The 111,329-nt window shown below is 54.0% G+C and overlaps 33 protein-coding genes across 33 annotated transcripts; 14 read left to right on the top strand and 19 right to left on the bottom strand.

Annotated features, from left to right (window-relative positions):
* Positions 1-1,395: 1,395 nt before the first annotated feature.
* BZA05DRAFT_14558 (uncharacterized protein) lies at positions 1,396-5,730 on the top strand. Its single transcript, XM_051478948.1, has 8 exons — positions 1,396-2,087; positions 2,182-2,403; positions 2,499-2,740; positions 2,808-3,350; positions 3,410-4,012; positions 4,076-4,193; positions 4,245-5,359; positions 5,422-5,730. The coding sequence occupies exons 1-8, from the start codon at positions 1,505-1,507 to the stop codon at positions 5,653-5,655; spliced, it is 3,660 nt and encodes a 1,219-aa protein (XP_051344410.1). The 5' UTR covers positions 1,396-1,504; the 3' UTR covers positions 5,656-5,730.
* Positions 5,731-7,414: 1,684 nt separating this feature from the next.
* Positions 7,415-8,354, bottom strand: BZA05DRAFT_382513 (mitochondrial ATPase inhibitor, IATP-domain-containing protein). Its single transcript, XM_051482121.1, has 4 exons — positions 8,108-8,354; positions 7,963-8,032; positions 7,817-7,878; positions 7,415-7,711 (listed from the first exon to the last, which is right to left on the bottom strand). Exons 1-4 carry the CDS (start codon positions 8,236-8,238, stop codon positions 7,672-7,674), a joined length of 303 nt encoding a protein of 100 aa, XP_051344409.1. The 5' UTR covers positions 8,239-8,354; the 3' UTR covers positions 7,415-7,671.
* Positions 8,355-11,526: 3,172 nt separating this feature from the next.
* BZA05DRAFT_423386 (putative 14-3-3 protein like protein) lies at positions 11,527-12,592 on the top strand (the record flags this gene model as incomplete). The annotated part of the gene is made up of 5 exons (XM_051485870.1): positions 11,527-11,587; positions 11,678-11,984; positions 12,040-12,281; positions 12,366-12,436; positions 12,491-12,592. The coding sequence occupies 5 exons, from the start codon at positions 11,527-11,529 to the stop codon at positions 12,590-12,592; spliced, it is 783 nt and encodes a 260-aa protein (XP_051344408.1).
* Positions 12,593-19,585: 6,993 nt separating this feature from the next.
* BZA05DRAFT_428059 (meiotic recombination protein-like protein dmc1) lies at positions 19,586-21,583 on the top strand (the record flags this gene model as incomplete). The annotated part of the gene is made up of 11 exons (XM_051486083.1): positions 19,586-19,633; positions 19,705-19,803; positions 19,902-19,944; positions 20,018-20,070; positions 20,128-20,544; positions 20,613-20,674; positions 20,744-20,819; positions 21,009-21,012; positions 21,071-21,206; positions 21,287-21,374; positions 21,448-21,583. 10 exons carry the CDS (start codon positions 19,586-19,588, stop codon positions 21,312-21,314), a joined length of 966 nt encoding a protein of 321 aa, XP_051344407.1. The 3' UTR covers positions 21,315-21,374; positions 21,448-21,583.
* Positions 21,584-21,705: 122 nt separating this feature from the next.
* Positions 21,706-23,195, bottom strand: BZA05DRAFT_382489 (uncharacterized protein). The gene is made up of 3 exons (XM_051482120.1): positions 22,749-23,195; positions 21,943-22,674; positions 21,706-21,888 (listed from the first exon to the last, which is right to left on the bottom strand). The coding sequence occupies exons 1-3, from the start codon at positions 23,042-23,044 to the stop codon at positions 21,837-21,839; spliced, it is 1,080 nt and encodes a 359-aa protein (XP_051344406.1). The 5' UTR covers positions 23,045-23,195; the 3' UTR covers positions 21,706-21,836.
* Positions 23,196-23,894: 699 nt separating this feature from the next.
* Positions 23,895-25,182, bottom strand: BZA05DRAFT_440422 (uncharacterized protein; the record flags this gene model as incomplete). Its single annotated transcript, XM_051486595.1, has 5 exons — positions 23,895-23,923; positions 23,980-24,154; positions 24,215-24,635; positions 24,694-24,990; positions 25,049-25,182. 5 exons carry the CDS (start codon positions 25,180-25,182, stop codon positions 23,895-23,897), a joined length of 1,056 nt encoding a protein of 351 aa, XP_051344405.1.
* A 1,048-nt stretch (positions 25,183-26,230) lies between these two features.
* BZA05DRAFT_432656 (Maf-like protein-domain-containing protein) lies at positions 26,231-27,547 on the top strand. Its single transcript, XM_051486229.1, has 2 exons — positions 26,231-26,598; positions 26,667-27,547. The coding sequence occupies exons 1-2, from the start codon at positions 26,326-26,328 to the stop codon at positions 27,276-27,278; spliced, it is 885 nt and encodes a 294-aa protein (XP_051344404.1). The 5' UTR covers positions 26,231-26,325; the 3' UTR covers positions 27,279-27,547.
* Positions 27,548-27,859: 312 nt separating this feature from the next.
* On the bottom strand, positions 27,860-29,017 carry BZA05DRAFT_14210 (uncharacterized protein). The gene is made up of 2 exons (XM_051478908.1): positions 28,212-29,017; positions 27,860-28,146 (listed from the first exon to the last, which is right to left on the bottom strand). The coding sequence occupies exons 1-2, from the start codon at positions 28,846-28,848 to the stop codon at positions 28,052-28,054; spliced, it is 732 nt and encodes a 243-aa protein (XP_051344403.1). The 5' UTR covers positions 28,849-29,017; the 3' UTR covers positions 27,860-28,051.
* A 2,015-nt stretch (positions 29,018-31,032) lies between these two features.
* BZA05DRAFT_382482 (uncharacterized protein) lies at positions 31,033-33,267 on the bottom strand. The gene is made up of 2 exons (XM_051482119.1): positions 32,508-33,267; positions 31,033-32,435 (listed from the first exon to the last, which is right to left on the bottom strand). The coding sequence occupies exons 1-2, from the start codon at positions 33,224-33,226 to the stop codon at positions 31,475-31,477; spliced, it is 1,680 nt and encodes a 559-aa protein (XP_051344402.1). The 5' UTR covers positions 33,227-33,267; the 3' UTR covers positions 31,033-31,474.
* A 1,097-nt stretch (positions 33,268-34,364) lies between these two features.
* BZA05DRAFT_382480 (uncharacterized protein) lies at positions 34,365-35,654 on the top strand. The gene is made up of 2 exons (XM_051482118.1): positions 34,365-34,684; positions 34,752-35,654. Exons 1-2 carry the CDS (start codon positions 34,450-34,452, stop codon positions 35,384-35,386), a joined length of 870 nt encoding a protein of 289 aa, XP_051344401.1. The 5' UTR covers positions 34,365-34,449; the 3' UTR covers positions 35,387-35,654.
* A 501-nt stretch (positions 35,655-36,155) lies between these two features.
* On the top strand, positions 36,156-37,516 carry BZA05DRAFT_450705 (Alpha/Beta hydrolase protein; the record flags this gene model as incomplete). Its single annotated transcript, XM_051487415.1, has 7 exons — positions 36,156-36,210; positions 36,283-36,308; positions 36,376-36,439; positions 36,509-36,662; positions 36,874-36,962; positions 37,011-37,049; positions 37,101-37,516. Coding segments are annotated over 7 exons (840 nt in total), but the record flags the coding sequence as incomplete, so codon positions are not given.
* Positions 37,517-37,750: 234 nt separating this feature from the next.
* On the bottom strand, positions 37,751-38,750 carry BZA05DRAFT_346150 (ribosomal RNA-processing protein 7-domain-containing protein; the record flags this gene model as incomplete). The annotated part of the gene is made up of 1 exon (XM_051481186.1): positions 37,751-38,750. A coding segment is annotated over exon 1 (930 nt), but the record flags the coding sequence as incomplete, so codon positions are not given.
* A 117-nt stretch (positions 38,751-38,867) lies between these two features.
* Positions 38,868-41,534, bottom strand: BZA05DRAFT_382474 (uncharacterized protein). Its single transcript, XM_051482117.1, has 3 exons — positions 41,351-41,534; positions 40,967-41,219; positions 38,868-40,815 (listed from the first exon to the last, which is right to left on the bottom strand). Exons 2-3 carry the CDS (start codon positions 41,168-41,170, stop codon positions 39,325-39,327), a joined length of 1,695 nt encoding a protein of 564 aa, XP_051344398.1. The 5' UTR covers positions 41,171-41,219; positions 41,351-41,534; the 3' UTR covers positions 38,868-39,324.
* A 2,772-nt stretch (positions 41,535-44,306) lies between these two features.
* Positions 44,307-46,378, bottom strand: BZA05DRAFT_14004 (peptidyl-prolyl cis-trans isomerase-like 4). Its single transcript, XM_051478888.1, has 4 exons — positions 46,013-46,378; positions 45,140-45,828; positions 44,873-45,069; positions 44,307-44,820 (listed from the first exon to the last, which is right to left on the bottom strand). Exons 1-4 carry the CDS (start codon positions 46,105-46,107, stop codon positions 44,431-44,433), a joined length of 1,371 nt encoding a protein of 456 aa, XP_051344397.1. The 5' UTR covers positions 46,108-46,378; the 3' UTR covers positions 44,307-44,430.
* Positions 46,379-51,310: 4,932 nt separating this feature from the next.
* On the top strand, positions 51,311-53,422 carry BZA05DRAFT_13880 (uncharacterized protein). Its single transcript, XM_051478873.1, has 3 exons — positions 51,311-51,775; positions 51,865-51,975; positions 52,047-53,422. The coding sequence occupies exons 1-3, from the start codon at positions 51,524-51,526 to the stop codon at positions 53,334-53,336; spliced, it is 1,653 nt and encodes a 550-aa protein (XP_051344396.1). The 5' UTR covers positions 51,311-51,523; the 3' UTR covers positions 53,337-53,422.
* Positions 53,423-59,075: 5,653 nt separating this feature from the next.
* BZA05DRAFT_13749 (E1-E2 ATPase-domain-containing protein) lies at positions 59,076-63,045 on the top strand. Its single transcript, XM_051478859.1, has 5 exons — positions 59,076-59,479; positions 59,565-59,676; positions 59,736-59,999; positions 60,056-62,024; positions 62,081-63,045. The coding sequence occupies exons 1-5, from the start codon at positions 59,359-59,361 to the stop codon at positions 62,732-62,734; spliced, it is 3,120 nt and encodes a 1,039-aa protein (XP_051344395.1). The 5' UTR covers positions 59,076-59,358; the 3' UTR covers positions 62,735-63,045.
* On the bottom strand, positions 62,936-66,514 carry BZA05DRAFT_13847 (Afadin and alpha-actinin-binding-domain-containing protein). Its single transcript, XM_051478871.1, has 4 exons — positions 66,140-66,514; positions 65,993-66,073; positions 63,456-65,921; positions 62,936-63,402 (listed from the first exon to the last, which is right to left on the bottom strand). Exons 1-4 carry the CDS (start codon positions 66,302-66,304, stop codon positions 63,277-63,279), a joined length of 2,838 nt encoding a protein of 945 aa, XP_051344394.1. The 5' UTR covers positions 66,305-66,514; the 3' UTR covers positions 62,936-63,276.
* Positions 66,515-66,708: 194 nt separating this feature from the next.
* BZA05DRAFT_330529 (uncharacterized protein) lies at positions 66,709-68,577 on the bottom strand (the record flags this gene model as incomplete). The annotated part of the gene is made up of 5 exons (XM_051480541.1): positions 66,709-67,076; positions 67,133-67,482; positions 67,535-67,622; positions 67,681-68,352; positions 68,409-68,577. 5 exons carry the CDS (start codon positions 68,575-68,577, stop codon positions 66,709-66,711), a joined length of 1,647 nt encoding a protein of 548 aa, XP_051344393.1.
* A 1,936-nt stretch (positions 68,578-70,513) lies between these two features.
* BZA05DRAFT_329794 (uncharacterized protein) lies at positions 70,514-72,323 on the bottom strand (the record flags this gene model as incomplete). The annotated part of the gene is made up of 4 exons (XM_051480504.1): positions 70,514-70,981; positions 71,030-71,956; positions 72,024-72,173; positions 72,246-72,323. The coding sequence occupies 4 exons, from the start codon at positions 72,321-72,323 to the stop codon at positions 70,514-70,516; spliced, it is 1,623 nt and encodes a 540-aa protein (XP_051344392.1).
* Positions 72,324-72,804: 481 nt separating this feature from the next.
* Positions 72,805-73,273, top strand: BZA05DRAFT_414550 (mitochondrial import inner membrane translocase subunit tim16; the record flags this gene model as incomplete). The annotated part of the gene is made up of 2 exons (XM_051485261.1): positions 72,805-72,807; positions 72,872-73,273. The coding sequence occupies 2 exons, from the start codon at positions 72,805-72,807 to the stop codon at positions 73,271-73,273; spliced, it is 405 nt and encodes a 134-aa protein (XP_051344391.1).
* A 959-nt stretch (positions 73,274-74,232) lies between these two features.
* Positions 74,233-75,210, bottom strand: BZA05DRAFT_432645 (uncharacterized protein). The gene is made up of 2 exons (XM_051486228.1): positions 74,959-75,210; positions 74,233-74,903 (listed from the first exon to the last, which is right to left on the bottom strand). The coding sequence occupies exons 1-2, from the start codon at positions 75,059-75,061 to the stop codon at positions 74,428-74,430; spliced, it is 579 nt and encodes a 192-aa protein (XP_051344390.1). The 5' UTR covers positions 75,062-75,210; the 3' UTR covers positions 74,233-74,427.
* Positions 75,211-75,222: 12 nt separating this feature from the next.
* On the top strand, positions 75,223-76,903 carry BZA05DRAFT_432644 (CTLH/CRA C-terminal to lish motif domain-containing protein). The gene is made up of 4 exons (XM_051486227.1): positions 75,223-75,521; positions 75,574-75,701; positions 75,767-76,444; positions 76,498-76,903. Exons 1-4 carry the CDS (start codon positions 75,401-75,403, stop codon positions 76,723-76,725), a joined length of 1,155 nt encoding a protein of 384 aa, XP_051344389.1. The 5' UTR covers positions 75,223-75,400; the 3' UTR covers positions 76,726-76,903.
* Positions 76,904-77,895, bottom strand: BZA05DRAFT_382439 (small-subunit processome). Its single transcript, XM_051482116.1, has one exon. The coding sequence runs from the start codon at positions 77,815-77,817 to the stop codon at positions 77,053-77,055; it is 765 nt and encodes a 254-aa protein (XP_051344388.1). The 5' UTR covers positions 77,818-77,895; the 3' UTR covers positions 76,904-77,052.
* A 439-nt stretch (positions 77,896-78,334) lies between these two features.
* On the bottom strand, positions 78,335-78,802 carry BZA05DRAFT_440404 (uncharacterized protein; the record flags this gene model as incomplete). The annotated part of the gene is made up of 2 exons (XM_051486594.1): positions 78,335-78,697; positions 78,743-78,802. 2 exons carry the CDS (start codon positions 78,800-78,802, stop codon positions 78,335-78,337), a joined length of 423 nt encoding a protein of 140 aa, XP_051344387.1.
* A 559-nt stretch (positions 78,803-79,361) lies between these two features.
* BZA05DRAFT_440403 (transcriptional regulator of RNA polII, SAGA, subunit-domain-containing protein) lies at positions 79,362-80,651 on the bottom strand (the record flags this gene model as incomplete). The annotated part of the gene is made up of 4 exons (XM_051486593.1): positions 79,362-79,897; positions 79,955-80,063; positions 80,120-80,391; positions 80,453-80,651. The coding sequence occupies 4 exons, from the start codon at positions 80,649-80,651 to the stop codon at positions 79,362-79,364; spliced, it is 1,116 nt and encodes a 371-aa protein (XP_051344386.1).
* A 742-nt stretch (positions 80,652-81,393) lies between these two features.
* Positions 81,394-85,640, bottom strand: BZA05DRAFT_470036 (uncharacterized protein). Its single transcript, XM_051487878.1, has 11 exons — positions 85,471-85,640; positions 85,193-85,412; positions 85,075-85,134; positions 84,714-85,004; positions 84,400-84,659; positions 84,191-84,332; positions 83,594-84,127; positions 82,498-83,540; positions 81,776-82,396; positions 81,646-81,718; positions 81,394-81,596 (listed from the first exon to the last, which is right to left on the bottom strand). Exons 1-10 carry the CDS (start codon positions 85,605-85,607, stop codon positions 81,670-81,672), a joined length of 3,357 nt encoding a protein of 1,118 aa, XP_051344385.1. The 5' UTR covers positions 85,608-85,640; the 3' UTR covers positions 81,394-81,596; positions 81,646-81,669.
* Positions 85,641-85,965: 325 nt separating this feature from the next.
* Positions 85,966-87,613, top strand: BZA05DRAFT_382431 (uncharacterized protein; the record flags this gene model as incomplete). The annotated part of the gene is made up of 3 exons (XM_051482115.1): positions 85,966-86,133; positions 86,231-86,449; positions 86,506-87,613. Coding segments are annotated over exons 2-3 (1,030 nt in total), but the record flags the coding sequence as incomplete, so codon positions are not given.
* Positions 87,614-91,625: 4,012 nt separating this feature from the next.
* Positions 91,626-94,761, top strand: BZA05DRAFT_432639 (uncharacterized protein; the record flags this gene model as incomplete). The annotated part of the gene is made up of 9 exons (XM_051486226.1): positions 91,626-91,827; positions 92,174-92,243; positions 92,759-92,816; positions 93,030-93,049; positions 93,491-93,527; positions 93,768-93,888; positions 93,943-94,067; positions 94,145-94,160; positions 94,298-94,761. 9 exons carry the CDS (start codon positions 91,626-91,628, stop codon positions 94,393-94,395), a joined length of 747 nt encoding a protein of 248 aa, XP_051344383.1. The 3' UTR covers positions 94,396-94,761.
* On the top strand, positions 94,725-97,664 carry BZA05DRAFT_382426 (uncharacterized protein). The gene is made up of 8 exons (XM_051482114.1): positions 94,725-95,028; positions 95,161-95,437; positions 95,522-95,664; positions 95,737-95,973; positions 96,048-96,284; positions 96,344-96,513; positions 96,569-97,059; positions 97,127-97,664. Exons 1-8 carry the CDS (start codon positions 94,922-94,924, stop codon positions 97,340-97,342), a joined length of 1,878 nt encoding a protein of 625 aa, XP_051344382.1. The 5' UTR covers positions 94,725-94,921; the 3' UTR covers positions 97,343-97,664.
* A 641-nt stretch (positions 97,665-98,305) lies between these two features.
* Positions 98,306-102,407, top strand: BZA05DRAFT_470033 (Fusaric acid resistance protein-like-domain-containing protein; the record flags this gene model as incomplete). Its single annotated transcript, XM_051487877.1, has 12 exons — positions 98,306-98,395; positions 98,497-98,570; positions 98,655-98,867; positions 98,951-99,105; positions 99,182-99,263; positions 99,328-99,374; positions 99,430-99,570; positions 99,622-100,292; positions 100,345-100,741; positions 100,793-101,814; positions 101,885-102,089; positions 102,153-102,407. The coding sequence occupies 12 exons, from the start codon at positions 98,306-98,308 to the stop codon at positions 102,248-102,250; spliced, it is 3,195 nt and encodes a 1,064-aa protein (XP_051344381.1). The 3' UTR covers positions 102,251-102,407.
* On the bottom strand, positions 102,408-103,430 carry BZA05DRAFT_382418 (mediator of RNA polymerase II transcription complex subunit 8-domain-containing protein). The gene is made up of 2 exons (XM_051482113.1): positions 103,124-103,430; positions 102,408-103,067 (listed from the first exon to the last, which is right to left on the bottom strand). The coding sequence occupies exons 1-2, from the start codon at positions 103,240-103,242 to the stop codon at positions 102,545-102,547; spliced, it is 642 nt and encodes a 213-aa protein (XP_051344380.1). The 5' UTR covers positions 103,243-103,430; the 3' UTR covers positions 102,408-102,544.
* Positions 103,431-103,803: 373 nt separating this feature from the next.
* BZA05DRAFT_428043 (APA family basic amino acid/polyamine antiporter) lies at positions 103,804-106,234 on the bottom strand. The gene is made up of 8 exons (XM_051486082.1): positions 106,048-106,234; positions 105,713-105,928; positions 105,389-105,633; positions 104,887-105,324; positions 104,738-104,840; positions 104,523-104,684; positions 104,317-104,466; positions 103,804-104,259 (listed from the first exon to the last, which is right to left on the bottom strand). The coding sequence occupies exons 2-8, from the start codon at positions 105,804-105,806 to the stop codon at positions 103,853-103,855; spliced, it is 1,599 nt and encodes a 532-aa protein (XP_051344379.1). The 5' UTR covers positions 105,807-105,928; positions 106,048-106,234; the 3' UTR covers positions 103,804-103,852.
* Positions 106,235-107,815: 1,581 nt separating this feature from the next.
* Positions 107,816-109,988, bottom strand: BZA05DRAFT_330420 (uncharacterized protein; the record flags this gene model as incomplete). Its single annotated transcript, XM_051480536.1, has 2 exons — positions 107,816-108,006; positions 108,071-109,988. 2 exons carry the CDS (start codon positions 109,986-109,988, stop codon positions 107,816-107,818), a joined length of 2,109 nt encoding a protein of 702 aa, XP_051344378.1.
* Between the last annotated feature and the right edge of the window lie 1,341 nt (positions 109,989-111,329).

Genomic DNA, 111,329 nt, shown 5'->3' with positions numbered 1-111,329 from the left:
GTCACCGCTTGCTACGGTACCAGGAGAAGAGCCCTTCCGTCACCGCTCCACCGCTCCACCACCACCGACTTTGCTGTGACAGACCCCCCCTTCCCACCACCTCATTCGAACTCGGCTGCCTGACTGGCCGCGAATGAACACATCCTACTATCGTCCTGGATACCTATACACGATCGCCAGAGACCAAACCACCCAAGATGGATATACATACTCTATAGAACTATACTGGAGGAAGGCGGAATGTCTTTGCGGAACCTGTAGAATACTAGTTAGAATGAAGAAGTCGGAGAATAGGAAAGAGAAGAGTCGGTCAGTCGGTCAGTCGGTCAGTCGTGAATAGGTGTTCGGGTGGACCATCCAGCGTCTGATAACTCCATACATCCATCTAAACACCTACCCAAGTACTTACCCACCACCAAAGTACTCTACCATACATTTGAGTCCTCCCCCACTACCCTTGGCGACCACGATTCCTGCCTTCTCCCCCTCCTCCTCCACCTCCTCCTCCTCTCCAGTCTCCAGATCTCCATCTCCATCTCCATCCCCACCTCCCCCGACCTCCACCTCTTCCACCTCTTCCCGCTCCCCCCGCTCTCCCCGCTCCCCACCTCTACATACCCCCTCCACTAACCACATCGCCGCCTTATTGCTCTCGTACATCGTAACTGGTCTGGTCGTGTTGGTTGTGTTTCTCTGTGTTGTTCTGCTGCCCTGCCGCTGCCTCCCTCTTGCGCACCCCGCCGGGACCAACCATAAGCCAACACTCACCCCCCTCCAATATCCCGGCACCCCAAAATCCACCCTCGCTCTGAATATCGTCCTCGCCCTTCCGCTTTCATTCTCACCGCCCTATACCCCTCCCCACCCCCCCTCTCCCCCTCCAAAATCCAAACCTAGTAGCAACCCCCTACATACTTACTCAACCACACCCCTCCCGCAACCCACACACCCTCCTCGATCCCCAAAAATCCAGAGCACCGGCACCCTCACCATACACCATACCTACCTGCTCTCCGCAGCAACAACTTAGCTCGTGGCCCGCTCTTTCTCCGTTATTCCCAGATTCTCCCTGAATTTTTGCGAGTAATTCAAACTACCTCGTTTACCTGTCCTTTATATGCTCCTCTCATACCCGGGCGCCGCCACCGCCGCTAGGTAAACTATCAGTTTTGCTTGCTTGGGGCTTCTCGGCAATCCTCGTCCTGTGCCATTCTCCGCCCACTACCACTGCCACCACCACTACCACCACTGCCACCATCAACCCAACACCCCCCCCAAAGGCCATAACCCGACCCAGGTCTACGAAAGTCCGGACCGCGCTACTCTCCACGACTCTGTCCCGCCATCTCCCTTCATCACCGCCCCACCCCCCTCACCCTGACTCCTCTCTAGACAATTTCGTCTACAGGGTCAGGATTCTTAAACAGCGGGTTTGAGTGGCCTTCTACGAAACCTCTTTTGCTTTCGGCTCCCCTCGAGTTCTGGAAGTGAACCGGCACTCGACATGCACAACCACGACGAGGCCTATAAGGCCACGACGGCCCTGATCCGCTCCTTGGCGAACGGCGACCACCAGGCCTTCGGCGATGAAGCCACCAGTTTACCGGGCAACGACACGCCGGAGAAGAAGGAATTAGAACGGGAGCTGAAGTCCCTGGTGCTGCGTGTGCGGCAGCTCGAGGCCAGGGCTGCCAGCACCAACGGCCAGACATTCCCGGAGACGCCCAACGAGTTCGTGCCGCCTGCATCGCCGTTTTCCATGGCATCGGTCGGGTCGAATCGGCACCCATCACCGGTGCCACTGGCCTTGACGGGGCGGGCCGGAAGTCCGGGCAGCGAGGTCAGCCATCAGTCGCAACTTGAATACCTGCAGGCGAAATGCAAATATCACGAGCAGGAGATACAGGAGAATAAGAAGAAGTTGCGAGATCTAATACAGGAGACGGAGAGAGTCAAGACTGTCCCGCAGGTTCCCGCCGATGAGGCATCCAAGATCGACAGATTACAGCGGGAACTCAAGAAGTCGCAACAAGCGAATGAGGCCTTCTCCAAAGCGCTCCGAGAAATCGGAGAGATCGTTACGGCTGGTATGTTGTCGTCTTGGTTGCATCTATTCTCCTGTGCGGAGAGGGAGAGAAAGAGAGAGAGCGGGGGAGCATTTTGCTGATTGCCGGGCGATAGTTGCACGGGGTGATCTTACTAAGAAGGTCACCATTCACGACGTCGAGATGGACCCGGAGATTACCACTTTCAAGAATACCATAAACACCATGACGGACCAACTACAAACGTTTGCTAGCGAGGTATCTCGTGTAGCAAGAGAAGTCGGAACCGAAGGTCGTTTGGGGGGTCAGGCAAAGATTGTCGGTGTTGAGGGAACATGGCAAGAATTGACCAATAACGGTATGCACCACCCGCAGAAAAGAAAAAGAAAAAGAAAAAGAAAAACAGTCGTGCATCGATGGGATTGTTGGATGCTGACAGGCGCGGCCACACAGTCAACGTTATGGCATCGAATCTCACCAATCAGGTGCGCGAGATTGCCGATGTCACTACCGCTGTCGCCAACGGCGACCTCTCGAGGAAGATTTATGTGCACGCACAGGGAGAGATCTTGGAGCTGCAGCAGACCATAAACTCCATGGTGGACCAGCTCGGAACGTTCGCGTTCGAGGTCACACGTGTGTCTCGCGAGGTCGGAATCGATGGTATCCTAGGTGGACAGGCGGAAATCTCTGAAGTATAATCTCTCTTCCGCCTTCAGTGTTAAGCGGCCTGGCTGAACTGACGCGATGGGTGAGTTGCAGGTGAAGGGCACATGGCGTGAGCTTACCGACAACGTCAACGCAATGGCGGCCAACCTCACTGAGCAAGTCCGAAACATCGCCGCCGTCACCACCGCCGTCGCCGAAGGAGATCTCACGAAGAAGGTCAGCGCACACTGCAAGGGTGAAATCCTGCAACTCAAGGAGACTATTAACAAGATGGTTGACCGTCTGCAAAATTTCGCCAGCGAAGTCACCAAGGTCGCTCGTGAGGTCGGAACCGAAGGAAAGCTAGGAGGTCAGGCAAGAGTGGAAGACGTCGAAGGCACTTGGAAATCGCTCACCGAAAACGTGAACGGCATGGCTCGAAATTTGACCACACAAGTGCGGAGTATCGCATCCGTCACGACAGCTGTCGCAGAAGGCAACCTTACTCGGAAGATTGACGTTCACGCTCAAGGAGAAATCCTGCTGTTGAAGGATACCATCAATAAGATGGTGGAGAGACTTCAGAACTTTGCGACTGAGGTGACGAAGGTGGCCAAGGAGGTCGGAACCGATGGTATTCTCGGTGGTCAAGCTAGGGTAGCTAACCTCCCGCAAAATCGTGCCGGAAGGATGAAAGACTGATGAATGGTGGTTAGGTCCAAGACGTAGAGGGCACCTGGAAGGATCTCACCGACAACGTCAACATCATGGCCAACAACCTTACCACCCAAGTGCGAAGTATCGCCGATGTCACGACCGCGGTCGCGCAGGGAGACTTGAGCCGGAAGATTAACGTCCACGCTCAAGGCGAGGTGCTTGCATTGAAGAACACCATCAACAAGATGGTGGACCGATTGGAGGTCTTCTCCCGCGAAGTGAAGCGGGTCGCCAGGGATGTGGGAATAGACGGCAAGCTGGGTGTGCAAGCCGAGGTGAACGACGTCGACGGAACCTGGAAGGAGATTACCAGCAATGTCAACACTATGGCGCAAAATCTCACCACTCAAGTGCGAGCCTTTGGATCCATCACGGCTGCAGCCGCTGACGGTGACTTCAACCGGTTCATCACCGTTGAAGCATCCGGTGAGATGGACGCATTGAAGACGAAGATCAACCAGATGGTGTTCAACTTGCGCGACAGTATCCAGAAGAATACAGCAGCGCGTGAAACCGCCGAGTTGGCGAACAGAACCAAGTCGGAATTCCTGGCGAATATGTCGCACGAGATCCGAACTCCGATGAACGGTATCATTGGAATGGTATAAAACACACCGAATCGGGACGACGGGGGGGAAACACAGCGGCCAACTGACTTTGACCAGACTCAATTGACCTTGGATACCGATCTTACCCAGTACCAGCGTGAAATGCTGAACATCGTTCATAATTTGGCGAACAGCTTATTGACCATCATCGATGATATCTTGGATATCTCTAAGAGTATTGCACCCCTTAGTCCGAGTAACTAGTGTCGTCGCTAAACCCTCCCAGTTGAGGCCAATCGTATGGTAATGGAAGAGATCCCCTTCTCGCTGCGAGGGACCGTGTTCAATGCCCTCAAGACCCTGGCAGTAAAGGCGAACGAAAGATTCCTGGACCTCGTTTACTGTGTGGATAACGTCGTTCCTGACCACGTCGTGGGTGATTCTTTCCGTCTTCGACAAGTCATTCTCAACCTCGTTGGAAACGCTATCAAATTTACGGAGAACGGCGAAGTCAAGTTGACAATTCGGCAAACGGACCAATCTAGGTGTGCGGAGAACGAGTACTGCTTTGAATTCTCGGTTTCGGATACCGGTATCGGTATCCACCCGGACAAGCTGGACATGATTTTTGACACGTTCTGCCAAGCGGATGGTTCCACAACGAGGAAATTCGGTGGTACAGGACTTGGACTGTCCATCTCGCGACGACTGGTCAATCTTATGGGTGGTGACGTGTGGGTGAAGAGTATGCCCGACGAAGGCAGCACATTTTACTTTACCTGCGTGGTCCGCCTCGCCAGCACGGAGCTCAGCTTGATAATGCCTCAGCTTAAGCCGTACAAGGGACATCACGTTCTCTTCATCGACAGAAAGCGGGAGAATGAGGAAATACCCGAGATGCTGCGACTCTTGGGACTGGTACCTGCCATCGTACGATCGGTCCAAGAGGCGAAACCATACCCTCCAGGGTCTGACGGGCGGGGCATCACTTTCGACGTGATACTAGTGGATTCTATGGATACAGCACTGAAGCTGAGAACACTCGACGACTTCAAGTACATTCCGTTGGTCCTGCTGTGTCCGATAATACAGGTCTCGCTCAAGTCGACGCTTGATCTCGGTATCAGCTCGTACATGACAACGCCATGCCTACCCATTGACTTGGGTAACGGTATGATTCCCGCGCTAGAAGGAAGGGCCGCGCCATCCGTATCGGAGAACTCTAGGTCATTCAATCTCTTGCTCGCCGAGGATAACATCGTCAACCAGAAGCTTGCGGTGAAAATACTTGAGAAGTACCATCACACTGTGGATGTGGTCGAGAATGGTCTTCAAGCTCTGAATGCCGTCAAGAAGAAGCGTTACGATGTCATCCTTATGGATGTACAAATGCCAGTAATGGTATGCTTTCCACTCATTGTACGCGCATGTGGGAGGGACATCCTTTGCTAACAGTTTAATAGGGTGGTTTCGAGGCTACAGCCAAGATTCGCGAGTGGGAGAAGGAGCAGAAGCTTGCCCGCACACCCATTGTCGCACTGACAGCGCACGCCATGTTGGGTGATCGGGAAAAGTGCATCCAAGCACAAATGGACGAGTACCTGTCCAAGCCTCTGAAACAGAATAGCCTCATTCAGGTGATATTGAAGGTCTGGTGCCGATCGTCCCAACGAAGAGATCTTAGCTCACCGTCGTAGCAGTGTGCGACTCTTGGAGGGCCGTTGTTGGAGCGGGGTAGCGGGCTCCACATCGCGTCGATGCAGGGAGACGATGAAAGGCTTCAGAGCCGAATGTTTGGTCCGAACGTTACGCAACGACCGCAGCTGCTAGAAACCCGTACCCCGTCTCACCCGAACGATCGCGGTGGTCTTTCGAGTCCCCGAGTTTCCGGGCCAGGGTCCATGTTGGGTGGCATTGGAAGTTCAACGATCCGGAGAAGGGATGATGGGAGTTTATAAAAGTTCGTATGACTGTGTCGAGGATGGACGACACGGATGTGGGAGATCGTGTTATGAAAAGTAATGACACGCAGGGGGAGGAGGGTGAAGGGTTTAGGCTCCTGCTGCGCATCTGCATCTGCATGCGCGGAGTGACGGGAGGAGGAGGAGGCTTCGCTCATGCCCTGTTGGAGTTTTTCGATCACTTCTTTTTCCTTGCGTATGGCGTTGTATACTTTTTGCCTTGTTTCCCTCTGGCATAGTATACTCATCTTATTTTATTTTTATATTTCTTGTCATGTCGTTGGTGTTACGGGGGACAGGTTCGTTGGGTGGGGGTGTGTGGCTTCCCCCCTCCCCCGTCCCCTCTAGCCAACGATCTTTTCTTCTCATCTCTTTTTTTTTTATATTATTATTTTGATTTCTCTCCGATGAGATTCCCTTTGTCATTTTTTTTGTGTGTGTTGAGGCTTGCGTATTTTCGGTAACGGCTTTTTGTGTTTTGTTAAGCAGTGTTTTTTTGCTTCCGTTTCGTTATGTTACGAGGAATTGGATTGGATTGGTACTGGTTTTCTTTTTTTGGTGGTGGTGCACTGGTGGTGACGGGTGACGGGTGGCATTGAAGGGTGGCATTGAAAGGCAATCGGTATACTTTATTTTACTTTACTTTACGTTTACATTGGGGCGAGTCTTTTCCTGTGAGTGTGTGTGTGTCTGTGGTGAGTGGTGAGTGGTGAGTGGTGAGTGGTGAGTGGTGAGTGGTGAGTGGTGAGTGGTGAGTGGTGAGTGGTGAGTGGTGAGTGGTGAGTGGTGAGTGGTGAGTGGTGAGTGGTGAGTGGTGAGTGGTGAGTGGTGAGTGGTGAGTGGTGAGTGGTGAGTGGTGAGTGGTGAGTGGTGAGTGGTGAGTGGTGAGTGGTGAGTGGTGAGTGGTGAGTGGTGAGTGGTGAGTGGTGAGTGGTGAGTGGTGAGTGGTGAGTGGTGAGTGGTGAGTGGTGAGTGTGTGGTGAGGGTTATGGTGATGAGTTTTTTCTTCTGTGTTTCTCTTTCCTTTCCGGGTTTGTTGGTACTCTACGGACGAATGGGTTTGGACGGGATGGGCTTGGATGGCTCTGATGTAAGTTTTGCGAATTGCGATACCTTTCGGCTGGAGGGGGGTTTGCACCGATGAACGGATGGATGAATATACCACAAGCACAAGTTTATGATCGCACACACCGTAACTACACGTCTTGCTTGCTGGTGAAATGAACTCGCAGTTCGGGTTGCCGGTTTTACTAATCGAGTAAATATGCCTTCCGGGGCAGAGGACTCGTTCCGCCAGCTTCAACACATCCCATCTCCCACAAGCCACGGCAGCCAGACAGGCAGGCAGACAGGATCGAACCGGCGGTGTCAAGTTCCTCTAGCCTCGTCTAGCTCCGACAACAAGATTCTAGCCGACGCTTGTATGACGGCTTGTTTGTCCGGAGCGAGCACTTGAGTAGCGGGAAACGGCCGGGGCCGCTTGCTCGCCGTCATGGCCGGATCAAGAATGGGGCACCAACCTCAGATCACTCCAGCTGTACAGTCCTCCCCGCGTAAAAAAGGGCAGGTATTTCACGAGCATTGAGCATTGAGCATTGAAACGGTGCATCAACATCTCCGTATTCACAGTCCAAAGAGATATATCTACATCCCTCTTTCCCTCCTCCCGAGGACAAGCTCTTCCGAGAACAAAGTTATGACGTCATCCGGTAGACTTTCGTAGTACACGCCCCCGCAACTCGCTCAACTCGCTCAGTTCTTCTCGCCGCCCTGCTCTTTGGTCATCTCGTCGCTGTTTTTGTTTTGTGTTAGCTTCGTGTCAATGCTGGGTTTTGAGGTGGGGCTGGAGATTGGGGGAGAGAATGGTGGAGGGGAGGGGGAAGCGGGGGAGACGAACATGTGCGCATCGAGCTCATCAAGGTGTTGACGCTGCTTCTGGAGCTTGATTTTGAGTTCCTTCTGTTGGGGTGTTAGTCGATGGACATAAACATGACAGCCCAGCAGACGCTGAGGTGGAGGGGGAGAGGGGACGGGAACACGAACGAGCTTCAATTGTTCCTGCTGGCGGAAGTACATATCCTCGGCGGCCTTCTCGCGTTTTGTGAACGAGTCGCTGTTCCGCGTTAGTAGAGTGTTCTGTTTTGTGGCGGCGGGGTGGGGGAGGGATGGGAGAATGTAGAGTATGTACCCCGCTGCCTGGCCGCCTGCGCGGGAAAAGCCGCTGCCGGTTGCGCCCTCGCTGCTGCTGAGACGGGTGGACATCAGCGGCGTGAAGCGGGCAATGGTGCGAGTGCTGGTAGTGAGGGTGGTGCGGAGCATTGTCTGTATGTGTGGTTGTGTGGTTGTGTGTGTTCGGTGGTTGTGGTTGTGGTGGTGGTTGTGGATGTTTGATGGTGGGGAAGATGGATGGATGGGATGTCTGGTGGGGAAGGAAGTAGGATGGATGGGTGGATGGATGGACGGGAGGTGGGTTGGGAACTACCTGGGAGTGCTTGTGCTACGTAATGTGGGCTGGCACTGGCAGTGGGTTGGGATGATGTTGATCCGAGGTAGGGGATCGATCAGGCCACTGTCAGCTGCGGCTGGAGTGCTCACTGCTCAGCCACACGAGGCCGATGTCGATGCCGATCGGATCTGATTAGATTCGATCCGCGATGTCATGTCACGGGGGTGAGTGAGAACGTGGTATCGGCGAAACGTTATCGGCGAAACGTCAACGACGTTTCATCTTTACGGCTCATATAACTTTGACGGCGCAGGCTTGATTTACTTGATACGTTGACGTCCTGCCGCCCATAGTTGTCCGCCACTGGCCCGGCATGACCCAGTGATCATATCGCTGATGACGCCGTGCTGACTTCCTGAGACGTCTGGTGTATGAGATCCGAAACACAGGGAGGAGTTAATTTGGAGACGAACGGCCGGCGGGGTTCAACGAGGCACCCGCGTGGGAGGCGACCACATGACTGCAAGCTTGCTGGTTAACCTTCCTCCAAGGTTAAGGCTATTTACCTTTGCCATTCAAGAATGGTGCCGAAATCTTTATCCACCGGCTCATAAGGTTGCTGCGATGTTTTATGAAGGTCTGAGTAGCTATTGTAGTAGGGCTGAAGTTTCAGTGGGAGCTGGGCTTTGTATTCGTTGTTTGGTTCGGATTCTTCGGTTGGTCGAAAGATCAGAAGGCCAGCTCGGTGTTGCCGGTGATGCTTGCTCCGAGGCGTCTGAAGATTTTGGCCACAACTCTTCAGCGCAAGTGCTTCTGCGGCGATGCGGGAGGATACTCCGAAATATCACTCGTCGGGGTTGATCTACTAGCTGGTACATACTCTATTCCCCAGCGGCACGGCGGAGCGTGTATTTGGGCGGCTACACATCGAGAGATGAGGCTGGACCAGTGCCAAGGGCCTGGAAAGCAACTCTACATGGACACTCCACCTTGAGAACCGAAGATCGAGGCGCTACACCAAGGCTTCCGTAGATCCTGAACTCGTGCGGGCGGCATAGGCGAGGGGAAAGATATGGGCAGGATAAGCGGAAGCGGGTGAGGCTACTAGTGCGCCGGCGGGTGCGTACCGGTGGTAGAGATGTCGTGCTGCCTGTCTCTTCACCTGCTTGGGACCTTGGGTGTCATGAGTACGTGCCCGCATGGGACGGGCCGTATCGTGTGTAGAGTACATACTTTGAGCCCCTCGTCATGGCATGATCCGGGCAAGCCAAATTTAGAGCTTTCCACGAGCACAGCTCCGACTTGACACGTTCGGTGACGACGACTCTAAACGCGCGAAAGCAAGCGGGGCCATCTAACTGCTTACCGGGTCGGTTACGCTTCCATAGTGGGCTGGGCCGGGCTGGGTCAATCGAGCAACTCTGTTTCCAGTAGACGCTCTGCGTGCAGTGGTGACACACGGTTCCGTCGGGATGAGGGGAATCACCATGCCAGCTGGCTGGACGGTTCCATCAGATTCCGATGCGTTTCCGTGGGTATTTGCCGTGATTATTGCCTTTAGTCGCAGGGGTTCTGTGGACGTATGCGTGCGCACAGTTGGGGCGGTCGACGTCGTTCGTCGCCGTCGGGCGGCTCTGGTATGCAGAGTAGAGTGCCCACTTGTCGATTTGATTCGAAGTCGACTTGGATGGTTGCTGGGGTGGCAGAGAGGAAACAGGGTCAGGAGACGGCCAGCAACGTCATTGCTCATGTGGGGCTCATGGAGGATGGCTCGCTGCGAAGAGTTTCGTCGCAAACAACTGGTGGCCGTAGTTCTGGCGATGATGATGCTGATGATAATGATGATGGGGGTGTTTGATTTGATTGATGGATGATATGAAAGTCGATACTCTGGCCCAGTTCAATGGATGTGTGGATGGATGAATGGATGGACGGAAGGATAGCCATGTCGAGAGGATTCGAAGATTCCAGCATTCCGCTGCTCCCCCTCCCTCTCCGCGGTGTGCAGGTCTTCCGCGTGTGGCATTGGAGGGCCAACTGACCAGCCCCCAGCAAGCAGAGTCCGGGCCACTGAGATCCCTCCAGTTCGGTGCCGTTGAGGAGGTACTCTACAGTAGTCCGCCGCATATCGGCACTGCTTCCAGCAGAAGTGAGGACTCTCGAAGCACAGAACGAAGGTGGAGCATGCGGATGATACGATCGATAGATAGAGTGTGTAGAGTAACTATCTCTGCTGCATACTGCTCTAGAGCAGAGGAAGAGAGAGACAGAGTGACCTTCTCCGACATGCAGAACCAGCAAGGCGGCAGCGGGTCCAAGCACAGCACGGCAATTTACTTAAGTGTGATTTGGGTGGGGCTTGGCCGCCCTCTCGCATTCCAACTTCCCCTTCGACCCCAACCCGTCATAACCTCCTCCTCCGCCTCCTCCTCCTTCTTCTTTGCTATCCCTCTTCCAACTCCAACTCCATCACCACCCCCTCCGACACCAACCCTTTCTACCTTAACATCCACCCTGCACGACCTCGACACTCCACATCTGAGCAACCTCGTCGTCGCTTCTCCCTATCACAACAACTTCTTATCACAACCCCCATCAGGTGAACTACCCCTCTGCTTGCTTTTTTTCATCCTCTCCCCTCTGCTCCCCCGACTCGGCATCTCGAGATGCATCGCATCGAAATCCGAAGCTCGAAGAGATGAAAAGTTTACTCGCTATCGGATGCTCCGGAGCTATTCGAGATGGAACCCGAAGAGAGAAAGCGAGAAAGAGGATGAGGGCGACGCCGTGGCATGAGCTCAGTGTTCTGTGTTGTCGGACAGCGTGGGAAGCGGGGCTCGCTGCTACTGCTGCTACCGAGGAGCCCCTGATCTGAGCTCTGGCCGCGACCTCTGTTCTCAGCGTCGTTTATCCTCACTCCCTTACGTCGCAACCACAGTTCTCCAATTACGTGAATCACAGTATTCTGAGTTTGTTGCGGCTCTCGCTCTCTCTTTGTTTTGCTGCCCCTCTTGGTTGTTTGCTAGCACGAGGGCTGAAAACATCCGTCACGTCACACGGGGTTGGAGGGGTAGCAGCCTCGCTTCTGCATAGCAACATCAACAACCGTCATCAAGCTTCTCTGCTAACATTTACTTTCCGATAGACTACTCACCGCAAAAATGGGTTACGAAGACTCCGTTTACTTGGCCAAGCTCGCCGAGCAGGCTGAGCGCTACGAGGGTAAGTTCAATCCATCCAACCCCACCGATCCCCCTTTCTCTCGGTCGGCTCGCCGCGGTTCATGTTGCTGATTGCTGCGGGCATCTGCAGAGATGGTCGAGAACATGAAGAATGTTGCATCCGCCGACCAGGAGCTTTCCGTCGAGGAGCGAAATCTCCTGTCGGTCGCCTACAAGAACGTCATCGGTGCGCGCAGGGCGTCGTGGCGCATTGTCACTTCGATCGAGCAGAAGGAGGAGTCCAAGGGAAACAGCGCCCAGGTCGCTCTGATCAAGGAGTACCGTGAGAAGATCGAGGCCGAGCTTGCGAAGATCTGCGAAGACATCCTCGAGGTCTTGGACAAGCACCTCATCCCCTCCGCTGAGTCTGGAGAGTCCAAGGTGTTCTACCACAAGATGTACGGTCGACTCTATCTGGCGATACACATGAAGCTGGCGCTAACGGCTGTGCAGGAAGGGTGATTACCACCGCTACTTGGCCGAGTTCGCCATCGGCGACAAGCGCAAGGAGTCGGCGGAGAAGTCGCTCGAGGCCTACAAGAACGCCACTGAGGTTGCTCAGACCGACTTGGCTCCCACCCACCCCATCCGTCTCGGTCTGGCCCTGAACTTCTCGGTGTTCTACTACGAGATCATGAACGCCCCCGACCTTGCTTGCCACCTGGCCAAGCAGGCGTTCGATGACGCTATTGCCGGTACGTATCTTACTACTACCGACCCCCCGTTGTACGCGCTACCTATTGGACACCGAACAAACGCTGACTATGGACCTACTACAGAGCTCGACACCCTTAGTGAGGAGAGCTACAAGGACTCGACTCTCATCATGCAGCTCCTTCGGGACAACTTGGTGAGTTATACCTACCCGCTCGATCGGAGTTTACCCAGCTAACACTAAAAACAGACCCTCTGGACTTCTTCCGAGGCCGAGCCTGAGGCCGCCGCAGAGCCCAAGACCAACGAGATGCCCGATGCTCCTGCAGAGGCCAAGCCCGAAGATAAATAAACGGTCTAAACTGGGGGGAAATGCCGGAGTAAGGGTGTTAGAATTTGTCCTTCTTCGAAAGCTGGAAAACTCGATGCAATACGAATGGATTCTTTGATTCTGCTTTCTGGGTTTTAGAATTCTCCTGTTCCTTACTGTGGGATGCTGGGGACTGATACTCCTCTGGTCTTTGTTTTCAATGAAGTGTTACGCACGGTTTTCCAAGTTGCTGCCCGATAATTGTTTGTCTTTTATGCGTTTGCTGTGATTCCTGTACTCAATGGTTTTTTTTCGGTAGCCGGTTTTTGATCCTTTCCCGTGACATGGTGTGATGTTGACCACGTGCATTGATACCTTTGTCCCTTTACTCTACTTGAAGGTGGCTGTCCGAGTTGGGAAGCGATTCACATGGCAGTCATTGCTGTTTACTTTTGTAGGGCATCTCGTGCGCGGCCTATCGAATCAGATACACGTTTGCTGCGTTGCCACGGCTGTCAGACGGGATTAGACAAGTGATGTTTACATATATGAGCTGAACAACGACGGTGATGCTCCATGTAGGTAGATCTATCCCGAAGGCAAATACGCCGCCGCCGCCGCCGCCGTTGACGGTCATCGGGTCCTCTTTGACTCAGACTTGTTGGACTTTCTCTATAGGTATCCAAGAGCTCGTATCAACTTGACGATTGGCCGCATTGTCGACGAGGCAAAAGATGAATTATGACCAATGCACTGAATCCCACAATCACTGGGAGGAAGAAGAAAGAAGGAAGACTGGTCGTCGACCGAGTTATCGGATGCGGAAGGGGTGCCGGGCGGGGGAGCAGTGCGGAACCGTCATACCGGATCGATTGGAATCTCCTTCCTTCCCTTCCTGCCTCCTTGACGGTTCATGAGGGGTCGGGAAGTCTGGGGGAGAGGGCCAGGGGAGAGGGGACTTCTCCGCTTCACCGAGGACCGTCGGGACCGAACGAAACACCGCACCGCACGCAACGACGCCGGCAAAACACCGGGCATCACTATCACCGGTGAATGTGGCTTCGCTCCGGATACTCCACTCCCAGATAGGTACTCCGGAGTGCCTACTCATAGAACACCATACTTCCCGCGAGAGAGCCGGTGCGTGTAGGCATATCCAGAGTGCATACCGGAGGTTGCACCAGCCCACCACCAGACCTACATACTACCGTACAAACTCAAGTATGCACTCTATGTACGTCCCGGAGCCGGCAGGTAAAGCCCCCGCCACAGAACCAACAGCTCGGCACCGACCCGATCTCTCAAATCTCAAATCTCGAATTATGGTTTGCTGTTAGGTAGATAACCGATTTGTAAGAGTTCAGGGCCCAGCTTGCACTTGCATCCTACTATACCCAGCCCACCGCCGCCGGATGGTGTTGGTGGTGGTGACATGGTGTTGGTATTTGCATGTGTTAGCATTTGGACGACCTGCCCATTGGATACCCGAGACCGTGGTCACGCGCGTAGGTAACTGCTGTGTGTGTTGGGGACCCGGGAGGGTAGTTGGTGGAGTTCTCCTCTCTCTCTCTCTCTCGAACATGTTGTACTGTTGTATGTCTCTCTCACTCTCTTTGGCGCCGATGATTAGTAGCGTCCAGGGAGAATGCGATAAACCATTTTGAACCTTTTTTTTTACGTGACACGAGTGAGAACAGTTAGTAACGTGTTGTTAACGCTCCATGGAAGACGGAGATGCGAGATTCGAGATATTCTTCGCCACGTTCCGAGCTGGCGGTTTAGGACTCTGCTGTTTGATATCTGGCCGAACGATAATGGATGCTCGTGCTTGGATTAGTAATCAGTGCCAAGACCGGATTTCGCCAAAAACTTACGCAACGTAGAAATACTGCCAGAAAGTTGCCCAGCCATCACAATAATATTCTCGCAGTAAATAACCTCCAAGAGACTTTTCCGTGAGCGCTAGGTGAATTCATGTTGCGGGGTGCGGTGGTGGTGGTGGCTGGGAATTGACTGAAGCGGAAGTGTGGGGTTTGGGAAGGGAGGGGGGGCGGATTTGTTTCATTTTCGCTTGAGGAGACTTTCGGAGGCGAGGGTTTCGCTTGGACCATCCCTTCCTTTCTCAATCAATTCTTCATGCAAATGCTTCTCGATCGGACCGGCCATGGTTGCTGCCTCCGTAAGTGGGTTGGTGTAAAAGAAAATGCAGATTGGTTGGACAAACTTCAACTCGACAACTTGTTCTTTCTTGAGGATATATCTGGAGAATCTACAGAATCTAGAGGTCTGCTCTATGCAGGGAGAACGATCCTGGGTTCAATTGCAAGAGGTCTTTGCTGATGCTTTTTTTTCTCTTTCTTTTATGCACGAAATGTGATGTCGTCACGGCGATACATCTCTTTTCGAACCCCCTGGTGTCTAGCCCGTCGGGTTGGTTGGTCCGACACTTCTTTCAACCTCCATCTCCGCCTCACCTTCATCCGCCTGGCGGCCGATGGATGCCCTTCCGCTCGCAGCCACCCCTTTCTCGAAGCCCCTCCCACTCCTTCTCGAGACCTCATGAGGGGGCATCCAGCACTGCTATGTACCTACTCGACTTAGAGTAGGCCCGTCTCGTCTCGGTAGGTACAAAACTCAATGCTACCGGGAAGAGGCTACCCTGGTATTAAGTAACGGGATGCTGGTGGATTCCAAGCCAAACAAGACGGGTCTGCTGCTGCTCCCTCTTTTGTTGGAGGGAATCTACTGTGATTTGTAGGATAGAGGGCGATGATGGGCCACCGCTTTTTCCCTATAGAGAGAGTTAGGGTAAAGTACTATAGGTACCGGGTCATGGGTTGCTTCAATCGTCGTATCATATCGTTATCCTCCCCCTCGCCTCACTCTCGGTTTCGGATGAAAGCACAATCGTCAACTCTGGCTGGTTGACTCGCTGTGACAGAGCAATTGCCGTTGAGAGACCGCTCAGACTCCGTCCCCATTTCCATACCGATGGTGTGGCGACGGCGGCGGCGGCAGCGGCGGCGGGAAAGGTTCCATTTTGTCAACCGGAGTTCCGCGATGGTCGATGTACCCGATGGTGGAGTTGGAGATGGCGATGGCGATGACCACGATGCTGGTGGTGTTAAGCTGTCTTAAGGTTAACGGTGTCCGGGCCGCCTTCGTCGTCATAATCATAATCATCACCACCATCACCACCACCACCTCCACCACCACCACAACCATCGACTCCACCATCATCTCCACCATTCGTGACATATACCCTATCGACTCTACAGAGAGGGCACACCACTCACTTATGTCTGCTTGTCCTATCGATCGTCTGGTGGTTATCGTCATGGCGGTCCAGTTGGCAAGACTCAAGAGATATGTATCCGAATCCATACCTCCGATCCCTCCCTGTCCGTCCGCCCCATTCCCCGCTTGCCGTAGGCCTTCCGGCCATGGCCACGACTTTCGGTGACCGCTGGTCCCCCCGCATTGGCCATCCCATCCCATTTGTCATCGGACTTCCTGTATTATCCCCCTCCCCCCCCTCCTCACCTTGGCCAACCCCCTCCCAATCATGCCCGCTCAGCCTGGCCATACGTGCTTCACTACCACTATATTCACACTCCACACGCACATGGTGACATAAGTATAATCTACACATGCCTATGAACCTCCGCCTTCCCCTCTCTGCCTTTCCCCCCACTGGCTCCGGCTCTTGCTCTGCCCCTCCCCTCTCTAATCGTAATCACGACAACGTGGCTAACCAGAAAGACCAAGACACTAACAGCAGAGCTACCGACACCACAATCTGTTCGTTCGTTCGTTCAATTTCGTTCTGATCCCCTTTTTCCTTTTGCCTTGTCCGTGCAGAAACCGTCCTCGACCAATCCGAGACCCGATCAAACAAAAAAATTCCCGGCCTTTCTCCCACCCATATTTGGCGCGAATTCGGCTCATCGTAAACTTGACTCGTGGGGCCCAGCAAGCGGGCATATCCACCCTCAAAACCTCAACCCACCCCCCCCCCCAAGTTTAACACCCCCCCTCCCCAGGAACTCGACACTGCTAGTTAGTAGAGTACTTGGTTGCTATCTCTCTCCAAATATCCCGTGGCCCTACTTAACTGTCCCCCCCCCCTCCCCCGCCACCGCCGCCCCACCCACCCACCCCCCCCCCCCCCCGCGTTCTCCTCGGCCTTTCTTACATCACCTTCCAGTCAGCTACATAACTCACCCCTCCACCCCACCCCATCCCTTCCCCGTCATCTCGGTCCTACGTGTCTCGGCTTTCTTTTTATTTTTATTTTATTTTCCTTTCCATTCTTCTTCTTCGGTTGGAGTGGAGTTTCGGTAGGACGTCGTCGTCGTCAATTAGGTTCTCGGAATTGAAAGAATCTGCAATCAAGCGGCAGCGGCAAAAAGTTGAAGGGAACGTCGACCGGGAAACCCTGAAGTGAAAGGAAGACGGAGGCTGTGCGAGAAGAAGAAGAAGATCAAGCGGAAGTGTGAGGAAATTTGAAAGGGGAGAGCAGACGAAGAAGAAGCAGCAGCAGACGAAGAAGAAGAAGAAGTGAGGGTCGAAGAAGGAGAGCAAAGGGGATCAAAGACACAGAAGAGCGTGAGTGAAAGAAGTTGTGAGCGATGTGAGCAAGCACACAATCTCTTGCCGTCGTGTTTCTCGCAAACATGACGCATGTTGCTGTCTAGTGTGGGAAGAAGTTGTTGCTGAGAGTGGGACTTTTTCGGTGCGCCTTTCTAGAACCCAGTTGTCAAGGTACGAGATTCATCAATCATCCTCTTCACCGTCACTACCACCACCACCATCACCTTCTCGACCCCCCAGAGAGGGAACACACTCTGCCGCATCATCCCTCACCCATCACCCACCACCCACCACCCACCACCCATCATACCGAGTTCATAATCCGTTCCTGAACGGATCCTGGAAAGAGTTACAGGTTTCACTGACACAGTTCCGGCTTTGTCTGCTTTCTGCAGGAACCAGAGACTTCCATATCTTCCAAACTATCGATCATGTCGTTGTCCAGGAGAGCTTGTTACAAGTAGGTAATCCCAGGAAACAGAAGTAGTGGGGGGGCATCGATCGGAGGGAACGGAATGCTGGGACCGGAAGAAGGCGGTTTCCCGGAGACGAAAGTATGTCTCTAATATATCCTGGTCGTATTCATGTAGGTGCGGTGCCATCGGACACTTCGCGGAGGTCTGCACTTCGCCGGAGCGTCTCTGCTACAACTGTATGCTCGCCCTATTTCCACATTGCGTTTACTTGCACATCCCTATTCGAAACGGGATATAATCCGCAGAGTTGCAGGGCTGACGTGGCACGGACAATCACAGGCAAGCAACCGGGTACGCGCATCATTCTCCCGCAAGACTCCGTTGCACTCCCCCCAGCGGCGGCGGCGGCGGTGGCGAAGCCTCCGCACCTAAACAACATCTGGACACTGACGATGTTTCCGGTTGGGTGTCTCTAGGCCATGAGTCCAATGTTTGCCCCCAGCCCAGGACTGCGGATTCCAAACAGTGCTACCACTGTCAAGGTTTCGGACACGTTCAGGCCGATTGCCCGACTCTGAGGCTTTCCGGAGCCGGCACTGGAGCTAGATGCTACAGCTGCGGCAACCCCGGCCACCTGGTAGGAGACCACCGCTCGGCTCGCACTTGAATGGAGGGTAATATGTTGATGTGCTTTGTTGCCAGGCTCGCAACTGCCCTACTGCAAGCGGACTCGGTAGGGGAGCACCCGTCGGACGTGGAGGATTCGGGTTCGCTGGCCGTGGAGGATTCGGCGGTGGCCGGCCCGCTACTTGCTACAAGTGCGGTGGGCCCAACCACTACGCTCGGGATTGTCAGGCTCAGGCAATGAAGTGCTACGCTTGCGGCAAGCTCGGCCACATCAGCAGGGACTGTACCGCGCCCAACGGAGGTCCTCTGAGCACCGCCGGCAAGACGTGCTACCGATGCGGACAAGCAGGTATGCTGAATATGAAACCCCGACACCCCCCCCTAGATTCGTTGGAACTTGTATCTCATTCGTAACTTGCAGGCCACATCTCTCGCGAGTGCCCTCAGCCTGCCGAAGAGCTCGTTGATCCCTCGATCGTCAACACCGTCCCGATTGTGTAGGCAACAGCCAGCACGTCTTACGGCAGCGGATCCGAGTCTCCATAAGCGATAATGAATGCAATATTCTCAAGATCTTTTCTCTTCTTCGTATTGGGTGCCGTAAATATATGAATTTTTCGAACTGATTTTGTTCCTTTTCTTCTTCACTACAGATATATCTGCTACCGTTTTTCCTTTCTCGCTTATTCCTCATCTTTCTTTCTCAGCTGTGAATTCTTCACTGTGCATATTGCTCTCCGGAATTCCTCTTTTCGTGGGAGGAGTTCAGGGAGTCCTTTCAATCACCTACCGGCGTTTCTACACGGGCAATGCGTCTCTTGCAACTTGGGTCTCTATATCTTCGTCCTTTAATATATACGTAGGGTGAGACAGGGTGGATGGACGGACGGCGGGAGAGGGGGGGGGTGGGAGAATAGTTTGGACTTTGTAGGTGATAATGATATACTAGGATGCCTGGCATCGGGTACGACTGATTGGTGGTTGAGGAATGGTAGCTGAAAGCTGGGCACATTCTTACGTACTTGCTCATGTATTTTGGGTGACGGCTAATGAAGCTGTCGGTCAGTTGTGGGGGAGATGTTGAGGGACAGAGTAGTGGGTGGGCATCGGAGTTTTAATGGACAGTATCATAGGAAGCAAACGGCCACACTGACTCCGGGCTTGGAACTTTGGGTTCGGATCCAATCGCACGTGATTCGATGGGTGGACCCTGGCAAGTGGTCGAGTGAGGAACTGTGAAGGCGTTTGCTGCTGCTGCGCTCTCACTTGCTCTTCTTCTTCTCTCCACACGACAACACAACACATCACTCCACCACACTGCTCCCCCACCCTCTCACTCGCAACCACCGCCCCTCATATTTCTCACTCCACTCCCCATCACTCCTCATCGCCAACAACAATGGCGCCTCGCGAGACTACCGTTGACGTTGACATTGACGACGACGAGGTGCTACAATCTTCCAAGCAGCCAGCCATTGTCGCCGAACTGAACTGACTGACTGACTTTGCCGTGTAAAGGACAACAATGGCATCGTCGACATCGACCAGCTCCAGTCGCACGGCATCGGCGCCAGCGATATCAACAAGCTCAAGGCTGCGGGATACTGGACCATCGCTGTACGTAAACCATTCTCATTCTCACTTGGCGATTTAGTACGAAGGGGTGTGTGTGAAGGGAAGGGGTCGATGATGATTGTAACTGTGTACACATACAGTCAGTGTGTGCGGCTACTAGGAGGAACTTGTCCAAGATCAAGGGTGAGTAAAGCGAAACGAATTGGGTGGACTCCGGGGGGCTGGGAGGGGACTGAATGATGTGCTACGACGATAGGCTTCTCCGAGCAGAAGACGGAGAAGGTCAAGGAAGCGGCGGGCAAATGCGCTGTACGTTTCCCCTCCGTATGTTTGTGTACTTATGTAGCTGATGTTCCCGCGCACCAGCCTGCCTCATACAACTTCATAACCGCCGCGGAGCTCGGGCACGTGCGTCGCAAAGTGTGCCGGATCTCCACTGGCAGCAAGAGTTTCGACACGATGCTGGGTGGCGGGTTGCAGACGATGAGCATCACGGAGGTATTTGGCGAGTTCCGCACGGGCAAGTCGCAACTGTCGATGACGGCGTCGGTGATCTGCCAGCTTCCTAAATCGCAGGGCGGCGCCGAGGGGAAGGTCGCTTATATCGATACCGAGGGAACGTTCCGGCCAGAGAGGATCAGGCAGATCTCAGAGAGGTTCGGCGTCGATGGTGATGCCGCCTGTGAGAATATCATCTATGGACGCGCCCTCAATAGTGAACATCAGATGGAACTGCTGAATGGCCTGTGTCAGAACTTTGCAACGAATGAGTATAGGCTTTTGGTGAGTTCCCCGATGATGATGATCCTCCCATATAGTAGAGGATGACGGGGGCTGATGAGAAGGTATAGGTTGTCGACAGCATCATGGCCTGCTTCCGCGTGGACTTCTGCGGACGTGGTGAACTTTCCGAGTAGGACCCACCATACCATACCATACCTACCGACGCCCGTGAGAATTCTCTACTGATACCTTACCACAGGCGCCAACAGAAGCTGGGACAGATGCTGGCCAAGCTCTCGCACATGGCCGAGGAGTTCAACGTCGCCGTCCTCTTGGTACGGACAGACAGACTCCGTCCATAGTTAACACTCGAGTCTCGGTGTAGCTAACAAGAGAGAAAGACCAACCAAGTCCAGAGCGATCCCGGAGCCAGCGCGCTGTTCGCCAGCGCCGATGGGTATGCCTTCCCTTCCCTCCCTCCCTCCCTCTGCAATGATCACTAACAAAGTACCCACAGACGCAAGCCTGGTATGATCCCCTGCACACACAACAAGTGAACTCCTCTAACCTACCCCCCCGCGTCCAGTCGGAGGCCACGTCCTAGCGCACGCCTCCGCCACCAGGATTCTCCTGCGCAAAGGCCGCGGCGACGAGCGTGTGGCCAAGTTGCAGGACAGCCCTGATTGTCCCGAGCGCGAGGCTACCTACGTGATCACTAACGGGTCCGTACCCCCCGTAACCATGTTGTTTGGTCGGAAAGGAAAGGAAAAGGGCTGACGGTTGCACTGTTGCACTGTTGCAGTGGTATCAATGATCCGGCTGGTGTTTGAGCTTTGATTGCTACCTACTACCACCTGTGCTACCGCCTATTTGCATAGACTTACTGCGTTGTATGGCTCCGGTTCTACTCTGGCTATCATTCCTAGTTACCGAGTGGTTGCTTGTAGCTGACTTGAGGATTAGGATTTCTCTCTTTTTTCTTCTTTTTTTTTCTAGCAAAACATGGTGGGATTTTCGGAGGAAAAAATGTACTTGGGCTGTTGTTTCTTTTCATGAGCTTGGGATTGAGTTGGCGGTTGACTGTCAGTAGCAGGCAGACATATGATGGATGGGCGAGCAGGTCAGGTCGGATTTATTGGTTGAGCTTTCAATCTTCATTCTCATCGATATTCATACGATATCACGCAGCTCTTTGAAATCCCATAAAAAAACAGTTCTCCTCGCAAACCCGCAAACCCGCAAACCCGCAAACCCGCAGCAGCCCAAAGTAACCTAAAGTAAACCAAAGTAACGCTAGAAATCACATCCCATATCAAAGTGGACAGGTAGGTGCGAAACAAGACAAGAAAAAATCACGACGTTTTGACAAATGTATCCCACGCACTCAAGATCTTCTGGTTATATCTTCTCGGGTTTAGCACGGATCGGATTGGAGGAGGAGGAGGAGAGGAGGCTTACGATTCCCTCTTGTTATGAGTCTTCTTAACGCCCTCAGCCAGCCTATCTGCGCCCCTTCGGATCGTAGCAATCTGCACAGCGATGGGAATACTTCCGTCAGGGCCATCGAGCATAGGCTCACCGACGACCTCGGCGATATGTTTAAGGTCACCCTCCATAGCCTGGAGATGCAGCAGAGTCTTGAGCAGATACGTGAGTGCGCGCTTCCGGTAGCCGCTGATATTCTCGAGTAGGAACTGGTGGCTCTGCATGCGCTGGAGCTGGCGCTTGTTCCCGCCGAGATACGTCCACACGTGCGCGAGCACCTCCTCCTGCGCCTCGCCAATGACCGCGCGCTCCTGCTGCACCGTGTCTTCGACCTTGTTGAGGCCGTTCTCGAGGCTGCCCAGCGTCTCCATGATGATCGTGCCGTGCACGATCAGCTGCCGGATCGCGTTCTCCGTCGTGTTCACCGTGGTCTGGTAGATGCGTAGCAGCCGCCGCTCGGCGGACGCGATCTCGAGCTCGGACCGCTTGCTCTCGAGGAAGGACGTCCATGGCCAGGCGTTGCTGGACGAGGCCCGCGCCGCGGTCTTGAGTGTTGCTAGCTCCTCGAAGTGCCGGATCGCGAAGGTGTCCGCCGCGATCACCCGGTCCGTCATGCCGGTTACCAGCCCGGTGTACGCCGAGAGCTGCCGTGCCGCCCCCGAGACCACGGTGATGTATTCCTCCAGGTTCACTAAGAGCGCGTCCCTTCGCACCGATCAGCCACCTCTCTTCCCCACAAACAACCCAGCACTCGCCCGCCCGCGCAAAAGAGCACTCACTTGCAAGCCAACCTCGAGGGCTTAACCAGACTAGTCAAATCCCTCACCGCGGTCTCAGAGTGCCTAAGATCCCACGCAAAAACCGTAAAATCATGGCACTCCTCCACCATCTCCTCGAACCCCGCCTGGAGCCTCATGAGCGTCTGAAAATCCGGCTGTTCCCCCGCCCTGCCACCCTTCGCACCCGCCATGCCCTCCTGCCCCTGATCACATATCTCCGTCATAAAGAACGGCACTCCGGGAAGAGCACACAGCGTGCCCACGGCAGCGCCAACGAGAGAGCTGTACGCGACCATGACCACACCAACGAGTAGCCATACAGCCAGCACCCACAGCAGCGGCTTCCGCACCAGCCACGCGACCACGCGGAGAAGGTCGAGAAGGAACGAGCCCACGGCTGTGGCCGCGTGCGCGGCGCCCGCGGAAGAAGGCGGGTACGGGCGCCGTCGCGACGAGGAGGGGTGGCGTATGTGGTGGGGTGTGGGTGCGCGTATGCGGCGGGTGGAGGTTACATCCGCGCGCCGCCGCCGCGTGCTGGTACGTGTGCTGGAAGGTAAGCTGCGGGTGGGTGTGGACGGTGTGGAGGGCGTGGGCGGCGGCCGCCGGACGGCGTCGCGGGGTGCGGGGTTGCTGCTGCTGGGGGCTTCGTCGTCGGAGCTGTAGGTGTCGCTGCCGTTTGAGGAGCACCAGGGCGAAGACATTGCGGGTTGTTGGTTTATGTTTTTGGCGATGAGGGGAGGAGGTGGAGGTTGTGGGAATGCGCCGTGATTTTGTACATGTAGAGAATAATGAAGCTGTGGTTACAGGTAACCAGGCTCATGACAGCTCATACCGCGACCCGCGTCTGCGGTCACTGGTCGGCCTTTGTTCTGACTGGTAATCTCTAGTCGTTAAACCTTGCCGGTGCTAGCACATGACGTCGCACTGCAGAACGTGACATACGAGTGATCGAGAGTGTACCGTTTTGCGAACTGAGCGACGAAGGTTATCCCATCTTTTGACCGGATGCGATGCTGCGTAAGAATGTAGCACTTTGCCAACAGAGCGATGAACGAAACAGATTCAATCTTTTAACCAGATGCTGTGTATTCTATCGATACATATATACAAAAAAAAAGAGAAACGCCCAACACCGCCTTATCTGATCTACTCGTCGTGAACCACCTTGAGAACCGCTGCGAAGACTGTTAGCTATCTGGTAGTAAGTGTCTGTGCCCTGTGGAATGCTTACCCTTTCCAAAGTTCTTTCCGTGGAAAATATCCAAGAGACCCTGAGCGGCATTCTCAACGCCCTCGGTGATGGTCTCCTTGACGATGAGCTCTCCGCTAGCTATCCACTTGCTGACGTTCTCCTTGTGCTCAGCGGCGTACTTGGGGCCAAACTCCTTGTCACTGACAATGAATCCCTGCGGTACTCTGTCAGCCACCTATGCGATCGAGCAGATTCCAGGGATTCCATAACATACTTCCATCTTGATCCTCTTGGCCACGATGTACATCAAGTTTTTGGGGAGGTACATATCGGCGGGGTTGGTCAGGTTGTAGTACGAGATCATACCGCACATGATGAAGCGAGCATGGTCGTTGGCGGCCTCAAGGGCCGCCTCGAGGGCCTCACCTCCGACGTTCTCGAAGTAGATGTCGATTCCCTGAGGAGCAAGCTTCTTCAACGCCTCCTTGTTCGAGGTGGTCTTGTAGTTGAAGGCATGGTCGAACTTGAGCTCGTCCTTGACGAACTTGGCCTTCTCGTCGCTGCCGACGGAGCCGATCACGGTGAGCCCCTCGTGCTTGGCGAGCTGGCCGACGATCTGGCCGACGGCTCCCGAGGCGGCAGAGATGAAGATGGTCTCGCCCTTCTTGGGCTTTCCGATCTGGTAGAAGGAAGAGCTAGAAGCACCACATCAGACACAGTCCCTACACTCGATCCCATGGAATGAACACTCACTATGCGGTCAATCCGGGCATGCCCAGAGCACCGGTGTAGTTGCTCAGCGGCAGGTTGTACTTGTTATCGATTTTCTGGATGTACGCCAGCTGCTCCTTGGTGACAACCGAGTATTTTTCGGTTCCGATGCTGCCGGCGACGACGATGTCACCCTCCTTGAAGTCTGCGTTCTTGCTCTTGTAGACAGAGGCTACTCCTCCGTTCGTGACGACGCTGCCAAGGTCGTAGGCGGCGGAGTAGGACTTGATGCTGGCATCGCGCATGCGGCCACGCTGGTAGGGGTCGAAGGAGATGTAGCTGTTTGGGATGTTAGCTGCTGTGGGAGCAGGATGGGAGGAGATGACGGGAGGCATACAGGTTCTTAGTGATGATTCCGCCCTCGGGGAGAGAGTCGACGGAGATCTCAGACTCCTTGATCTGGAGGTCCTTACCCACGATGGGGTAGCCCTTGGGGAGAGAGCAGAAGATGAGGGACTTGTTGTGGACCATTGTTGCTGGACTGGAAGATGTGGAGGATGAAGGAAGTTGCTGTTGGATCTGTTGAAGGCGCTGCATATGAATTATGGAACGAAAGCCAACCGTAGAGGGCAATGGAGGGGGAATATATAGCGGATCAGTCCTCCCCCATCACAGCTAAGATGTGAAATCCACTGATGACCTCATGACGTGATCCGGTTAACCACCCTCGGAATCCCTTTCGGCAGCTGGCTGGCTGGCATGGTTCCGTGCGTGTATCGGATAGAATTCGCATGGCGGAGGCATGGAAAGCCGCTTTGTAAGTCTCGATGTTGCAGGAACATTCTGCAGGACATCAACATACCCAGTGCCAGCGAAGTACATACTGACACTACCCACGGTACCCCAGCGTCATACGAGTCAACCAACCGACAAGTAGTTAGGTGGCGACGCCCCAACATCACCACCGAGCATCGCACATCCTGCCCTTCTTTTCTTCGCTGGGAAATTCACAGAGCGGTAGTGCCGCCGTTCGGCGGAGAGTGCCGCATCTGATTTATAATGTTCGTATCTAGGTAGTAGCAGCACCACGGTCCTGGCAACCGACGACCAGCTGCATTTCTATAGAGTGGTAGAGCCTCGGCACCGGCGCGGGGGAGAACGAAGAGCTTGCGAGTGGAGGATCGGAGTTCCGGATACATGTATGGAGTCGGCGCCGGGTATCTGTGCCGGCCGTATGCAACTCCACCCTTGCTTGCGGTCGAACCCCGAGTCCTTGCGGTGACGGGACGACGAGGTCAGGGCTCGTTAAAGTGATCGAGTTCCGAGATACCGAACGGATTGTCCCCAGAGTGACTGTCGATGGCAGAAGAGAGATCCCGAATGAATTGATCGGATGAGAGCCAACTACTCGTGCAACGGTAGTTAACGTCCTGTTAGTTAGAGCCAAATCAAGCCGATGAGAAGGAACTAGCAGACCAAGCCGATGAGACGAGTGCTGGTCTGTGACGTGCCCCTGCAGCATCGATCCCAGCAGATAGGTAATCCGGCCTGCGGCAGAAGCAACAACAAAGCTCGCTCGCATAGCTCAGCTTACGCCGCCGGCCAGACACGACACGACACCATTCCGTAACGCACACCTCCACCACCGTCTACCACCCAGCAAATTCGTAAACAATGGCAACCTGGATCTACAACACCGTCTTCGGCACCGGGCCGCAAACCGTGCAAATCGTCTCCGCGGGCGGCAGCTCACAATCGGCCTCGCTGCTCCCAGTGGACCCTCCGCCATCATACGAAGACGCCGCGTCGCCGGACTCCAAGCAACCGCTCGGAAGCGGAAGCCCTCTTCGCCGACACCCGCTCGAGCTTCCCGCACTCACCCTCCTCCGCACGAAGCGCTTCGTGCTCGCGTCAGCCTCGCCGCGTCGCAAAGAACTCCTACAACTCGTGCGCCCCCTTCCCCCGTCCCCATCCATCCCCCTGTGCCCACCCCCAACTAACCCACCTCCGTGCAGCTGAACCTCCCGGACATCGAGATCGTGCCCTCCTCGTTCGCCGAGAACCTCGACAAATCGCACTACACGCCCTGGGAGTACGTATTAGAGACGGCGACGCAGAAGTGCCAAGCGGTGTACACCTCCGAGATCGCGCGAACCGACGTGGACGAGCCGACACTCGTTCTCGCGGCCGACACAGTGATCTGCCTGGCGTCAGGCGAGGTCCTCGAGAAGCCCAAGAGCCCAGCTCACCACATGGCGATGCTGCAGACGCTGCGCGACGCGGGCGCGCACAAAGTGTACACGGCGGTTGTGGCGATGACGCCGCTCGAGGACGCGACGCATCCTGGCTACGCAATGCAGAATCATGTCGAGGAGACGATCGTCTACTTCGATAAGACGATTACGGATGAGCTGCTGTTGTCATATGTGCGCACGCGCGAGGGCGCTGATAAGGCGGGTGGCTATGCCATCCAGGGCACTGGCAGCATACTGATCGAGAAGATCGAGGGCAGCTACGATAATGTTGTCGGGCTGCCTGTGCGCTCCACCCTGAGGCTCATCGAGAAGGTGCTCAGTGGCGATGATGATGTCGAGATTGGTGAAGATGGTGAGCCGGTCGTGCTCTAGGGGAGGGGGGGATATATGCTCATTTGGATTGGACTACGGGTTGGGATGATGGGATGGGATCGGATGGAATGGAATGGAAACGATAGATCGGTTTGGTTTGCTTGATTCGCTTGTTTGTTTGTTTGCTTGTTTGGCTATTCCCCAGTATGCGATGGATGGATGTATGTACATGTACTCTCTAATTCTCCTTGTGCTGCTGCTGCTGCTGCTATATGTCACTGCCGCTGTGGCGTTTACCCGACTTTCTCACGTACGGTACTCTACAGGAACAAGCATCTGTCATTGCCGCATGTGAAGTCATATCCGCATCTTGCAGAGGAACAGTAATCACATCCCGAACCGCAAGACCCAGAGCGACGGAAATGCAATTCCTGTACAACTTCGTATGACCATATCTACAGTGTCCCAACCGTGCAGGGGTGTAGGACAATCCCTGGCTCACATCATCCACCACCAGAACCACCACCACCACCACCGCCACCACCACCACCACCACCACCAGATGCAACGGCTCCTCCTCCTCCTTCACTGGCTGACAGCTTGTCGCAGCGTAATCATCCCACTCTCCCTCTAAGATGCGATGTAGAGTTACATCAAGTTCCACATCAACATGACAAGACAGCAAAAAGGAAAACAGAAAAGCAAACTCCCACTCGGTAGAAAACCCTGGATTAAGCAATCGCAATAACAAGACAGAACGCCGTACCCACCCTTAGCCGTCGCCGCCGCCGCCGCAGCCACCAAAACTCCCTCCTCTCCCACCCGGTCAAAATCTACTGAAGATCCGGTGGGATCTCCCCACCTAGCGCCTGAATGCGCTCTATTAGTTCCTGCCGCTCCTGCAAAACTTCACGCATGTGATCCACGGCTATCACTAACGTCAGCATCCCACGTATGCGTAAATGTGTAGGTAGGTAGAGAGGGGGGACAAACACTTCCTGAGCACGATACTCTCGCTCCTCCCTTGTCCTTCGAGACCCGGCACGATTTCCGTGAGCCTATCGAAGCCCTCCCGGATCGCCATGCGCCGCTTCTGCTCGCTGGCGATGTGGTTGCTCTTCTTCTCCTGCTCGGTGAGGCGCGGGCGCTCCGACATTCCGTCTGCTGAGGCGGTGGAGTCGCTACGCAGCTTGGAGGTGCGCCGCGGCTTTTTGGGAGACTGCGAGGAGGAGGCGGGCGGCGTGTCGCACTTGCGCTTGCTGCTGCTTGAGGGCTGGTGTGTTTGGGTTGTGGGCGAGACGGGTGGTGGGGAGACCGAGGACCACGGCGGTGCGTTGGAGGTGTGTCGCGCTGGTGGATCTGCTGTTGCGGCGGCGGCGGTTGGGGGTTCGGAGGCGGCTATGTGCTGCGCTGGAGGATCTGTGGTTGTGGTGGGTGCGCCGAGTGACGATGAAGGTGGTGGTAGTGGGGGTGTTGTTGTAGATGTAGATGTTGTATGCGGTGGAGGAGTGGAGGGCGCGGCAGTATCAGTAGTATCTCTTGCTGCTGCTGCTTCCGCTTCTGCTGCTGCTATTGAAGGCTGCTCTTCACCCGGCTGCTGCTGCTGCTGTAGTTGCTGATTCCCGTCCATGACTGCGATCTTTATATGTATTCCCTTTCTTTCTTTCTTCCTTCCTTCCCACCTTCCTTCCTTCCTCCTGCCTTCCTCCTTCCTTCCTTTCTCTCCACGACCTCTCACCAGCCAGGGAGTATGTAATGTAGCCGAGAACTGCCAGCCAGCCGGGGTGGGCGGGTGGGTGGAGGGGTGGTGGAGGGGTGGTGGATTCAGGCGGTGGGCGGGAAGATCTTGTCGCGGCGCAGTACTCAGGCGGGAAATGAATGTGACGCGGAGGGTGGTCGGGGTCTGGGACGGGCAATTGTGCGCGGCGGTAGTCGTAGTCGTAGTCGGTGGTAGTGGTGGTGGTGGACGGGAATAGAGGTTTCGTTCCGCTTGCTTGCTTGTTGGTTGCTGTCGAAGCAGCCCCTCCACTGACACGGGCGATGGCGAGGGGGGAAATGATGTTGGGATGGGATGGATGGGCTGGCTGGATGGGCTGGACTGGAGCTTGCGTGGGACAAGACAGGTTGGGAATTACATGTGTAACCCCAAGGACGAGTCAAGTAAGCCCTCGGCTGCAGATTGGTCGCGGAGAAGACTAGAGGGGACGTCCGCAATGGCGATGGTTGGGGGAGAGTGGTGAGGTGGGAGCGAACGAGTGAATGGGCGAACGAACGGATAGACGAACGTGCGAGCGAGCGAGGCTCTGTGGGTGTCACACACATCACTCTCGCCTCGGGAATCGGCGCCAACGTCAAGCCAGTCAAATCGAGTCCATCGCATCACACCACCACCAACCATCATCTAGAGAATACCGGTATGTCACTACACATCCAATATCTATGTGTCGAGAGCGCCGAACCTGCAGTCAAGTTGAATGCCTACATACATCACATACGCGACAGTTGCTCTACATCGCCAAATACGCGATCCCAATCCCAGACTTCATCCACGGCGGCACACTACAGAAACGGAAAATCGTGCAGTAACTAGCCCTACACAACTACCCCGAGCCGAGGAGCACATGCTTTGCTTTCTTCCATCCTGACGAAACCCGGTCGGCCCGTTTCGTGGCGCAGAGTCGGCGAAATCACCGGAGCTACAGTCGTGTGTACTCGGTGTATATACCCGTATAGCGGGATACACACAACTGTACATCCATACCCAGGATTCCGACAGAGACTGAGAATTTCGCCGTCACATGTCTCACAGCATAGCTAAGGCCGTCAGCGACATGAATTCAACAGCTTACTGAGACTCAAACCCAGGTTTGAGAATTGCGTGCACTATGTATGTACAGTAGACACATACATACTGTGCCTTCCCTAGGATTCTTCCAGAAAACCTTGTATGTATGACAGGTAAGATGTAGGTACCGGTACGTGTGGACGGTATGTAGCCCCCATCTTCCCATCTTTCTTTTTCCTTTCTTCTCGCTCGCAGGATGTCTCGGAATTGCCGTACCATAGACACGATGGTTGCTCTAGCAGACTTACCTATTAGAATCGCATCGTGAACACTCAGGCCTCCCGTCTTGCCTCTCCCTGCCAGATCCGAAGCCACCATGCAAGACCCGTAGTTATGTCGTACACAGCCTCCCCAGGCTACTATCATATCGGTACGCGGGAATACACGGCGAACCCCTACTCTAGAACATCGGTACCACCCGTAATTCAGGATCCGGCGAAACCGGAGTTCAACCTTCAACCTTCAGCCTTCATAGCGAAATTGTGCTGAGACAGTGACGAACGAATTCCAAGGATAGGCGGCGGAGCGGGGGTGAGTGATCGGTGATGACCGTGACACCGTGTCGGGCTGAGGTTTCGGTGGAGATGAATCCCTAGGTGAAAAACGATCATCGCGGTTGGTTTAGCAGTTTGACCTATCAGGATCACACCTCCCTCCGTTGAGGGTTCACATGCTCGTGCTCATGTTTATGACTACATCGACCGGCAAGGCAAACCAAGCCAAACCAAACCGTTCATGGAACCTCCGGATCTCGTGCAAACGTTGAATTCCACGCCTTGGACCGGCCGGCAATCCAGTGTCCAACATCATCAGCCTTAACAACGGCTCGTATAGAGAGATATCTGCCATGACCATTGACGGAGCGCCCGTGCCTCCCCCTGAAGGCGGTCGCCCTGTAGTAGAATCCTATGCACGTTTCAAGATTTATCCCGAGTGACGAGTGACGAACTGTGATTCTCCATGGGGAAGGGTGAATTGGAGGTCGGGGTCGAGTCCGGGGCCGGGGCCGGGGCAAAAATCCGACATTGCCCATCTCACAACCCATCTCAACCGGCCGGGCCGTCAATACTTTCCCCCGCAATACTCTCTCACTCAATGCCGCATAGAATCAATCTAGAAGGTCCGATGGAACCATTAAAAGGGGTTCGAACTTCTAAGCCATCCATCAGGATCAGCACACACAAGCCTGCTCCCCGACTCGGACCTGCTTCGCCGAAATTCATACAAGCCACCGCCACACCCACTCACTCACTCATCCTTCTAGAATACTATACATCATGTCGATCGGTCCTTGTTTTTTCTCCTTTTCTCCTTGTTGCTAGATATCTATCGTACATACATTTGCCCTGCATAAAAAAACACACAGGAGCCGGTTGATCTCCCCCCCTTTCTCGGACAAGCTACCGAGAAATCACTCATATCTATCCTCCAGCTTGATGAAGTGGTCGTACAGCTGTTCGGCGGTCATATCAGCCGACGTTTTCGACGCCTGCTGTACCTTGTTCAGGACGTATTTCGCGGGTGCGGCGGTGTTGACATTAAGCGTCCCAGCCTTTACGTCTCTCTCGCCGACGACAATGATGTGGTTGTACTGCATATTCTTTGCCTTGCGGATCTTCTTCGACAGCGAGCTGGTGGTCGTGTCGATATCGACGTGGAAGGTGCGCTTGCTCATGGACTGCGGTTGCGTAAGGTCCTTGTTTTCCACGCCGGAGATGGTGGCCAGAGTCTTGTGCGCATACGCCACGATCTCGTCGGTCATGGCGACGGGGATGACGATTGCCTGGCGCGGGGAGAGCCAGAACGGCCATTTGCCGTTGTAGTGCTCGATTAGCAGCGCCATGAAGCGCTCGAGTGAGCCCATCACGGCGCGGTGGATGATGACGGGCGTGACGAATCCGGACTCGTTCAGCTCGGCGGGGTCTTCCGAGAGAATGCCCTTTTGCTCGCTGGCAGGCGCGGGTGCAAGGTACTCGAGCTCGAAGCGCCGGGGGAGCTGGAAGTCGAGCTGCACAGTGGCCGTTTGGTGCTTCTTTCCGTCCGAGTCCGAGATCATGATGTCGATCTTGGGCCCGTAGAATGCGCCATCTCCTTCGTTCACGGTCCATGCCTGTCCGGATTCCTCAAGTGATTTCTTGAGCGCAGCCTCAGCGCGATCCCACTCTTCGAGCTCTCCGATATAGTTCTCTGGCCTGGTCGAAAGCACCAGCTCCGGCTTCGGCAGATGGAAAACCCTGTACGTCGTCTCGATGAACTGGAGTGTGGCAGAGATCTCTTGCGCGATTTGTATAGGCCGGCAGAAGATATGGCCATCGTCCTGGTGGAATCTCCGAACACGGGTGAGACCGCTCAACGAGCCGGAGTTTTCATTCCTTCGCAGCGGTCAGTCCACGTAGTATGAGCGATATCAAAAGCCGGTGAGCCTGGGCTCCGGCACAACCTACCGATGGAGCGACGAGAAGTCCGCATATCGCACGGGTAAATCCCGCAAGCTCCTTCCGCCGCCAGAGGCCTTGAACATGAGGCAGTGTCCGGGACAATTCATCGGCTTGAGGCCATATTCCTCTTCATGGCCCTCTACCGTACCCTCATCCTTGACAGCGCCTATCCCGCGCCCAGTAACCTCAAACATGTCCTCCTTGAAGTTCTCCCAATGCCCCGATGTCTCCCACAGCGACTTCTTGTAGATATTCGGCGACAGCACCTCCTGGAAGCCGTGGAGCGCATACTGCGAGCGCAGGAAGTCCACAAGCTTGGTGTAGATGCGTGTGCCGTGCGGAAGAAACAGCGGCGACCCCGGTGAGTAGTGGGTTGTTGTCAGCAGCTGTTGCGCTGTGGCTATCGTGCGATGATCTGGCGGCAGCTCGGCCTCGGCCTCGGCCTTCGGCTGTTTGGCGGGCGACGCATTGGTGGTGTCCGCTACGTCTGACTCAACTTTCGGAGGTGCCGTAGCGGCGATACCGGTAGTATCGGGTTTCGTGGACACTGGAGGTGCCGCAGTTGTGGTGTCTATGGTGCTCGCTCTGGGTATCGGAGGTGCCGGATCAGCGTGTGAGGAGTAGTTGCGGAACCGAGGAGGTAGGCATCTTGCCAGGAGTCTGGAAGTTGCAGGTGATGGCTGGAAGGACCGCCGCAGAAGGAGGGAGCATGTTGAGAGTCGCATTGAGGGAAATGCGGGGGAGACGTTGGCTTTCGGTTGAGCATGTGGGATGGACGTTCGATCCTTTTTTTAGACCAGGGTTCTGTCACGTGCTTCGGACGTCATTACGTCCGATATAAGCATGAAAGCTTTGGGAACTAGTTCATGCTAAAGATGCTCCGGGAAGCAATGGAACCTTCTCGTGTACATTCTTGTTCTATTGCATGTGTCTTTTTTTTGATTTCTCCTATGCATTGCCGTTCTGTCGCTATCGTATACCGAGTGAGAATACGAGGGTTACAGCTAAGTCAGCGCGCCAAAGCAAGTTGACGCAGAGAAAGCACGAGGGTGGTTTTAGGATACGCGACATTAAAACGGTTCCGCTTATGAGTGTGTTGACAAAAGCCAAGTTAGGAGACCTCCATGTTGGTGAACTGTATGAGTTTAGCGTTAAGCAATGGTGGGATTGTGAAGCCGGACATGATGTTGCCGAGTCATTTCGTTGTCATTCTCAGGTCGAGGAGTCATTGTTTGTTGAGATAATGTTTTGTTGGGTTGTGATTGCAGAGTCAATTGTTTTATTGAGTCGCCGATCTGTTTTTCTTTACCGTAGTCAATACCTAAAACAATGATGAGTCAATTAATAAGAATGACCACTCATAACACAAAATTGACTACCCGAAAATCCAAGTCATCTAAGCGAACCAAACAAAAAAGTAACACAATCAATCCATTGCTCTGCTGAATCTCGTCAAACATTGTATCATCAAATTGAAACTCATCATCCGTCCGCTCTCGCTCCATCTTCATCATCATACTCTTCTCTTATTCATCAACTTCCGATATAAATCATCGCCTGAATGTAGTGGCGGAATCGGAATGAAAAGTATTTCTGCTGGAAACCAGCACGGGAAGAATGACATCCCTCGGGCTGTCCATGTGATTTGCGTCGTCAATCTTTCATCATTCTTCTGGTAGTTCAAAGTCTCTTTTCCTCACTCTCAGAGTTTGTCCCCCCCAAATGAACTGTAGATAACTAAAACACACTATCGCACTCGCTCGAAGCCTTACCGACGCAGCCTCGTCTGACTCAGCCTCGCCCCGCTTGCTCGCTTAACATGATTCCTAATGACAAGAAAATGACCACTCAATAAACTTGCTCGACGCACCCACATCCCCCACCTCAAGCTCCAGTTGTGAACCCTCGCATCCCCACCACCCTCGAACAAGCTTCCTTCTCTCCAACAATGGCCGACCAGAGATACATCACAGCTCTACAACCCTTCATCCTGCTCGCAAAGAATGCTACGGGTCGAGCAGCCGCGGACCTAGTGGTGCAGGCTACCCAAGCGCCAGGCACCTACGTCTTCTCCGAGCTCCTCGAATGCCCCGGCATCCAAGCTCTCTCGTCCAACCCCGACGGACTCCCATACTTTGAGCTCCTCAGGATCTTTGCCTACGGCAGCTTAGCAGAATACCGGAGTAAGTAACATCCGTTCCGTGCGGCCGCGATTGAATGCTCGTGCCTAGGTAGGCTAAGGTGTAACAGCGAACCCGAACCTCCCCGCGCTCAACGAGAAGCAGCTCGAAAAGCTCAAGCAGCTCTCGCTGATCACCATTGCGTCGCGCGGATCGGAACACCTCACATACCCGTCCCTCCTGAAGTCGCTCGAGCTCCCAAGCGTCCGCATCCTGGAGGACCTCATCATCTCGGCCATCTACGCGGGATTGCTACATGCGAAGCTCGATACTGCGTCGCAGCTGGTCGAAGTCTCTTCTACCGCTGGACGCGACGTGGCGCCGGTCGAGATCCAGAGCATGGTGGAAACGTTGAACGCTTGGTGCAAACAGTGTGATGATGTCCTTGCAGATATCGACGAGCAGATGGAGAAGGTGAATCGAGAGGCGCTGCGGAAGAAGAAGGACAGCGAGGAGTACGAGAAGTTTGTTGCAGCTAGGAAGGAGGAGCTCAAGAATCAGGATAAGGCGGTTGGTGGCAAGGGAAAGAGGGTTATCTCGGAGAGCGCTGAAGATTTTAGGGGCAACGTGGAAGAAGATGACGGTATGGATCTGGACGATTCGTCGTTTGGTGAAGTTGGAAGCACTGCCTGGACATCGAATGCTGGCAGGAGGAGGCTCAAGGGACGGCTCGGTGGCTTGATGGGAGATCGTAAGAGGAGGTAAACGTCGTCACGGGGTTTATGTGCGAGCTCATACGGACCGGATGGCTGTCATTGTTAATGTTTTCTTCTTCGGCGTTGTTTGGATCGGGCATTAAAGGTGTTTTCATACCAGTTTGTGTGCGTGATTGACATGATTCATACTCACGTCTGAACCATTTCGGTTGCATGGGGATGGATTTTACAGAATCTGTGATGATCAAACCTAGTCAGGTATCATTGTGTTCATTTGATTGTCTAAGGATACGTGCAAATGATATTGTATCACTCCCACCTGATGCACAAAAAGCTCAGACGTCAGTAGAGCAGTGAATCCGGGTCCTCAAACGTGTGCATCTTTTTTTGTTTCTTGTTTAGTCATTTTTGCATTCAACCTTAGTAGATCATGGCAGTTACAAACCGGTTCCCCCACACTGTCCCGCGCACCCATCCAACACCAGAACGAAAAGTTGTGAAGCTCTCGTTCGAGTGATGATACCGTAGTGCATCCACATCCCCAAAGCCCATGCACTCGCTTCCCGCAGAACCCTGTCACCGGTGATATCATAGTCCTTTTCCCTGTCATGCTCACTATCCCGTCCCCCGGGTACCAGAGATCCACCGCATCTTTTCCCAAAATCTCGCACGACACCCCCGAAAAAAAAAACTCCATGAACTGCATCACAATGGTCCGCGGCCGTCCGCCAGCTCTGATCTGGATCCGCTTCTACTCCACAGGCACAGCAACCGGGCCGAGAGCCGACAGCAACGAGGCGAAACAGAAGGCGTGGGAAGACCCCCGTGTGCGCGAGTTGAAGGATGAGTTCGCCGATTTGAGGGAGAGTTATAGTAGGTACCCGTCGTGTTGGTTGAGTTGGGTTGTCTAGGGAGGTGACGGCTGATCGGGTGATATGTACATAGAGGCACCGAAGAATCCGGTTGTTTTGGTGTGTGCCACCCTAAGGAGGAGGACGAAGGGAGGGGACCGGGAGGGCTGATGTAGAGAGTACTTAGTGCCATGGCTTGATGGGCTTTGACAAACTGCGACTGGCGGGGAACTGGATTCCGGGGATCGAATGTAACGTTCTCTCCCTCCCTCCCTCCCATTGACACTATCGCTACAGCTATTGACCCGTCCGTGTGGTAGACTGGCGTGGAATCTCAGATTGCCTCCAGGCCCGTGGGGTGCAGGTAATCGTATCGACAGTTCCGCCGACGTCGACGATCGAGCAGAGGGCCGAGGCTTTGGCGGAAGGGATCAGGAAGGCAGGTGGCGTCGGGAAGAGTGTTAATTTGATTGGGTAGGAGGCCCACGTGTGCCGCATCTGGAATCTGGGGGAGGTACATAGGACTGACGACATGTAGGCATAGTATGGTGCGTTTACCGTGGTTGATACTGTGGGAGGAACAGTGGGCTGACGTGGGCTGCGGGTATGGATTGGAGTGTTTAGGGGTGAGTATTTGGCCCCTTGGGGAACTGTGGATGGTCGACTGACCAATTGGCTACGATAGTGGGATCGATGCCAGGTATATGATCAGTATACTCAAACCGACCGACTTCAAGGTGCTGTCTCTCACGACTGTTGCCACTCCTCACCATGGTATGGCCACATTCTGAAGCACATTATATCACTCGCTAATATTCACAGGCTCATCCTTCGCCGACCGCATGTTTTCCACTATTGGACGTCTGTAACCCCCTTTCGGTCCAAGATATGTCTCTCTGACTCCGTCCATAGCGCATAACCTACCCCGGATCTACCGTGTCCTTCACAAGATGGGATTCCAAACCGGCGCCTTCTCACAACTCACCACGAAGTACATGGACGAGACCTTCAATCCGGCCGTCCCCAACGACCCCAACGTCAGCTACTTCTCATACGGCGCCACCTTCGCGCCTCAATTCTACAACATCTGGTACGCACCGCACCGCGTAATCCAGGAAACAGAGGGTCCGAATGACGGGCTGGTATCCGTCAAATCGGCAAGGTGGGGGACATACGAAGGGACCTTGGTGGGCGTCAATCACCTCAGCATCATAAATTGGGTCAATCGTGTTGGATTCGCGGTGGGCAATTTGATCGGCGTGAAGAGGGACTTTAATGCGCTGGCATTTTACTGCGCTATTACTGGTGAGTTCTTCTTGGGGTAGTGGGGTAGTGGGGGAGCGGTGGCTGATGTGGTGCACGATACTCCAGATAAGCTGGCTGAAAAAGGATTTTGAGGAGAATGAGTGCCGGAAGGAGATGTAGAATTTAGTTTAGATGATATCCGAAAGATACCTACCACAGCATAAACATCATTTGCAATTAAGATCAACTCCGGAGCCTGAATACAGCGAGCCCAAATAAAAACACTTTTCTCCACCATCAAGTCCATCGGATTACTCGGGCCTAAACTTCCTCCCCTTCTTCCTCTCCTCAACGCGTTTCCTGTCCTCCTCAAACTTCGCCAACAGCTCGTTCTGCCGCGTCTTCTTCTCCTCTCTAATCTGGAACCTATAAAAGCCCTTAAGCTCCCCCTTCCTCTTCTCCTTCTCATCCAATACCGCCTTGGCCGCCTCTTGCGTCGCAGGCTTAACCCTGCCGCCCCTCGTAACAGTAACAAACCCATCCTCATCGACGACACTCCTCCTCTTGGCCGCCTGTTGTTTCGCCACCTCCTCCGCCTCCCCAAACGCAGCCACAAACGCGTCCGCGCTCGCCTGCAGCCTCGCCGACGCCGGGAACCTCAGCCTATGATGCGCGGCATACCTCGCGATCCCCAGCTCTGGAACACCGGCCACGCCCTCGCCCCACACCGGCAGTGCCGCCGCGGTCTTCGACTTCCGCCGCAGCTTCTCGATCGCCCGCAGCGCGCCCGCGCAGCTGGCGTCGTCAACGAATACCGCGAGCCCGTTCGCGCCGCTGCGCTGCAGCGCCCGGTCCCACGTCCTGATCTCTGCGGCTGCGGCGAGCGCGGCGGCTTCGCCGCCTCCGGAGGTGATCGCGCGCTTGCGCTTCTTGGTGCTGGAGTCGATGGTGGTGGGAGCGGCGGGCGCGGGGGGTGGAGGGGCGGCGGCGTCGGTGCTGAAGCTGACGGATTCTATGCGGCCGCCGCCGAGTGACGAGAGGAGGGTGCGCAGGTGCGCATCTGTGGCGTCGGCGGGAAGGTTCGAGACGAAGAGCGTGCGGCTGTCGTTGGGTGTGGGGATGCGCGGTTGGTGACGCCGGAGGTAGAGGATGTGGGTTGCTTCTGGGGCGCCGGAGGGGGTTGCGGGGAGAGCTAGTGGTAGTATGTAGTATTCGTTCTTGATCTTGAGGGGGATTGAGGCTGTCATCTTGGTTGGTTGTGGTGTTTGGTGGTGAGGTTTGGGTTCGAAATTCGAGATTCGAAGTTTTGGGTTGCAGGGAACGGGCAGGGTTCTACTGCGCCAAGATTTCACGGTTGATCACCTCGAACTGTAACTCGGGCGAAGTTACACACTACTTTCGCCACTTGCTTGTGAAACACAGATTATTATTCGAGCTTCTCAAGCCCGGAGTGACGTTGCGTTAAGTACAGAGACATAGCAAATGAGATCTGTCCAAGAAGTCCGCAAGCCCAAGAACCGCTGCCCGCTGTGTACCTGCCGTGACAAAGCGATGCTATCCAAAAGATGAAATTACAAGTCCCAGTTCCAATGTAAAATGCCGTCCAAAGATGAAGTGAAGGAAAAGAAAGGGTATGAAAAAGATTGTGCGAAGTGGCGATAGAGAGCGGAGACAAAGGAAGAGTGCAGAGAAGTGCACTAGCATGTGGGTATCGCGGTCCAGTGTAGGAGATGAGAATAGAAATCAAAAAAACAGCCCAAAACGCCCCAGAAATGCTCTATCCCCTTCCAAAAAAAACCCCCCAACATCCTTCCTACCTTATGCTATGAGAGGTCAACAAAAGAAAAAACATACCGTTTCGTATATATAATAGATAAAACACCGGCTCCGCTCACGACAATCCTGGCCCGTCAACCAAGGACTCCCTCAGCAAGTCCTCGTCGACGAATCCAGCAATCGGCCTCGTGATCGGCTTCTTCGCTTTGGGCTCCTCGCTTCTTCCTGGTTTCGATCCTCCAGGCGCCAACGTAACGTACTTCCAGAACCAACCACTACCGCCGCCAGCGCCATTGCTACTGGCGGCAGACGGTTTCCGGGAAAGGGTCTTGCCGGTAGGCGGGCTACCCTCAGCAAGCCCCAGTAGCCGGCTGTACGCTGAGCCTCCCCACTGGCTGCTTCCGGGACTATCTCGGATTGCCACTCCGTGTGTGATGCTTGCTTGTGGATCATTGACTCTCGATCTATGGCTTCTCAGATCAGGCCGCCGAGACGTGAACGACGATACCGAGAGCGCGGGGGACGTGTGGTACGCCGAATGATCGAGCGCGGATATTGACAAGAGACTCTCGTGGGATACCGAGCGCTTTAGGATTGGAATGGGAGGTGAAGCCGCCCGCATTGGAGACGGCTGTGGCGGAGAGCGAGAAATGCTCTCAGGATCCGAAGACACTTCTTGGGTAGTGTTGAGAATGGTGAAGGGTGGCGGGTGGGAGACCTTGCGGGTATGTTTCCCCCAAGATTGTTTGGGCCACGGTGCATAGTTCGAGTCTGCACTGGTCGGACGCGAGGTGTCGTCGCCGTTGTCCATGCGATCAAAGATCGACGAGTCACGGAAAGTGGAGGTGGGCGACGAAGAGAGAGCGCCCGTTGACGTTGACCAGCGTTTTGGCGCCCTGCTCGAGGAACCACTGGCAGCATCGAATCCTTGGACGCGAAGTGTGTCGATATGGTGATCGCCGGAAATGTTCTTCTTCTTCTTCGGACGCCTGAGCGGGGGTTTGATGGCTTTCCCCTTGTTGCCGGGGAGTGCATGATAGTGGTGGTGGTGAACGACTACGCCTGCGGCTGTCGTGGAACTCTGCGGCGACGGGGATCGCGCGAGCTCCATGCTCAAAGGCGACCTGCCGGAGTCGACCTGGATGTGGTGGTCGCTACCCATGACTTCCAATTTCTCGCGCAGCATCTTGATCTCCTCCTGCGACTGCGCCAGCATGTCCCTCAGCTCTGCGACGCCCAGCTGCAGGTGCCCATTCTCCGCGAGTATCTCCTTCATGAAGCGGCTGATGGCGTTCTTGTCCGCCGCCAGCGTCGTAGGGAATGTCCCAGCCCTCTGACTCGCCAGCTTGCGTTGTTCCATCCGTTCAAGGATGTTCTTGGATCGCGCACGCTCCAACGTGTGCTCGCGCTGTATCCGCTCCAGCTGGTTTTCGAGCTCTGCAAGTTGACGTTCGGCCCGTTTCCATCGCGCGACCGCAGCCCGCTCCTCCTCCTTTGTGGTGGTGATGGTGTTCCGCAGTTCCTCCTGTTCGCTCTCCAAGACTGCCAGCTGCGCCTCGAGAACCGCTGTTCGAGCTGCATGTGCAGAAATCCGAGATAACTCGGCCTGTCAAACAACGCTTCAATCAACATTCCCGCAGATGGCAAAAACAACCCCCTCCCCCACGCAACAGACGTACGGATGGATGGATGAATAGATGGACCGGGGTGGGGGGAATTGGTGACGGCAGTGTACGATGTCATTGCAGTGCACTTACATGCGCAGCATCCAGATCTTCCTGTAGTTCCCTCACTCGCAGTTCGGACATGGCCATGCTCGAGTTGAGCTCCTCAAGATCGCGCAAGAGCCGCTTATTCTCCTCCAGCGTCTTTTCGTTCTCGACTTCTAACTGGGCGTTCTGGCTCTCCAACTCCTCCAGGACCATCGCGGTGGACGCTTGGCGGGATTCTGCTTCCGCCATCGAGCTTTCGTGTCGTTTGAGAAGTGCCTACGATGCACCGGATCCGGCCAGTTTCATGTCAGCTACCTCTCTCCTCTTTTCTTGTGTGTGTGTGGGTGGGCGTGTGTGTGTATGCGTGCGTGTCGTGCATCATACTGCATGGCAATAAATGCAGTAACCCAACAAGCAACTCAAAGTACCTGACGCCAACCACGACAAAAACAAACACGACGACAAGGACGACCGTCGACGTAACTATCGCCAACACAAACATCTCGCGTCGGGGAACACAAGCTCCAGCTCCAGGAGAAGGGGGTGAAACGAAACGTCGAGAAAGGAAGGGTGCGCACACGCGAGAAGAACACGACGAGAAGGAGAAGAAGAAGTATCGCATCTCCCTCCCCCCAGAACTGACGGTGGCCGGACTGACCTTTCCAAGCGTACCCGCAATCTTCATCTGGCCCTCGAGTTCCTGCAGCATCGCCTGGTTCCTGTGAAGTGACTCGCACTGGTCACTCCCGCAACAACACGCCACTCCTCCCAGCGAATGCACGCTCATGGGCCGCTGCGTGTGTCGTGAAAGGTTCCGCGTCAAGGACTCGAGCGAGGCATCTTCGTCGTCGGAATCGTGGTCCGTGGATACGGATGCGGACATGGCTGTGTTGTGTTGACTTCGCTTGTTGCTCGACCAGATCGCTGCTGCAGCGCCGTGGTAATTGTCGTCGTTGTTGTTGTTGTCGTGAGATCTTGGTGTTTTGTGTCGGATGAGAGGAGGAGGGGTGGCTGGCTGGCTGGAGGTTCTTCTCTCTCTTTCTATGCTGGGCGAGTTCGAGATCGGTGTTCTATGTATCAGTCAGTCAGTCAGTCCCTCGGTCGCTGTCCCGGACACTCTTGAGCGATCTCCCACCACCCTGCCAACTGCCCCCAGCCATCTACGTCCCGCCAGGGATTAAGGTACCTGGCTAAGGAACTTGACAACGGTGCACCGCCAAACCAATTGGAGCGGTAGATATGCGATGGTCTAGCGCGAGTTGCAGGAGCCGCTGCAGGCCGAACCCGTTCTTTGGTTCTTTCTCCAGAGAGATCCATATCGCTGCCTCAGGCCTGCCATGCCGGTTATGTATAACCACGAATCAATCAACGCAGTACAGGTGTACTCAAACAAGAGGCTCGCCACGAATATCCAGAGACACAGTCTTTGGTCGCTTGATTACGACGCTCCAAGACCGAGCGAGAAATCGAAGCAAAATAGCCTTCGGATTCCGCACTGTCGTCAGGATACCGTATAGAGTGTCCAGGTAGGCGATAGAGCCGCATATCTAGAGTACTTTGTAGCTGAAATAACCCCCCCAAAATCCTGCCTTATCTAACCATAAACCCGCCCCCGCCTCGTCTCGTCTCGCCCGGATGAAGGATGGAAGCTATCTTTGAGGGAAATATGCAGGCTGATTTTCTGCTGAATTTTTTCTTCTTTTTTCCGCAAGCCAATCCGATTGTTTTCTTTTCGAGATACCATTTTCAGCTGTTGGGTCGAAGTTTGCAGTTGCAGTTGCAAAATTTTCCCCCACCACGACGCCGCTCCTGCCGGCGGATTCATCCGTTTCCGTTCGTTGGGGGTTATGGAATCCGTGATTGGACTGTGGGGAAGCGTTTCTTGATATCTCCTATCATAAATGAGTGGAAGTGGAGTATATCATAGAGTACTTTGAATTACAAGAGTTGCTGCGGCTTCCCAGCCGGCAACGATGTACAACTCATGTACTATACTCTGGTTACTGTATTTATCGGCAGCCTCCCACAAAATCCAGCGATAAAGGGAGACTTTTTGAATTCCTGCATAAACATGCAACGCGTGGACGCTGACACGCCACACGAGGGGACGTGGGGACTGGGGGGACTCGGGGGAGGGGGAAAGTAAAATAAATGTAAATGAAAAGGAAAATCGGGAACAAAAGTCCGAGCATCGAGACGAATACATACCCGGTCGGCAGCGGCATTTGCTGGCAGAAATGCGGAGGAGGGGAGGAGGAGGAGGGTCCGTGGGTGCATAACGCATACATACACGCCGGCGGCGATGCGTGGCCGACCGACGAAAGCAAAGCACAGGTTAACCAGAGTTGTCGGGCTGTTTTGCCCCACAGCTGACGGGGGGTGGGTATCCCAGTGACCCGTGTAAGAGCACCAAAGCCTCTGCCCCCAAATTCTCCTGCTGATCCCTCAGCTCGGCCATGATCTGTGCTTCAATGTCAAAAACAAGGAAATTCGGAAACTCTGTCGCCAGCTCCCCCCGAAGCCCGAACAATTTCATTCATGTGATTGACCATCGTGAGAAAGTTGGGTGACTGATTTAGATGGTTATTTGTGGTGTTGAAATCATCCCAGAGTGATGTGTAGTCAGACGTGATAGTTGATGACCACCGACAATGGTGGGAGCACCGCCACTATGCATCACCGGACCTCGTCCATCGCCTTGTCCCGTGGAGAAATTCACAACAAAAAACAACCATAATGTAGATATATGCCACACTCATAGAAAGCGATACCAAACCACAGAGGGCGAAGCTGGCGGAGTTATGGGTTGTGGTCATGCGTATGATTATGAGTATTGTCGTCGTGAGAATGGACTTCGTTTGGGAAAGTGCCATTTAACGCCCGATCGGGCGCTGCATAATATGATTGCCTTGAAAACGGATCAGGGGACGAGAACGACTGTCCCCATCGGGTAATGTTGTACTGCCAGCGCCAGTTCGGTCTGGAACAAATACCCGCGCACTTCCGAGAACTGGTAACGCCAATGTAAAAGACGTCCTACAGTTTTGCTTCTAATGGAAGTCTGTTGGCAGTGTCATGGTGCATGGTGGAGGGGACCATATACGCTCCTCTCCCTACCTTCGCATCTCGTGTGGCTTCCTGCGTCTGTCGGTAAATGTTGATGAATTGGTGCGTAAGTGATCCATTCTTCACAAGAGACGGAGGAGTATCGCGCCAAGGAACAACGGAAAGCCGGCCTTGTTCGACGTCACGCCAAGGCATAACGGAAAGCCGGCCTTGTTCGATGTCACGCCTTAATTAATCCATCGACCGTCCAGTGCTTCGAGAAACTAAAGCATAAGCCATGGATAATGAATTGGTTGAACAGGACAAACTTCCATAGATAATACACGTGTAGGATTGTAGGCTATGCCAGCCACCACTGATCAATCTCTTTAAGAATATTCGGGGAATCCAAGTCCTGTTTTACTACATACCGTACATGAAGAAGAATGAGTGATGACCTATGATCACCTTCTGTACCGGTCACGGTCATCGCGATCACGATGCCTTCTTGGACTGCGACTTCGGTTGTGACGGAGCCTATCACTTTCCCTCCTTCGATCTCTGCTACGGCTACGACTCCGGTACCTTTTCGTGTCTTTGCTTCTTCCGTCATCGTGTCCGCGAGATGAACGGTGACGGTCCTGTTCTCTGCGGCGCGGAGGCTCTTCCTTTCTTTTGACATCAGGAGCATCAAAAACGAGATCGTGCTGCCCATCATTACGCGGTGCTCTTGTGTCTTCCCGGTATTGCCCCCGTCGCTGCAGCTGCGATGATCCGCCAAACCCATGCGAATTGGCCTGTTTCTGGCGTTTTTCGTTGGTGTTTGTCCGCCAGCTAGTGGACAATTTCGACACCTGTCTTTGATGTAAGTAAACGTAGAGTCGGTCGGGGCTCGGGAGAGCTTACACTCTGGGAAAAGTCCACGTGAATCCTGTGGTCGTCAATCAAAACACCTTGCATCTTAAAGTAGGCCTGTTCGCAGGCTTTCTGATCGTCAAACTCAATAAATGCATACTGCAGACTATCACCAGTCCTCTTGTCCCGAATGACCTCACACGAGAGAATCTTGCCAAAGCGGCTGAAGATGAGATTCAAGTCTTCGTCTGAAATGGGTTCACGTCAGTCAATGGGGTCGGATAACGGAACAAGCCCCCTCCCCCCGACAACACGTACCTTGTGTGACTGGATTGAGCTTGCATACAAACAGAATGTTTTCTGGTGGTTTGACGTCGGCAAATGGTAGATCTCCGACCATCTCTAGCGTAAGAGCTTGTGCCTTAGCCTCCCGATCTCGCCTCCGTTTTTCAGCCACTTCAGGATCTTCGTTAACATCGAGCTCTTCATCCTCCGCGATTCGGACGGTTGCCAACTGGGCAGCTGATGGGACGGGACTCTCTGGCGGTTCAACCAAACCCTTGGGATCGGGGAACGGATCCTCCAGGATTATCGCATGCCGTATTCTGATGTCTTTCAGCGGCCTTCCCTTGCCGTCACAGAAAGCGTTGTTGATCTTCTCCAACACATCGAATCCCTCCACGACTTTGCCGAAGACCGATGACTTGCCGTCAAGATAGTCTAGATTGTCCCCTAGGGTGATGATGAACTGACTCCCGCTAACCCTCTCATCGGGGTTACTTGCAGCTGGAGCGGTAGCCATGCTGACGGTTCCGCGCTCCGAATGTTTCAATTTCGAGTGAAATTCCGCCGGAAAGAAGCGGCGCGACGGGCCGTCGATAAGGCCCCATATAGACGAACCACCATCTGAGTCTGGCGAGTCTGGTCCGATTGGGTCGCCGGTCTGGAACGAAAAGTCTCTCTGGACACCGTATATTGGAGAGAAATTGTAATATTTCACTTTGCATCTGACAGCGGTTCCGAACGTGGTGTTAGTTGGTTGGTGATTGTAGGTTCCCGAAGCGGGAGATTTCAGAAGGCTAGGGTCGCCGTACGGAAAGGAATGAACGCCGAATGAGCGCGATATTGGGATTTTTTTTATCTTTTTTTTATATATTTTTTTTTGGGAGGGGGGGGGTGGGATTTGCGTACAGCTTCAGAAAATTCTCGCAGGTGCGCGGAGCGTAGTCGACGAGCAGGTCAATGACGATATCGCCCGCCTCGCCCAGCTCCAATAGAACGGACATTGGTGGGACTCTAAGAGAAGCTGTTGCGTGGATCGAGGGCGAAAAGAGCAGGATTCCTAGGGCGGACGAGCAAATTGGTGGGTTACCGGTTCTGAAGCCGAGTGGTAGTTCGCAAGTCGATTTCACGGAGTCGACAGAGAGGCGCAAGTGTCTAGCAGAGGGAGGAAGGGAGGTAGGGTGGTGTTTGGTCGGGGTGGTTCGAGGAGGAGCGGTGGCACTACGTCGTCGCGTGTGGTTGCTGCTGCGCGTTGCTGGAGCCTTGAAGGTGAGGTCACAGCTTCAATGGAGATGATTGGTGTGGTTTTCAGCTGCTCCTTTCCCAAGGCTTGGCACGCCTCATCAGGTTAGGTAAGTAAGGAGCTATGGTCTCGTTAAGATACGCATTAGCCGCGAGTATCTACACTTTGTTCTCCATGTAACGGCGCTACAGCTCGGCAGCTCATCGATGTCGCTCGCAAGCTGGATACTTACGACAGCTTGAGTGGGTGCATAGAGAAGCTTTATTTCTGCTCGCCCATTCAGCTCAACAAGTCAACTCTAACTAGAGTACAGCCTAGCACTCTGCGTGGTACACGGACACAGACACAGACACAGACAGACACAGACACAGACACATACATGGACTCAGGGAACTCGGATGGGACGACAACTGCCGGGCAGACAACTTCTGATTTGATAATGCTTACGATACCGGACTTGAGGAGTACCTATGTGAGGAGGGAGGGAGGGTGGTAACCACGTCCGGTTGCACGCTGGATCTTCCCTTGCGGGTACACGACGTTGGGAGGGCAACGTCGAAGAACGGCTCTTGTGCATCAGGTACCCCGAGTCCCCTCCATCCGACAGAGGCCGTGGCGTGCATCGATTCCTTGTGCCGGCCGCGCAGGGAATACTCCGCTCCTAAGTCCTGGCGGAAAGAACCACCATCGTTAACTCGCCGCCCAAAGCTACTCACGGTTACTGGACAGCACTCTAGCCATTCCATCTACCGTCCCCCGAGATGTCCTGGCGGCATGGCAGTTAATGGGTTATACACATCGCGCGGCTATCTATAGCCAGATCTACGCTCCCCTCCAAGAACGGCGTGCCAAGAGGTTGGGAATTCGAGGCCCGGCTCAAAGTTCCAATTCGTGAATGGCAGTTATCTGGGCACACATACAAATGGCCTGGTTGTTGCGCGAAAGCTGTGCCATGCGGGGCCACAGGACGTTATGTGTTGTTCTTGGCGCCCTTTCTTCTACCTGCAACTTCCCGAGACAGTCCGGTGCAACTCCATCGATATATCAGTCTGCGCGCAGATTCTCCTCGGTTTCACCGCACTCCGTTTCTGCACGACATGCATCTCGAGATGACCAGTCATCCAGTCATCCAGTCGGCCAGTCGGCCAGCCAGCCAGTTGGCCAGCCATTTGGCCAGCCCAGAAGGCCATTGCGAGAGGGGCAGCTGCTCTGCGGTTGGTTCAATGCCCATCACTCGCCGAATCTGTGCAGCTCACTCGGGAGCGGCTATTCCCGCGTCCTCGGAAGAGAAGGCGCATTGTGAGCGGATTGTGCACGTATTCTCTGCGCAAGTCGGCATGCTCCATGCTCCATGCTCCATGCTCTACGCAACCTGTCACGCTCGCGATCGCCCCCAATGCAAGTGGCACAGGCTGTGGGAATTCTCTCCTGACAGTGCACAGATTCGGGCAGATCTGGAAAGAACAGCTCACCATTATGAGCAATGTTCGAATCTTGTCCTGCACTCATGATCATGCAAAACGCAACTGAAGGTGCGGGCGTGCGTACGTACGTATCGGTGTCTATCTACCTGCCTGTACCTGTGCGTACGTATCGGTGTCTATCTGTCTGTACCTCGACTTGCGGGTCGATTCAAGAAAGGATCCAAGTACCCACCTACCGCTTGTCACTGATGCCGTGCCCAGCAATCTCTGTACCCCCGGGGGTAGCTTTATTTCAATTTTTTATCTTTCTTTCTCGGTGACACGTTTGCCCCCCCCCCCCGGTTTGGACCGCTCACTTCACCTTCCGGACCCGCCCAGCTCAAGGCGTGTGGTACATACTTCAACCGTACATGCACACGCATCTAGATTCCTTCAAACAACAAGTATTTATGGACAAGAGGGACCTAGGAAGTGTTTCAGGACTCGGAACTCGATTGCTACACAACCTATGTAACCATGGAGTACCGATAGCTTTGCGTACGGACCCAATTGCAATCGGCAGGTACTCTGAGCTGGCCACGTAGAGGACATCCTGCTCTTGGCCCGTCTTTGTAGGTCAGTACTTATGCATGTATGTATGTACAGATTGCCTGCGTACATCTCTTGGGGACAACTAGAACTGGCTGATATTGGAGTTGCCTCTCACAGGAACAACCATCAGGGCCAAACTGTATTTTCTCTCGGGAGTTATGGAGATTGGATCGGAATCGGCTTCAGCTGCTGTGGGGGAAGAGCAGATCCCGCCCCCCGCCCCCAATGCTTTGTATCACCGCACTCCAGGCCGCGCTATGTGGGAGTGGCTGGACGGTTCGTGGGGCGGCAGCGGAGAAAACCCCCTGGGCTGATATGTACACGCAACGGACCTATCTGCCTTCCCCACAAGAGCCGGCGAATTCAGGCTCGTAAAGCAGCAGCGGCGGGTACCTACGATGATTGAAGGAACGATACCTTGCATTGCAGACCCGTGGGGACCACCGTCTACCCGCAGTCTGAGATCCACACGCGGGACCTGTGGTCAACCTTTGTTGTGGCATCGGTTCTGCCAGATAGCCTGCCTCCAAGCCAGGTTTCGATGATCTGGTTGGGATCATCGGCGAAGCGAGACATATGTCGGAGAATTGCCAATTGAGCACGCGAGAAATCCATGCGTATCTGACGGAGGATGCATAACTGGTGTGTCTCGTCCGTGAAGTAGGTGGCGGTTCACCAGACGGGGGTACCTGCCGAAGGTATTACGGCCACCCGGCCCAGTCGTGTTGCATACTGCGGTGCCTCCGTCCGTCCTTCTGTCCAGCCAGCCCTTCCGGCCATGAGCGGCCTTGCTGGATGGTGTTTTCGCAGAAAACACATGGATCCGCACATTGACCACCTCACACCCTCCTCCCAGTCTTGCCCTCCCCCCCCTCCAAGAACCGGGTCTGCCCACTAACGGTTGCCTATGTAGCATCTAACGTAGCGGCACTGCAGTTCGAATCGGCTCGAACGGCTCGTAATGGTTTTCGGTCAACAGTGCAGCCCATCGCCAACAGTCATGGTCAAGCAGAGGGAGAACTGTGCTTCCTGCCATAGCCACTGCAATGTACATACATGATGCCCGCCACGTTGCGGGATATCATGGTGTGCGGATAGGGCTGTCGGTAACTCTACACCACATCCCATCTGGAGAGCGGCGGCCAAAACCTCAAGAATTCTGCTAGATGCCGTACGATTCTGCTTGGTCCCTCCAGGTTTGCTCCCTACCTCCTTCCCCCTCCCATCCCCTCCCCCCCAACTTGATTTCGAGCCAGGGTTACTTCCGTTGTTTGTTACACATACGCATGGCTCTCCTACAGCCACTAGCATCGGGTGACCCACCATGCTTTGTGCAAACGGCGTCGATGGTGGCGCGCGCATCTCCCCGTTCTCGGCCGCGATCTAAGGCTTCAGACATCAAATTGCTTGACAGCAATACTGTCGTCGTTGCCTTCGTGGACCAGTAACTTCCCACGAAGCTAATCGTCAGATGTGAGCAGCACAGCCTTGCTGCGGAATTTGTGGCGAATGCCACCGCCGGATGAGGCAGTTTATTTTTTGCACTTCAAATCAACCTTGATACAAAGTGCATCCGAGCAACGAGGGGAATCGGTGGCTTCGAATCTGGTCACAAACTTCAACGCCCTTCAAACGCCAGCGTTGCCACGATCCGATATGCGTTCCTGCTTTACACGTTGCGGCCCTGCAGTAAGGCATTGTCCGTCATCTGAATGGTGGGGATCTTTGATTTGGCCCATATATCTTCCTGGTGGCCCTGCACAGCCTTGAGAGAGGGACAGGTGAAGTCTCTCGCTTGACTTCTTGCTTGCTTGCTCGGCTGACCACGGTGAATGGGAGATTGTAGCCCAGCAAAATCGCATGGGCGGCATTATGCCGACAAGATTTAGGTTCCCCAGAAGGACAAAGGGAAGCCCAGCATTCGCTCCAGAAAAATGTACACAAAAGACGATAGGAAACAAGCACTGCCGATTACAACCACCAGTGGAGCCCTCCCCCCCCCCCTCCTATCTCTCTTCCCTCCCCGCCTCATTCCTGCCTGCGGATACACGGGACCTGTCCAGCGCACTACCAACGGGTGAATATGAGAAGAATTGCCCATGATATCCACGCACGCTTTCTGCCCTGTGCTTTTCCTGCGCTGGAAGGTGAGAAGCCAAAATCAAATGCACATTAGAAGAAACCATGAGCCAGCCGTCTGTTTCACTTCTGGGATCCATCTGATGGCCGATAGATCTCTACCTGTCATCCGAGATCCCTATGATGGGGAGGGATTGGGGGATTGGTGGAGGGGGGGTGGGAGTGCAATGACCTATGCCCTTCCTCAATGTATCGACATGCAAACACTTCATAATGCGCCCTCTCGCCACATCTTCGTAACTTTTCCATTAGAACCCTTCCCAGATATCCCTCTGATTTACCGCCGCATCTACCACTTGTTGCCCCCCCCCCCCCCCACACCCCCCACCTCCCGACCACATCACCAACTACCAACAACCGACCACTGATACCACTATTACTGCTGCTACTACTACTCCCACCACCACCACCCCTACTGCTACTACTACTGCCACTACTATTACTACTATTACTACCACCACTGCTTCTACATCTCATCCCCCACCCCCACTAGTATCGCTTCGTAGCGTACTGGGTCTCACCTACGAACACCAACGTCATCCATCCCCACATCCCCCCATATACGACAGCCGCCGGACTTGGACGGAGAGGCTATAACACTGTTTGTACTGAAAGTACGCAGGGTTGGTCGTAGTTGTGTCTCCAAAAAAACCGCAGTGGTAACGCAGCTTCTGGCCTCCATTTTCGTCTTTGCCTCTGTGTGGCCTGAAGCGATTGCATCGGCGTCCTTCGCCGTCCTTATTCCAGTGGAGCAGGCTTTCGATACATACTTTAGCCTACCTGCCAGCCGGTGTCTCTTCTTTCCAACATTGTCATCACTACTTCCACTCGCTCACACCTCGCCCTTCCACCCCAAGGGAGGTTTGTCATATTTCATCTGCCCTCCCGTCTCCAACCTCTCCGCTGGCTTTCCGAGGCCCATTCTGTCGCATTGCCTCTCCAGTCCCCCGCCCTTCCTGTACTTTCTCGAACTCGGTAACAGAACGTATTTCGACCTTGCTGCCATCGAACGAGCGACGCAGTATGACTCGCAACAATAACATCTTAATCCAATTCAACTCTGGCTATGACCCGGATGCCGGTGACTATCGCCATCCGCCACGGCCACCCATGCACGACAGAGGGAGCTTTAACATGTCCTCACGAGCCAACCCACGCACCGATCCCATGGCCCGTTCGCAAGGACAGATTCGCAATGGCGCCATCTCCCATCCTACCACTGTTCAGAGTAACGGCAATGGGTCCGCCGCACCACGCAGACGGATCCCCGTCGCTGTTTGTCCCACTTTTTCCTATGCTACCTACCTAGTTCATTCCCTCGCTGAAGTTTGTAACATAACTGACTGGGACAATGTCATGAATAGTGCGGGAGGTGCCGTAAGAGAAAGATACGCTGCAGCGGAGACCCTGGTGATAACACTGGCTGTGGCCACTGCAGGGGCGCCCAAGCAGCGCACGAGTGTAAGTTTGAGAGGGTACGTACAAACTTCACTGCCGGCGCTCGAATACCTGGCACAAATGAAACTCATACCATTACCATCACTAGGTATCGTCGTCAACCATCGACCTCCGAACATATTCAGGTGCAACCTCTCCGCCTTCCAATGGAACTGGACAGGCCCACTCCGGCGGCTCTGGACATGGGCCCGGATCCGGATCCACATCCCTTGGATTACATGCAGCAGGGAGTTATTCGGCTCCATGTTTGCATTCATCTGGATATCCGTCCTCCATGGGAATGGGGCATAGCATGGGCTTCAGTAGTAGCCGTGGCACATTGATGAGTTCGAAGCTTTACCATCAAGATGGCCTCATTGCCGATCCCACGACTTCGTCCATGAATCTGGTTGCATCCCGTTTCTACGAAGGGCTTGGGAATGAGATATCGGCTCCCACGGACAGCAATTACTCCCAATACATGCTCAACTCAGAGACAGGACATAGCTTGAGCACCGATAATGCGAACGCAGTTCTTTCGAGCCAGCACTCCGATTACCCAAGGCACTGGTCTTCGGTGCAGCCAACCAACAAGTCCTCCAGCTCCACGTATTACTCAAACTTGGAACCGGAAACCACTGCATCGAGTGTCACAATGGGCAGCATCATGTCCGGCTTCATGCCGTGCCCAGCTGGACCTAGGAATGCCAGCAGCACCAGCTTGGATAGCTATCCCACCATGTTCCCAGCTCTCGGCTCGCTATCTTCGTCTCTACCAGAGAGCGGATCCAGGTCGACGCTCTTGGACAAGGTTCTGCCTCCGCTGGGGCCAGCTCGCATGCCAACCACGGACTTTGGCGGCATCAAGCTCTACAGCTCCTACACGGATTCCTCTGGTCCATCGAGTGCATCACATTCTCGCTCGTCGACCTCGACCCGCAGATCCCCGGCTGCGAGCTATATCCCTGCGTCGCCATCTCTGCAACAGGTTGTGCCCAGCTCCTCCGAGCGATCCACGCCGACACTTCTCTCAACTTCCGAACGATCCACACCGACGCTGCTTTCATCCTCCGCATCCAGCAACTCCATGAGCAACTACGTAACATCTTCTGTCTCGAACATGAACACCATTGGACTGTATCCCTCCAACCAGCAGTCGCTCCACAGCTCCTCGATCGAGCACCTATCGGGTGCCGCGGCCTCGATGCTCAAGCAGGAGCGGCAGAAGCAGCAGCAGCAGCGCACCGAGGTAGACCTGGTTCCGCGCGTAAGTGCAATAACAGCGCCACCGCTTCACACCAGCTCGGGAACACCCAGCAGCAGTAGCAGCCCATCGAACTACCAGCAGAGCGGAGAGCAGCAGCACATCCGGTATCGTGGCTTGAACAGAATCTACTAGCCGGCCGGCCAACCAGAAACCTAGGATATGTCCTATTCCTGGCTCATGCTTTTTTTCTTTTCTTTTACTACTTGACACGCAGAAAAGCTTTGATCACGGTTGCAGCTTCTTATTACTTCCCGACTTCTTTCCTTTCTTTGCATTAGGCTAATAGGTTCTCTCTCTATCTCTCTTATCCATGCTTTACTCGCAGTCTTCCTTTCCTCACCGGCGGCGGATCTTGAACTTTTGTTTGTTTGTAGTTTATGCCTTTTTTTCTTCTTCTTCTTTCGTTTCCCTGTGATATTATAATAGCTTTTACGGTCTCATTTTCCGGGTTGCTTACGGGGGAGGCGGCGGGGAGGTTCGTTTTCTCATTCTCATTCTCTTTCTCTTTTCGGTGGATCACTTTTACTCTATCTTGTATTGCGTGAGAACTGGCGGCACTCTGTGGTTTTTTGTTTGTTCTGTACGGTTCTGCTCGGTTCGGTTCATTGTTACTGCTCGTTTTCATCTCTACTTTTCTACTTGTCTACTTTTCTCCATCATAGGTATCCACTGGATAAGGAAATGCGGGTAGGGTACGACGGGAACGTACAAGGCGGATGGTGGGTGATGGTGGGTAAGGTGGGAAACGTTGAGACGGTATGGTCCTAGACCTAGGTACTTAGTCTTGAGCGAGAGGCGGGAGGCGGGAGCGGGAGGGCGAGATGGCATGCGGGGGTGGCAATGTGCAACGGTCAGCCGGCGGCGGGAGGGCGTGGAGTAAGGATGGGAAGGGCACGGAGGATGGACACGAGTCTGAAGGTGAAGCAGCAGGAGATGAAGAACGAAAACTTACTGGACGGATGGGCAGGTTCAAGTGCTGGAAAATTTGATTTGATTTGATTCAGATTTTACTTTACCATGCGTTTTTACTGCTGTAGCTTTTTTTTATTTCTTTCAGTTGGACTGAATCGTCTGTCGTCTGTCATTCTGCGTCTCGATTACTGTTGTTCTTGGAAGGATTGTAAAGTACCTTAGCTAGCTGGAGGGGGGTTAAGACGGAGCTGGGAAGGGTGAATTCACGATACGATGACATCTGATAACTACCGTATGTCCTTGCATTGTGCTGAGCGGTGATAAGCTGTGTGTACCTATGCCTCATGGGATCCGATGAAGAACACTCTGGGACCAAGGGCTCGGGTCGAGCTGCATTGTCTGTGAGCATATGCGATACCGCAATAGTGATTCCATGGGCAGAAGCACCCAGCTCCCATACGAATTTGAAGCATGGCAAGCGCGTACCATCTAAGAGTGGTGATGGTCAAAAGAAACATACTTCGGGTTTTGTGGAATGAGTGATACCTATAATTGAGCACCTATAAATTCCTTTGAACGAAGCCTTTCTTTCGACTCCGCCAGCCAGAAAACAGAAAACAACAAAGCGAATACCTACTATAAACCACGGTGACACCCGTGCCCCTCTACCTAGTACCTAATATCTACCTCCTACCAACGGCCACGCAAGTGGATGTCCGACATTCCTGTATATTCCATCCTGGTAGCTCAACTCAACTTAATCGTGAAGATGGGCTAGAGCCGGGAAGGGGCAGCATCTAGCTGGCTACATGGCTGGCTGGCTGGCTAGATGGCGAGCAGAACTCTTGGGAGCCTGCTTTGCCATGTGGAGAGCGGGATACTGGAGTAGAGGCCTAGTCCGCTGGATTTTGCCAGTTGGGGGGGGGGTCCGTGACCGTCGATGATGGAGAAGGACGTTACGGTCACAATGGGTGTCTCATGGGTCATGGCAGTGACTCGCCGCAGCAGCACGGGTAACCAAGTACCATAGTTAGCGGGTGGATCGTGGGGGTATCAGAGGTATCGCGGGAGCAATCATGGAGAGACGTTGTCCAACCCCCCCTCCCTTCATGCTGTAACATCTCCGGAGGCAGAGCAGATCTCGCTCGTCGCCCGAGACAAAAACACAAAACATGCACGAACGGCCGGGAAAAAAATTCTTCCATTCCGCGACGATCCGCCCAGCCCAGCCCAGCTCGACACGAGCTTTGTTCTGCTTTGCTTTTGCATCCATCCATCTCATTCGATGATGAAAATTCTCCCCCCCGTTTCGACGAGACGAGGAGAATATGATATTTCGCTCCGACGATGCTCCCACAAATCTACACTTTCCGTGCCCTGGTACGTACATATCATACCATACATAGTCCTGGGTATCGACCGTGGCCCACCGCCGCCGCCGCTTCTGTCCCATATCCGAGCCTAGGTTCATACCTACATTGCTATTCGCAACCATCACTGATTCACCCCCCAGTGAACCACTTCATTTCCGCGGATAGAACTCCTCGTTCCGTCCACTTCCAAACTACGACGACATGCTGGCTCCGCCGTTAACGGCAACACCAGGCGATCACAAATAGAGTGTTGATGCTACAGCACACCTGCATCTTCCAGAAGCATCGTCCCCACCGCGCAGTGCAGCGCGGGAAGGGGAAGGGGAGGGGGTGGTGGGGGTGGCTTGTAGTAGTAAGTAACTAGCAGTAGCGGTGCGCGGGAACGGGAACGTGCTGTGGCCACTATGTGGTCTGGTCTCTGCAGAGCCCGCTCCTTTGTTGGTTTCTGCACGCCTGCGATTTCGATACAGACTGGATGGATGGATGGATATATGGATGGGAGGAAGGCTCGAACTTCCTTCTGGATACTTCCGGTATACACCTGGACGAGCCGGTCGTGGAAGGGCCGGGAAACCCCTCCCCCCGCTCTCCCTCTATCACATCTGCCCCATCGGCAACTGGCTTCCATCCAATGATCGATCGACCGATGAGGGGCAGCACCCATCGTCGTGTGAGTCTGTGCGCTCCGATTCCTGGCTGTGGTAGGGCTGACCAAAGCTCCGCATCGCTGTGGTATGCGGCCGGCGAAGCTCTACATGTGCGCGTGCAGGTGGCGGGGGGTTGGGGCTGGGGCCTCTCCGCTGGCTCACATGATGGGACAGGTAACTACCCCGCACATCCATCCATCCAGACAGACAGGTGTTCTGCCCCATACGATGGCGGCTGTCTCGTCCAAGACGGGTCGGTACCGCGGAGGGGCTGATCGTGGAGATGGGTGCTGAAACGGCGGAGGCAGAAGCTGTGAACAACCGCTTTGCTGCAGTGCAGCTGTGGGCGGGAAAAAGGGAAGGGGATGCCTTTTTTGACATTGCCGTAGTTAGTCGTGATCGCGGCAGACAGCAGGAATGTGCTTTCTGCTCTTTCGTGCTGGTTGGAGATCCTGGGAGAGAAGGCACCTCCGCCCTCAAAGCGGGCCACATCGAACATGCATATATCATAATTACATACTTGTCGTCCGGTAGGATATGCACCACCGCAATTATCATTAAACTGTGAGCATGGTACCGCAACGGATGCCCCAGCAGGAAAAATGGTATAGAATTTAGGAAGGACCATTCGCGGAATGATGCCGCTCTAAGCACCAGCCACATCACTCGTGATGAAGTGGCTTGAACCCGATACGCCGAGTGATCGCTTGTATAGGTAGCACGAGTATTGTACATCGCGCAGCAACGGGCCGACGGCGATAGAGCTTTCTCTCCACCCCCGCAGAGCTGACAGGAAGGCCGGGTAGGAGGTCGCCATAGTCCGGACAGGCCGTATGCGATAATAAATTGATGCTCTCTCTCTGGGACAAAGTACTACCTAGTACAAAACGGTTCGAGGAGATAAAAAAAACTATAAACTCTCGATGTCTCGTCTTGGTTCCAGCCTTGGGATCTTTCCATTGATAGCTCCGTCTTCAGTATGTACCGAGGAAGTGTAGAACAGTGCTGTTTGCGTAATTTTGTGTATCGGCTCACAAGTTTGTACGTTGACATGTACCTAGGCCGAAGCAATGCCGCGGCATCTCCGTCGGAGGTAGAGAGCGCACTTCGCGGCAGCACTCCACGGAGTTTCTGACTCTGAATAGGAGCAACCAGAACCCATTATGTCTCGAACCGATCCGAGGTTTAAGTATCAACCGCCACTTGTCGGGAATCCTCGATCGCAACTCCTCACCCCGTTCGCTAGCGGTTCGAAACAAAGGAAGGGGTAGTTTGACATCCGAGGTGCGGGCGGGCCGAGTGCGCTTTGTCTCTATCTCCGAGTGCTTGAGAAACAAGACCGCTCGCTCCTGATTCACCTTGACACCGGAAGAACTGGCCGGTATTGCATATATTAAGACCCAGCACTTTGTAACCCATCACTGTATCGCACTCGAGCTCCATCTTCGTCGACAGGCCCGGAATACGGAGTCACGCGGTAGCCTCCGCAACGCGAACCACGGAGACTGGAAGAAAAGTCTCCGGCCATGTAGGAAGATACTATAAATTCCCCAAGAAAAATAGGCGGGGAATCGTTCGCGACTGCCTCATTCGGGATTGGCCCATTCGGGATTGGCCCATGCGGATGACGATTTGTTTCTCCCCAGAAGTCTGTTACCCATCGATTCGTCAATTATTGATTTGTGATACTCAGATAATATCCCTTTCGGCAAAGCGCTGTCTCTCCCATCGGCCGTGACATGCTGAACAGCCGCCCACCGAGCATTTCGTGATGCACACACCTCGGAGGTGGAACTCTGTGCTCGGAGTTGCAGGTTCTTTGTCGGAGGGCCCCCGGAGTGGTACATGCCGATGGTTGCTGGTAAATATACGTAGTACACCACGTATGCCCCTTGACCTGGTAGTTATGAAGAATCGTACGGTTCTCTTCCTTGCGTCGTGGCCCGAGTATTGGAGAAGGTGGCTTCTGTCGAGTCCCCGGCGGGCATTTGGGTAAGGTAGCTTGAGCAAATCAGCCAAATCTGAGACCGATATGAAGGACGTACCGGCTTAAGTGAAACAAAGCTATGGGCAGTTACGCCAGTACCGGCTTCACTCGGACACCCGAAATCGACGGGATAACTGTGATCTGCGACAACTCTCTCACAACTTGCTCACCTCAACCATGGAGTTGTAACTTGTTGGTGCTCCGTTGAAGACATTTCCTTCCTGTTGTACCGTATGCTGTGGCTGCTGAGCACTTTGGCGCCCTATCCACTAGCTATTAATTACTGTTCCTGGCAGCTGGATAAAGTCCCCGTCTGGACCGTCTTTGAGTACAGACAATCCTTGTGATGCTCTACTGTTGCAGAAGGTCATAACTATCTCATATCCAGGGTCGCACAGGCAGTCTTGCCGCCAAATAGAGAGAGCTCCCACCTCTCTTCTTCCTCAATTCCGCGCACGTCAAAGGTCTCCACAGTACACGCGGCGACTTCGTTTATCCTGTCGGCATTGCTTCGCTTTGTCCCGGTGCGCCCACACAACAGTGCCGTGCAGTTTGTCATCCCCACATCCCCCGTCCCCCCCTCCGCCACTTTGTATACATATCAGATCTGTTCTTAATATTCCTCGCCGAGGAAACTGCTTTGCTGACTCCATCCCTCATCATATCTGACAGCTCTGTCCGTTGTCGGTATTCTAATTCCGTCCTGGTGGCGCTGCAACAAATCGAAGGTACTCTACCTCTAGGCTGCTCCTGCACCTCCTCAGAAACCCCCCCCCACTGCCGACCGAGCATCCCAACTTCACCAGCTACCCACACCCACTACCACAACAAATAACGGCCTCGGAAAAGACAACACGACTCGGAAAAAAACTGACAGAAAATCATCCTAGCGGCCTCTACTCCGAAACATTCTCCATCGCATACCTAAGTGCTCTTCTACTACCGTCAAGCGAGATTACGGCGTGAAGGAATCCCGCGGCACGGGTAAACGCACACCAATAGGCCACCACCACCAGCACCACCACCACCACCACCACCACCACCACCACCACCACCACCACCACCGCAGCTCTGGATCCAGAACGAACTCATCTTCGCGAACCCCTTGGTGCTGCATCACAGCAGTATCCTTCCAACTCACGACACGAGACGACCTTTCAGCATCGGTAACGAAACGAACACTCGACGCATACGATCAGTGCGACAGCTGAACCAACACACTCCCGAACGCCGCGATGCCTCGGGACGACGCTAGAGATGGGGAGGATATTCCGCTCGTGAACGTGGAGCGCATGGCGCAGACGACGATAGCGGTGGAGGGAATGACCTGCGGGGCATGTACATCTGCAATAGAAGGTTCGTAGGTACACGGTGGGTGTTGTAGCGTCGTCGGCGGCGATGGCGGCCGGGAAAGCGGCAGAGCTGATACAGGCGCGCGCAGGCGGATTCAAGGGCGTGGAAGGCGTGGAATCGTTTACAGTCAGTCTCATGACCGAACGCGCGGTGTTGATTCACGATCTGTCGAAGCTGTCGGCCGAACAAGCGGCTGAGATGTACGATCCCCGACTTCGAATGGATGGTGCAACCAGGGCTGATGTGCATACCTACACAGAATCGAAGACCGCGGTTTCGGCGCGGAAATCATTTCGAGCGATGACCAGACTCCGGAGAAGGCGAGCGTAAATGCGCAAGGAGCCCGGCTGGCAACAACGGTTGTGTCGGTAGGAGGGATGACATGCGGGGCATGTACATCGGCGGTGGAGGGTGGTTTTAAGGATGTGGAGGGAATCGTCAGCTTTACCGTGAGCTTAATTACCGAGCGAGCTGTTGCAGTCCACGACCCGACACTTGTGACTGCCGAAAAGGTTGTCGAAATGTAAGTTCTGTCACGGAGGAAGCTCTGTGCGCTTTGGGCTAATTTTGTCATCGCAGCATCGAAGATTGCGGCTTCGATGCCTCACTAGTTTCTACAGACCTGGAGGACGACGGGGGAGCGAAGAAGGAGGATGTGGTTATCTTCAAAGTTTATGGACTCAGTACTGCGCAAGACTGCACATCCCTAGAAGACGCATTGCTAGGAGCCCAAGGTGTTCATGGCGTCGCTATCACTCTGGCCAATTCTCGCGCGAAGATCAACTATTCGCCAGCCCGGATCGGTGTGCGAGACCTCGTCGCGATTGTCGAGTCGTTAAATTTCAACGCCTTGCTTGCGGATGTCGAGGACAATAATGCTCAGCTAGAATCGCTAGCGAAAACAAAGGAGATCCAGTCGTGGCGGTTAGCTTTCAGATTCTCCCTGACGTTCGCTATTCCGGTTTTCCTCATGTCCATGATCATTCCGATGTGGTTTAAGGGACTAAATGCGGCATTCGCTGCAAAAGAACTACCATTACGTGGTCTCTTTGTCGGCGATGTTATATGTCTGCTCTTGACGATTCCCGTCCAGTTTGGGGTTGGAAAGAGGTTTTACAAGAGTGCATGGAAGAGTGTGAGACACGGCAGCGCAACTATGGATGTATTGGTGGTTCTGGGCACTTCAGCGGCGTTTTTCTTCTCGGTATTGGCCATGGCTATGTCTATTTTCTGCGAACCTCACAACCGGCCCAGCACGGTCTTCGACACTTCGACAATGTTGATCACCTTCATCAGTTTCGGACGGTACCTCGAGAACCGGGCAAAGGGACAGACATCGAAGGCTCTATCTCGTCTTATGTCACTCGCACCATCTATGGCCACCATTTACGCTGACCCCAGCAAGATCGGCCTCTTCGATGACGAGAACCATGTGGCTGAAGAGCAGGTCATTCCTACCGAGCTGATTCAGGTCAACGACGTGGTTATAGTACGCCCAGGAGACAAGATTCCAGCCGATGGTATGGTGATTGTTGGCGAATCCTTCGTCGATGAGTCCATGGTTACTGGCGAGGCGATGCCGATTTCGAAGATGAAAGGGGACATGCTGATCGGAGGTACCGTCAACGGCTCGGGCCGTGTTGACTTTCGGGTTACTCGTGCCGGCAAAGACACCCAGCTGAGTCAAATCGTCAAGCTCGTACAACAGGCGCAAACTTCCCGCGCTCCGATACAAAGGATGGCGGATATTGTCGCTGGTTATTTTGTCCCGGGTGTCTTGACTTTGGGAATCGCAACTTTCATCGGATGGATGATTCTCTCACACGTGCTATCGCACCCTCCAGCACTTTTTGCCAGCGCAGCTGCCGGCGGCCGTTTCATGGTCTGCCTCAAGCTGTGTATCTCCGTCATTGTCTTCGCCTGCCCTTGCGCGCTGGGTCTTTCTACTCCGACGGCCGTAATGGTCGGCACTGGCGTTGGAGCAGAGAACGGGATCTTGGTCAAGAGTGGTGCGGCTTTGGAGACTGCAACGAGGATCACCCACGTCGTTCTCGACAAGACCGGTACTCTAACTCAAGGCAAGATGAGTGTTGCAGTCAACAAGCGATCTGCCGTCTGGGAGCAGTCAGAATGGAGACAAAAACTATGGTGGTTACTCGTCGGTGCTACCGAGTCTGGAAGTGAACATCCCGTTGGCAAATCCATATCTGTGGCGGCAAAGGAAGCACTTGGGATTGGACGTGATGGAGGATTCGAAGCAACGGTCACCAATTTCAAGGCTGTCATTGGTAGGGGAGTGGAGGCAAATGTTCAGCCACATGCCACAGACAGCAAGGCGTACAAGGTTCTCGTCGGCAACGTAAAGTTCCTTGGAGAGTCCTCGGTATTGGTTCCACTGGAAGTACAGAAGGGCCACAGCAACGGAACACACGTATTTATCGCCATTGAAGATGAATATGCTGGATTTATTGCGCTCAGTGACGAGCTGAAGGCGGATGCTGGACATGCAGTTGAGGCCTTCAGGAGGCTGGGCATCAAAGTCTCGATGGTACGCTTTTCATCCCCTAATCAGCATAGCTAGCACATGCTAACAATACTCAATAGGTAACTGGAGACCAAGAAGCAACGGCCTTACAAGTCGCCAAAGAGGTCGGAATCGACGCCGACATGGTCTTTGCTGGCGTCTCTCCTGACGAAAAACAAGAAATCGTGCGGCGCATGAAAGCCGCCGGCGAGTGTGTCGCCATGGTCGGCGACGGGATCAACGATTCCCCCGCGCTCGCCACCGCAGACGTTGGCATCGCCATGGCCTCCGGCACCGACGTCGCCATGGAAGCCGCGGATATAGTCATCATGCGCCCGCAATCACTCCTCGACGTCCCCGCATCCCTCCACCTAGCGCGCACCATCTTCAGAAGAATCAAGCTCAACCTCTGGTGGGCGTGCATGTACAACGTCATCGGCATACCATTCGCGATGGGATTCTTCCTGCCGTTCGGACTCCACCTCCACCCCATGGCCGCCGGCGCTGCAATGGCCGCAAGTAGCGTTTCCGTCGTTTGCTCCAGTCTCCTCCTGAAATTCTGGCGCCGCCCGCGCTGGATGACCGAGGCGGGCATGCAGGCGGTGCACGACAACGATGGGAAGGTTATCTACCGCGATGCTACGTCGTGGTGGGCGTTCTGGCGGCGCGGAGGACGGCTGGCTAGGGGTGGAAACGGATACCAGCCGCTGAGGGACGTGGAAAGCGGGCAGTAGATGTTTTTTGTTGGAGTTAGGTTCTTTGATTTTGGCATGTTGTGGAATTTTACTCTCTTCTTGATTGTCGTATAGTACATATACCTTTTTTGTGCCTGGCTCCTCCTCATTTGATTGACGGCTGTCTTTTTTGCTTTGGCTGTTTTTGTTTCGTTTGTGTTTGGCTTGCGTCTTGCTGCACTGACTCTGGAAAATTTATCTGGATGATGATACTACATCTCCTTTGGTGTTACCCTTTCGCTGTATATTTACTTTATTTCCTTCCCCTTATTTCTTCCGATTCTTTTTTATACCGTGTCTAGGTGGTCTCTTGATGAAAGGAAAAAGCAATAATAGAATCGAATGGGCTTGACTGAATAACGACTACATCATCATTCGCAATCATCCTATATCCACATCCATCCACAGGACGTAGCCAACCAAAAAAAACGTTCGAAAGACCCAAACAATAGCGCTCAAACCTGCCTCATACGCCAAGTAATAACAAAAAGCTCCCGCGAGGAAGTACTAAAAGAGTATCGAGAAAAACTAGATAGGAAGTATTACGCATCAAAAGCAGCACTCAGAAGCAAGTCTCCATCAATCTCCAACTTCTTCCTCGACGTCCGGCGTTTAACCTTCTTTACGGCCGGAGCGGGCGACCCGGTTGCCAGATCTGGTCTGGATTTCTTTTATCACTATCAGTACGTATGCACGAGTGAGGGTAATGGGGTGAGCTTACGACTCGCTCGGATCTCCGACGCTTTCGAGATGTGGGGTCTGACAGTTCATGCTCCGACTGGGGTTCTGGTCCGTCCGCAACTGCGATCTCATTCTCGTCTTCTGGGTTTGGTTCCGGTTCGGCGACGGGAGGCTTTGATCGTCGGCGAGACTGGGGTTTGAGGGTGTCGGTGTTCGCCTCTGGAACGGGTACGGGCTGTTTCCGTCGTAGCTTTAGTTTCGCGGGAGATTCGGCGACCACTGGTGACTGGGTAACCGGTGGTCGTCGTAGCTTTAGTTTCGCGGGAGATTCCTTGGTTGCCGGTGACTGGGCAACACGTGGTCGTCGGATACGTAGCTTTAAAGAGCCGGTCATGGTCTCCGGCTCTGTCTCCTCTACTTGGGCGGCTTGCTGTTGACGTCGTGATTGTCGGAGCGGCGTGGCGGTGGTCTCTGGCATGGATGGACGGGGTTTTCGTGCGCGAGGTTTTGGTTTAACTTCACCACCAAGCTCGGGCAGTGCGACCTCGGGTTCCGGTTCCGGTTCTGGCGCGGACTGTAGTAGACGTCGTGACTGCCGGCGTGGCGAGGCGACGATAGAGGACTGCTTTGGCACGGACTGCCGAGCACGTCGCGATCGAGTGGTGGGCTTCTCAATGGGTTCGGGCTCCGGCTCGGGCAATTTCGGGAGCTCGGGCTCATCTTCCACCCCAGCTTGCGCCTCAGTCTCGGGCACAGCTTCCACCTCGGGTTCAGGCTGAGGCTGTGGTTGCCGTCGCGATCCCCGATGCGGTGATGCCACCGGAGCTGGATCCGGTGCCGGTTGCAGTTGTTGTAGCCGGGAATATGATTTAGATACGGGCTCATCGGCAGTAACCATTGGCTCGGGCTCGGGCAAATTGGGCTTGGGCAAATTAGGCAACTCGGGCTCAGGCAACTCGGGCTCAGGCTGCGGTTGCCGTCGTGATCCCCGACGAGGTGATGCCAAGGCAGTCGAGTCCAGTACTGGCTGCTGTCGTCGTGAGTGCGGTTTCAATTCAAGCACATTCTCCGCAACGGTGACCATAGGCTCAGGTTCGGGTATATGCTCTGGCTCCTCCACTGGTAGCGCTCCTCTTCGAGACCCTGGGTGCGGTGAGCGCCTCGTAGTCTTTCTACTGGAAGAGGGCATAGGTGTAGGTTGCTTCCTTCGCTGCGATTGTGGATGCGGAGATAGCGCGGGTGACTTCGTACGAACAATCATCACCTCCTCTTCGTAAATCACTCTGTCTTCCAATATTTCCTGTTCCTGTTCTGGCTCCAGCTCCAGCTCCTCCTCCTCGTGCTCCTCCTCATGCTCCTCCTCCTGCGCCTCCTCCTGCTCATGCTTGGTATCTGCCTGGCCTTGTGGCTCCTCGGGTTGAGGTTGGAAGAGAGGCCGAGGCTCAAATATCTCCGGCTTTCTTGCAACTTGAGGCTCAGGCTCAGACGCCAACTGCGGATCGGTGGCCCGTACTCGCTTGATTGACCTCGTAACCGCCTCCTGACTCTGCAACAAATGCACCTCGATCTCACTTTCGTTCCCCGCAGTCGACGCAATTGAGAGTCCGCGTAGTCTGCTCTTGCTCCTGCCCTTGCTCCTGTTTCTGGGCGCCGTCATAGGTGCGGTTGGGTCCGAAGTAGGCCCGCTGCCTTCCGCATCTTCGGGGTTTTGAACGGAATTTAACAACCCCTGATTCCATTCGTCCAGTAAATCAATAGCTTTCTTCCACTCTTCATAGAGCACTGTATTCCTCTGCGTGAGTAGGTTGATCTCCTCATTCTTCTCCGCCAATTCTTCGTTCTTCTCCGCCAGTTCCTCAACGGGCACGTAATCTGGCTGGTTCAACAACTCCTGTAGGGAACCGATGACCGTATCAAGCTCCATGCTGAGACTTTCAAGATTCGCCGGCGGTGCCACAACCGGGTTCAGCGCGCCCTCTGCCTCCTCCTCCGTCTGTGGATTATGATCATCGTCTGGGAGTCCCTGGACTGCCTTGAGCGTAGACAAACACTGTCGTACTAGCGCTAGAATATTGTCATTCTCGTCCGCCAACTGCTGCGAAAGCGTCGTCAAAAAGTCCGTAGTATCATCCGACAACGCTTTTGCCGCAGCGGCAGCAGCCGTGGAGGACTGCACACTCTCCCCCAGTGCATCATATTCGCGAACCGTTCCCCGCACCGGTTTATCCCCCGTCTTAATAACGATCGTTGAAGCTGCAGGCCGGGCGCCCCGCCGCGTATCGTTGAGTCGTTCCTTCATCTTGGTGATCTGCATATCGCGCTTGCGGACATCGTTCGCGGCCTGTGTGCGCACCTGCGCGAGAAGCGACTTGAGGCGGAGGGCTTCGTCGCGGAGGGATTTGGCCGAGGACTCGGTGGTGCGCAAGGTGGTCGTCATGGAGCGGGCTTGCGATTCGAGGTGGCCGTTTTTTCGCTCGAGTTCGGCGATCTTCTCTTTCATTGTTTCCTATCGGCGCAACCCCGTGTCAAAATTCGCACAGTACCACAGCGTGAGGGCGTGTAGTGGGTGGAAAGTACGATTGTGGATGTCTGCTTAGTCTCGGTATTCCGCAATACCCGTATCGTGTCTGCCAGATTCTCCCGCTGCTCGGCCTCCCTCTACAGCGCATTCAGTCAGCTAACAATCTCCCGAGCAGCCCTATCCCCCGCCGATTGGCAGCCTACATCTCTCCGCTGAACTAGCTCGTGCACAAGGTTGATGATCCGCGCGGGATTGTCAGGGTCTTTCGAGGGTTTCGCGAAATCGATCGGGTTGCCGCGCAACAGCCCGCGCGACGCAAGCTGTTGGTTGACATAGTTGGACGCAGACTTGAGGTCTCGCGGATCCATGGCGTTCTTGTGAGGAGGAGTTGGGAAGACGTGGCAATTGGGCCAGCAGTTCGGGAATGGACCGATATTCCGTGATCTGATGGGTTGGGGCTGTTTGGAGTCGCGAACGTAAACACGGCAACGACTAGCGCAAATCTGGTTGAGCCTCGTTGTTAAGCGAGTGTCTTGGGTATCTAGAAGCGAAAGGGACACGGCAGAATATATAGGGCTCAGGGCTGATCTCCATTGGACTACATGAATTTAAGGGATAGTCTATTGCGATTAACAGCTCCATACGAGGGTCCCCATGGTCTAGACAAGCCGTATGTGAAAATTCATTGATGTTCTCTCAAGCTCAATGCGAATCCTATTCCTATACAAATCACTCACAGGCTAACCATTTTGGACTCCATAAAAGTCACATCCTAAGCCGCAGTAATCTCAGCTGGTGGATAGACATCCAACGGACTCTTTCCAGCCTGGATATCGCTCTTCGACAGCATCTTACTCCTCCTCATCAACTCGGCGCACTGGACGACCACAGGATCAGTGCCCTGGCTCGCCACGGCAACCACTTTCTCGCCCTGCGTGTAATACGCAACCCACTTGTCTTTGTCGGGTTCTCCCAAGAGGATCACATCGTCATGCTTGTCACCTCCACTTGAGTTTCCGCAGTAGCGAAGCTGGGCTCCGAGAGCTGACCAGAAGATGGGCGTGAACGGAATGGGCTTGCGCTTGTTGGCAATGTGACGTCCCGCCTGGCGACCAGCATTCTGGGCGACGTTCCAGTGCTCTGTGGGGGTTTCATGGTTAGCCATATAGTAGACAAGAGGATTTGAGTTCAATTACCGATTCGAACCACTCCGCTACCGTGAGGATATGTGGCGATATCGCCAACTGCATAGGCATCTTCAACACCCTTGATTCTCCAGTGGTCGTCAACGGCAACGCTTCCGTCATCTTCAAGCTTAATGCCGCTGGCCTTCAAGTACTCGGTGGCGGGAGCCACACCGACTCCGAGGATCACCAGGTCTGCCTCCAGGCTCTCACCGCTCCTCAAGGCCACCGAACCAACGACCGACGAATCTGACGAAGAGGGCTTCGCATCGTCCACCTGGGCACTCATGTAGAACTTGACGCCCGACTTCTCGAGCTGACGCTGGAAAATGGCACCCACTTGAGGACCCATCACTCGTTCTCTGGTAGAAAGGTTAGCATCAGGATGATGAAAGAATGCTGGAAAAACCCTACAGAGGGGTTGACTCCATTCCGACAATGGTGACCTCGTTGCCCTTGCCGCTAAGACACTTGCCAACCTCCATTCCAATGAAACTCGAGCCTGTTTACGGGCATCAGCATCTTTCCTGCTTGTCTAGCTCTCTTTGGGCCGCACTCACCAATTACGACAATCTTCTTCTTGTGGTCGCCGGCCGCTTTCAAAATCCTCTCCACATCATTAATGCCCCTGAGAACGAACACATTGCCTAGCGTTTTGAACCCCTCCATCGGTAGCCGTTTCGGGGTGCCTCCGGTAGCGAAGATGACCTTGTTGTACTCAAACTCCTCTCCATCCTTAGTCTTCAGCTTATGTCCTGCAAAGTCAACTGACTCGACCTCTTTCTCTAAATGAAAGTCAATTCCAGCCGCCTTGTAGAACTCCGCGTCCCTCCACTGGACCTTTGCGACATCTTGAATCAAAGCCTTTGAGAGCTTCGTACGGTCAATCGGCAGATACGCCTCTTTCGAAAGCACTGTAACCTGGCCTGTGTATCCCTTCTCACGGATTCCCTCGATGGCGCCCATAGCTCCTGATCCTCCTCCAACAATCAAGACCTTCTCGTTCGCACGCGGAGAGCAAGCGATGTTGGGGACCCGTCTGCCGGCCTTAAAAGTTTCCTCGTCGCCGCGAACGTACACGGCACCGTCACGCACCGTGACATGGTATGAAGTGAGATGGTCCAGTGCCGGAGCGTTCTCGACGAAGCCGTTGGTGGTATCGAAGCAGGCGCCGTGCCAGGGACAGGTGATGCGGCCGTCATCGGAAACCACGCCCTTGACCAGAGGCGCACCTACAGGTAACATCTCAGCACGTCTTACAGCTTCCACACAATTGGGATTCACATACCGTAGTGAGTGCACCTCGGCCCGAGAGCTCTCAACTGGCCATTAGCTTTCAGCAACAGCACCTTGGCGCCCTCGAGCCCGTCGATCTCGGCCTCGACTTTGTCGCCGTTCTTGAGGTCGAAGTCGTCGAGCTTGAGCTTGTACTCCTTCTGTTGGATTGTAGCCGTCATGTTTGGGGTCGTATTGAAGCTTCTCGAGATGTAGCTATAGTTCGGGAAATGTGTAGGACGCGTGTGTGATAGAGGAACAGTAACACGTTGGAGAGGAGAGAGGAGAAGGCGGCAACGAAGCATGCAAAGCAATTAGTCGGAGCGGGGTTGATGATATATGATATGTTGTCGAGGTTGTGTTTGCTTATGTTTCGGTTTCGGTTCTCATGCATTTGGATTGGCACCCTCTTCTGTATCTCTCTCCCTCTCTCTGTGCACAATTATGTCATCTTCGGATATAGCGGATCTTCGCCCTGCGGTGGAGGTGGAGTTTCATTACCAAAGACAGCTGTGTTCTGTTTCCGGCCGGCACACAGATGCACAAGGCGGGATTGTCATGACGTACTGCATTAACACCTAAAATAAGGCGGGAGAATCAGCGCCAATCGATAGGCAGCATTTTCTCAGCAACAAATCAGCGCAACCCGATGTGACTGAAGCTCATAAACGACCGGGACAAATGCCACAAGCGGAAAGCGATTGAACGCTATTATTCGGCCGATCGCAGAGAGCTTGAGGAAGTGTCATTCTGTAATCGACCGTTTCCGATCACGAGACCGGAGATGACCAGTCCACATCTCATCTTCGTTTGAGGGCTGCCTAGGCGGGGCTTAGCTCGTTTAGAGAGCCTCATCCCCCCATTTCCGGTCGGCTTGAGTATACTCCTTTTTATATTTCTCTCATTGCATTTGACCATTTCCGTTAATTTCAAAAAAAAATCTTGAGGGCGTCAAACACTGATGTATACAGCGGTCGGCGCGAGTGATATAATATGATCGCGCCTCCAACCATCCCCCGTTCTCAAGAAAATACAAGTGATAAGGTCCAGGGTGAATGGGTTCTTCCAAGGGAGAAACATTACTCAATTGGCCTTAGCAATGCTGCACCGTATAATTCCAAATCGTGGTTGGTGTCATTCATGAACATTATCAAGCGCTCTGAGATTCCATTGAACCTCGAACATGAAACGAGTTTCAAGATTGGGCTTGACAGTGTCATTCACACTGTCGACTCCGTGTATGCGAGGAAGCATAATTACACCTTAGACACCGAAACGCGAATAAATCGGCCGACTAGCACCTCCTCCTGTTGTCACAATTCCTATCTACACCGTTACGGCCAAATCGCCACGAGTGGAAGGAGTATGGTCGTCATTAACACCACCAACTCGGAAAGCGTCGGGCTCGCCAACCAAAGATTTGATTACGAAAGCCGAAGAAAGTGATGAATCATGAAATGGCAGCCTCCAGACGCTACGGCCAGACCGCTATAGAGTAACGAGGTCGAAGCTACCCTCTTAATTCCACAAGCTCGAGCTCAACCTCGAGACTACGGGCGCAAACACTATGTGATGATGACTGTTATGTACATTGGCGAGTATGGCACCACTTTCTTTTCTCGTCCGGTCAAACTTGATTCAGCTCTGCGATCAGCAAGTTCCGAGGTAAATTGAATCATCAGCAGCTATTCCCCTCAGTCGCCTCACTTCTAGCACAGCTGTGGGACGGGCCTGTAGATACACCTATGTTGCGAACGAGATCAGCCCGCCATCGAGATCTACCTCTATCAACAACTATGGGGGCTCCCCCGAATCCTCTGTCGTCTTTAAACGACTGAAACAATCGATGGTCGGTCAGTTATTCGGAGTGTACTAGAGGTAAGTTGGTGTTATGTGCTGGTCTGTTTGAAGTTACGAATATGATTGAAGCATGAATTATATACTAGTTTAAACTGTAAAAGCAAGCAAGAAATCGAGTGATGAAAGTCAAAACCTTCAACGTCGCGGTAAAAATGGTCAACCAGAGCACATTGTGTAGGTAGGTACACACCACCGCCATTACGATGTCCCCTCCTCACAATCTCAACTAAATCACAATGCCCATCCCTTCTCCACGCATCAATGATCTCTAACATCGTCCGGCAGCGGCTGATAATACGCGCCTTCCTGCTGGTACCTGCGTCTCGGCCCATCAACCGGCGCAATATCGTCCGCAATAGCGTCTTCATACGTCGGCGGCGGGACGGAATCATCAGCAAACTCATTGTAATCGTTCGGGATCTGGTGAACAGTGGCAGGACCAGCACTAGAGTGTGGACGCATTGGCAGTGGCGGAGCGTATGGTGTGACAGGACTCGATACCGGTGAGGTGTTGGCCGAAAAGGAGCCGGTTTTTCCGCCGGTCGGAAGGGCGAGCGGGACTTTAAGATTGCTACCGTAGGCCTGCGCTTGTGCTTTTTCGTTGGGAAACGAGGGGTGTCGGGGTGGGGCGGATTGAAGGGGCACTCGAGGCGCCGCCGAGGCTATGAGTTGCGCGGGAGGCTTAATACCGGAGTAGATTTGAACTGGAAAGAGGAGGGGAAGTATCTACTAGTTATTAGTGGGGTTCTCGGGACGAGTACACGGGGAGCTTACATCGACGTGGTGTTCATCCGGCCGACTCAGTCCAATCTCAATTTTCAATTGGTAGGCACGGCTGATGTTGCAGGTGGTGAAAGTGGGCGGCAGCGTTTCAGGTAGATACTTTCCGCGCCACATGGAGGCGTCTACCTCGAGCGGGACATTCGGCGGCGAGTTTGTGTCGCCGAGCTGTATCCGGAGGTCTGCTACGCTGAGGAGGCAGAGCTCCGTAAATTCGTCCTTCACCAACTCATGCGCGGATATGTGGGTGGTCGCGAGGAGCATGATTTGAAGGGAGCGGATCACGACGACATCACGGAAGTCATCGAGCTTGGTGAGAAGGATGCGAAGGGGGATGGGCTCGTTAGGGACTAGGATCGGTGGGGAGGGAAGGCGGGCTTCCACCGTGAAGCGGACCGGGACTGGTGGGCCGACAGCGGCATGTTCGGGCTTGCGGAAGGAGGAGAATATACCGCCGGGCTTCTTGGTCGCTGATAGAGGATCTGCGGGGATGAATTCGTGCTTTCTCCGGGCGAAAGCTTCCGCGCCTGTTGGCGGCGGACGAGGAGGCTCGATAGGTAGGAAGACGAATGGATCGTACTGACGCAGGTTGGTCTTGTAGAACGCAGGTCTGTTGACCGTCGCTTTCAGGAAGTACTTGATCCATGCGATGTCCCCAGTAATACCGCTCAAGCTCGGTGGTAGAGTCCCCTTGACATGTCGCGTCGAGTGCTTCGCATAGTCTACGGTCCTATTCGAAATATCGAAGCTCACTTTTTGCAGCAAACCTCCGGAGGTGTCGGTACACGCCGAGTTGATCGGTATACGGATTCTGAACGGGTATGAGTATTGTCCTGCTTTCAACGTGAAGCCCGTGGTGTTATCCTTGGCGGCGGCGTAGATGGCGGCGGCGGGGAAGACGGTGTCAACGATGTAGAGGAACTATTTGCTTTTTGCATCAGTGAACGCTGCACCCCCGCCAGCCCCGCACGGGTGATGCTTGCTATACCTTATGGATCTCGACTTCAGCCCGCCGTTTGTCCCGAGCTCTCTCCCCCGGAGTCTCCAAACGCGGAGGTTCTAGCCGGGTCCGGGATACTCCCTCCAGTTTGATGGTAACCGAAGAGATTGTTTCCTCGGAAGGGATGCTCAGAACGACCTTTTGCAATCATCACCATCGTCAGCACTCCATGTTGCGTCGTGAGGAAGTAAGGCAAGGTAGACTAGGTACCTTCCCCGACACATAGTCTAGACAGGTAAACACATGGCCGGTGCCGCTGGGATTGTCGAGCTCGATTCTCACGGACATGGTTGAGGTTCTGGGAGAATGTTTGGCGAATCCCGTTTTTTGAGGGTGGACAATAGTGGGGCAGGCCTCTTTATCTGACCGCGAGGTGATGATGCGAGACGGTTCAGCTTTCAGCCCAGACAAGTCAAGAGGCTTCCTTCCCTTCCGTTCTCTCTCGCGGTGTTAGTAGCTATTGAGGCGGAGCCAAGAGAGGCTTAGGCTAACTACTCCATATTAGGCGGCAACTCTTCCTTCGCAGACGTCAAAAAGGTTGATTGGCGGCAAGGGTGAAGGGTTGTTTGTGGCTCGGCAGAAATTTTGGAAGGACTTTCGGAACAACCTACGGAAGCACGGAGAGCTCACCAACCACTGCAACTACCTCATCCACCGCCACGCAGACCACCCCTACAGTCTCTCGTTCCCGCGCACGACGAGCACAGAACACGCTCTCTCTCTGTCGACGTCCACAGACTCGTTACCGCGACAACGTCAACACACAGCAATGGTCAGTAACCCCACACACGACACCCCGCCACCGGCAAACTGGCCACTCTAACCCAGTTCCACAGGCACACCGAATATTAACCCAGATCGTGCTCGTCGGCAGCCGAGTGGTCGGCCGTGCCTTTGTCGAAGCCTATCGGCAAGCGCAAGCCTCGGCAAAGTACGCAAAGGCAGCTCAGAACGGACAGGTCTCGGGCAATGGCAGCGCAGCGTTGGGAGGTCGTGGGGGGCTTACCGTCGACGAGGCGTATAAGATTTTGAGTGTCAAGCCCGCCGCCGAGGGTCCGTCAATGGAGGCTGTTGCCGAGCGCTACAAGATCCTGTTCGAGCGAAATGATCCGAAGAAGGGCGGAAGTTTCTACCTGCAGTCGAAAATTTATCGAGCAAGAGAGCGGTTAGAGGCCGAGGCGAAGAGGGCGGCGGGGAAAGCTAAGCAGGGGGAAGCAGCGGCTTCAGCACCACCATAAGCCGGAGGAGAGGGAGGGTGAATTGAGTATAGACAGAGGAGTTGGGAGCTGGGATTGTATAAAAACTACGGAGGAGACGGCGGAGAGAGACGGCGAAACGGAGACTTGCTTGATTCTGGGGCATCATCCCCTGTCCTTTTTCATTTCTTGTATACTACTCTACTTAACATACACTGATGATCATGATCCAACACCATTTTTACACAGCTGTTATGCTTTTACTCTAATCACGTTCTATAGACGGCTTTCTCGGCACCGATCTGCCATGCATAGCCCGTGTATCATGAAACCCATGGATAATATGTGAGATTCGGGACGCACCAACGTTCAGCTCTATTTCCGCTTCCTCCTTGAGGCTGAGCAATGCGGGATAACTAGGGAAGCCCAAAGGAATCAAATGCAAATGGATGTTTTTTGTTTTTTGTTCTATCATCAGGGCATTCGACCTTAGTAGATCATAGTAGTTATATTCCGGTTCCTCCCCACCGTCCACTCCTGTTGGCGGAGGGCGCGATGTGGGATGTACGTAAGTGGATATTACGGATCAAGAGAGAGAACATCAATTTATTACCGCATATATCTGGACTGCGGCGATCGAGATTACGGATTGACGAGGCAAAGGATTGGTTCGCGCGAGCGAGTGGGAATGACCGGTTGCTTACAAAAGGGTTTAAGTACTGATGCGGAAGGAGATGGATTTCGAACGGACGTTTGTAGCAAGAATGTCTTGCATTTGGGTGCTGGGCAGTTAGAATTCTCGGGATCGATTCACTCCGACTCGAGACCATCAGCCCCCATCCAACAGTATCCTTGTGGTGGATATATTCACAGTCAGCCAGGTATCATGTCTACTCACCCCGCCGTAGGAAGGTCAATCATCATCTTATGCAGTCCGGAATTGAGTTGCGATCACTCAGTCTGCCGACGAGTCATGACTCGTGACTAATTAATGGGCTCGCCGACAACACGAAGACAGTCCACTACACGACAGGTGGAATCTCAATAGGCCATCCAAGTAGTCAAGCCATTCGTCTCCACCCTATATTAAGACCGCCGTCAACCACCTTGAGCGAATGTAGCGTGCGCCCGTGTATGTACAGAATCCCACTTTTGTAAACGCCCCAAACTCCGTAGAAAATAAGATCTAGTCAACGTTACGCTTCCGTCGCTGTCATCTGAAGCAATGCCATCTCCTTCTCCAACAACCGCTTTAATCGCCGCTTTTCCTTGCGCTCATCCCTCGTCTCGTCGACCTTGGATTTCTTTTGCTTCTTCTCCTTGCGCCTCCCACCATCCGCCGTGCTCTCCCGTGAGCTGCGTGAGCTCTTCTTATCCTTCTTTTCTTTCCGCGCCTTCTTGTCCTTTTTCTCTTGAGCCCTCTTCTCTTCCGCCACCACCGCCGCCGCAGCAGCAGCCTCCTCCTGTGCAGTCTCGACGTCCCCCTTCAGAACCCCTCCAGGCACAAATTTGATATAATACCGGTTCGCAATGTGCATTCCGATCGGGGTAGCGGTCATCTTCGTTTGTTTGACGGTGACCTCACCAGTAGAGGAGTTGCACACATCGAGGGACTTGAGTTGGTTGTCGAAGGCCTTAGCCCACCAGTCGTCGGCGTTGTGTTCTTTCTTTCCTGCTCAGTGTCAGCGGAAGAACAAACGCATGTTGCTAAGGAGGGAGCGAAGTACCGAGACCGTGCTGATTCGCCTTCTGAGAGTACAGTACTGGCTTCTGGTCATGACCGCGACCGTTGGTCCAGCGGAATTGATCGCGGTGAAGCTTGATCGGCATTTTGATGGTGGTGGGATTGTTCAAGTGTGGCGGAAATTTCGCGCGTTTCGCACCCTTCCCCCATCGGGGGTTTCGCTTTGGGCGAAGTTTACCCGGCGGAAGTGGGGTGGCCGCACATGATGCGATCGATGATCCACATAGCAACAGCCCAGAGCCCAGCCATTCACTCCCGAGCTCGGGAAAGCAAGAGCTGAAGAGCAAGAGAGTGAGACAGAGAGAGGATCCTCCCTTTACCCCACACTCTTGCACACACACACCACACACACACGCAACAAAGCGGAGCGCGACGACAACTTATTACAGCAATTACTTTACTCTACCTGCATAACTACCATCAAAATGGATGCAATCCAGGCGGAATTCGACCGGCTGAACAATAAGTCTAACCTGTCGAAGGCAGTCACCGATATCGATAAGTGCATCGCGCTTCTCGAAAATGCGCGGAACCAGATTGCCCAAGGTTCGGATCTATTGTCTGCAGGCGGGAAGGGGGGTGTCTGACAGCTGTTTAGAACCGTCTTCACGTGGAATGACGTTGGCACGGCTACAACAATCTGTGAATTCGCAGCTTGAGAAGGTCGGCGGCGATCATAAGGAAGTCTACACGGCCCTGAACCGGTACGGGAAAGCTCTCGATAAAGTCAGTATAGCCAATAGACTGGGTCGAGGGTGAGGTACTTGGTCTTTGTGCTGACACTTCTAGAGAAATTCAAAGCGGCATCTGCATTCTCCTCGTCCGACTATGATGCGCTATCGAACGAAGGCCACTTGATTAATCGGGCGATCGCAATGCACCTCATCCGCGAGGGACAGTTCACCGTAGCCAGCAAGTTCGTCCAAGAAGCCGGCGACCTCGACATCCCACCCGAGCTACAGGACGAGTTCGTTGAGATGTACCAGATCCTCAAGGCGATGAAGGAACAACGGGATCTGGATCCAGCCATAGCGTGGGCTAGGCAGAAGGCTCGGCAGCTGGAACAGCGCGGTTCGAACCTGGAGTTTGATCTGTGCAAGTTACAGTTTGTGGCGATGTTCGTTAACGGTATGGATGGGAGGAAACATGCGATGGAGTATGCTAGGAGGGAGTTTGGGAGATTCCAAGATAAGCATCTCAAGGAGGTGCAGATGCTGATGACTGCCTTCCTGTACACCGATAATTTGCAGCAGTCGCCATATGGAAGGCCGTTTCTGGAGCCAGAGAAGACATGGGAAGATGTGGCACATTCCTTCACCAAGGAGTTTTGTTCGCTTTTGGGATTGTCGGCGCAGTCGCCGTTGTATCTTGCGGCTACAGCCGGTGCAATTGCTCTTCCGACGCTGCTCAAGATGACGAGCATCATGAAGGAGAAGAAAACCGAGTGGACCTCGCAGAACGAGCTGCCTGTACGTGTTGCTCTTGTGTGTCGACATTGTCACTTTTGCTAATATCATTACAGGTCGAGATCCCTTTGCCTCCCTCATACCATTTCCATTCCATCTTCGTCTGTCCTGTTTCCAAGGACCAGACAACGGAGGAAAACCCTCCAATGATGCTTCCTTGTGGCCACGTCATTGCACTGGAGTCGTTGCAGCGATTGGCAAGGAGCGGGAGCGCTCCATCGTTGAAGTGCCCGTATTGTCCAAAGGAGAGCACGCTGGCTCAGGCCAAGCAGGTCATAATCTGAGGCGCTGCTCTTCAACGCACATGTGTATTTCACTGCTGTTTTCTTACTTTTCTTCTTCAGGTGTTTGGGACAAATCAAACGGGATGGGCTATGGTGTATTGGGTTTCTTTCTTTTTGTATCGCCGCTGGTCAGGGCTTCCAGTGTCTATAGTATCTTACCTCTCGATTCAATTCAGTTATAATCATTGTGTATTGTAAGACATACCAGCGTTTGCTTTTTTCAGATGAGCTTCCATTATCAGACCGGGTCACCGTACAGAATCTTTATCGCTCAAGAAAAATCACTTTTGACCCCCAGACGCCTGCCACCCAAGACGGTCATAACCACTACCGTTTCCGGACCTTGTTGTGCTTGTTAATGGTGGCGTTTCCTCCCTTGACCATCCTCGCCCTCTGCATCTCCTGCTCTCGCTCGAGCTTCTTCAAATCCTTCTCCCTTTTCATCCTCGCCTCCAGCTCCTTGTACGCCTGCTCCCGTCCCTTCGCAAGCTTACTCCTCTCCCTCTTCTCAGCCCTCCTCCTGGCCTCCGCCTCCTCCGGATCCTCCCCTCCCTTCACCACATCCTCCCCAAACCCGCCCTCCGCCAACTGCTCAATCCTCGGGCGATTAAACCTCCTATCCACCAGGTCCTCATGCGTCCCAAAGAACTCTTCGGGCTTGAACTTCCTCGCCTGCTCCACCTCCTCCACAAAAACCGTGTGCTTCCCCTCAGCCTCAAACGCTAGCCTCCCCTCCAAGCTCTCAATGGCTCTCCTCTCCCTATCCCTCTGCACGCGCAAGTACCCAGCATCCTGCGTCTTCAGCAGCATGACCTCCCCGGGCGTCAACACCTTTGCCGTATCCCTGTCGGCGACTCGGACTCCGCCGTCTCGCGTCCGGGCGCTCGTCATCGCGTGGTAGAATTCATCGGGATTGCGTTCCTTGGCCAGCCGGGTGAGGGCGGCTTTTTTCGCTTTTTTCGCATTGAAGTCGCGGCTACGCAGTTGGTAGTCTTTGCGTTTCTCGAGGAGACCGTATTTCGCGCGCTCGGCGGGCTGCGACCGCTCCTTGTGGTTACGCCGTTGCACGGCGTTGCGGAGGGTTGACGACATCGTTGGGTGGTTGTGGTGGGGTGGGTGGTGGGGTGCGAAGGTAGGATTGGGGGAGCTGGGCAATTTGATGAAGAAAGTTTTAGTGGAATGCGCGTGTGCTTTGACGCTAGTTAGTGGTGGCATGGTGGCTAGCTGCACGGGAGGGACAGGGATTGTTGCGATTCTCGTTGAAAAGCCACCGTCGTCACTCGTTCAAGATATTGCACATTTATCATATTGGTAATATTTGCACACCTGGAGAATCCTGTTATTTCACACTTGCTTCTCCTTCTGTCTGGTATGTCTAGCTGGTCATCCGCTGTGTTTTGCGAATGAATCAATAAACAGAGACATTATCCTCAACAGGGATCTCTGAGGTCAAGTGAGTGACTGCACATGATTATTTCTACAAACAATCCATTGAATGACGGCACCATTGATATCCATGATCTCTGTCTCCGAATAGAAACATTCGTGTTCGTTGACAACTTGCTGCTGGCAATACCTCTCAAGAGGCAGGTAACCTTCTAGTTCAAACCTAGACCGTTTTCCCATCCGATGAACGCACCTTCTCTCCCTCCCTCTCCCTCCCTTCCTCTAACGTCCTCTTCACCTCTTTCCCCCTGATCTTCTTCACCAAGCTCTTCACCTTTCCAAGAAGCCAACCCGGCAAATGAAACACGCCCAACACGCACGTCACCACCGCCCAACCGACCAGCTCCCAGCGGCCAATGACGATCTCCTCGTCGCCAATTTCCAGAGCTCTCCGACTGGCCTCATCCAGCGCACGCTGATACTCGGCGAATCCTCTGATACTCTTCTCCCTCTCTTCTGCCCCGCGCCAGCAGGAAATCCACGTCCACAGCCTCACAGCCGGAATGTACATTCTCGACAGCGCGAGCTAGCACCGGTGCAGTCTGTGCCGCGTGGATGGAGTGGGAGGGACCACGGGGAGCGCCATGAAGGTCTCGATCCGCGGAGTCTGGAGGGATATGATGGTGTCCATGGCGGTGGCGCGGATGGCGGGATTGGCGTCGACCAGTTGCGCCCGGAGCTGGCGGCGGAGGGTGGAGGTGGGAGCTAGGGGGGAGGAGGGGCGGCATTTTGGTTTGCTGTGAATTGAGGTTGGAAAGGAATGTGGTGTGATGAAAAGTGAGTTGGGGAAGGGAGGGAGAGTTGGGGTGGTGGTGGTGGTGTTGGTGGGTGTTGGGTTTTGCGGGACAAAGGCCGTCGAGACCTAACCTTGTTGTTTTGTGTGAACGGAATGTGCGAGTGATGGAAGCAGATCGTATGGCCGTACCTCGTAAGTGATGATGTTGCTCAAAGAATGCAATCGGCAAGCTAGATTTCTATCTAGAGAAAAGTCGTTCAACACAAAGCCTTAGAAGATTAAAAGCAGAGAAAATCATATCCACAACGCCATGACCAGGTAGAAACAAGAAAAAAAACTATAATACAGGGTAGCCCAGAGTAAGAAACAAACAGACCCAAGTCGAGATGTAGTAGTTGAAAACGCCAGCAACTGCAAGTGCAGTGTAGTGCAGTGCGCGGTGCAATACAGGATACTAAGTCCCTAACGCCAGACAATCGTCCAATAGACCCTTCAGCTCTTTTCTATCCTCGGGAGCGCCGCCCTGCCACTCGCCGACATCAACTGTATCCTCAAATTGCAACGCCGTATCTACCTCGTAATCCCTCTCGTACCACCCTCCAGCCATAATCTTCTTCATACTCGTGGGCATCTGCGTGAGCAAGTTATCACCGAGCGTCAAGCTCAACCTCACATCATGCATTCCCAGAAGTGGGCGTTCCTGGCGTGGGACCCAGCGGCCCTTGGGTGCTAGTTTGCGGTACGCATCTGTCTGCACGTAGATTGGCCCGTTGGAGCGCACGCGGCCGATGATGGTTGTGAGTATTTCTTTAACGAACGTTTCGGCGGCGACGTTCATGAAGTTTGCGGTTTCCACTGAGCAGCCGCCGGGAATTCCCTCCTCGTAGCAGATAGGGAGCATGCGGAGACGGATGTTGTCCACGTCAGGAAACTCGCCGGTTTCACTGGCGAGCGGGAGCATGTAGCGCTGTTTAATTTCGGATTCCCAATCTGTTGATGTCAGCGAGTGGGCCAAGCAACTCGGGTAACGTTGAAGTGGGAACTCACTGGTCTTATTGATTGTGGCGCTACGTGGAGGAGGATCGGGCGGCTTGACCTGCTTGGCCGTATGATATTCCATGAGCGCATTACCGAGCATATCCTCGATATTCTCATTCTGCTCCACACAAATATCAGCACCCCCAATTCACCCAACGCGGACCAAATGCTCACCTTCTCCGGCACCTCCTTAATCCTTTTCCTCTCCCTTGCCGAGATCGCCATGATCTCCTTCTTCAGCCGCCGCTCATTGATATCACCAGCCGGCAACTTCGTCACGGAGCTCGGCTTATCACTCGCCGAAACCCAAGTGGCCACATCGACCTGCGGAGCATCCCTAGTAATATTCGAGATTAGAGCCATCAGTAGGCTATTATGTAGCCGGATCTTGGGTCCTTTGATAAACGGTCCTATATCCTCGAGTAATTCCTGGTCGCTCAGTCTGCCTACACATTCCCCACAGATCAGCCTACACCGCCGTCACCGCTCCGGAGCAGCAGGACATACCTCGGAGGAATTTATTCAAGGCCTCGGTGTACGTCATCCAATTCTCCTTCGTAAGCGCGCCCTTGAGCGCCTCATGATGTGGCTGGATCTCGAGTCGCGGCGCGACACTCGGCGGAGCCATCTTCTGTGAGTTCGACGTCGCGGTGGTGGGCGATGGCGACGAGCCGTTGATTGCCGCTTTCGAGGATGCCGACGACATGGCCGATGGAAGGGGTGGTGGGTTCTTGGTGAGTTGTGATGGGTCCATTCTGCATCCCCCACGCGTGAGTTCTGTCCCAACCAACTGTAGAAGTGCTGGCCACCCCCTGATGGTAATGTAAAACGAGGGTTGTGGGTGGAACTAGACGCGTGCGCGTGAGCTGTTCACGAGAGAGACGATTTCAGCCCGGCTGCTGAGAGCTTGGTGCACTAGTGAGTATGATGTGCGTGTGGTGCAGTAGGGTTTGGGGAGGTCGGTGCGGGTGGGGAGAGGTGAGGTTGAATTAAAGCTTACTACACATTATGGCCTGGGACCTTCACTTACCAGAGGGCTTGGCGCTTCCCATTCAGCCCTACCCAACTTCGCCAAGTGCCCAGTGGCAAACGATATGGGTAGGTGCCCCATAATCCCATACCTATCGAACCTTGGAACATCACTTGCAATTCAAGAGAAATTTATGGCTGGAATTCGAAGACTGCACTCAGGATTGTCATTCGCGAACTCCACTAGTGATCCTCATTGTTTGGGTGAGGTTTAACGGTTTATTCACCGTCTCTCTCTTTCTGTCAAATTTTGGTCGCCCGGAGATCTCGGCACGAGTCAAGGTTTGGCGGTGGAAGAGCCTCGACGGTGGAAGAGTCTCAACGGTGGAAGAGCCTCGATGGCCAGGCGAAGTCTGGTGAGCGGCCAACCTTAGGTGGCGTCTCAGTCTTAAATAGAGGTCTTCGCCGTGGACGATAGGTTCTTCTTTCTGTATCGAATAGAATATCATCATCTGTCTACCTAGGTATATATTCCAACACTTTCATACATAAATATTACAGCTAGATCCACCACCGCTTGCTACAGATCGAGAGCTCGTAGGAGACCTGTATTGCTCATAGCACCCAACATCGTGTGCTCTAATTATAGGACCCATGGTAATGATGGCCTGGTTTGAAAGATCTTCAAGTCATTAGCAACAACACATAAAGATGGGAATAAGGGGACATACAGGGGAATTTTCACAGCTGGCGTGCTACTCGGAAACCTCGGCGGACAAGAGCGTTGTGCGCCTCTTCGTCGAGCTACGGGTTGTCAGCTACTTGACTGACATCCGATGCGTAACTTAAGAAGGATATTACCCATGAAGTTGTGTGGTGCAGTTGGCTAGGTGTTGCATCGTTCTGAGCGTGTCTGGGTGACCTTTCCGGAGTTTCTTCTTCCGTACTGATAGTACTTCAGTAAATACTGTCGATGCCTCCTCTTTCGCTCCACTTTGCACTAGAAACTCCCCGTACGTCTGCAAGCTCTCCAACGTCCGGGGATGTGTCCTTCCAAGCGTATCGGTGCTCCCTTGGATAACACGAACAAACAAATCTCGTCCTTCATCGACCAATCCTAGGCTTCCCTTGACTCTAGCACTTCCCTCCAACGCGCGCAATGTGGTGTGATCGGCTGGTCCGAAATGCGTCTTCCTTTCCTGGTAGATCTTCTCGTAGTATGTTCCAGCCTCTTCAGTATCGCCGAGTTTTTCCAATGCATCCGCCAGACGTTCCTTTGCGAGGAGCATGGTGGGATCGAAAGAGCCCTGGTACGTCTCGAGTGATCTTTTCGAGGAAGACACGATCTCCCTAGCATCCGTGATTTTGCTCTGGTCGACCAAGACATTCGCAAGATGTAGCTTCAAAAGCATTGTTTCTGAGTGCTCGTCACCGTATCTCTTCTCGGCCTGTTGGAGTATCTGATGGCAGATGTTCTCCGCTCTATCGTACTGCCCCTGTATGCAATAAATAGAGACTAGAGGTTGAAGACCATCCCAACTATCCCGGTATTCTGTCGAGGACTTCAAGGCCTCCTGCCGTACCTGAGGGCTCCTTCGAGTAACCGTTGGGCCTTTCGATCCTGACCCAGCCTCCACAAGGCGAGTGCAAGGCCCTCCGGGATGTAAGAAAGCTCGAATGGTCTCGGACACATCCGTTTCATCGACAGACATCTCATCAGAAGTTCGGCCCACCTGAACGACTTCGCCGATTCCTCGTACCTTCCGCGGGCAGCCGATAGCGTCGCGATATTGCAGTAGGCGCGGATTGTGTCCGGATGAAAACAGCCCAGCAATTTCTTTCGCTTCTGGAGGACCTCGCTGTGTATCGTTACTGCGGTTTCGTACTGGCCTAGGTTTACACATAGGTTTGCATGTTGCTCTTGAAGGTGCAGTGTGTATGGATCGTTGGGACCTATATTGCGATCGTTCGTACTGGCAAAAGCCGCGAGTTGAAACATGTCAAGAGCCTCCGAGTAATCGCAGAAGCTCCGCAGAAAAGCACCCAGTTCAGCGAGAATATGCGAGAAGAACGGTTGGTATTCGCGTATAGGATCAGTTTTCATGTGTTTCAAAACAGAGAGCACATGCGGTCGTAGCCTGTAGCTTCGTGCGCAGATTTTGCCACCCGCTTCCTCTAGCCCTTTCTCCAATGCCCCGAGAACAATGGTTGCAGCGGCTTCGATCCAGTAGGGAAGCTCATCGGGGTATAACCAGGAGGATGAGGGTATTCCGCAGAGTGGATGAAAGCGGATGAAAGGCACAGTATCGCCTTCGCATAACGGTTTCTCAATCACCGAGAGTGATTGAAGCTTCCCGAGAGCCCGATGAAGATCGGTAGGCATTTTGAGAACTTCGAAAAGTTCCTTTATCGGCGTATGCCATGGATCTAATGGCCGTCCATCCTGTCCTGAGCATGTGACGGTAAAGGCTCGAACCGCACCGTTGTGAAGCATATCAACCGGGATGTAGTTGGGATTAAAGAAAGATAAGATGTTGAGCAGGTCTCCACTCTGTAGAGATAGCCGCCCGAGGACCAGAAGTATCGCCGCCGACAGAGCGTTATCACCGTCCCCAGGTTCAGATTTCTGCTTTCTGGTTAGATAGGATAACATGGAGTAGAGTGCCAGCTAGAAATTACCGAGGAATCTAAACCGTCCGGACTGATTTGGTTCTCAAATTCTTGAAAGCCGAGTTGATGTTTCGTCATATACTCGGCAGTTGGAACGATTGCCTCTGTGTTTTTGTCCAAAATTTTGAGCATCCTGTTGGCGCTTTGAAGTTCTGCACCAGTGATCTCTTTGCCCACCAAGTCGGACCATATCGCCAATGCCGACTCATTCTCCAAAGGTCCCACTTCCAAACATCTGGTGATATTGAACTTCTCGCGCACATCCCCTACTCTGTCCGAGGTGAGCATCAAGATTTGACTCTCCCTTATACCCAGAGGGAATTGAGCGACAAGCTGCCGCATTGTTTCGGGAACTCCGTCCAGTATCAGAAGTAAGTTCCCCTTTCTCTCCCCGTGTTCGTTCTTCATCCAACGCTCCGCGATATCGACGCGGAATTCCCACTCCCAACCCGTAGAAAGTCCGAGCATCCAGTATATGAACTCGTAAAACAGATTTTTGGTATCCAAGTTCACAAAAACCTGATACGGATAAACATTTTCGTGCTGTTTAGCATATTATAGGGCCAGTTGAGTCTGGCCAATTCCCGAAGCACCGAGCAGTGCCACGGGCTCTCCATCACAGTCTTTAATCAAGTCGTGTAATCGCTGGATATCTTGTTCCCTACCCATGAATGGGCTGCAACGATACGCCGGCGTGTCGTTAGGGACACAAAATGACTCCGGGGCCTCATCGAGAGCAACACTTTCCCTGATTTGGAGACGAGGTAAGTTGCCGTCAGTCATCTTCGAGGTGAGTAAGAGCGGTAAACACGAACCATTGTATGCCTTTGTCCTCCTGCTCACTCAGATCATCGTTAGTATCCGGCCGAATTTTAGATGCCTCATCGGCATCAGTCGCTTTCTCAGCTGCCGCTATTATGAGTGGCGGTAGGCTTTGTATCCATCCTAAGATGACATCACGGACAGCCGCATAGCTCGGATCATCTCTGGATCCATACTTGTTCAAGCCCGAGTGATTCACATCCAATGCAATACCCTCTTGACCTTTCAGCACTGCCGATTCCTTCGGAACAATCTGGAATCTTTGAGTCAGCGACGAAGACCTCACGGGGGTTTCTATATAACCTACGAGTACTTTGTACTTTGATATCCTCGTTTCGTAAAAACAGGTGGTCTTGCAGGCTGGAACCTTGCTGGCAAAGGTTTTTTCAAGATCAAGCAGTTTCGACGAGTTTTTTGTCAAAATTCGGAATAAACCATCTGGAGTCGACCTGGTGAAGACGTTTAAAATTCTAGCAAATGTTCCAGCCACAAACGGCAGGATCGCAAGTCCGTAGTGCGGTACCCCTAGGTAAATGATTCCGACGGTGCAGTCGGTGATGTTCTTATACCACGAATCATCAGCTGATTCGATTAATGCCTATGAATTGTGGTTAGAATTTAATCGTCCCAATATGAAGTATGTACATAATCCATCCGAATTTACTTGCATGCTTGGTGATGATTCCCCCGAAGGAGTGCCCGATAAATATGATTGGTCTCCTACGTTCCTAGAAACCGTTACAAATCCATCTCTTTGTTATGTGCCACCAACGTAATCATCCTTACTTGCTTCGTTCGCCTTTTGCAAAAAGTCCCCAAAATTGCTCTTCTTGCGTAGTCTTCCATTTTTGCATTGGGTGCTTTGCTGAAGAACTTGGTGTCATCCCCCCAGGCCATTATACGCGCCCGAGGCGCATCTTGTGGAAGTAGGTCTCGCAGCCAGTGCACTCCATTCGAAAGCCATGTGGTATCAGGATCGGCCCCGAGCCCTTGCATTCCGATGATGCTATTCACAATCAGTAAAGGCTGACTTTATACGAATAATCGGAAAATTAGGCGCTTACTCGACTATTGGCTCTTCGTTGCCGTCTACCCCAGTTCCGGGAGCCACTATCCTCATGGTGTACATTGAGTTGTCTTCCTGCTCTTCGGCGCCGTTTCCGGTAGAGCGTTCATTACTCAAGTCTAGCGGGAATTTCATGTTCACTGTATCGGGCCTCAGCTGTGGATTTCGAATTCAATTGCCAAAATTCAAAGTTGATGGCCGAACCCTTACATATATACGACTACTTGGATATGTGTGTGACGACTTTTACGCGCCGCAGCTTGTCGACGAGTCAACTGGTGGGACTCTTCATGCAGTGCCCCTGTTGCGGTTGCGCGAAATCAGGCGCCAACGCGCACACTAATTGCCGCCCTGGCGGGCCGGCCCAATCAGCAGGCGGCAACCACCTCAACCAGCAAGCATTATGAAACGGCTATTCTTGGGAATCGTTAAGCGGGTTAAGCAGTGTACCGGCACCATTCCCATTGCCGCTAATTCACGACCGGCGAGATATAGGGGAGGAGGATGGTTGTTGTTATTTAGGACGAAGGCATGGAGCTCTAAAGGGCTGCCATCGGTACATTTCCCTTCCAGACTCTCTCTTCTTCTACCATTCCGCGGCTGTCTTCTGTTGCGGCCCGTAAGGCCTTTGTTGTCGGAGCGGCGTGTTTGATCAAGTGAGGTTTGTGCACGGCCCACGCGGAAGGTTCTGGTTTGTCCGGCGAGTGAGGTTTGTCCGGCGAGTGAGGTTTGTGCACGGCTCACGAGGAAGGTTCTAGTTCATCTGGGACGACTATAAGAACTACATCTTCTTCTTCTTCCGACTGCCTTCGGATCGGATCCCCTCGCGTGCGCCCCAAACCTCCAGATCGTGCATCAACATCTTCCTCTCCTTAAGCATCATCTACCGAAATCGTTTCAGCACGTACCTACTATATAGACTATAGTTACCTTTTTGCGCAGAGATAGCCATGTTGGAAAGCATGATATCCGTGGAGGTCAGACATCCCGAATCTAACAACCGGATGTTTTCTAACGGCGGATTGAGTTACAGCCGGCCTCCCACCTCTTCCCTCCCTTCGCGGCGACACACAGCATACCATTCGCCAACATCCCCGAGCTCCCGGTGCACTCGAGCGACCACATCGAGCTCCCCGGCAGCATCTTCATACCCAAGCACACACTATCCAGCCACCTCACAGCCGAGCTCGATGTCTCACGGTTGAACCGAGTGCACGACTACCTCTGGCTCGCAGGACGAGCCGGCCACATCCGGCAGCTGCACCGACAGCGGATGATGGAGCGCGAGATCGTCGTGGCCGAGCAGACCGACCTGCACCTCGTGCACCAGCACGGCAAGATCTACATCAAGCCGCTACCACTCTTCCTAATGGACTACAACTTCTTCGCCGCGCACCTGTGCACGCCGGCGGCGGCAGAGCTGCACGCCAGCGCTTGCGGCCTCCTGGCCTCCTACGTCGAGATGATCCTGCACGAGAGCGACTTCCGGATCGCGGTGGAGCGGGGACTGCTGCCGGCGGACATGCTGTGGCCGCAGTGGGCGGCGTTTGCGGGGAGTATCCGTGCGCACCTCGACCTGGTCGCCCGCGACCAGCTGAATAAACGTTACGTCTACGGCGAGCTAAGATGTGATCGCCTCAACTGGATCTACCGCCTCACTTCGGGCGAGATGATGCGTGGATACCACTATATCTACACCGAGTATGGACACTTCTTTGGTCGCAAGCTGGGCTGGCTGATCTTGGTGTTTGCGTACATCACGGTGATCTTGACGGCGCTGCAGGTGGCGCTGGGAACGGCGCAGGGGACACAGGAGGGCTCGGCGCTGGAGGGGGTTGGCTATCAGCTCTCGATGATCACAATATATGGCGTTGTAGGGATTGTCGGTGCGGTGTTTATTGTTTTCTTGGGGCTGCTCATCGTACATCTGAAGTTGACGCTGGTACATTGGAGGCGGAAAGAGGAGGAAAGAAGGGCGGCCGTTGGTAGAAGGAAACAGGGGGAAATGGAGGCGGTGGAGACTTGCAAAACATTAACATAGAGTCATAGACTACTGTACATAGTATGTTCTAGAGATAGATACGAGATATGAGATATCGACATTAGCTAAGTACCTAATTGATACTTACCGTCCTGTGAGGTATATACGACAGTAATGCCGTCCGAGTGCATTGATGCTGGCAGAGTAGCGCACGCCAAGTTGCCAACACACTCCTCGACAGCCATCTTTGAGTGCCAATACAACAATGAGTACGTACCACTGCCTCCCTGACGGAGAAGCACGTTCCGTTACACGCCACCATCACTCTCACATCATCTTTCCCCCCTCTGCTCAATTCTCACTCCTATGCGGGAGAGCCTACATCTGCTCAAGAATCCAAGATGTAACACCGTAGTCCGTCAGCGGGGCGGAAGAAAAACATGCTCGTGCTCGTGCTCGTGGTCGCAACCACGGTCCACGGCAGGGGGCCGAAGGGGCAATTCCTTCAGGTTCATTCCTGAGGCATGTACATCACGAAGCCGCCTACATACCGTCCTACAAGGTGTGAAAAAACGCCTTTCCCGCACGTTGTACCGCCTTGCCACCTGGACTCCAGTGCACTTCAAGAGGCTTCCAGAAGCCATTCTGGAGTCTGGACGGAACCCTCCCTTCGAATCCGAGTCTGAGTCCGTGTATCCCAAAGTTCCACACGTTGAACAACCCCTTTCCTGAACACGCAACAATCACAACAAGGGGCCAGGCAGTGCTCCCGATAGTCCAGACCGGAGTCCGGACTGCTGTCCGGACTATCCAGTCCATAAAATTGAAGGGTGGTGTGTAGTCAGTCCGTCCAACATTTTGCCGCCCGGACTACCGTACAGTCGAAGCCAGTCGACTACCACTTTCCGAGACTGTGGGGGTCGAACTACCCACCTTGTGGCTACTAACGGGACCGTAATCGGCGTACACTCCAACGGGTTGCAACTTGAGCATCGATATATGAATCATGATCGAGGGTTCCAACTTCTGGCTGGCAAGATCTTGACAGAATCGCACTCGAGTACCTACCTAAGGTATTTGAGCATTCCCGCATTGAGCGCAGAGACGGAACGTGTGTTAAGTAGGGCTAAAATTACTCTCTCTCTCTCTCTCTCTCTCATCGCCGCTACGGCCGCCGGCGCTGCAGCAAACATGGGTGATGGATGACGCACCAGAGGCACTAGAATGTCTCAGAAGCTGGTAACGGGATGGTCTTGGAACTGGTATCATACATACTGGTAGGGCGGTATCAATACGGGAGACTACCACTGTGTGGTTGCACTGTGTGCGGAGGATTTACAATAGCTGTAGGTATTATAGACGTATAGAAAAGAGTTCATCACTGAGTTCAAAGATTTTCTATTCAAACTGCCGTCCGTCCAGTCCTAGTTATCAGCCGCGCAGACTGCACAGTCCAGTCCGACTGATACCGAAAAAACGGACTGCACTGGTCTATCGAAGGCACTGAGGCCAAGAAATTTCGAGTCCTCGGCGCCTTCAGGTAAGATGAAGATATTCATTCACGAAGCCCCCTCTCTCCCTACATAGAATGTCACCAAGCATTCCGGAAGGAAGAAACGTGGTCCACGCGATGCGGTGTGCATTTTTTTTTGCGCCGTATTGGCCACGAGAACTGTTTCTGCACGCACTGTCCAACACGAAAGATTCCTAAGCCCGCGGGTTTAAACTGTGAACTTTTGCAAGATATCTCGACTCTCGACTCGAAGGTGAGGTGTTGTATGATTAGCGTTGTCATGTCACAAAGCTTGACTGAGCTTAACACACTACCATGCACCGCTCTAGCGACTCTGCGGCCACACCCTAACTAGCAGTATCCTGCTAGCAAGAGGGCTTGCATACCGACTTCTGCCATTCAGCCTGTTTAAAGCATCCGGAGCTAGAGTAGACGGCGCCCCGATTAACTATTATGATTTTGGTGGCGTTTGTCGGACATGAACGTAGCGCCGCAACAGCACTCTGGGCAGGGCACCCGCTAACTAACGTACGTACTGTGACAACTATTCCCAACGGAGTAACGAAAGTACATAGATACGCAGGATACGATAGTGCTGGGTAGGTACGTACGGTACATAGGATGTACCATAGCCTCGGAACATTGTATTTGCGCTTGAACTACCGTATGCACCGCTGCTATTGCATGCTGCCGCAGGCCGTGGGTATTAATCCGGCCGGAAGGAAAGGCGACTGACTCGGAAGGAAAGTCTTCCGTCAATAAGAATTAGGCTCATGATGGATAGATAGATGAAACGGTATGTAGGTACAATACATAGCGGCAACTACTAGTGGGTACTTAGGGAGGTACATACGGTAGTCTGTTCCCCCACAGCACTTCCCCACAGCGCTTCCCCCTCCCTCCCCACAGCGCTCACCCCGTCCCCCGCCCCCCGCCCAGCGAGACTTCCCCGATGATCGCTCCCCAATTACGCTACCAGTAGGACGGCACACACATCCGCACAACTCAGGAGTCAGCTCGCGTGATGCGTGATTGGTGAGTAGGAGCAGCAGCAGGATACCGGTATACACCCATAGATACATAGAGTACAATACATATATAGAGTCTCAATCTGCGTGAGCCTTGCAAGTTACCTACATACATACAAGCGAAACGCAATGATTTTCCAAACGGCTGGGGGTTGGTGGGGGGAGGATGATGCCCCCCTCCCCGATGGAAACCTGGTAGAACTTTGTCTGGAAATTCCAAAACTGCATCGTGGACCATGTCTATGGGACTGAGAAGTTCCACAACACATACATACCGTACATACCGGTACCCAAGAAGGCATGTGTGCCTGCCTGCCTGGCACTGCACTGCGATCCGTGGTTCCAACTTCCGGTAGCCGTTCGATGTCCGTTCGTTTCATTCCTTTCGGCGGACTCCGACTGAATAGTCAGAGAATGTGTCGTGTACACAGTCATAGTCACTTCGATGCCATAGCTAACCACCGTAGCGTCGTAGGTGTGTATGTACATAGCGGTGTTTGTCGACTCCTTGGTACGGTAGTTGAGATAGTTACCTGTCTAGACTCGTGAGTAGAGCGGAGTAGAGTAGAGTAGGTGAGTTCTTGGGTACGTATCCTTCCTATCAGCCAACAGTTACCGGTAGCGGGTAACATTCGGACGAGTACCGTAGCCGGTGGAACGGGAGGGGCGGGAGGCTTTCGGAGTCGAGTGAGTCTGCAGTCTAGACCGTAACTGGAGATGTTTCGACTCCGCTCAAATCTCAAACAGGAGACGAGAGTTCCGAACCTAGAATCCCCTCATCCCGCTCTCCTCCTCCATTGCGTGCATTCGATATCGGAGTGGGCACACCGCCACGCCACCTCTCCGCACACACTCCTGTAATGAATGCCAGTCCAGCACCGTACGGCATTGCCGCTCATTCTTCGATACCGGTATGTATGCGTGTATGTGCATATGAGGTACGGTACGTATCACTCGCCCGCAGACCTGTCCGGACTCCGTAGTTTAGCGGATGGACGTTGAAATTTTAAACTCGGCACCTCCGTTTTCCCCGCGGCGGCGCTAGCGTATTGCTCTAGTTAGATAGCGCGTGTGCGGTCATCGGTGCGCTAGTTAGTGGCAATATATCCGTTCTGCCGTGGGCCAGCCAATGGATGGATGGCGACGTGCAAGATACCAGGGATCCAGGATGTCGATTCTCCACAGATACCTACCCCGCCATCTTTCTTTTCGCGCTGCTGCTGCTCTTCGTCGTCGGTAGGGGTTTGAGTTGGGTTTGGATCAGACTACGGCATGATAGTGTACCATGTAGCGTCTCCCTCCAGTGAGGTTGCGAACAAAGTTGCGACTGCCTGCTTACGACTGCGAGTACGACGAGCGACGACCGCTCTTCCAGTAACCGCTCGCCCCTCCCGATGCCGTCCGCGTGATACGCTGGCTTGGCGGACCCTTCCCTCCCCTCCCTTTCGCAACCCTTTCGCAAACAAATGCAGCTGCAAGTTGCAACGCCCGGGTATGCATGCGTGATGCGTGATGCGTACATAGCAGCAGCGCGGAGAAATCTAACAAACCTGGGGCCCGGGGGATGGGGGAGAGTGGGAGGAGTTGGCAACTTGGCTCAGCTCCACTCCCTTTATGATAGACATGCATGCATGAATGCATCGTCGTCCCAGAAGCAGAAGAAGAAGCAGAAGAAGAAGCAGAAGAAGAAGCAGAAGAAGAAGCAGAAGAAGAAGCAGAAGAAGAAGCAGAAGAAGAAGCAGAAGAAGAAGCAGAAGAAGAAGCAGAAGAAGCAGAAGAACAAGAAGACGGGTCTTCTGACGTATCACAATACTTGCATTGAACATACCTACCGTATGTATGTGTGGATGGCCCGCTCTGCTGCTGCTGACGGAGGACGGTTGCAACTTGCAACTTGCACATCCCTAAGTTTGAGTGAGCCGGAATCCATGCTGAGTCGGGATCCATGCTGAGTCGGGATCCATGCTGACGCCGGATTGGCGGGTGGTGGTGGTGGTGGTGGTGGTGGTGGTGGCTCCACGGTCGATACCCTCGGGGACGAATCGGTCGAGCGGCTTTCGTACCGTACTTGTTGGTGACTTTTTGTTTTTTATGTTTGACTTTTGTTTTTTCTGTGGGATCGTTCTTATTCCTGGTGTTGCGTTCTTCTTCTTCTTCTAGGCGTCAGGTTTGTGAACAGGAAGTGAGATGGCCTTTTCGTCGTCGTCAGAGGAGGAGGAGGAGGAGGTGCGCACTGCGGAAGCCTCGAAGTAAGCCTGCCCGAGTACCTTAGCGGCTGATTTGTCGTCGTCCGCTGCGGCATCGTGCAGCCGAGGTGCGCAAAAACCGCTGTGGCACGTTGCACGTGGCGAGTGATGCACAATGAACCTTTCAATGTTCGGCCTGAAGAGTAGACTACCGGTACGTTTGACGAGGCTATGCCGCTATGCCACTTCCCTGGGCCACCTCCACACCCGCACCCGCACCACCACCACCGAGACAGGCGGACGGACGGACAGACAGCCAGACGGACAGCCAGGCAAACACCCGATACCAAGGCACATCACAGCGCCGCCCGGCTTCTTCTTTCTTCAGCTAATCCTTTATTCGCGGAAATATTCCACCTGCCGCCTTTTTTTCGCTCATCCTTGATTTTTCGATTCGCGGAAAGCGGTTCACCTGCCGATTGCGGATAATTTCCAGGGTGGGAGGGGGGGCTTACGCGCAGATGTCACGGGTACCGTCTCCCACCTTGCCACACCCCCCCCCCCCCCCTCCCCTCCAGGCTCCAGGCTCCAGGCCTCTCCCCGCCTCCCCGCCGCCGCAGCCCGGCTGCGTCAAAAGTGAGCCAATCCGTATGCGAGCCGAAGGCGGGGCCGTCATTTACTCCGTACATAGAGTGCGAGCGTATGTGTGTATCATATGTACCCTAGACATGTGCAGTGCTATCGGGGTGTCTTCAAGCCCCCATCCTTCCCACACCCCCATACACCCCAGTAACTGAACCGAACGATGATCACTGAACGGACTGTGCGTTTTTTTTTCTTCCTTCACAGTTTAGAGTGCCGTCGGTAGAGTAAGTAAGATGTATGCAGGTAGGAACGTAGGTAGGGTACTACTTACTCTATTCCATGCTATGCCATGCTATGTGTGAACATATGTGTATGATACATGCATCCTCTCGCCTTGTTGGCACGCATGCGATAGATATAGTAGATGGGACTCTGGAGGGAGGGAGTAGGGATACACCCTTGTGTCGGAATCCCCTCCAGACGGGCATTCCCCAGCTGTATTCTTCCCTTTCGTGGGGAATGCGGACGCGCACGCAAGTCATACGAGAACATTGACATCCGAGCGATCTGGGATGTGGGGATTCTGCTACTGCTGCTGTTGCTGCTGCGAATGATGCTGCGCATGGTGGATGATGATGGGCATTCCCATGTTGCTTTCTCGACTCACCCTTCAACTGCCCCCCCGAGTTCTGAGGTTGCTCTCCGCAACTCTGGTCGATCAGCAGGAATCCGAGACCGGTTCTCGGTATCATGATGAGCAGTGTAAGCGTATGTACCCACGCAAGTACTTGGGTACCTGTATCTACCTACCTGGAGGCTGGGTGTGTATACAGCGTAGAAGTGCCGCTACTGGTATATACGCAAAGTACATAGTGGTAAATAGTCCAATTGCTTATCGACTCCACTCTCGATGTAGGCACTCAACCTAAGCCACCTATCGTACTCTTAACGAAGTCCCCAAGTCCCTAATTACTTACTCCAACTTATTTACCGATACACTAGGTACTCTACTCTAACTACTCTAGCCCCCAAGACCCCACGGTGATCGACACCGGTACGGCTGGATTCGACCGGGCCAGAATCTCCAAGAGTCCAGGCAGTAACGTTACTAGCGGCGTAGGTAGTCAGTCGGGTTCCCCGCTCCGTAACACAGCTGGATTCTGGCCGTACATAGCAGGTAGTGGTGGTGATGGCGGTGGAGGTGGTGATGGCGGTGGCGAGCAAGAGTGCAAAACTTCGAATTCACGCATGCGCAGTAGATGCTGGGCAGGGCGGTTCTGCAGTCTGCCCAGTGCCGGCCATGTGTGTCCCTCGCAACTTTGGAAGGCTTGCTTTGCTTCCATCGCTGTGCGATAACTACATCTTACTTGTGGCCACAGCCAAGGCGTAGAACAGGTACGATATGCGGTAACGCATCCGTATGCATGGCGTTCAGTGGCTGCCGCATGTGCAATCGCGCAGGTTTCGAAAGCGCCGCCGCTTCCTGCAGGCCGAAGCATCCTCCATACCCACTCTACTATCATGCTAACTAGGACCCTACACACACTCGGCGGATCATCAGTGCTTGCCTGTCGACAGTGATGGAGGCCACTACTGCGGAGAGCTCTCGACGTTGCAACTTGCAGGCTAGGTACTATTCTAGTTACTGGGGACCCGTCGATTCCACATCCCACCACCGCCTCCATTCACCTCCATCACCATCACCATCACCACCACTAACCACCACCGTTGTTCTCGCCACCTGCCTCCTTGGTCCAGTTTCCTGTATGCTCCGCTTCCAGGAATCCACCCCATGCTCCATATACACGCTCGCTCGTGTGTCATGCAATCAATCGGGAAATATGATTCGTTTTGCTCTGCTCTATGTGTGCAGCTTGGCTTAGGTAGTTAGCCTGTCTCTGAATACTAGCCGGCATCCTGTGCGACCCCCGTATGTAGAATTCAATGTGCATCTGCATTCCCGGTCTCCCATGCCGTAGTCGAGCCTCCACTCTCTGTATCTCCCTCTCCCTCCCTCGCTGTCTCGCTCTCTCTCGGCCGTCCGCAGCAGGGGGTATATATTCCTCCCCACCCCGCGCATTCACTTTCATCCTTTCGTTGTATCTCACCATCCCGTCCACTGTCTGCGCCCACAGACACATCAAACATCCGGAACCATGGCAGACGAAAAGATTGAGCCGGCGACCCACCATCATGATGCCGCCATCGCCGAACATCGCGGCGGCGTGGCCCATGTCGACCTCAACAAGAATGTCGAGGCCAAGTAAGTCCCCCTTGCTCACTCACTCGGAGGCATGCGTCGACGGGTGGTTGGTTGGTTGGTTGGTTGGTTGGTTGGTTGGTTGGTTGGTTGGTAGTGCAGAGGTGACTGACGCTCTCGCTCTCTCCCGAATAGGATCCAGAACCCATTGGCCGATATTCCTCGCGAGCAGCTGATGCGTGACGTCTCTGCCTTTGCGACCGAGCATGGCCTGGAGGAGGCTACGGGACTGCTGCAGCGGGGCGCTCTGGTTGCCCAGGATCCGGCAAACTTCGAGTCCGTCAAGGAGCTCACCGAGGAGGAGAAGGAACATCTCCGCTTCGAAATCTCACACAAGTGGAAGCACCCCAACGCACTGTACATGACCATCATCATCTGTTCGATCGGAGCTGCTGTCCAAGGATGGGATCAGGTACGCTACTTCCCCCCCACCCCCGAGTGGCAATTTCGAGGTGAAGTGGATTGGCGATGCTGATTACCGGTTCCCCCGCTGTAGACTGGTTCCAACGGCGCAAACCTCAGTTTCCCCAAAGAATTCGGTATCGGCCATGGCGATGACCCAACTCAACCCAACCACGACAGGGACAATTGGCTCGTGGGCTTGGTCAATGCCGCCCCTTACATCGGATCTGCTTTCATGTGCGTACCATCCTATACATATCGGGTTGTTGTTTTGAGGGTAGTGGACCAGATTGGCTGACTGTACGACAGTGGATGCTGGCTCTCGGACCCCATCAACTTCTACATCGGACGTCGCGGTACAATCTTCATCTCGGCCATTTTCTGCTTGATTACACCTATCGGAGGAGCAATCTCGCGTTCATGGGAACAACTTTTCATCACACGTATTCTAATGGGTATCGGAATGGGCCTGAAGGGCGCTTGCGTTCCAATTTTCGCTGCCGAGAACGCACCCGCCGTCATTCGTGGAGCTCTGGTCATGAGTTGGTATGTGCTTCGGATTGAGATCTCCCCAAAAAGAAAGAAGAAAAGAAACGTACGGTTGCTGATAGAAGATGCAGGCAAATGTGGACAGCATTCGGCATCCTTCTGGGTTTCTGTGCCAATCTAGCCGTTTTCGATGTTGGAAAGATTGCCTGGCGCCTGCAAATCGGTTCTGCATTCATTCCCGCTATCCCTCTCACGGTCGGCATATACTTCTGCCCGGAGTCGCCTCGCTGGTACATCAAGAAGAAGAGATACCAGGATGCTTACCGCTCCCTCAAGCGACTCCGAAACTCGGAACTTCAAGCAGCTCGGTAGGTTTGATCGGCGGGGTTACATACTTACCTCGTGCACCTACTGACCTTCTTCGCAGTGATCTGTATTACATCTATGCACAGTTGGAGGTTGAGTCCGCCATCATCGGCAAGACCAACTACGCGACAAGATTCATCGAGCTCTTCACCGTTCCTCGTATCCGCAGAGCTACCCTGGCCGCCTTCACCGTCATGATTGCCCAGCAGATGTGCGGTATCAACATCATTGGTATGCAACCCCCAGAATTCCCAGATAGCCCCATCAAGCTAATCCTTTCTCACAGCTTTCTACTCCTCCACGATCTTCGTTCAGGCTGGTGCCTCCAACAAGGAGGCCTTGTTGGCTTCTCTCGGTTTCGGAGCGGTGAACTTCGTTTTCGCATGGCCTGCTATCTTCACCATCGACACGTACGGACGACGAACACTGCTGCTCTTCACCTTCCCTCAAATGGCATGGACACTTCTCGCTGCTGGTTTCTGTTTCTACATCCCGGAGGGAAGCAAGGCGCATCTGGGGCTCATTGCGTTCTTCATCTTCCTGTTCGCCGCTTTCTACTCGCCCGGTGAAGGACCCGTGCCCTTCACCTACAGTGCCGAGGTTTTCCCCTTGTCTCACAGAGAGGTTGGAATGGGCTTCGCCGTCGCCACTTGCCTGTTCTGGGCGGCCGTCCTTTCCATCACCTTCCCACGATTGCTAGCCGCATTCTCGCCGGTTGGTGCCTTTGGCTTCTATGCCGGACTGAACGTGTGCGCGTTCGTCATGATCTTCCTGCTCGTAAGTTCACACACCCCCCAACGGGCTAGACTGTTGCTACGACATCCGCTAATCTTTTGCGATTCAGGTTCCCGAGACCAAGCAGAGGACACTTGAAGAGTTGGATTACGTCTTTGCCGTTCCTCTCAGAAAGTTCATGAGCTACCAGACTACCAAGGCTTTGCCGTGGTGGGTCAAGCGCTACATCTTGAGGAACAAGACTGCGAGACTTGAGCCGCTGTACCACTTTGACCGTGGTGTCGAAGGTCGCGAGAACGACACCGACTCGGAAAACAAGGAATGATTCACGGACTTTTAGAAGCATGATCTGGACCTGGTTTTTTTGTTGTTTGCGACTTTTTAAGAAGGCGATGTTGTTTTTCTGAAGAGAGCGAATATAGTAGTAGTTTACTTTGCCTTGCTTGACGATTTACGAAGTGAATAATCAACTATTGCCCCACTCTTGTGAATCGGGTGATGATGCTTACGCGTGGTGAGACGTGGTGATGAGAAAATAAGCTCGTGCTACCTGCCGCTCGCGTAGGACGCTGCATGGCTTGGTGAGCTCACGATCGAACTACGAGTCGATGGTTTGCCCAGGCTCTTGGAGGATCAGTCGAGCTCCTGTACTCTACATAGAGGATCTTTCGGAGTGCCCCCGAGATCACCAGGTTGGTTATTGAGCTTTAGTAGATAATCAGACCTTCTGTATTTAGAAACTTGTATGTAGATGCCTGGAGTAGTTTCCCACACCCCCGCCCCCGCCCCGCCTCCACCACCCAGACGATATGTACCACCGACATCACCGATAGTTATCGCGATTATTATTATCGGCAGAATGTTGTCGTGCTTACTCCAACTAGAGCCAAGAGAGTCTAGAGAGAGTCGAGAGTCAAGCCTCCCTAACGGGAACTAACGGTGTCGATCACTCCATCCGTGGTCCCTGCACGCCGGGCCTGGACACCCTGCAAATCCCTGGGCAGTGCGCACCCTGCAAATCCCATCCCATCGCATGGAACTTGGAAGCAGTCATCATCAAGTTTTGACTCCCTGCCGCCGCCGTCGCCGCGAGAGCAGCCAGCAGCAGCAGCAAACTCCCACTCAATCCAAACCATCCTTTTGTTGTGTGTTTCGGTCGTCTCGTCCATTTTCGCCCCCCGCCCCCTCCCCCTCCCCCGCCTGACGCGTGTGTGTGAGTTTCGTGTGCGTGTGTGTGTGTGTGTGTGTGTGTGTGTGAGAGAGAGAGAACAGCAGCAAAGCAGCAACAATGTCCGGAGTCACGTACGGCTCGATAAGCGCGCCGTCGAGCGGTGGCGGTCTCAGCGGCGCAGGAGCGCAACGCTTCAATCGCGGACCGGTAAGTTTTCCGCGCTCGCGCGCCCATGTGCCTACCGTAAAAACATCCCCCACCCGTTCAGAGGCTCACGTGCGTGTGTCCGTGTGTCTCGCCGCCCATAGAGCCGAAAATCCTCCGTCATCATTCCGTCGACCAACACGCGCGTGCAAGATCGCAGCTACACGCTGGCTCCTGAGTACCGCCCCCCCCCCCCCCCCCCTCCTTCTTCTTCTTCTGCTGTGCTGTGGGGTGTAGCTAAACAGGGTGCGAAAACAAAAAGACAGCACTCCCCCCGCGTCCCGGAGCCGTCGGAGACGAGCTCGCTGTTTGGGCGCGCGAGCGTGTCGTCGGGGAACGTGAATGGGAGTGTGGTGCGCGCTACCGGTGCCGGCATCCGCCGGCTCGGAGCGAAGGCTTGGAGGTTTGCCAATAGCAGGAAGGCGAAGATGGTGCTTAAGTGCTCGCTGGCGTATTTTATTGGCAGTTTGGCGACGTGCGTTATTCTTCCTCTTCTTTGCCCGTGGTAGGCTGGGGAGGCTGGAGGCTGGGGAAGGGGGGCTGATGGAAGGGAGACAGATACGTTACGCCGATTTCGAGGTTGCTGGGGCATTATGATGGCAAACATTTGGTGGGTCTCTTCGAGCGAGCGAGAATGCGGATGGTTGTTGGGTGGTTTCTGACGGGTTACGAAACTACGCAGGTTGCTACGTTTGCTTGTTACTTCCATCCAGGTATGCGGACATGGCGGACATGGCGGAATGGTGATGTGTGGGGCATACGGTTGACTGATGTGTGGTCGACTACTAGCGAGGACTGCGGGAAGTATGCATCAAGCAACGATATATGCCCTCATAGCGTTTGGCTACAGTATGCTTGTTTCTTTCGGCAGGTAAGTCGTCGTCGGCGGGGAAAGTCCACGTCTTTTTTTCAGCGGAGGTCTGATTATCTTGCAGTATGGGACTGTCGGTTTTGTTTGCCAGTATGGATCTTATAGAACTAGGTAATCCGCCAAGTGAGCCGGAACTTTTCTGGGCAGTGGCTGATTTTTATAAAAGGCCACGCGTTGATCCTCATCATCTTTTGCGGCGGCGGTCTGGGAGTAATTGGTTATGTCAAACATACGAAGGCCCATCCTACCGTCAATGTGGCGTGCTCGATGGCTTCCATATCGATCATCACGATCCTGACCAAAGAAGGTGCTCATCCAACTCGTAGTCTGTCTGATTTCTGTTTCTGATTTGCTCAAGGCTCCGTGCAACTCGGCCACTTCAACGCGGGGAAAATCGCGCAAGTATCGATGATCCTGCTGATGGCAATCGGCGTATCATACTTTGTATCCTTCGCCCTGTGGCCGACCTCGGCCGTCAGCGAGCTCCGCCAGCTCATGATCGACTCGATGGATGCGTTCTCGGGATCGCTCGGGGGGATCACCCACAGCTTTCTGCGCGGCTCGAACGAGGATATCGACAGCTTCAAGTTCGCATCGATCGAAGCCAGCCACCGCACGGTGTTCAGTTCCTTACTCAAGCATCTCAAAGAGGCAAAGTATGAGCATTTCGTCCTGGGCACCGAGAAGCAGCACAGATCGGAAATGCTGTTGGTCGAGAGCATGCAGCGCCTCTCGCAGAACATTGGCGCCCTCCGGAGCGCGGCTATAACACAGTTCTCGCTCCTGAAGGAGGTCCGCGAGCGCCAGGGCTCGGATCCGATCCCGCTGGATGCCCAGACGAAGAGAGATGCAGAGGCCAGGCTGCTGTTTACCCCGCCGTCGCCCATCATGGAATACATGCCCGCCGAGCAGGCGTTCGGGGAGACCTCGGATTCGGATATCCCCGCGGAAGAGTCTGCCGACGAGGATGCGCTCTCGCCATCGTCTATTGTTTTTAAGGAATTCATTTATCACCTTGGTCCCCCTATGGTAAGTCTAACCGTTAGGATTTTGTGTATGAGATATTCTAATCCGCGTTCAGAAATCACTCGCCTACACGCTTCGCGAAATGCTCGACGAGCTGCCGTTCGGGCCCGCGCCAGCGTACAGGATCGAAACGAACCCGAATTTCAAGGAGAGTCTGGAAAGCGCCATCAATCTGTTCAACGAGAAGCGCGCCGAGGCGCTGAACAACCTCTACCGAGGCGAGGTAATCACCAAGGCGCAATCGCTAGATGTTGCTGCAGATGTCGAGGAGATGGCGGCGAGCTGTGGCTACTTCTCGTACAATCTTACAATCTTTGCCGAGGAGATGAAGACGTTTCTAAGTGTGCTCGAGGAACTGCAAAGGCTCCAGGAGAACAATGTCAGATCGTGGGAGTGGCTGAAGTTTTGGAAGAGGCTGGGGAAGAAGACGCCCGTGAGGGATATGGAGGAAGGTAAGTCGTCACGATGCGTTATGGGATAGACTCGGCTTATGTTCTATGTAGAGGCACTCCTGCGCACTCCAAGCCAGGAACAGATCTATTCTCTGCAAAAACGACGCACTATTCCAAACGTTGTTCTGCCACCGGAGGCTAAGGTCCCGGTCACATACAAACTGTGGAAAGCGCTAGGTGCCCTCCGGCAGGATCACATCAAGTTCAGCGTGAAAGTCGGAGTCGGCGCAGCGTTGTATGCAGCCCCTGCCTTCATTCCTGCCACAAGGCCGACCTTCACACTATGGCGTGGAGAATGGGGTCTCGTCTCTTACATGATCATCATGTCCATGACGCTCGGCCAAACCAACAGCTCTGGCGAAGCACGTGTTGTGGGTACCATGGTCGGCGCGGTCCTCGCACTGGCTGCCTGGATCACGTTTCCCGAGAACCCCTATGCGCTGCCGATATTCGGCTGGATGGTGTCTCTGCCGTGCTTCTGGATTATCCTCAACTGGAAGCAAGCCACGTTTGGACGCTTTATCTTATTGACATACAACCTGTCGGCACTGTACGCGTACTCGATTTCCCTGTCGGACACGGACGAAGACGACCCGGACGACGACGAGGGCGGCGTGAACCCCATCATCTCGGACATCGTACTGCACCGCTTCGTCGCCGTGACAGTGGGCGTGCTCTGGGGGCTCTTCATCAACCGCATGATCTGGCCTCTCAGCGCGCGCTCACAGCTTAGGAAGGGACTGAGCGTGCTGTGGCTGCGCATGGCGCTGATCTGGAGCCAGGACCCGCTGAACTGCCTCATCGACGGCGGCGGCGGGGACACGCACGAGAAGAAGTACAGGAGCATCTCGGACGTGCCATCGCTGCAGAAGGCGCTGATCCGGCTGAATGGCCTGGCTGCGGCGGCCCCGCACGAGTATAGACTCAAGGGCCCGTTCCCAACAAAGGAGTACCAGAACATCTTGAAAGCGAACCAGGCCATCCTCGATGCGTTCCACGGAATGAGCGTCATGATCGCAAAGGATCCGCGCGCGAATCGCAGGGAGACGGATATTCTCAACCACACGAAGAAGGTGAATCCTCCCCCCCCCCCATAGGAAGGAGCGGTTGTTTCCCCGATCTGGCGAACTGACTATGATCCAGGAACGAGACGCCCTCTGCGCCCGCCTCAGCCACTTGTTCTATGTTCTTGCCAGCTCCATCCGCTTGGCCTTCCCGGTGCCAGAGCACCTGCCGAGTCCGGACAGGGCGCGCGATAGGTTGCTCGCGAAGCTGTACGAATACCGTACGCAAGTGCGAGGGACCGAAGGAGAAGTCGATGAGGACTTTGCCATGGTTTACGCTTACGGTAAGTTTTCGACTGCATGTGTTTGATACCTACGATGGGGCAAAGCTAATACGGCGAATGCAGTCTTGGTCACGGCGAGGATCTCGGAGGGTCTGGATGAGTTGACGTGCGCCGTCGAGGCGCTCTACGGTGTCTTGGAGGATGAGATGCTGGAGATTTAGGATATCGAGGGCCTAGCCCGCTGGTGATGGCAGGAAGGGGTGTTTGAGTACTGCAGCTGCAGTTCAGCGCTAGCCGGCCGTGTAAATTAGATGTACTTATGTTTGATCAAGCGAAATGATACCCGGACATTAATCTGCAATATCAAAAGTCATGACACCTTCAACGAGAATAATAGTTTTTGTGAATCTCGCAAGCCATCACTCGTTCTCGTGAGAATCGCCCGTTGCCAGTGGACCGATTACACCACAATCCCCCGATTTCGGAACCATGCATGCTTACTGGGGAGCGCATCCCTAACGCGCACCTCTCACAGCCTGCACCTTCGGCAGCGGCACCTGCTCACCAGCGGGAATACCCGTCTCCCCGAACCTCAGCACGGCCAGCAGCACCTCCATCTCAGCATCCATCCTCTTCTTCCGCTCCTTCTCTCCCTCATCATCCTCGCCCTCATCCACGACCCACTCGTCCTCATTAACCGTGCCCCCCTCCCGCTCCTCATTCGTGACCACCACATCAACCCACTCCCTGCTGTCCTGCACGTCCCCCACGATCTTAGCCGCGGAGCCCCACAAAGCCTCGACGCGCACGTCGACCGCCGGCGCCTGCAGCGCTGACCAGACCAGGTCGAACGTCTCGGGCGGCGGCTTCTTTGTCAGGAGCGTCGTGAGGAGGATCTCGTGTGTGGACGCCGGGAACGATGGTAAGGGGTACGTCGTCATCGCGGACGAGGAGTGCAATGGGAAGTGCGTGTGCAGTGCCGACGTCACTGAGTCCATCGTCGAGGAGAGAACGTTGAAGTGCGATTGCATCTGCTCCCTGGGTGGGGGTGAGCGGGCGGGGTGTGCGTGGAGTGGGTGGAGTGCGGGGCTCACCATGGAGGCAGCTCGTTCGGCTTGCTGAGGATTAGGGTCCGCCGGAAGGAGTCGAGCGATTGAACTAGTTGCTGTAGGCGCAGGCGCGTAGTGTCGAGGGATCTTTGCGGGTGGTCCATGGTGGTTGTGGTGTGAGTTGTAGAGTGAGTTGTGGTAAGAGGTAGTTGTGTCTGAAGAATATGGAGATGTGGCAGAGGCGGAGGTGGAGGGAGTGTTGGAGCTAGTGGGTGAGTGAGGGGAGGTGGTGGGGGTTGGATAAGAGGTGGTGGGTGGGGTGAATGGGAGTATGAGTAGTTGGTGTTGGTTGGTTGGTTCCGGGGCGACGCGACGTGATCGTGAATAAGTGTCGTCAACCCTGAATCACGTGTCAGGCATAGTAGTAACCACGGGGATGCAGCATCAACTCCCTATTCTCACTCGGTTTTCACACTCATCACTCACGGTACCTACCCACAGTCTGGCCCCACATCCAGGACTTGGTCCAGGAGCAATCAGTGTCCAACGAGTAGAGGCAACTTCTCAGACGGCGGAAGAATATTGCTGCATATTTAAGGCCAGTCTACGGAAGGTTTACTTTACACCTGTCACCCTCCTCCCCACCCCCAGAATTACTAGTATGCACACCCAAAATCGAAGTGAAATCATCATCTCATTTAGTAGTCTATAGTCTAAACTGGTATCACGGACCTCAAACAAATCTATTTACAACAAACGCCGCCTCTGTATGTACTACTTCTTCACCCCACCCGGATACAACCTCGAGAAGACATTCCTACTCCAGCCATCCCTCTGAACGACCGTCTCCCTAACGAGCGTATAGCCCCCCATCTTCGGCAGCACGACAGCCCAGAAGAGCCAATACACCGCTCCGGCGGCCAAAAACGCGATGCCCACTATGCAATGCAGCCAGTACGGCAAGTGGTCGTAGATGTTCCCGCCGTTGGCGGGAGGCACGAACGGTGCCGCGATGAGGTATACGTTGGCGAGGTTGAAGATCACGGCGATTGGGAGGGTCGCTTTGATCGCTGGCTTGAAGTCCGGGAATGACGACTTGTTCAGGTAGATGTAGATCAGACCTGCCGACACGAAGAAGTTGACGATCGAGAGCGGGTACGTAATCACGTTTAGGATGAAATCTGGCATGCGTTAGTCGTTTTGTACGGTTCATTATCAAGGGCGTGGGGGGGATGTACTGTAGGCATCACCGGGAGGTGGAGCAAGCATGATGATGACCGAAACCAGCCAGTGCTCGAAGAGACCGGCAAGCGGGGCATCAAAAGGCTTGTTGGATGCGAAGAATCCAGAGAAAGGAAGGACGCCCTCACGTCCAAGCTCCTGAACAACTATAAGAAGAAGTCGATTAGCATCTGGATTGTCAACGGGGGATCGGCGGCCTTACTTCGTCCTTGCGAGAATATAACGCTGAGCACGTTGCCAAACGCCGATAGCGCGACGAAGACACTAAGAGCTCTTTCGGCTGTTCCGCCAAAGACATTCCTGAAGAACGACGCGGCAAGGATACGGCCAGATGACAGGATCTCTTCCTTTGGTACGGCAGCAACTGCATCAGTCAGCGAGAGTAAATCTCAAGCCATAGCACAGTTGGAAACCCACAGTATGCAATATTAACCAGCATGTATAGTATTCCCACGAGTAGCAGAGCCAACGGTGCCGCGATTTTAAGAGTTCGCACTGGATTCCGCGTCTCGCTCAAGGCCTGGAAATGTCAGCTTTAGGGATCCAGAAGACCGAACCGTACATACATAGTTTGCGTTCGAGTAACCAATGAACGACCACATGACATTGTAGAGGGCGTTGACCACGCCGTAAGCACTATTGGTAGTTCCAGCAAACGCATTCGAGAAGTTGTCTGGCTTTTCGACTTTCAATACACCTCCCAGAGCCGCCCAACCGGACACAACGATGATCAGAATGATCAACAGCTTGACGATGCCCAAGAAGTTCTGGAGCCGGAGTCCCCACTTCAGCGCCAGTCCGTGGATCAAGAACGCCGAGGTGATGCATGCCAATCCGACGCCCCTCTGGTTCCAGCGGTCGACTTCGACATTCGCGGCGTGGAGGATGTATTCGCCAAAGACGACGCTGTTGGATCCCGCCCATCCGAGCAGGAACACGTACGAAGCAAACATCCCCGTCGCGAGGAACTTGGGATGTCGGTAGACATATTCGAGATAGTTTTTCTGGGCACAGTAGAGATTAGTCAATGGCTGCGAGGGCTGCTGCGGATGTGCCACTCTAGCTAACCTCTCCGCCATTCCGAGGAATAGCAGTGCCGAACTCGAGGTAGACCGCCATTCCCGTCGCCGAGATAGCCATGCCCGCGACCCAGAGCAGCAGTGCGAGGCCCACGCTCCCACTCAGCTCGAGAATGGCACTTGGTGTTGCAAAGATGCCGGTACCAACCATGCGGTTGAAGATCAGAAAACACGCACTGACGAGCCCGATCTGCCGCCGTTCGTCTGTAGTCTGCTCAAAGACCTCGCCATCCACTGCGTGCGGAATACGTATCAGCCGCTGCCGCCCCCGTTGCTGGAGTGTCGAGGCTAGTTAGAACTTAGGTGAACTCACAAACCGCCGCGATGGCATCTGTCCTGACGGGACCGTGGGCCTGCACGCTGGCCGACCCACTCGGCGCATCCGCAATCTTTCCTGTATCCCACATCCCGTTCTTTTTGATCCAACGAATGCTACCTATGCAGAAACTTGGGGCGTATATAGAGAACCGAATCGACGAAAGCTTCAAGTCCGAGTCGGCCGCCTCCACCACGGGGAGTCGGACATCTAATAAACCACACGAGCACGCGAGCACGCAATCCAGGCCCGAAAATTCTTTCCAGTTACCTACTGTTAGGGTCCGATGGCGTGCTGGGTTGGGTGGGTGGGCATCGACCGTGTGAGCCGAAAATTTTGGCCTCGCCTCGAGAGCCCGTGCCAGGAAACAAACAGGAACCGGCCGAGCACGGACCCAAGATTAGGCCGCTTTGGGAGATGTTCTGGAACTACTTTACATACATAGGTGCGGCGGGTGACGGATGGTGGGCCGACTCCGTGAAGCCTAAGGGAGACACTCGCACAGCTGGTTGCCCTAAACGGGAGCGCATGGGAGCGCTGCCGGTGCGATTTCGCCAAAGTCGCCATCGATGGATGGCTCGGAGGGGGCCGACGCAACGCCCCCGCCCCCCGCCCGCCAGGTCAGGCCGCCCGCCCGCCACGGAAGCGAGCGCTCGTCAGATCGTCAGACGCCATCTATGTACACGTACTCTACGCATACATAGTCGTCACAGTAAGAAGGAAGCAGGTCTTGGAGCACCCTGTTCCTGTTCCTGTTCCATGCCGAAGACAGCATGGCATGGTGATGGCCAGCGGCCAGCCACAAAGTCTGGCGTCTGGCGATGGTCTGCTCTACTCTAGTTCCGCGGGAGATCAACAGGCCCATCCCTTGTTTGGGTAAGGCGCAAGCTGGGCGCCAGCTGGGCGCGAGCTGGGCGCAGGTGCCAGGAACTTGATATGTATGACATGTGTTGGCTGTCAGATCAACTCACCCGTTCCCACTGCAGTGCATTGGTCGATTGATCTTCGCCGGGACTGAAGGGATGAGTACTCTACTTACACGTACTGTGAAGAGTAGAGTACTGTAGATCTACATGTATGTTGTGTACGAGTACACACGCAGATACCGTAGCAACGTCTAAAGGCGTCACCGCCACCTTGAAGTTCCTCGAGAATACCTACCTCCATCCACAGCAGGGAGACGGAGCACCCTCGAGTCTCGCCCATTACACCATTACACCCTCAGCCAACTCTCCGCCTCACTCTCCACCTCTCCAATTTCACCACGCAACCACGCAACCACGCCCATGGCGTAGGCACCGTACACACTAAATACGAGTGTGCACAATGCACAAGATTCAAATCAAAAACCCCCCATTCTACCCGTGCCGTGATATCTCAGTACAAAAAACCAGACAAAACCAGAAAATGCCAAAAAAAAAGAATCCCAAAAGCCCCCCTCCCCTAGGATGGAAGGAAGGAAGGAAGGAAGGAAGACTGCAGGCGGATAAAGAAAAACAATGTGATGTGATGTGACCCTGGTATCCGGATCGCATCGTCAAAGGATATTTACCGAAAGATAAAAAAATGAAAACCCCCCGAAACGAAAAGAAAAGAAAAAAAGCACACGTCACGCCCATACCCCCGCAAAAATATGCACCGAAATTTCACCATCCATCCGCCCATCCATCCAACCAACCATCTCATCCAGCTACAATTCACCCCCATCATCGCCATCTTACAGTACAAGCTCTTGCCAATGACAGAGCATATGAAGCGCGCTCCAATCCAGAATGCAATGAGAAGAAAGGCTGATTTGGAGAGGGAAAGCCCCAAGCCCCAAGCCGACGCCGCAGGAAACAAACGATACATGCGTCCATGGCGACGAAAGAAGCTCTTAGGGTATAATAGGTACAATACATACCGCCTCGCCCGCCCCCTTCCTCTCCCTTCCTCTCCTCTCCTCTCCGTCACCTGCTCCTTCTCCTTCTCCATCTCCTTCTCCATCCATCAAGACGAGTGCTGCATCATCGATGCGGCGACCACGTCTTGAACTGTCGCGGAAGCACGGACGGCCGAGAACTGTCTCGGAGGCAGAAAATGGCGACGAGTGGCGATACATTACTGCGAGACCCACTCACCGCCCCTCTTGACGAACTTGTCGAGGAGCAGCGTAACATCCGCCAGAACGAAACGACAAATGTAAAAGCCAAAAAACTCTGCGGCATGCCGATGGCTCAGCTCCAAGCCTATGCGTAGTTTTATGGGTATTTTTTGCGGCATCGCTGCTTCGTCAAAAACCGTTAAGCGATCTGTTCGGGTATCGTTAGCGACAGTTCCCTATACCTATCTATCCATAGGACGGAGGCTGCAAACCTAAGATTTGAGCCGAGTCAAACAGTTTTGCCAGAGCAGCAATGTAATTCGCCTGTGGCCCACCAAACGTCACCTGGTCTATATCGCGCTTCGGCTGCAAAGAAGTATTTACGCCAGCACCCGCCATCGGCAGGCCGCTATACGACGATTCACCATTCGCCGCGGACCCCGAGCCGCCAAAAGTCGAGCCTAGACCATTGCTTGACGCTTTGGTACGTAACTTCCTGAGCGAGAAATACTTTCCGCCGCCACCGGCATTCCCAACCTTCGTGGTCACCATGTTGTCATTGCTCTCGGCCGTCGAACTGTCGCCGTATAGCGACCTCGCGCCGATGCCACCCACTTCGTTCCCAAGTTTCTTTGACAGCACCGCTTGTGCACGGTCCAATACGCCCTCTAGGGCCTGCATCTCCTCGAACACGGAATTGACTTGCTCTTGCTTGACGTTCGCAAGTCTCTGTAACGCGGCAGTAACCAGGTCGCAGGCATTGATCTTGTCATCGATGGCCTTTATCTTTACTCCTTTGATGTACCACACCTCTCGCGGAACGAATAGTTTCGTCGAGACATATCCGCCGTGAGGGTGGGCAATCGTTTGGTAGAGGCAGCGCATCAGCCAGAATGGCCGAGACAGAGGTTCCGGAGGGCAAGGCTCTAGAGGAGCTGGTCCTGATAGATCGGCCCCGTTGGCTGGCATGGTTGGGGAATGCATCTTGCTGTCGAAAAGGCCCATTCCGCTACCAGAAAGACCAGCCGTTTGCGGCGGATAAAGGGGTGTCATCGGAATATTAGGATTGCCGGGCGTTACCGACCGAGGGAAGCCTTTGCGGAGGTTGGATGTGCTTGAAGATGAGAACAGACTACTCTTTGGAGTACTGGGAACATCGAATTCAGGACTTGTCAGATTTCTACTCCGCAAGCTGGCCGAGGAGTGGATTTGCCGCAACGAAGGAATCCCGGGTATCTTTGGGGTGTACCCTATCCGGGCCGGTGATTCGGGCCCCGATGCCATCGCGATTTCGTTGGACAAAGTTTTCTGCAGGGGTGCTGTCGAAAACCCGCCATGTTCGTGAATAGGGGGCGATAGCGGCCTGCCCCCTTTCATTGTTAGGGGAGCATCGGTGTCGGTGTCCTGGTCGTGAGATGTACCAGGCCTAGAAGCATCATACGAGGGTGACTTTGGGGGGATGCTCAACGGTTGGATTGGCGGTAATGGTGGCTGTTCTGTTGCTGCAGTGGCCAATGGCGATGGCCCCTGTACCACGGTGGTGGGAATTGGCTTCGTGTCTATGGTCGCCAACTTGGATGTGCTTGAAGTCTCGATCGTGAGCGGTTCCACAGGCTCGGACAGGTTTGAAAGTCTGCGGCCTCGCACGCCGATGGCCTTGTTTACGGTCAGTCCGGGGGTGATTCCAGTCGGTTTGGGTAAGTCAATCCCAGGTGCAATTTCGGCAGGCCCAGTTATGGCCAACCCAGGAGCAATAATTGGGTGTTTGATTCCGTTTGACGGCGGTGGCGGAGGTGGAGGCATGGTTGGCGACGGGCCAATATCTAAATGTTCTAAATCCTCCGGTGGGACAGGAGGGGGCAATGGTGGAGGAGTCGTTGGAGTCTCATCAACTGTTGTCAAAGACATGCTTGTAGTCATATGCCCGGAATTCCATGTAGTGCCCGATGAATAGCCACTTGACGAAGAACCTCTTGCCAACGTCCCGTCCGAAAACTGCGTAGAGGTTGACTCCCGGGGTAGAGCCGTCTTCGTATCGAGATCGAAATCGAAGTCCAGAGTGTACCCTCTGGTCATCTCCTCGACCATCATTCTTTCCTCCTCGGAATCGTCGTCCTCGTCATCTTCCTCGTCGTCATCGGCGTCGTCGTAGAAATCGACATCCGATTCCCTCTTTGCCTTGATGAACATCCGCTCCTTTTCAATCCTCAGGCGCCTCTCCCTCTCCTTCTGTATCTCCAACTCCATCTCGAGTTCCACCTGCCGTACCCGTTCTTTCGCACTTTCAAGGTTTTCCCGCGGGCTTTGGTGCATAAAATCTGTATCTTCGAAGGAATAGTCGATCACATATCCTTCGTCGTACGCCGCCTCAACGGCCGCGTCGAGTTGCGCGTCGAAATCGTCATCCAGGTTATCCGCCGGACCTATTGGCTCCGGTGAACAAACCGACTTCCTGGTCCAAAGAGGCGATGGCTCGCCAACAGAGCTGCCAGATTCATCAATGGTGTTCAGCCACGACGTTGAAACCTCTTCACTCGCCTGTCGCGAATGGCTTTGCATCAATGACCTGGAAGATCTCGAGGAGGCGCCGGACGATGACCGCTGGATGCCATAATCCACAGCCTTCCTCGGAGAAAACCGTGGCGACAGAGCGGCAGCACCGAATGTGAATGACTCCCTGCTTCCAGGAACAGGTAGAGATTGACCAAGCCCCATGTCAAACCCAAGGTCATGCTCTGGCTCCAGTACAGGTTCCAATACCGGTGAGCGAATCGACCGCACAGGCGACAATGGTGCCGGAACGAAATTATGCGCCATTATGTTGCGTGACATCGGTAGAGGAGGAGGATGCGGAGGAGGATGCGAACGCTCTTCCGACACACCATCCGGGCTCGTGTACAAGGAATCGCGCCGCGGCGGCACCGCCGTTCGTATAGGGCTGCCGTAACGATCGTCTATCGAGGGTGCAGTGGAAGGCACAAGAGTCGATTCATCGTCTTCAACAGTGTATAAGCTGGCGCCATCCGTGAACTCTTCCGTCACAGGGCGCGGAGGAAGACTCCGTTCATACTCCTTATGTGGAAGAGGCGGCATTGCTCGTATCTCGTTCATCCGCTCCATATAGGCATCCTTCTATTGGTTCGAAAATCGCAATCAGCATTCACAATCACGCCTCGATTTCAAGCCTTGTATTCTCCTCTCCCTTTTTTTTTTGCCACGTCCCCAACTCCTAAAAGCATGATCTACTGAGGTGCTTACAATTGCCTGAAGCTTTGATCTGTCGTTATCCCCGCCAGTCCGGTTCATGACCTGACTCAACAATGCGCAAGCATCACGATAGGCCTCCATGGCCCCTTCAAGGTTCCCCGCATTGTCCAAGGTGACCGCCGTATGGGCTTTTTCCAGCGCGAATCCCAACATGGCCTTTTGAGACTGTGATCTATTACGCGATCCGCTTCTAACGTGACTCGGCGTGGAAGAACCCGGCTGAACGCGCGGTGGAGGCGGCGGCGGTGTAGGCTCGGTCTTCGC

Source organism: Tricharina praecox (assembly GCF_024521635.1).
Source record: "Tricharina praecox strain CBS 144465 chromosome Unknown BZA05scaffold_1, whole genome shotgun sequence".
NCBI classification, from domain to species: Eukaryota; Fungi; Ascomycota; class Pezizomycetes; order Pezizales; family Pyronemataceae; genus Tricharina; species Tricharina praecox.
The sequence above is the reverse complement of the archived record's forward strand: the minus strand, read 5'-3'. Positions and strand labels throughout refer to the sequence as shown.

Excerpts from the sequence above, each read along its gene's own strand:
- BZA05DRAFT_382482 (XM_051482119.1), bottom strand. The coding sequence starts at position 33,226 with ATGCGACTCTCAACATGCTCCCTCCTTCTGCGGCGGTCCTTCCAGCCA. Across the intron at positions 32,436-32,507 it reads GACTTCTCGTCGCTCCATCG|GAATGAAAACTCCGGCTCGT; the intron begins GTAGGTTGTGCC and ends ACCGCTGCGAAG.
- BZA05DRAFT_382489 (XM_051482120.1), bottom strand. The coding sequence starts at position 23,044 with ATGGTCGCGTACAGCTCTCTCGTTGGCGCTGCCGTGGGCACGCTGTGT. Across the intron at positions 22,675-22,748 it reads CCCTCGAGGTTGGCTTGCAA|GGACGCGCTCTTAGTGAACC; the intron begins GTGAGTGCTCTT and ends ATCGGTGCGAAG. Across the intron at positions 21,889-21,942 it reads ACTCATAACAAGAGGGAATC|ATATAACCAGAAGATCTTGA; the intron begins GTAAGCCTCCTC and ends AAACCCGAGAAG.
- BZA05DRAFT_14210 (XM_051478908.1), bottom strand. The coding sequence starts at position 28,848 with ATGGACGGGAATCAGCAACTACAGCAGCAGCAGCAGCCGGGTGAAGAG. Across the intron at positions 28,147-28,211 it reads GAGTATCGTGCTCAGGAAGT|CCGTGGATCACATGCGTGAA; the intron begins GTTTGTCCCCCC and ends CGTTAGTGATAG.
- BZA05DRAFT_14004 (XM_051478888.1), bottom strand. The coding sequence starts at position 46,107 with ATGTCCGTTCTATTGGAGCTGGGCGAGGCGGGCGATATCGTCATTGAC. Across the intron at positions 45,070-45,139 it reads GCTCAATCCAGTCACACAAG|ACGAAGACTTGAATCTCATC; the intron begins GTACGTGTTGTC and ends AACCCATTTCAG. Across the intron at positions 44,821-44,872 it reads ACGTGGACTTTTCCCAGAGT|GTGTCGAAATTGTCCACTAG; the intron begins GTAAGCTCTCCC and ends CATCAAAGACAG.
- BZA05DRAFT_382480 (XM_051482118.1), top strand. The coding sequence starts at position 34,450 with ATGGCCGACCAGAGATACATCACAGCTCTACAACCCTTCATCCTGCTC. Across the intron at positions 34,685-34,751 it reads CAGCTTAGCAGAATACCGGA|CGAACCCGAACCTCCCCGCG; the intron begins GTAAGTAACATC and ends AAGGTGTAACAG.
- BZA05DRAFT_470036 (XM_051487878.1), bottom strand. The coding sequence starts at position 85,607 with ATGAAATTCCCGCTAGACTTGAGTAATGAACGCTCTACCGGAAACGGC. Across the intron at positions 85,135-85,192 it reads GCAAAAGGCGAACGAAGCAA|GAACGTAGGAGACCAATCAT; the intron begins GTAAGGATGATT and ends AACGGTTTCTAG. Across the intron at positions 83,541-83,593 it reads CGGACGGTTTAGATTCCTCG|AAATCTGAACCTGGGGACGG; the intron begins GTAATTTCTAGC and ends ACCAGAAAGCAG.
- BZA05DRAFT_382439 (XM_051482116.1), bottom strand. The coding sequence starts at position 77,817 with ATGTCGTCAACCCTCCGCAACGCCGTGCAACGGCGTAACCACAAGGAG.
- BZA05DRAFT_14558 (XM_051478948.1), top strand. The coding sequence starts at position 1,505 with ATGCACAACCACGACGAGGCCTATAAGGCCACGACGGCCCTGATCCGC. Across the intron at positions 2,404-2,498 it reads GCAAGAATTGACCAATAACG|TCAACGTTATGGCATCGAAT; the intron begins GTATGCACCACC and ends GCGGCCACACAG. Across the intron at positions 4,194-4,244 it reads TATCTTGGATATCTCTAAGA|TTGAGGCCAATCGTATGGTA; the intron begins GTATTGCACCCC and ends AAACCCTCCCAG.
- BZA05DRAFT_382426 (XM_051482114.1), top strand. The coding sequence starts at position 94,922 with ATGGCAGACGAAAAGATTGAGCCGGCGACCCACCATCATGATGCCGCC. Across the intron at positions 95,438-95,521 it reads CTGTCCAAGGATGGGATCAG|ACTGGTTCCAACGGCGCAAA; the intron begins GTACGCTACTTC and ends CCCCCGCTGTAG. Across the intron at positions 97,060-97,126 it reads TCGTCATGATCTTCCTGCTC|GTTCCCGAGACCAAGCAGAG; the intron begins GTAAGTTCACAC and ends TTTGCGATTCAG.
- BZA05DRAFT_432644 (XM_051486227.1), top strand. The coding sequence starts at position 75,401 with ATGGATGCAATCCAGGCGGAATTCGACCGGCTGAACAATAAGTCTAAC. Across the intron at positions 75,702-75,766 it reads ACGGGAAAGCTCTCGATAAA|AAATTCAAAGCGGCATCTGC; the intron begins GTCAGTATAGCC and ends ACACTTCTAGAG. Across the intron at positions 76,445-76,497 it reads CCTCGCAGAACGAGCTGCCT|GTCGAGATCCCTTTGCCTCC; the intron begins GTACGTGTTGCT and ends ATATCATTACAG.
- BZA05DRAFT_382418 (XM_051482113.1), bottom strand. The coding sequence starts at position 103,242 with ATGGACCACCCGCAAAGATCCCTCGACACTACGCGCCTGCGCCTACAG. Across the intron at positions 103,068-103,123 it reads CCGAACGAGCTGCCTCCATG|GGAGCAGATGCAATCGCACT; the intron begins GTGAGCCCCGCA and ends ACCCCCACCCAG.
- BZA05DRAFT_428043 (XM_051486082.1), bottom strand. The coding sequence starts at position 105,806 with ATGTGGGATACAGGAAAGATTGCGGATGCGCCGAGTGGGTCGGCCAGC. Across the intron at positions 105,634-105,712 it reads AGATGCCATCGCGGCGGTTT|TGGATGGCGAGGTCTTTGAG; the intron begins GTGAGTTCACCT and ends TTCCGCACGCAG. Across the intron at positions 104,467-104,522 it reads TATATTCTCGCAAGGACGAA|TTGTTCAGGAGCTTGGACGT; the intron begins GTAAGGCCGCCG and ends TTCTTCTTATAG.
- BZA05DRAFT_13749 (XM_051478859.1), top strand. The coding sequence starts at position 59,359 with ATGCCTCGGGACGACGCTAGAGATGGGGAGGATATTCCGCTCGTGAAC. Across the intron at positions 59,480-59,564 it reads ATGTACATCTGCAATAGAAG|GCGGATTCAAGGGCGTGGAA; the intron begins GTTCGTAGGTAC and ends AGGCGCGCGCAG. Across the intron at positions 60,000-60,055 it reads GCCGAAAAGGTTGTCGAAAT|CATCGAAGATTGCGGCTTCG; the intron begins GTAAGTTCTGTC and ends TTGTCATCGCAG.
- BZA05DRAFT_13880 (XM_051478873.1), top strand. The coding sequence starts at position 51,524 with ATGACTCGCAACAATAACATCTTAATCCAATTCAACTCTGGCTATGAC. Across the intron at positions 51,776-51,864 it reads GCAGACGGATCCCCGTCGCT|TGCGGGAGGTGCCGTAAGAG; the intron begins GTTTGTCCCACT and ends TGTCATGAATAG. Across the intron at positions 51,976-52,046 it reads ACGAGTGTAAGTTTGAGAGG|GTATCGTCGTCAACCATCGA; the intron begins GTACGTACAAAC and ends TACCATCACTAG.
- BZA05DRAFT_13847 (XM_051478871.1), bottom strand. The coding sequence starts at position 66,304 with ATGGATCCGCGAGACCTCAAGTCTGCGTCCAACTATGTCAACCAACAG. Across the intron at positions 66,074-66,139 it reads AGCTAGTTCAGCGGAGAGAT|AGGGAGGCCGAGCAGCGGGA; the intron begins GTAGGCTGCCAA and ends AATGCGCTGTAG. Across the intron at positions 65,922-65,992 it reads CTAAGCAGACATCCACAATC|GAAACAATGAAAGAGAAGAT; the intron begins GTACTTTCCACC and ends TTGCGCCGATAG.
- BZA05DRAFT_382513 (XM_051482121.1), bottom strand. The coding sequence starts at position 8,238 with ATGCTCCGCACCACCCTCACTACCAGCACTCGCACCATTGCCCGCTTC. Across the intron at positions 7,879-7,962 it reads AGCAGGAACAATTGAAGCTC|AAGGAACTCAAAATCAAGCT; the intron begins GTTCGTGTTCCC and ends ACACCCCAACAG. Across the intron at positions 7,712-7,816 it reads GATGAGCTCGATGCGCACAT|CGACGAGATGACCAAAGAGC; the intron begins GTTCGTCTCCCC and ends AAACAAAAACAG.
- BZA05DRAFT_432656 (XM_051486229.1), top strand. The coding sequence starts at position 26,326 with ATGGCAACCTGGATCTACAACACCGTCTTCGGCACCGGGCCGCAAACC. Across the intron at positions 26,599-26,666 it reads GCAAAGAACTCCTACAACTC|CTGAACCTCCCGGACATCGA; the intron begins GTGCGCCCCCTT and ends ACCTCCGTGCAG.
- BZA05DRAFT_432645 (XM_051486228.1), bottom strand. The coding sequence starts at position 75,061 with ATGCCGATCAAGCTTCACCGCGATCAATTCCGCTGGACCAACGGTCGC. Across the intron at positions 74,904-74,958 it reads GGCGAATCAGCACGGTCTCG|GAAAGAAAGAACACAACGCC; the intron begins GTACTTCGCTCC and ends GACACTGAGCAG.
- BZA05DRAFT_382474 (XM_051482117.1), bottom strand. The coding sequence starts at position 41,170 with ATGGCGGAAGCAGAATCCCGCCAAGCGTCCACCGCGATGGTCCTGGAG. Across the intron at positions 40,816-40,966 it reads AAGATCTGGATGCTGCGCAT|GCCGAGTTATCTCGGATTTC; the intron begins GTAAGTGCACTG and ends GTTGTTTGACAG.